This window comes from Amia ocellicauda, chromosome 12 (genome assembly GCF_036373705.1).
Source record: "Amia ocellicauda isolate fAmiCal2 chromosome 12, fAmiCal2.hap1, whole genome shotgun sequence".
NCBI classification, from domain to species: Eukaryota; Metazoa; Chordata; class Actinopteri; order Amiiformes; family Amiidae; genus Amia; species Amia ocellicauda.
In genome coordinates, this window is record NC_089861.1 from 35,189,953 (window position 1) to 35,334,131 (window position 144,179).

The 144,179-nt window shown below is 43.4% G+C and overlaps 3 protein-coding genes across 12 annotated transcripts; 1 reads left to right on the forward strand and 2 right to left on the reverse strand.

The window, feature by feature from the left end:
* Window positions 1-15,678: 15,678 nt before the first annotated feature.
* LOC136764989 (carcinoembryonic antigen-related cell adhesion molecule 1) lies at window positions 15,679-29,897 on the reverse strand. 5 transcript variants are annotated; one of them, XM_066719406.1, is made up of 10 exons: window positions 29,781-29,897; window positions 29,380-29,457; window positions 28,737-29,069; window positions 24,382-24,657; window positions 21,611-21,892; window positions 21,091-21,360; window positions 19,644-19,758; window positions 18,482-18,513; window positions 17,431-17,453; window positions 15,679-17,123 (listed from the first exon to the last, which is right to left on the reverse strand). In XM_066719406.1, exons 2-10 carry the CDS (start codon window positions 29,429-29,431, stop codon window positions 16,917-16,919), a joined length of 1,590 nt encoding a protein of 529 aa, XP_066575503.1. In that variant the 5' UTR covers window positions 29,432-29,457; window positions 29,781-29,897; the 3' UTR covers window positions 15,679-16,916. The 5 variants fall into 5 exon arrangements, with proteins under 5 accessions (XP_066575503.1, XP_066575502.1, XP_066575506.1 ...); XM_066719405.1 differs by lacking the exon at window positions 29,781-29,897 and having other exon boundaries at window positions 29,380-29,755; XM_066719410.1 differs by lacking the exons at window positions 18,482-18,513; window positions 29,781-29,897 and having other exon boundaries at window positions 17,005-17,123; window positions 29,380-29,758.
* On the forward strand, window positions 29,866-55,456 carry LOC136764990 (carcinoembryonic antigen-related cell adhesion molecule 1). 5 transcript variants are annotated; one of them, XM_066719413.1, is made up of 12 exons: window positions 29,866-29,936; window positions 30,078-30,159; window positions 33,346-33,678; window positions 43,063-43,338; window positions 45,797-46,078; window positions 46,329-46,598; window positions 47,937-48,051; window positions 48,147-48,184; window positions 52,735-52,823; window positions 53,045-53,092; window positions 53,510-53,553; window positions 53,700-55,456. In XM_066719413.1, exons 2-12 carry the CDS (start codon window positions 30,111-30,113, stop codon window positions 53,704-53,706), a joined length of 1,551 nt encoding a protein of 516 aa, XP_066575510.1. In that variant the 5' UTR covers window positions 29,866-29,936; window positions 30,078-30,110; the 3' UTR covers window positions 53,707-55,456. The 5 variants fall into 5 exon arrangements, 4 of the variants coding, with proteins under 4 accessions (XP_066575510.1, XP_066575508.1, XP_066575511.1 ...); XR_010821283.1 differs by lacking the exons at window positions 48,147-48,184; window positions 53,510-53,553; window positions 53,700-55,456; XM_066719411.1 differs by lacking the exons at window positions 53,045-53,092; window positions 53,510-53,553; window positions 53,700-55,456 and having other exon boundaries at window positions 52,735-52,989.
* Window positions 55,457-118,031: 62,575 nt separating this feature from the next.
* On the reverse strand, window positions 118,032-138,183 carry LOC136764991 (nectin-2). Of its 2 annotated transcripts, XM_066719416.1 has the most exons (9): window positions 137,617-138,183; window positions 127,343-127,711; window positions 126,911-127,204; window positions 126,641-126,758; window positions 126,360-126,511; window positions 119,649-119,769; window positions 119,466-119,523; window positions 118,977-119,057; window positions 118,032-118,865 (listed from the first exon to the last, which is right to left on the reverse strand). In XM_066719416.1, exons 1-9 carry the CDS (start codon window positions 137,696-137,698, stop codon window positions 118,662-118,664), a joined length of 1,479 nt encoding a protein of 492 aa, XP_066575513.1. In that variant the 5' UTR covers window positions 137,699-138,183; the 3' UTR covers window positions 118,032-118,661. The 2 variants fall into 2 exon arrangements, with proteins under 2 accessions (XP_066575513.1, XP_066575512.1); XM_066719415.1 differs by lacking the exons at window positions 118,032-118,865; window positions 118,977-119,057; window positions 119,466-119,523; window positions 119,649-119,769 and adding an exon at window positions 123,912-125,263 and having other exon boundaries at window positions 137,617-138,146.
* Between the last annotated feature and the right edge of the window lie 5,996 nt (window positions 138,184-144,179).

Below are 144,179 nucleotides of genomic sequence, written 5' to 3' on the forward strand. Positions count from 1 at the left end.
TGCTTGAAAGTGTCTGTTATGTTTATCTATAAGCCTACAGTAATCTTTAACATATTCAAATTAAAAGTGGTCTGAACGCGTTTTAATACTAATATTTACATTAATTTCAACGTTTTTATTTATGTACTTTGTCAAATGAATGTACTAAATATAAGCAATGGGGTATATTACTAATTCACAGAATTGTGTGTGTGTGTGTTGGTCATTTGAAGGTGTGACCCCCAACCCCCCCCCACACACACACCCATGTCTGAACCTTAACTATACTTTGACCAAGTAATTTGGACCCTGACAAAAAATTATTGACTACCCCTGGTACTGTGCATTGTGTTGCACACTTCTTGCACGCAGCAGGCTTTCAAGAAAAATAAGTGATATGAGTAATGGGGGGCCTGTGCCCCAGTAGAGCTTTATGTCTAGCAACACCCCTGATTCGATTAATACTTACCGTCAGTGTATATCTGTTTCTTTTGCCTAAGGAAAAATATAGAGATTCTATTAGTACTTATGAGGAACAGTGTGGATAGCTATTTTTATTGTATATTTTTTCTTTGCCCTACTTTCATTTCTGCTTATTGGAATAAATACAATTTAATTACCTGGGTCTATTGTGTGTTCTGGGGTCCTGGTCCGGACCTGCACGCGGGGTGTGGTTGGTGGCACTAGTTCCCTCCCTAGTTAAACAGAGGATGGCGTGGTCGAAGTGGTGCCCAAGCTAAATTGGCCACCCTTAGCTGTGACAGAAACGCAAAGTAAAGAAGATGCAAACCGAAAGTCAAAATAAGTAATAAAGTGAAACAATTAAGCAATAAAGTGATTAAGTGAGCCTTGTCACTCCCATGACACTATGTATAAAGTAATGTACAGGATATAATAGTGCTTTTGCAAAATATACAGTATTTTTAATTAGGCCTACATAAAATACAGAAACGGAAGAATATAAGAATAAAAAAGAAAAGCTCTGAATCTGAACACTTGCGTTTAGGGGCGATGTTTGTATGAAAAATATGTATCTTTAAACAATAGAATCGCACTCAGCATGGGGAGATGCTCACAATATGTGAGGGAACTGATGGTGAATGACATTACAATGGTCTCGTTGCCAAGGTTATTATATCTCTCCCAGAATCTTCTTGACAAAAGCATTCTTTAAAACAATATATTACACAGTACTGCACTTTATTTTGGGGGGTTACAATCCCACAGAATCGGTAATAAACATTTGTGTAAAATGGTCTTTTCAGCATGATTACTATGCAGAAAATCTCAGGGCATTAGTTGTTCTGGTAAGATGCTTTTCAAGCACAATTTCAAAGATGACCCATGGATGCTTTAGAGGGCGATGCTGGCCCCAAGTCTCCTCTGCCTGCATTGCTTTTCTCTTTAGATACATGATATAAAGTTACAGCTGGGTGTGATTTGTTACCAGCTCTGGTTGTTTATCCCCCTCTGTCATGTGGTGCAAACTAGCAAACCCCTCCATAAGAAGATATGGGCTACGTCCCAAATCGCACACTTGCTCCTACACCCTTCGACAATTGTACACTTCACGTGACGTTGTGCTGACGTCACAGAGTGTGCACTTGAGTGAGCGAGGGTGGAGGGTGTAGGTGAAGCTAAAAGCGCTCAATGGGAGACACTTCAGCATCAGCATTCAGCGCCTTTGCCTTTGACCGAAAAAGTACCTACGCAGTCTTTTCATGTCATCTGTCTCTGTACTTATTTAACATAATAATAATAATAATAATAATAATAATAATAATAATTTTGAAATACATTGTTCGTTAATATCACCTCCTAGTTTTATAGGATAGTACTTCAGTAATTAATTCATTGATAGGTGCTTAAAGGGTTTTTGGCTGAATTTTCTAATCCTATATTTAAATCATGATTATATAATTTTAAAATTATCTATCTATGTATTATAATTTCCTTGATACTATTTAACAATTTCTACAACTGTCTAGCTAGCATTACACTACATTTATATACACCCGCCGCTGCCATAGTTTCCCAATTGACTTGTCTCTGCCTTTAACGCAAAGAGTTCTGGGACTTCAGCGCTAAAATACTTCTGCATAAGTGTACTCTTTTGTACACTCCGCCGAAGGGAGCATTGAAGGGAACAAACAGCTCAATTAGGCTCCTGCACTCGGCTCCCTAAAGGATTGGGAAACACCTTAAGTCCTGGAAGTTGCGAGGTGGGGTGTCCATGGATCGGACTTGTTTGTCCAGCACATCCCACAGATGCTTGATTAGATTGAGATCTTGGGAATTTGGAGGCCAAGTCAACACCTTGAACTCGTTGTGTTACTCAAGCCATTCCTGAATCATTTTTGCTTTGTGGCAGGGTGCATTATCCTGCTGAAAGAGGCCAATGCCATCAGGGAATACCGTTTCCATGAAAGGGTGTACATGGTCTGCAACAATGCTTAGGTAGGTGGTACGTGTCAAAGTAACATCCACATGAATGGCAGGACTCAAGGTTTCCCAGGAGAACATTGCCCAAAGCATCACACTGCCTCTGCCGTCTTGCCTTCTTCCCATAGTGCATCCTGGTGCCATGTGTTCTCCAGGTAAGCGATGCACAAGCACCCGGCCATCCACATGATGTAAAAGAAAACGTGATTTATCAGACCAGGCCACCTTCTTCCATTGCTCTGTGGTCCAGTTCTGATGCTCACGTGCCCATTGTAGGCACTGTATGTTCTGGCACCTTTCTATCAGAACCAGCATTCACTTTTTCAGCAATTTGAGCTACAGTAGATCGTCTGTTGGATCGGACCACAGCCTTCGCTCCCCACGTGCATCAATGAGCCTTGGCCGCCCATGACCCTGTTGCCGGTTCACCACTTTTCCTTCCTTGCACCACTTTTGATAGGTACTGACCACTGCAGACCGGGAACACCCCACAAGAGCTGCAGTTTTGGAGATACTCTGACCCAGTTGTCTAGCCATCACAATTTGGCCCTTGTTTTCCTGCTTCCTGCTTCTAACACATCAATTGTGAGGACAAAATGTTCACTTGCTGCCTAATATATCCCACCCACTGACAGGTGCCATGATAACGAGATTATCAGTGTTACTCACTTCACCTGTCAGTGGTCATAATGTTATGGCTGATCGCAGTATATACTACATAGTACATTCTGTACTGCTTTCTAAGTGCATGATTCATTTATGCCACCAGATGGAGACAGACACCACATAATAACGAGGAAAAGTATATATTTTTTTATATTGGAATATATTTATTAATTACAGTAGTGGGGTAAATAATACAAATACAAATACTAAAACTACTACAACTAATAATAATAATATAGTACTAATATATTTATTAAAGATAATAATTGTAATAATAGGCTATAATGTGTAGGTGGGAGTCTATAGCCTTTTGATTCTGTATCTGATTTGAAATTATGTCTGTTTATAGAAAATATATTCTGTTAACACGATCTTAATCGTAGCTCACAAAAGCTGCACCTGACCGCAATGATTAATAGAAACGTATCCAAACAAAATAAACCCTTTCAAGGACTCTGAGGTCGGTATGTATCAATATTTACTGAGCGAGGTCATGTCATACAAAAGTACTGCTGTTAGACTATGGAAAGTCTGTAAAATGGGCAGCGGTAGTGAATAAACATACAACATACAACGTAATTTAAACATTTGCATTTGTATATTTCGGTGGTGAATATAAAAGTATTTCAATTCAATATTTAAAAGTACATTTTTGAAGAGTCGTTGCACTTCTCAAGGTCAACGCACTTCCAGAGACGGTCACATGTGGGCAGCGTTGTCGGTGATTGCGGTTTTCCCCTTTATCCACCTGGTTAATACAAGTCTGAAAGTGCAATAATAATAATAATAATAATAATAATAATAATAATCCATAATAATTATTCATTTCTTATTATATAGATGTATTCAATGTTCTTACACTTCTCATGTTTATATGTATAGCCTATTTATAATTTGCGTTAATATATTATTATTTCCCGTCTGTTTCTTACTTACTTCCTTTCTGACTGATCTTATCAGTGTGGCCTTCAGCACTATCAGATACTAATCAAATTAGCACTATCATGTGATGGGGAAGTGCGTGTTGAGGTTTTCAGCACAACAGAGGAATACAACGGATCAGAGTTCAGTCCTGACGAATATGAGGGAAGAAAAACGCTGTAGTCGCTCTTGACCCCCTCAGGGCCCGGTGTCGCTGTTGGATGTCCTCTAACTGTGGCCACTTCTATATCTAGGTATGGATATAGATCAGTGACTGGGACGCAATACCACTGTCTGCAAATTTAAAACCAGCTTCACTGTGAGGTTTCATTCCATATCAAGCAGTTCTGTTAATTTGGCTATATCAGTACTTTTTTTCATAGACAAACTTTTCATTCTCTGCCTTTCCGTTATCTTGTGTCCACATTATAGCCGAGGTTATTCGAGGACTTTCTTCAACGTTATCCGACACTGGCTTCTGTAGGGTGTCGCCAACAAATTAAAATTGACTTCGCATTGTTCTTTATTGCAATGTTGCCACAACGTTTTGTTTTATTTTATGATTAAATGGATTACAGCAAAAGACTCATAAAATTAAATATTTTCTTCTCTCTTGGGCCATTCAGAGAGTTTCGGTCAGGAGTGTCATTTCGCTTACCTCCTTTAAGTTCATTCCTTATTACTTATTTTTCCAAAAATAAGTAATGGTTCCTTATTCCTTATTTCTTATTCCATATTGCTTATTTTTCTGCGGCAATTGCATGCCATCCAAAGCATAACTGTATAAATAATAAGTTATGACAAGTGTCATTGCTATTTTATCCATGGGTAATGGCATAGTACTTTTGTGTTACTTTTGATCAGTGGCATACCTTCGTCACACGTGTGGGAATGGGGTCGGGGGTAATTACACTTACACTTAACTTAGACTTAAACCTGTAAATAAAATAACACTTATGCTTTTCATAAATGTCTTAAAAACAGGGAGAACCAGGAAACAGAAAAGTACTCATTCCTTATTTGTTTTTAGAAGTGTGAAACATTAGTAAGTAGGGCTAATCATGAATAGTTTTGTACAAACCAGGTCACAGAAAGAATTTATGATTACTTATTTTGTATCAACCTTTTACTTTTCATAGTCAGTCCCGGCGGCAGGATGAACTCGGTGGGGGGGCATCGTAAATTACTAGGGGGGCACAAGTGCGGTCGGGTGGGGGGCTTGCCGATGGATTGTGTTCCGAGGTGTAGAACACTAACAGCATGTAGAGAAGGCAACGAACGTAAGTTTTGTAACAAGATTGCAAATTGCCGCAAGACATTTCTACATGGACAATTCATAACCGGGTAAAAAAAAAGGGGGGGGGGGGCGCACAATTATCAAATTGGGGTGGCACTGGATCTTATTTTTCGCAAAGATCAGATATAAGGAATTACCCCATTACTTATTTTTTTGGAAACTGTAGTTCAGAAATAAGGAACCATTGCTTATTTTCTTAAAAAACTGAAAACAGGAATAAGAAATAAGTGTCCATTACTTATTTCTTGTAAAATTGGGAAACATATAAAATATGTATATATGTACATATAAAAAACAGTAACAAGAGATTAGTATCCATTATTAATGTATTGAGTAACCGTGGGAAAAAAAAAAAATATATATATATATATATATATATATATATATATATATATATATATATATATATAATTACTTAATTTAAAAATCTGAACTAAGTAATAAGTAACCATTACTTATTTTGTGAAAATAAAGATTATATAAGGAACCATTACCTTTAAAGTAAATAAATAAATACATAAATAAATAAATAAAATAATAAGAAATCATCTTCACTGAGGTATTCTGCGGCACTCTTACTTACACCGTTTTACTTCCAGCAACATAAACGAGTCTGTAAACGTCGAATTGAATATCACGGGTGTGTTAAACGTTGACTTTTAATGGGTCTCTTGGCTTTATCTCTTTGGAGGAGCTGAGAGGCTTTCAGTGGATGAGGGAGCCTTGACAATGAGTGCCAGGTGGCCAGTAGCAGCCATAACTCTTAACAACTTCAACTCCAGAAGAAAAAATGAAAACCCTTCCCAGGTACCAGATAATGTTCTAAAGCAGGGATGGCCAACTCACGGAAATATTTTGGACAGCCTAATTGAGGTGGAATTGTGCTTCATCCTCCCAGCAGACAGGCAGCTACAAACTCAGTTCACTGCAATAATTGCTTGCTCAGTTAATTACTACAATCAACCATTTGAGGGCACTAGCTCAAGAAGCGTTAGGCTAATAATAATATTAAAAGCACTTTTAAGCTTGGCACAACTACTGTAGCCAGCAGTAGAGGAGCCGGGATACAATGACTTCTAAAAAAACAAAAATTGATCACGAGAACCGTGTATTCCAGCCAAGATGGGAGACAGATTATATTTTTTATTTAAACTAAAACTAAAGCTTTTGTTGCTTTTGTATTATAATTCAGACATAACTATAATGGGTGTGCTTTTTATTTAAACTAAAACTAAAACTTTGGGCAACTGGTGTGCTTTTATAATAAAAACTAAAACAATAATCACACATGTTGGATTATTTAATTAATTAGTAGTTATATTAGCCAAGTAGAGGAAGGTGGTTTACAATATTCTATGAATGAGAGTGCACGTTGCGTCATATGCAATTTGGGGTTTGTAATCTGGCCCTCTGTTAGTGAGGATGCAAATGTATTGGCCCTCACCACTGTCAAAGTTGGCCATCCCTGTTCTAAAGGGTCTAAATAATTATAGTAATATTTTAACAGCTAACATTGCTTAGAAATGTAAATATATGATGAATGAAATGCAAAGCAATGAACCAACATGTGTTTTTCATTAACCCGACCCCATATAGCCTACTTGTTTAGTTGTAGTTAATTAGTTAGTTAGTTACATTGGAGTATTCAAAATATATAAGTTATATTGAATAATGGAAGGACTTGGTTATGTTTTGAGACTTTATCTGGAAGGCTACATCATGTCAGGTAGTCAGCTGGTTGATCAAAGTCGTCATATGCAATTTGGGGATGGTTGTCACGTGTCGATATTGACATAGAGGACATACGGAGAAGAAGAGCATAATTTGGATATATTAAGAATAGACAGATCTTTCCTTTTGAGATGGGGAGGCAGTTGGCATAATACATATCCAAGGTGTCTGATATTTATTTAGGTATTTCTCCAAAAATACAGAAACTTGCCTTGTGGCAACAACCCAAAAGTTCCGGAGTCATGGACAGACAAAGTGCAAGCAAACTCAGATTGGTTTTCTTATTGACAGTGTTGGGTGCTGTTTTAAGAAACCTGTAAACCAGAGGCAACTAGCCATACTTGTGCCAGTAGTTGTAACAGCGATAATGTGGAGCTCTGCACTTGTTTCTTATTTTTATTTTTTTATTTTTTCAGGGACATCAACCTCCCATTTAAACTGTAGGCTAAATGATTACAAAGGTTTAAAGATACAGTACTCTTACATTTGTAATTTAATTTACATAAAGGGATAGAGTTAGTTTTGAAAAAGGTAAATTTACATTAATTTGCAAAAAATGTGTAACCTGCTGCAACAAGGCATTGTTTATGTTCTGGTGTGGTTGGACCACTAAAATTTTAACTTTAAATGTTATTTAACATGTTCAGTAACTGGGTGGCCTCACTGTCCTGTCCAGGGTGTAATCCTGCCTTATGCCCAGTGTCTGCTAGGTTCAGCTGTGACTCACACCCAGTAAAATAATAAAGTGGTTACTTAAATGAGTAGATGTTCAATTAAATAAATATCAATAGTGTTAAGAAAAGATTTGAGATAATTTAAGTAAGAACTCATGTCAACACCTACCAAAACCTTTCTTGTCTATTTCTGTGCTTGTGGTGGTGCTTGTAAGCATTACCTGTATATGTGTCACAGTTCCCTAGCCCTGACCCTCTTCCCCCACTAGAGGCCGCCAAAGTTCCCTTGCCTTTTCCTGCTTCCTTCACTGCTTTCCTTTTTTTCATTCTATCAATTAACATTCCTCCTCACCCTTGTGCACTTCTGTATGACCAGTTTGCTTGTCTGACTGGGTCTGGGTATTTATTTACTGAAGAGTTAATTATTAGAAGCAAATCCTGTGGTAACACTAGTTGTCCTTGGTGGTATGTCTTTTTTTAATTTTGAATGGGGATGGGAGTGGGAGAGAGGTGAAGAAATTTTACCAATACCGGAGTTAATTTATACACTGAAGAATTGATGTACTAGAGTTGAATATAACACTGGAGTTCTTTTACCATTTACTCTTGGAAGTGCTGAAACATTAGTTATATTTGAACACTGAAAGAGTTGTTTTATAACACTAACATCAGTGTAGTATGAATCTAACACTGGCTTAATGTAGTGTTAAAATTCAACAACATACAGTGTCAGATATACACTGGCAGAGTGTTAAAAATGTAACCCTGTCAAAAGAGTAATTTTAACTGTTTAAATTGGACACGCATAGACACTTTCTGGGGATTAAATTAACAATGTGAGAGTTGATTTAACACTTGCATTTTGTTGTGTGCCTTTAGGGATGAAACTGAAAAGATGGACTTAAGCCGCTAATAGAATAGAATAAGAAACTTGACATACGCAGATAAGGCATGGTACTTTGTGAGGGTTTTCATTTGACGTATGTGCATCATCATGGTGTTAAGGATTAAGATTGTCCTTGATCTCAGTTTAATCAGTGTGTTTTTTAATAGTGCTTTATATCTGTTAATTGAATATATATTGACTAAACATGATATTGTAACTTTTTTCAATAATCGGAATCGTTCATTTGTCTGATATGATTGCCGATAAGATAGGACTACTTTTTTTTTCAATGTGCTGCACTGGCTCAGATGCAGCCGCATTCCTCAGAAAGGTTTCTGCAGGTAGTCTGGTTCAACGTCCCGCCCGCAGTGTTATCGGATTGGTTATAGCTCACAAGTAAATAGCCAATCAACACAGTACGCCGTATTTCCGAGAGAGACGTGGGAAAAAGGAAAGCAAATATATGCATGGCTGAGACTATAGAATGCTGGTAAGAATGCTGAATTTGCAATGAACATCACAATAATCTATGCTGAATTTGCAACAAACATTACAATCATTATCTATTTCTATGAAGACAACACCCAGTAAATGTTTTTGTTCACTTATGTTACTCCACTGAAACTAATGTTTTGGTGTAGCCTACTAGCAAAAAAGAGACATTGGAAAGCGATTTTTCAGGACCCCGTTTAATAGGGCAAACATGACAAGGGATTTCATTCAACGGAGGAGAAAGCAATGGCTTTTAAATCAGTCACACTTTTTCCACCCGAGTCTCTGCATATAACGCGCTTTGTTGCAGTTAAAAATAGCTAACGTTAACGTTTGAGTTCATACAGGGATATTTTTCTGTAACGAGTCAACGACGTCAGTGCTAATGCAACTAGACGGCTAACGTTCGTAGTATGGTAACAAATACTATATAACAGATTACTCGCCCATATGAGTTTTTTTTAACGATTTACATGATGGTAGATAGAATGAAGCGCGCTTTGTGTTACCAGAAAATATCTCTGCTCACCTGACAGATTTTGTAAACAGTTAAATGTACCTGTTTTGGGAAGCTATTAATTATTTTTATCTATGTAAAATTTCAGTTCAGTTTACAAGAAATGCTACTACGAGCTCCCTGCACTTTATTTTTCTAAATATAATCTTTAAATGTTTTTTTATATATATCTTTAAACATTTTTAAACGAATTTAAAGGGAGTTTTGTGTTGGTGTTTGTGCTACTTTAAATGTTTGTATATATCTAATAAATTATATATATATATATATATATATATATATATCGGACCCGATTATCGGTCTCCTTGATCACTAATAATTGGTATCGGCCCTGAAAAAAACATCGGTCGATCGCTAATACAAAGTTCGATAACCTACAGTAAGAGTACATATACTTACATCCTATAGTAAGTGTAACTAATGTATACACATCTCAATAAACAATTGGTATAGTTGCTGTTGTTTTTAAACAATCCATTCAGCATGTACAATTGCACAAAAACAACCATACGCCGTGCAGAAGCACTAAACTCGCTCTGTTTGCAGCAGTGCGCATGCTCTATTGACAGTGATGCGGTTTGCGCCGTGAGCGAGTGATCACGCGCTCCTGTAGGCAGATAGCGGGGATTGCTGCTGGCGCATGCACACATCCACAAGATTGCATCAATCGTAGTGGTTGCTGAATTTGTCGTAAGTTAGAAAACCCGAAGTGGATTCTCAGACTGGCTCTCTTGACTGACATCACATGTCACCTGAACACACTGCCTCCAGCTCCAGCTCCAAGGGAGAGAGAAAATCCAGGTAGCATGCTACATGTGGTTCAAGCATTCAAAAACAAACACTGTACGTACCCAACAAAGAGCTTGTTCACTTCCCAAAATTGAGAGCTGTCATGGCAGATGACCCAGAACTATTGCAGCACTTTAACCACAGTATTTCTGTGGAAATGTAGGAGGAGCTTAGGGGAGAGTTTGAATCCAGATTCCAGGATGTGATGGAGTATAAAGAGTTCTTCAATTTAATTGATAACCCCATTAATGTGGCTGTGACCTCTCTGACCCCAGCCATCACACAACTCTACCCTGCTGACCATACTGTGCTGGAAAGTGAAATAATTGAGCTGCAGACAATTGACACTCTGAAATCTGAACTCAGAGCAGGTGTTGGCCACTTCTGGAGCATGGTCTCCAAGTCACACGTTCTTACTGGGAAACAGTTTGTGCAAAAGGTAATGTCCTTTTATGTCAGCACGTATACACATGAATCGACATTTTCTACAATGAACGTTATAAAGGAGAAACAGATTGACCAATGCATATATGGACTGCCTTACAAGGATTGCCACAATCGGCTACAAATATAAAATGAAGACTGTCAAGCAAATGCATGCACACTTTCCATTCATCTCACCATTAAGGTTAGCCTATTATACAGTTGATTGGAATTGGTTGCTGCTAACCATTCACTGTACTGTATGCTGCTACATGACTATGATATATAAGTGTAGTAGGCCTATATGGGCTATACATTATGTGGTATAGGAAGATACATTTGCAGACTGATTTCAGTAAGTGCAGCTCTCCTATTGCCTATGTCCTGCCAATGTGGCTCCTTTGGAAAAAACAGTGATGACCACTGGCCTAGTACAGTATGTATTATATCTTTACTGTATCCTATCTGCAATTGTTAGCTGGTTTGTAGTAGGATGTTTGTACTAGTGTGCTGATTGTACTTTGTACTGTTTCTATTTACTGCACTTTGTAATGCTTTGAAAATATTTATTGTGTACACTATAAATCACTCTGGGTAAGCATGTCAGCTAATAAATAAATAATATTAATAATAGTAGCTCTCTGACTCGCTATCATTTTTCTATCATTTTCTTCCTGTCCTTTTGTCTTTTCTTGGCCCTTTCAGCTTCTTCATTTTCTTGTTCTCTATTTTATGGATAACACTTTATTTTGCTCTTTTTTTTGGCACTACTTCATTTTCTTACGTTGCCTTTAATAGGTTTAATTTCCTCTCTCTCTTTCTTTATCTATAGCTGCTTTCACACTAGACAGTTGAACCTGGGGCAACCCCGGGGGAAAAAAATGTAATGTGAATCGTAACCCATGCATTGTAGCGCAAGGCATATGTGAACGCAACCAAGGCTGCCAACTGCAGTCAATCTCCCACGGTGGTATAAAATCTGTTAATAATGTACTAGAGTGGGGTTTATAAACCCTCTAATGAATTCTCTAATGGCAAACTAATCTTTCTACAAACTTCTTCCTCTCTCATTTCTCATCTCTCTTCTCCTCTCTCCCATCTCTCCTCTGTGTGTTCGTGTGTGTGTGTGTGTAGGTGTGTGTGCGTGTGCTCGTGTGTTTGTGTGAGTGTGTGTGTGTGTCTGTGTTTATGAGTATGGGTGTGTGTGTTTGTGGGAGTGAGAGTGCTCATATAGGTGTGTGTGTTCTTATGTGTGTGTGGGTGTGTGATTCCAATCCATTAAACCCTGTATGACTTATATTGTTCAAACCGAATTCCAGGCAGCCATGGGGACAAATACATTTAATGTGGAACAAGGAAGTTTCCTTTATATCAGTTGACTGATATCTTATCTAAAGCAAACTAGATATGTTTAACGAGCTGCTTCACATACAGTGCATGCGAGACACAGCGAGAGAGAGAGAGGGGGGGGGTGGAAGACAGGTTGAAGGTGGTTAGAAGGACAAAAAGAATCCTATTAACATAACTAGTGCTACTGGCACTGCTACAGTTACTTCTACTGCCACTGCTGCTGCTATGACAGAGACCCCGTTCACACTTGAGATTTAGGCCGGCCCAACGGGGTCATAGATTTAGGGTGGAAAGCGTTAGCGTGTGACGCAACTCAAGCCCCGCCCCCAGAGATCTGCAGGACAGAGTATTGTCTCTGTATTGTTTGAATGTCATATCGATCTATAGCCTTAAATGTACTGTTACATTTCGCTAGCTCACATCTTTATATATATTATAAAAGTCTAGGTTAAGTAATGAGTTATAATGCAAACAGTTCAAACTACTCGGTCGATTAAAATAAAAGTGTAGCTGGTAAACTTGCTATTGTTTGTTCTTGTACTGTGATTGAAGTCTGAAATGTAACGGTATGCATTTTACACGTGGAAATTGCATTGTGAAATTGTGAACGGGACCATAACTTTATTAACTATCCGAATTTTGCATTAAAACGATATAAATTTAACTGAAGCAGGTTTCCATTCAAATCAGTGTATTTTAATACGAGACCAGCTGTTCACTATGCAATCCGAAATGCGATTATATTGAGCGGAGCAGTACAATCACAAATGCCAGCGTTAGAGGTGACAACTGGGACGATGCAGAAATGACAGCGCGGTTTACAATATGAATGGAAGATAAACCTCAGGATGTGCGCAGCGCTGCTGTCTGATATCACTATAGACGCATCACAGAGGCGGCTTTCAATGCAGACAATTGCATACTAATGCACACGATTTCTTGTGATTTAATGCAATGTCCTAATAAAGGTGCTTCGCTTTCGGGTGGATTGTATAACAGCACTTTCAGACTTGCAGAACCGAAGATAGACATTTGAAAAGGGAAATATATGAATTAGATTCCCCATTGAACCAGCACATTTTTAATTATTTTAGAAAGCTTCGGCTGCAAAGGGTTAAGATTTCTTTCAAATAAAATATAGAACTAAACAATAGCCAATCGATATTAATAAGTGTGAACGAGGTGAGAGTCAGCCTGCCAGTCGGTCGGTCACTATTAGATCCCCCCCAACTCTGCCAGAATACAATGTAATCAGTTGCAGGAGGCCAGTGCTGTAGCAGGAGATGGAGTGGAGGATGAGCATTAGTCTACTTTACAGTGGAACGCAACAGAAAAGGGAAAAGTGTAATTTAAGCTGGTACAATTGGAAATCTCCAGTTGAAGGTCTGGGCCCAGATCACAGTAAAACTGGGGCCTGATGGGCTGACTGGACCTGCACACATGTCCTCCCTGGCTGTGCCCAGGTCCTGTAGGGGGTGTCTTCCTGCTGCTCTCGAGCACCTTGCTGTCAGGAGCAGGTGGCATTATGCATAGAGCTGGTGTGCCAACAATCTTTTAAAATGTACCTTTTACTTCCTCTACCTTTTACAAGGAAGGAGAAGAATTTGTGTTCGTCTTTGTTTTTCTCATCAGCACACAGCGAGTTTTGGTTCCTCTGTGTGAGTGTGTTTGTGTGGGTGTGGGTGTGAGTGTGTGTGTTGAGGAAAAATGTACCTGTGAAAACATGCAGGTAGTGGGCAAATTTAATCAGGTGTTTCGAAGTTCGGGAATTGAGCTGTGGCTCTCTGCCAGTTTGATGTAGGTCAATGAGGAAACTGATAGTGTTTGTGTCTGTCAGGGCAACCACAGAGGTGCCCAGGGGGAAGAGATCAACTTCAGATTTTATTATTACTGTTATTCTGATTCTTATTCTGATATACATGTCAAATTTATGGCTTACTGGGAACAGACAGCAAGCTGCCAAGAACAATAGAAACAAACGCGTCACTAGTTGTGAAGTGTGATAACTGGTTGGCAGGCCTGCGGGTTATGGATAGGAAATTCTGCAGACTTACGTGTCACAGCCATAGAATGACCCATTTGACCTGAAACACTCCTTCTCTTGTAAACAATAATGTTAATTTAACCCTAAAACCAAATTGTGCTACCATCACCTGGGGGGACTTTTCAACTGCCCTTGTGCAGATTCTCACTCCCTCTCCTCCAGAATATGTGCACTGCGGTTGTGACTAATTTTTCTGTAACCGTGGGCCCTGCTGTGACACATAATCTAAGTGCAAGTGGCTTTACTGATAATGTGTGTAATGTTGATGATACTGACTATAATCTAGTGACAGAAACAGTGGTCTCAGCTATAAAATGGACCCTGTAATGAGATTAACTGTTTATGTATGTTATTTATTTTCACACACATTATTTACATTGATCTGATTTCATTTGCTCTTTATTTCGAGTTTCCAAATGTTTGCTTCATTTTTTGTATGCTTCCTGTAATTTTATTTATAGTAATATTTATATGTATTTGCCTTATTCCATATTCTTAGTCATTTATTTATTCTTAATGTAATTTTCATATTTTGTATTGTTAAAAAGAGGGGAAGAGAGGGACAGATGAGTAACCTGACCAAAGTACTGGAGCCTGGCAGAGGGTGGGGAGTGGTGGAGTAGCAACAGAGTAGCAATGAAGTAGCACAGTAGTAGTGCATTTGCTGCAGAGTTGTAGAGCAGCAGTAGTGCAGTCACAGTAGAGTTGCAATGGAGTAACAGTAGGGTAGCCGTGGACTATTAGAGGTGTAGTAGAAGAGTACTGTAGGATACATTACAGGTTTAGTCCAGAGGGGTGGGGGGGGGGAGGGGTGTAGTCAGTGCTGGTGTAGTCACCTGAGAGCAGGAATGTACAGAACGGGGGCAGAGTCTCTGATGTAACAGGAAGTGTGGCAGGAGGGGTTTACAGGAAGAGGTGACTGATGCTAACAGCAACTGTAGTGGTAACCAGGTTCAGGGAAGTGGCAGGACCAGACAGGCCACTGGATTGGCCACTGGACTGGAGATGTCATTGTTATCCTTGTAGATCTGATTATTCTTATTATAGGGGAGACCGAATGAAGGCGTCAACACTACACTTCACTACTGCTACACTACACTGCACTGCATAAACTCTGCTTACAGTCCTGTATGAGGCTGTTGTACAGTGTTGCAATGTGTGCTGTAATGTGCAGTGCTCCTTCTTTCTTCTTTTACTGCAAAACAATGTTAGCAAGTCACTCTGGCTGATGATTTCACTCACACACTAACATACACACAGACACACACTCACAGACATGCACACACACAGTCTGCTTTAGTTTTGTACTCGTTTTTATCTCTCTCAGTCTTTCTTTCTTTCTTTTTTTCTTTAAGTTGTTGGCTCAGTTTTCAACTTGGCTGGATGTGAACAGCCTGCTTTCCAAGAAATCCTGTCTCTCCTGTTCTCTCCCACAATTCCACTGTTGATTAGAGACAGGGACCAGTGTTGTCATCACTTGTTTATTTTCATGAGTTAATCACCATACAAAAATAACAGTCTGATACAGCATGAGGAGTTACATATACACACACATCTACACGTATATAAAAATCTGAAGTACCAAGTACCTGATGACAGATGAAGATTGTGGGACATTCTTTTTCAGCAAGATAAAGTAAAGGAACAGATATGAGGAACAGTAAATTAAGACAAAGGAGAAGGAGGAGAAGGAGAAGACGTTTGAGCTTCTCTAGGTTATGAAATGTCTTTCTTTTTCTTTCTTTCTTCATTCAATAATTCTGTCTGCACTGAAAACTGTTATCGGACGCACCGCAATCTAATAGATAGGCTGTGTGTGTGGGACATTCTTGGTACTTCCAAAAACTGGGGCAAGAGCAGTACAGGCCGGCATTGGGATGGGAGTAAGGTACAGTGGAAAGTCCCTTACAGCTTGTTCTGATTACCAGTAATTCACTTACAGTACAACTTAAGTCTAAAGGTTACAAGATAAGGAATGACTGATTGCCATATGGGAGAGGTCATCGACATTCATAATCACAGGTCAATAAAACAATCTAAGGCTACTTTCTGCAGTGGTGACAAAGTGACAGGCTGGTATACAAACAGCCACATGGCACAGAAAATCCCTGTCCACAGAGGCTTGCCTTGCAGAGTTAGTCTCAGGCTGTGATGGGGAAAAGCAAGTAAAAACAGTACCAGCTACCACCATATTAAATAGAGCATAAAACACTGACTAAAAACACAAGGCCACTGTTTCCTGATGAGATTTTTTCTTTCAGTTCCCCGTGTGTGTGTGTGAGAGAGAGAGTGTGTATTCATGTGTCATTCCTGTGGGATAAATAAAATTACGGCAAGCCCATCAGGACAAAAAGGGGTCTTGGCTTGTCTGTGTAACAATAACAGTGCCCTGTTTACGTGACATTCAGAAGACAAAAGCAAGTGAAATAAAGAGCAGTTATTGCAGCGAAGTTTTGGCTTTGGTTCCCATGTGAGATGGAGAGAGAGATGGTTGCATGAACGCATCACCACACAACCTATGGAGCCATACAGAACCAGACATGTTTTCTGCTGTTCGCCCCATAGCATTGTCTGCATGAAGCACAGGTCCCTCACTGGACCCACACCTGACACGCAACTGTATCATCTTGTAGGCATCACACATACACTGTTTCACATACACCCTGCATTGCACACACACTGCATCGCACACTCACTGCCTCGCACTACTTCCCATTCGAGTTGGGGGAGATGATGGTGATGGACTTGGTGCTGGGTCTGCCCACCTCTGCATACACCGTGGATAGCTGTCCGGGTGGGGTGCTGCCTGCGGTGCGGATGGTGGTGTACTCGGTGGTGGTGGGCTCCAGCTGCACCCCCCCCCTCTGGTTTGCGTTCTTAATGATCGTGGGGTCAGCGTAGTGCAGGCTGTCCTGGAGAGAGAGAGAGAGAGAGATTTATCTGACATATTTTGATTGTTATTAGTGATAGAAGTAGTAGAAGTAGTGAGCAGTAGTAATAGTAGTAGCAGCAGTAGTGGCAGTATGTCGTGTTCTGCAGCTTAGCTTTGATTAATTAAGGTATAATGTGCTGTACTGATTTGTTGTGTAGTCTATTGTATTGTACTGTAATTTAGTATAGTGTCCTGTAGTCTAGTATAGTATCCTGTATTGTATTGTAGTATACTGTACTGTATTGTACTGTAGTCTAGTGTACTGTAACAGTGAAAAAGTAGCTTACCTCATTTCCAGCGTTAGTTTGACCTACAACACAGGGAGAGGGAGAGGGAGACACAGGCAGTGTCAATTGAGGGGTGCAGGAGGCTCTGACACTCAGGGCACAGGATTAACTGCCACAGTGCATTACCATACACACACAGACACACACACACACACAGGCCTGCATGGTTGCTGTTGCCATCAAACACTGTGCAGTGTCTCATCTCACACAGTCATTTTTGTCACATAATTGTAAGGATTGGGGGGAGGGGGGGATTGTGTGTGTGGGGGGTTAATTAAACAAATAATAAAAATCAGACAAATATCATCACAAACCAGAACCCCCACCCCTACACAACAACAGCACAAACCAGCCACCAGACTGCAATCTGATCTATTTAATTTGATCTGATTGGACCTGATTGAAGCCGTGGTGAACATTAAATATTAGTTAATCCAATCAGAATCCAATTAAGTAATTAATCTCAGTTCTGTTACCAATTTGTCAGCACAGCAGGGTCAATAGTGGAGCATGACTTTTTTCCCAGAGGGGTGGGTTTTGAGGGAAGAGAAATTGGTCTCTTAACTGTAGCAATTGCTGTAACAGCTACATAGAGAGTGGAAGGGGTAGGGGGTGTGGGTCTCATGTGGGAGTGGGGGGGCTTAAGGAGGGTGTACTGGGTGGGGCAGGGATAATGCTCCCGTTAGTGTTAATGTGTGTTAATTTGGAAACAACTGAAAACTGTGTGCTTTTTTTGTTTGGCCATCACACACAGAAGCAGCCAAAGCAGGATGCATGCACACAGTGACCTGGACATTTGTCACACGTACAGTACAGCAGCAGCAAGCTCGGACCATGGTGCAATGCTACGGCAGCTACAACATACTGAAGGAGATAAGAGATATTTAAGTACATCTGCCAAGGTCAAGATCACCTAGTCTTTCTGTACCCCTCTGCAAGACTCCTCAAACATCCGTGTCAAATCGCCATGGGGAGTATTCCAGTTGATTTGTTTTTAGGGGGGACCAAGATTGACATGGAAAAGTCAAACTATTATACAGCTCATACTTACTGCAGTGAGCTCTGCTGGGACTGAGGGGCATCCTGTACCAAGACAGAAGTGACATAGCCGTCAGTCTAGGAGCAGAACTGCGGGGGGTCTGCTGCTGCTACAGTGTGCCAATGTGCTAGTGTGTCTCCCATTCTCCCCGTTTTCTTTCCCTCTGTCTCACTCTCTCTCCATCTCCCTGCCACTATGGCCTTCTGATATGATCTCCACACTCCTTTATAACCACAAAGTGCACCATAAATACCTGGAGTTTGATTCAACACACTGAGGAGAAGCAAAGGCCTCTGGATAGATAAAGAACACACTCAGAGTGTGGGGGTGGAGCCTGCCTTCCATTTGCATTACTAGTGCATATCAGCGGCCTGCTTTGTGCCAGTGCATTCACATGGCTCTGCAGGCAAGCTGGCAGCGTTTCCTCCTGCTCTGCCCAGCGCTGTGGAGACTGATATTGTCATTTTGTGGTACTGTGCGATACTGTGTAGTACAGTGTGCTACTGTGACTGTGTGGTTCTCTGTGGTAATGTGACTATGGTACTGAGTGATACAGTCACTGTGTGGTAATGTAACTATGGTACGGAGTGATACAGTTAGTGTGTGCTACTGTGTGGTGTGGGCAGGGAGAGAGTGCACTCTGCATCGCACAGCACACTGCACAGTGTGCCGAGAGTGTGTCTTCCACTGACTGTTGGTGGTGCCCCTTTGCACTGTCCCCCCTCACACCCAACCCTTACATGTGTGTACAACATGCAGCAACATAACACCCACCACATGCAGCAACACAAACCCACATCTCACTCAGAACAACAAAGCCACACCACACTCAGTCACCGACTTCCTTCCCTCCCTGGGGGCTGGATGGAACTCAGCTCATCACACAGTGCCTGTCTGCTTGTGAAACTCAGGGGCAGCTAATCAGGCACATCCACAAAGATTGAGACACAGTAACAGAAAATGTCAAGAGCAACATATATAAGAAAAATAGCCAACTTCTGTATTTTCTTTTTGGTGCATAGTGACAGACAGAAACTGTGACCAGCTCTTCTGATCAATGTCTGCCTGCGCTATACTGACAGCACAGGAGAGAACATGATAGGGACATACACAGACACACATACATACACACACAAACACACTCACTCCTCCATTAGTAACCTGGAACACTCACCCCTTTTTCTTTACCATATAATACACAGCTGCTGTGAGCACTGCCATTACCACAAAACAGGCAATCACAATGCCTGCAATTGCCCCCCCACTCAGAGACTCAGAGAGATCCCCCCCTGCAGAGAGAAACACAGAGGGACAGTCTCAGCACAGGACAGCAGGGACACACAGAGACACAGTCATGAACTCTCTCACTCTCTTTCTGACACACACACTCATATTCCCTCATCTATCACCCTCAGCTAATGCACTAAAGACACAGTCCTGTTAGTCTTGGGGTTGAGGGTAGTTCCCTTGGTCCCCAGAGGAGGTGCTGTGTATGGTGTACTGGGGGTGGTAGAGATGATTGAGCCTCTGAGGCTCCAGGTGAAGGTTGTAGGGGGCACAGACTGGGCAAAGCAGCCCAGTTTCACAGCTGTGCTGGTGTTCACTGTGTCTGGGCTTGTGATGTTAGCACTGTACAGCCCACCTGTAATTCATAGAAAGAGAGAAAGGGCTGCTCTCAGTGCAGACTTTGACAAATGGGAGAGGAGCTCCACAGAAGCCCTGCATGCCAAGTTCTGTAGGAAGGTGCAGAAGCTCCACAGGAGCCCTTCCAAAACTGTGTGTCAAGCCGAGCTGGGGTCTCTGCTGGACGGTGCAGTGCAGAGGAGAGCACTGAAACACTGACTGCACCTAAAACACAGCAACTCAGAGTCCTTCCAGCACAGCTGGAGCTTCCTGTTTTCTTGAACAAAAGGTAACAAAGGGAACAGCAGGTCAGGTGTTCCGCCCAGGAATTTATAATCCCCCAGGGTCCAGGGAGGTGCAGGGCAGCTCGGGGCAATCTCTCACCTGTAAAATCTGTAAACCTCTTGAAAATTTTTGTTTTATTTTGTAACTTCCCTGTACTGTATCCATAGGCATAGGTTTAGAGGAGGACGGGAGGATACACCCCACCCAATATTGAGAGAATTCCTCCCCCCAATAATTTATGCCCAGCTCCATGGGTGTAGGTCCCACAATATTGACAGTATCTCCCACGCTTCAAAAGAATATTGACACGTTACCCCTCCTGCTTAAAATTCTAATACCCACTCGATATGCAAATCGATACCCCTCGATTCAACAACTCCACTCCCTCCTCTACAGCCACCCCCACCCCACTAGACAACAAACAACCCACCTCCCCCCGGTCTGTGGAGGACTACAGATGCATGTCCGCCCCAAATCTAAAACTAAACATATGCCACTGACTGGATCTAAATGCTTTGGCAACACTTATATGAACTTGTCATGACAATTTAGCTCAATTTGAATTTGTATTTGGTGTGTTTTCAGAATCATACTCTTAAAAATAACAATTATTCACACAGACACAGTCAGCTCTTACAGCAGACAGACAGACAGACAGACAGACAGACAGACAGACAGACAGAGACACAGTCATCTCCACAGTCATCTCTTACTGTCGAAAGTCAGGCCGTAAGTCCCAGTCCCTGTGCTCACTGGGTTGGTGGCCCTGCACTCATAGTCTCCAGTATCAGAGGGGCTCAGGAGGGCGAGGCTTAGGGTGCTGTTGTCTTTGGAGAGCGAGGCGTTAAGTGGGAGGGGCTGATTGACTCTGCTCCACTGTCTGGACTCCACAGGGGCGTCGGCCTGGCACTGCAGAGTTAGGTTCCCACCCACCATTGGCACCTCCCCTCCAGCAGGGAGCACTGTGACGCTGGTAATCAGCTCTGTGAAGATTCACCAGTCAGCACAGAGAGACCATCTGACTGACTGCACATAGATACAGTCACACACACACAAACGTATATACAGGCACACACACAGCCAGACAGATGAATGGGCTGCATACACAAAGTATAAATACACAGACCCATACACACACACAAACACATCCCTATACCCCCACTCACTGATGCACCCACATGCACAAGCAAATGCTCATGAACATGCACACACAGTCATTCTGCACTGACTCACCCAGCACAGTCAGCTCAGTGCTCACAGCCTCAGTTCTTCCAGTGCGGCTGTTACTGGCCCAGCAAGTGTAATTCCCACTTTGGGGTGCTTGGACCCTGGGCAGCCTGAGTTCTGGGCCCATATGGTCAGTCATGGTTCCATTAACGGCCCAGCGATACAGCGCCGGGGGGCTGGACTGTGCCAAACAGGACAGGGTGAGGTCTGAGCCCGCTGGGTATGTACCCTCCAGGAGAGAAGGAGGCAGGAGGGGGTGGACCGTGAGAGAGAGTTGTTCTGGGCCATCTAGGAACAGACAGGTGTGTTGAATGAGAGGTGAGTGCAGCTTGCTGGGTGTCAGGAAGCAGCCGGGGAATAGGCAAGAGAGATGGAAAAGAGGGGAAGGAGGGGGGAAGGGGATGCCAACGGCTCTTCATACAGGAGTTACGAATAGATTAACCAACCAATCGGTGTTTGATAAAGAGCTCCACACCAACAAGAGTGCTCTCCAGAACATTTCACAGAGACGGGGAGCACGGGGTGGGCCAGTCAGGAGCAGCAGCAGAGGTGGGCTGATCGTGTGACACTGCGGTCAATGGGATGTGTTGATATGGGATGCAATCCGGTGAAAGCCTTTGATGCAGCTCTGTCCATCTCCTGCCAGAGGAGCATAGAGGGAGAGGCCCTGCTGGAGACTGTTTAAGAGATACTCTATTATATACGTTTTTAAAAAGACCGACTAAGCAAAATGAGTTTGTTTCATCACTGGCAATTCCTTGTCATTGATGTAAAGCAAGTTGAGGCGTCTTTACACTTTACAGTGTCTCCCAAATTACAGTTTATTAACATAGTATGTTGTTATTAACATTGTACTTATTAACTACATGTTAGTTTCTCAAAAGAACAGTGTAATTATGCATTTGTTAACATGTACTTGACATGTTAAGTGTTATGCGTAACTCTTGTGCATAGATTTACAGTTTCCGTGTCACCTGCCGTCATTCAGAGTCAGGGGGATAAATTAAAATTTCGATCCGATATTTCAAATTCTTTGCAATTAACCTTATTTTGTACAGAATAACCTAATGATTAATCCAGTATATATTATTTGATGTTCTATCAAACACAGAGAAGTTCAGATCCAATTATGTAAAATTGTTGTGTATTAGTACACTGTAAACAGAGTTTTCCATCTTGACATTTCGAGCTCTCTGCGGGCGAGTATTGTGTTACCAAAACATGGATAGTCCAGTAGTGCTGTCTGGTTCCAAAACATGTCATCATTGTCAATATTTTCTGAGATTTTGTATCCCCCCACCCCCCCATTTCAGAATGCGGAGAATGCAGGGAATGCTTCACATCGTTAGAAAGCTGAGAGTCTCAGCTGTCATGGGATACTAAAACACTTGGCAAACAACACATGGGTACACATGGGATTGAAGAGAAGCACATGGATTTGGTGTCCTTTTAAGTGTAACAGAGGGGTTTATCAGCTTAAGGGGTTGCCACATTGTTCTATGCTTTAATTCAGAGTACATTGAGACATTAATCTGTGTAATTTCAATAAAAACTGGAAAAATGTAGCTGTTCTAAAACTTTTGACCAGTAATGTAATTATTATTATTATTATTATTATTATTATTATTATTATTATGATATAAGGCTAAGAGGAATCTGAGCTGTTGCTCGAGTCCAAACAGGCCTACCGAATGTCGATTGTCATGCCAGGCTGGCAACCTCCCCTCCTGCACACACAGTGAGTGCCCATTACCCCAGGGGCACAGCTGACTTTCTCCCCTGAGTGTTGACAGAGCGGGGCGAGAGAGAGCGCTTATCAGACCAGGGTCATGCCCAAACAAAACATCCCTCCCGTCAGATGCTTACTGATGAGAGGCGCAGTACCACACTGATGCCAGCTTGCACACAATGCATGAACAAGACCTGCCTGCTCCAGACTACACCCCATCTGTACTGGTGTCATGGATAACTGTAGGAGGGGGGAGACAGAGACAAAGAGGGAAAGAGAGAGGGAGCAGATGGAGGTAGTGACAGAGATAGACAGGGAAGGAGAGAGAGGTAGAGGGAGGGAAAATGCAAATGAAGAACGAATGCAATAAATCCAAAAGGGCACAGCCCCCCTTCCTGGGCTCTTAACGCAGCTCCATCAGTTTCCTTAAATAAAAGGACAGATCGAGAGATGCTGGTGGAAAATGTCTGAAGTGAACTAAAGCTTGCATCGGCCTCCTTCAGAAATATGGGGGTGCTGCAAAGGACACCAGAGGGACAGATGGAGAGACAGAAGGACAGACAGAGCTCAGCCTGGGTGCAGCACAGGCCCCTGGAAGTGGGAATCTTGGATGCAAATGGCTCAGAGTGTAGAGAGGACAGGAAGCACACAGGATGGGCTTTGGACAGAGGAGAGACACATAGTGGGGGGCTGTAACACAGTGTCTGTCAGGTCCTCCACAGCTCCCTGCCTCAGGGGCAGGGGGGACAGCCCAGTGGCATAGGGTGACTTTTTTTGATGGGGGCAAGGGTAAGAGAAATTGTGAATGTTAACTGTAGTGATTCCAGCTAAGAAGGGGGGTGAATGTTTTACATCTGGACTCCCAGATTCCTGACTGGATCAAAAAGTTTCTGATTAAGGATTCCAGTTCCCCCCCCTCTGCCCCCCCCATGCTATGCCACTGGGACGGACAGACAGACAGTCAGTGTGGAAGGCAAGTGGCAGGACTGGGAGACTGAGCTCTTGCAGATAGAACTGCGAGGGGATGGGGGACTGTGGACTCACTCACAGCTCACAGTGAGGTTGTAGCCCAGGCTGGCGGTGTTGCCCACTGGGTTGCTGACCGAGCAGAACCAGGGCCCCCGGTCGTCCCGTTGGACAGTGGTGATGATCAGGGTCTGGCTGCCATTGGTCAACTGGGTCTGTGGTCCAGTCCCGACCTCGGAGCTGCCATTGAGCCAGCGATACTGGAGGTCCAAGCCCGAGGCAATGCACTGCAGCGCCACGGTGACGAACTCCACTGGGTCGGTCTGGTTGGCCCGCACTGAAACATTGGAGGGCGGGTCTGGGGACGGGAGACAGAGAGGACAGAGGGGGCAGGGTGAGGCATCCACACTGTGTGCAGTGCTGAGGTAGCTGTGACCCCCAGCTGCCCTTTCCCATCTGACCCATGCAGCACTGCAGCCAGCCAGGGTTGAGAGAGGTCACACAGGGGTCAACACTGTCTCCCACCTCTGTAGTTCACAATAATATGAGAAAATTATCGTATTGTGAAAGTTTGAGAGAGAGAGAGGGGCAGAAGGTAGAAAGAAATGTATTCCCTATTAAACCAGGACTGAATGCACAGAAAGTATAAGCAGCTCCCTCCCCCAGTTTCTTCACATGACAGACCAGGATCAAGTGTCTGTTCTGCTGGGAGAGGGGTGCATAGCCCCCCCGGCGGCCCAGTGTGGGGCTGCCTGCCACAGCCTGAGAACAGCATGGAGGGAACCTGTGCACTGGCACCAGTGCTGCATTATAAACTGTAGTGTCACACTTACAGAGAAGTATGTACAAGTGAGTATTTGTATTTCTTTAATATCTAATTTATTTTTAATGTATTACTTTGATTTGCAATTTAGCTGTTGTGATGCTATATGTTCCCTTTGGCTTTTTGTATTTTATCTCTATTAATCTGTACATGTGTTTTACACTCTCTAAACTTAGGCAAAGCCACCTGTGTGTCTTCTTACAATATGAAGGAATGGGGGCAGGGGTAGTAGGGGCAGGCATCCACACTGGGGAAGCTGTGACCACCAGCCTGAGAAGACTGTGCCACAGACATACCTGCACAGCACAGGTACGGGAAGAGAGACTGACCCCTGAATGGCCAGCAATAGGTTAGAAATGCGGTACAAATATCCTAATGGATTTTAAAAGATTTTTGGGGAGTTTATGTTTCTGTTTTTCCTCAACTTCAGAAAAAACATCAATATGACACTTATCTACAGGTCAGTGCTTTGCTTGGGAGTTTGGTGTTTCTTTGGGGTGACGTAGCCAATTTAAACTGCTATGGTGTATTCACTGTCAGGGTGAGGCCTTGAATCCGAATAAGACCATGCCACTTCAGGATCTTGGCTGCCCTTAGCCGCTGCACACAAAGCCCCTGACACAGAGACCCAGAGATGAGCTGCAGGGGCCGAGTGCCGCCCAGCTTTTCTCACTGGAGACGATTCCCACAGGAAACAACATGAAACACTCTCTAACTCAGAGCACTGCAGGCTGAGGAGACACTGGGGCAGTTCAACACACTGACACACACATACACACACACACACACACACACACACACACACACAGAAGCACACTCATAATCACTCAAATAGATACGCACTCTTATTCACACAGACAGATTCAGTTACACAATCACACATTTTCAGATACTAAATTGAATATTATTAAAATTGGGACATTCAGTCTTTTCTCTTCTGACCAAGAGGAAATCCAGACAGCGTCTGCCAAAAGTTTAAACACTTCCTAACTCGGTACATCAGTCAGCTGGGACTGATACAGTCCTCTCTTTCGGACAGTGGCTCTCAGGACTGATCCCGGACACCTCTGTCCAACATGTCTGTTCTCCAGCTCAGCTCAGTGTCACTGAATCAAACTCTCCCCTGAAGTCAGCATGGTACCCATGGGAAACTTTTCCTGATTGTAAACAGCTGGGAGAATACAGTGATCTATACAGCACTGAAACTCAAATGATTGTAAGATAAGCGATTGAGAGAACAAGGCACATGTAGCCAATAGATTTGTTAAGGTGTTCATTATGTATCTATGAGCTCTGGGGCTGAATCAGCGACAAATGTCACACATACACACATATTTGCATACACATACACCTATACACACTCTGAACTGACACCATTGATAGACAAGTAACAGTTTAATGAGCATCTATGAGACTGAACCTAGCACAGATTAAAACTTGAAAACTAAAGGAGTTAGGTTTAAACAACTGCACACTCACACACACACACACACACACACACACACACACACACTCACTCATGTATTTGGGAGTGAACTGTATTTTTCTGCATATAGTGGGACCTATTATACAAAGTGTCGATATTTATAACTGTATAAGGATTTATTTGCGACAAGTTCTTGTTTACACCTTTTCCTGTATTCAGGAACGATTAATCAAACTTCATGTTCGAAATAGCGACAATTCTAAAGCCATTTCCATGCATAAATTAAAACAGGGACAACCTATGCACCGCCTACGAGACAGCACAATCCAAAAAGCGAGCAAAGTCGAAGCACGCATTTAACCAATAGTGAAGAATGAACCCATTCCAAGGTAGAACAATACGCGTTTTTTGCAACAATGTGCAAGGTTAAATGCTGGTGTTCACTGAACCACACATATTACACATTTACTATATTACTATATCCTTGTCTTTGAATAAGGTTTAAAATAAAGGTTAAATTGTTTCGATGTGAAGAAAAACAACACTGGGATAACTAACATATGTTTTCCCATATGAAACTCTGGTGTGCCTGTGTACAGTTGTGGTCTTAACAAGTATGCATACACTATTTTCCAAAAGTAATTTACCATTGAATGAAGTGTAAGTTGTTCTCTGTTCAACTATATATGACAGTAACATGTATTTTAAGTATGTTGAACATTGTTGCAAATAGAGGGTGTGCATACTTCCAACTACAACTCGACACATTCATATTAAATTATGAAACCATAGACCTTTTGGTGAATTAAGTACTAAAAACTAAACAGTAATATCTGGCACACACAAGAAACTTGTGTCATATAGAAATAACACATGGGACAAAATAGCCAACAAAATAAATGTACAAGAAAAACACGACTTGATAGAAACAATATAATTTTAAGAAAGTTCCCTTTCGTTCAGCCGTTATTGTGCTCTCTGGAAAGTGATGCAATTGCCTTCTGTCTCCTCAAAGCTCCTGTCACTTGAAGCATGGGTGATTGCCCACTTCCCCTTAGCTCTTAACTAGGACATCTTGTCTGCACTTATTAGCCTTTACAATCTAGGATGTAGGACTTGTATTTTGTAATAACTGTATATTTGTCCTATATACGTGTGTAATTATGAGCTTGTAAATGTATTATGTTTTGATCTGTAATTGTAATACTGTATTATTGCACTTTTGTAATGCTATTATATTTTGTAAGTCGCCCTGGATAAGAACGTCTGTTAAGAAATATATAATAATAATAATTGGCTGTCTCACCATGCTGATCCCCTCCCGGTCTCTATACCGACCCAGTAGCCTAAATTCCCAGTGCTATTTATTCAAATGCTGGTATGGCACGCACGATATGTAGTCCGGCTTTCCAGATCTCCATTCAGCTCCTCACACAGGTCAAATATTGCGGTTCATATCCAGCCTGAATCATTTTTAACCTCATCATTGTGCATGTTAAGGAAAGACATTCTTTACTTAAAAATGCTTCGACGGATTTGCCTTTGATGACCCTGATAATGCTGTTGTATATGGAGGATAATTTCATAATAAATAAATCAATAAAATACGAAATCAATCAATAAATCAGCATAAACAAATAGATAAATAAAAAAGGGAAATAAATCGAAATGTTTTTTTTTTAATCGAATTATGTATCTATTTCGTATGTTATGTACCTGAAATATTTGATGAATCGCTCCGCTTCCCTTACGTGCACAGGCAATGATATGCTAATTATGAAACTGTCGGTCTTTTCAGGATTTGTCGGATTGCTAAAAACAGTCGCTATTTGACATGCATTGTCGGGAAGGACGAAATCCACATCTGATGAATCACAAACAGTTCTTAAACCGTTTATTCTGTCCATCATTTTTTTAACCGACACTTTGATGAATAGAGCCCAGAATGTGACCCCAGGCACCCTCTCTCCTCTTCCTCTGACCCAGGAAACACTCCAGTCAGAGGTCACCCAGGGTCAGCACTCCCCAAACCCCCTGAAATGTACACAGCTCATCCCTCTCTCAGCACACACACATACACACATAGATACAGACACACGCACACAGCAAGACTATGTCTCTAGATAGACCACAGAGTCGATTAAACAGCAGGTTTCCTACAGAGGTGTTCAATTGATCAGTTACTCACTGTAGACCCTGAGCTCCACCTGTCCAGTCAGAGTGGCACCTGCATTAGTTATAATGTTGACACCGTACGTCCCCGTGTCTCCCAGTGTCAGCTGTGTGATCTGCAGAGCGCCGGTGGATCTGTCCACACTGACTCTGCCCTTGTACCCGTCACCGTATGTTGACCCTCCAGGAGCTGAAGTGATCACTAGTGGAGATGCATCACTGGTGCCATTCCTCCAGGTAACTGTCAGTAATGGTGTTGGTGGATTGACAGCGGTGTTGAGCCTCACGCTGCCTCCTACTGTCCCATTCACAGGGCCGGGGGGGAGGACAAGCTGCAGAGCACAGCACCCTGTGGGGGGGAGATTGTTATATTTGTATTATTAGTAGTAATAGTAGTAGTAGTAGTAGTAGTATATAATAATAATAATAATAATAATAATAATAATAATAATAATAATAATAGAATGAAAATGAATGAAAGTTGCTGACACTGCTACACACTCACTGACATCGCAGCTGTATTTACTCAGTGCTATACACTACACGTGTCCCCCAGCCCTGGTCCTCACACCTCCCTCTGTCCTGGTTCATTTTCTCACTGAGTGTCCAGTTTCCAGACTGCAGCTCACACTGTACCGAAAGAAAATCCGCTATCTCACCTGTAGCCGTCAGCAGGAGGAAGACGAGCGAGCCGCGGCACCGTGTGGGCATCCTGACCCGTATAGCTGCGTCTGATCCTTTCAACAGAGAATCACAATCTAATTGTCCAACTGGCAAGCGAAATAAACTGGCTGACTGATACTCTGATACCGGAGTCTCCACAGCCCTAAACTGACCGCACCTCCCCGAAACTCCACTCCTTCCCGGTAACCACACCTCTTACAGCAGCGCAACAGGCTAATAAAATGAAAGTACAAACTAGCAAGTTTTAAAAACATACTGCAGACATCACAAACCACAACACAACAATGATGTTTATTAGTCACTAAAGTCCTGGTTAATAACCCTGCTAGAAGGAGGGCATAATACAGCGATGTTGTGCAGATTAATACAAACGGACGTTTCTTGCGTTGTTACGCTGTGCAGTACTGCTGTGCTTTGTGCAGCTGGCCGTTAACCGTGGCTGTGCACTGCCTCCCCGCGGTGAAACACCAGAGTCCGCTCTGCTGTGAGTCCATGTGTGTGAGCTCAGTGTGTCGAGGAGGAAGTGCTGAAAGTAAGTGGTACAGTTTATAATAACTGTGTGTGTGTGTGTGTGTGTGTGTGTGTGGGGGGGGGGAAGGGGGGTGTAATCATTCACTTGCTCTATGCCCCCCGCCACACACAGTTATTATAAACTGTACCACTTCACTTTCAGCACTTCCTCCTCGACACACTGAGCTCCGCGGACATGCAGAGGACAGCGGCTCTCTCTGCGCTCCTCCTGGCGCTGACCACAGGTACCGACCCACACCCTCACCGGACACTCAATACACACAGCTGACACCCTATATTATTATTATTGTTGTTATTGTTGTTATTGTTGTTGTTGTTAATAATAATAATAATAATAATCATGTTCATATTAATATTATAACAACTAGAAGTTGCAAGCCACTTTTCGGCTTCCATGCTCCATTGGTAGGTTTCAGATTTTAGTATGCATTTGTCGTTTGAATGTAAGCATTTAAATGTCAATGGAGTAGGTTATAATACACATTTGAAGTTTACATTATTGTGCTATTTGAGGTATGTATTTCAGTGTTAGTGGATTTCAATGTACATTGGCAGACTGCATGCTTGTGTTTTGTAGGTTGCAGTTGTATTTCAATTAATTTTATGATATATGTGTATTTTTCATGCTTGTTATGCAAGATGCTAAATGCAATTTCAAAACATGGCCACATGATGGCGCCATATGTATACATAGGGATTTTCTGCTTTGTATTTGACTCAAAATTTAAAGCTGTCAATTTCGATTGGAGTACTGTTTTGTATCCTGTCGGGTCCATCGACTTTGACAGATCTCTATACTAGTGTTACTCACTGAAAATGTGAGTACTCTAGGCCTTACGGTTTTGTAGAAAATGTTACAATTGTAGTAATTATGGTGAGTTTTTGAATATGGCTTTTTCTGGGGTCAAATTATCATGTGTAGAAGATATGCACATTTTACATACATGCACATTCATTGGCTTGTGGCAGGCATGTTTTTGCATGCAGTCACTTGCCATTTTCAGATTTGATAGACAGATGTATCAGTGTGTTATATGCAAAGTTTGAGCACACTGACCCCTGTTGTTTCAGATAAATATTCATTTTAATATACTCATGCACAGATATGTATTATCCAATATGGCAGCTAAAGCATGTATCCCAGTATCTTCAATTTCTGATTGTGGGTTCATGGCATGAGCATTAACCAATGTGTGAAGTTTCATAAGTGAACTGTATTCCAGTGTGCAGAAAATGTGTAATATGTGTGATGGGGTGAATACATTATTTTTGTTTGGCCCACATCAGCCATGCTTTTCAGTGGAGCATTTTGCCTTTAACAAACTTGGTAGAGTCATGCATGGTAAATTTGAGTACAGTGTGCCTTACGGTTCTGAAGAAGTCGTCACTGGAAGTTTCAACAAATTATGTAACATATGGCCGCCAAACCTTGTGTCCCACTGACTGAATGACTGAATGACTGACTGACTAGAATGACATAGCTTTGCTGATAAACACAATATAGTGGCTACATCATGTGACCAGCATGTATAGTTTTCACAATTGAGATAGCATATGTCTCTACAACCCTGCCAAGTATCTTTTGTTTTCATGCAACCTTTAGTGTTCTAGAGGCATTTACAGTTTTGGATTTTGGCGGAAGAAAAACATACTAAAAATCCTAACAGAAACAATAGGCTTCCAGAATGAAACCATTATCTGGGTAGGTGTACAGTTCTCTGTGCTCAGAAATAAGATCAGACTCAAAAATTAGATTCAGTCTTGATAAACATCTGGAGGAGTGCGAGCCTCCTGCTGAAGCAGAAGTGCTTCCTGTGCGAGAGGCGAGAGCATCGTCTGTTAACAGCGACTGTGTCAGTCCATATGGAGAGAAGATTCAGCACAGTGCTACAATACAGAGTTGTAACCGGTTCCTCTTCCCTGTTATTAGTTAGTGCAGAGGTGAGTCCTGGGCAGAGTGGGGATAAATATAGACACATATTTAAAGTATATGACATTTGCACTGTGCTGATTAAAACAATCACACCCCTGCTCTACACTAGGGCATTACAGTGCTGCACCGACACATTTGTTCTGGCAACGTTGTGTGAGGTTGTAGTTTGGGAGTATCTTGGTTCTGACATAGACAACGTGAGAAATATACACCAGTGGGGAGGGATAAAAAGGGGCTCTGTACTACAGAGTGGAGGTTCATGAGTTCAATCCCAGGTGGGGGGCACTGCCGTCATACCCTTGAGCAAGGTACAGTACCTAGATTGTGCCAGTAAAAACCCAGCTGTATTAATGGGTAATTGTAAAAATGTAAAAATGATATATATATGTGATATATTGTAACTCATTATCACCCTGGATAATGGAATTTGCTAAGAAATATAAAAAAAGAAATAAAAAATGTACAAACATGTCACTGACCACCTGAATTCAATGTTCTTTGATTGTTGCAAAATAAAGGTGTCTGCAGGTATTACTGGTTGTCTCTCTGGATGTCACGTGTGCCTCGGGGGCTCGGGAACAGAGGACCCAGGTGCAGTGCTGGATAGCGGGATCATTGGGAAGGCGTGGGTCAGGTACCAGCGGATCAGGGCAAGAAAGGCAAGGCAGAGTCGTGGTCGAGGTGACAGGCAGGGGTCGTGGGATCGGGCAAACAAGGACTGGGTGAAGACGTGGTCGAGGTCACTGGTGATGGTCAGAGGAGAGGAAACAGGGCTCGGAGGCGTATGCGGTGCTTGACGAGACTTTGCCCCGAGTGAGGGGTTTAAGACAGGGAGCAGGAACTGGGAAGAAAGGTGCAGAGCCAATGGAAACAGAGGAAGTGCACAAGGGAGACCAGAATGTTAATAAGGTGAATGACAGGTGAGAAGAGAACAATGAGGGGGAAAGGAAAGACAGGGAGACAGCGGCCTCTAGTGGAGAGACCGGGTGATGGCTGAAAACCATGACACTGGATTCTCACATATTCAATACAAATTTTTATTTTGCTTTCATATATACTGTATATTGTGATTTAGATTTTTTTTCATTATAATTACAAGTTTTTATCCTGTCATTTATGAATATTTTTTATTTTCAATGTATTTATATTTGTCAGTACATAACATTGTTTTGGAACATTTTGGCCAAATTCCCCTGGAGTTTGCAAGCTTCTGTGCTTTGTTCTGTGTTCTGCAACATCACTTTGTTCTGTGTTTGTTTTCTTTCAATGTTGCCACAACGTTATTTGGTTAGCTGGGCAGTGACTACTATACTGCAATGTCAATGCTTACCAAATTGCAGTACTGTATACTGTATAAAACTATATTAATAATAATAATAATAATAATAATATTATTATATACTACTACTACTACTACTACTACTACTACTACTACTATTACTACTAATAATACAAATATACAATCTCCCCCCCACAGGGTGCTGTGCTCTGCAGCTTGTCCTCCCCCCCGGCCCTGTGAATGGGACAGTAGGAGGCAGCGTGAGGCTCAACACCGCTGTCAATCCACCAACACCATTACTGCTAATTACCTGGAGGAATGGCACCAGTGATGCATCTCCACTAGTGATCACTTCAGCTCCTGGAGGGTCAACATACGGTGACGGGTACAAGGGCAGAGTCAGTTTGGACAGATCCACCGGCGCTCTGCAGATCACACAGCTGACACTGGGAGACACGGGGACGTACGGTGTCAACATTATAACTAATGCAGGTGCCACTCTGACTGGACAGGTGGAGCTCAGGGTCTACAGTGAGTAACTGATCAATTGAACACCTCTGTAGGAAACCTGCTGTTTAATCGACTCTGTGGTCTATCTAGAGACATAGTCTTGCTGTGTGTGTGTGTCTGTATCTATGTGTGTATGTGTGTGTGCTGAGAGAGGGATGAGCTGTGTACATTTCAGGGGGTTTGGGGAGTGCTGACCCTGGGTGACCTCTGACTGGAGTGTTTCCTGGGTCAGAGGAAGAGGAGAGAGGGTGCCTGGGGTCACATTCTGATACACGATATCTAGTCCAGCTTTCCAGATCTCCCTTCAGCTCCTCACACAGGTCAAATATTGCAGCTCATATCCAGCCTGAATAATTTTTAACCTCATCATTGGACATGTTAAAGAAAGACATTCTTTGCTTAAGAAATCTTTGACGGATTTGCCTTTGATGACCCTGATAATGCTGTTGTATATGGAAGATAATTTCCTAATAAATAAATCAATAAAATACGAAAATCAATCAATAAATCATCATAAATAGATAAATAAAAAGGGAAATAAATCAAAAAATAAAAATAAATTAAAGATCTGTTTTTCTATTACTGTACATCTAATGCACAAGATACTGTAGATACATTAACAGAAAATAATGTTTGAAAAAAAATTATCAGTTTCATACAGTACATGGACATCGTACTGCTTCCATCCTTGCTCAGAATCTGGCACCTCCATATTCCTGATGCAGCGGTTTAAACAGGCCTGCCCTTGGTAAGGAGGCCACCATGCCACTCCATCATCAACCCAGGACTTGGCAACTATGCTAGTGTTTTTCTCTTCTGTAAACTCAACAATAAGATACATTTTGAAGACCTAGTTCAGAACAAGAACATGTACATGACGAATTATGTAAACACATTATTCACTCTACCTTGTCTGTTATGAAAAGACAGACTCCTGCCTCTTTAAGCTTAAACTGTTACATAAGAAATAAAGCTACACCTTATGCAAGGATCTTACAAGGATGTATGCAGTAATACATATCACAAATCCTTATGCAAGAGGGGCACACAAACAAACCGATTACCATGAGGCACAAGAAAACACTTCCCGTCAATATCATCAAATTTGCAGCAGTGTACTGTTTGTGAAAGACCATCCACTAAATATATGCCTAAAACCGATGATTGTAATGGGTAGTCAAATAATGACTGCTGTTGTGCAAATACTGAAAATGCCACATACACTTCATCATATAGTACAAGAATATTTTTCACTTGTGCAATTTCCCCCCCTACCAGAATACAACTATTGGCAGCATCCAACTTTAAAGAACTCAGCATATATTTCCTTGTACTGCCGGGCACCATGAAAGAATGGTGGGAGTGGACCATCCCATATGCTCTTTTTTAGCCCTATGACTTTTGTTTATAGGGTTAGGTTCTATATTTTCTTTTTCAGAAAGTCTACACACTACTTGAGACAGAGGAAATCCAGGTTTTCTAACTAGTCATTTCACTTTTTTCAGGAAATTTTAATATCTAAATGAACTGAAAGAATCAAGTATTCCATGACATTTTACATCACCAGCTAAATGTACTAGGTTATGAATAGAATTGCTTTCCATAAACTGTTCCAAAATGTTTGACGAACAGAACAAGGATCTCATTTGCGTAGTCTGTGTATTCTAAAATCAAAGTTGGACTTGATAATATGTAAATTCCCACAAATAGCAAAACATTTTGGTAAATTGCTTCTCGCAGAATGCCTGACAACAAAACAGGGCCAGTGTACCACAGAAACTGACGAAATTCAGTGGCTTTCCAGCGATCAATTTCTTTCAAAGATCTTGGTTTCCTGGCAAACTCCATTGGGACATGGGGATAAAGACCAACAAGACTAAGGGACAATCTATTCACATCAAAGCCAGACAATCTACACACCAATGGTCCTTTGAGCCACAAGGTCAACAAACGTCGCATAACACCTAAACACACAAGATGCATGTAATTAATAGGCATTTGTGAAACCATGCCAAGAGCAATACCCTCAAAAGGTGAAGGCCCAAGATGATGTTCCTCGTCTCTCATTTCATTAAATCCTGTATCAGTCCTTAGCTGGGCATCTGTCTCTGGAAATGTGACTCTGTTCATAGAATATACACCTTCTTGGACACACTTTTCTTACTCATGCAGGTGCATCACATATGACTGATGATATGTGTAATTGCCTTCCTTCATATTCAAAGCCATGTTCCAGCTTGGCAATCTCTGACACAAAGTCCTCAAGGAAGATTTTGGCAGAAGTTGGTTAATGATTACCACAGTAGATTCCAATAATAACTGGCTCGTGCTGGGTGAAATTTGTAATCATTCCCAGAATGGGCCACAACTGTATGTTCGTACTTTTAAACAGAGGCAACCCATCAATTTTCACTTGCATCATAACCACAATCCTCCCCTTCTAAAGCTACAAATTCCTTCTGAAAAGGTAGATGCCCATCAGCATGCCCTTCAACTTTATCAGTCACAAAAACATCTGCACTAGGCCTACTATCCTCTACATCTATAGATTCCTCGCCAAGGCCCACATATCCTTCAGAACTCTCTCTGGCTGGATTATGCGTAGCCGACAATTCTTCTTCATCTGCAATAGTCTGCAACTGCCTCCTAACCCTGGCTTGCGATTGGCGATGTATTGTCCAATATGAACGTGGTTTGATTTTTCTGCTAGCCATGCACTTCAATCTATAACAAACAAAAAAATCTGAAAACAACACAGATCTAAGAATACTATTTAAATGTACTTACTCCTAACAAAACTAAAATATTTAAAATATTGTACACAGAACATGATATGATCACATAAATATGCTTTAAGTATAATATACATGTATACACTGAATGTACAAAACATTAGGAACACCTGCTGAAGGTGATTCCATGTGAAAGCTATGATCCCTTATGGATTTAACTTGTTAAATCCAATTCAATCACTGTACATGAAGGGGAGACATAATCACATAGAGATTTGGGCTTTTTCTTTTTATAGTGGCAACTTTTTTTTCTTTCCAGGACCTACATTTTGAGGGACTTTCGAATACTTTACCTAATGATATGTTATTGCTTTTTGTTAAGAGTAGGAGAAAATATAAGCACAACAAAAAGCGATAAAATTGATTGTTTAAGTATGATTCGCAAGTCCCACAAAGGTTGATTATGTCCTGGCCTGCGTCTCCTTTAAATGTATTAACTTGCCCGAGGCAACGGGTAGTATCGCATGATTGTAAATTGTATTGAACTTAGCGGTTGTTCGTTTTCATTAAACAATATTTTACAATTATAATGGCAGAGAACACTTAAATGAAGCGGCATTTAATGAATGTCAAGTTAAAGATAAATCTCATTATTAATATGTGTGCTTTTCAAAGCCTGTCCACTGCAACTTTACAATGTCATCGACGTCTTTTTTCCACACGAACCCAAAAAGAAACTAAATAGCCCGTTAAGCATTGAAAACGTTAATTAATGGAGCTGCCACAGAGGCTAAATCCTAAGAACTCAAATTGTAGCTAAAACAGATCACAAATATATTTTAGTAAGTAGGCCTATACAGTTCTGCTATAGAAACTGTACATAATGTTAGACTTAACTATCGTGTCAGGAGACATGGAAAATCCACCTATCGCATGGTAAACCATAGCTGTTTTTCACAATTAAACATTTTACAACTTAAAACATTCTTCAAATTCATTATTTAAAAATAGATTACCTTTCATCTAACTTTACCATTGAGGAGACTAGTATGTTGGAATTAATGATGAAAGCATACATGGCATACATATTACTTCTGTCAGAATCTACATTGGATTATAAAAAAGCATTTGATATTGCGCAAGGAATGGATACAGGAAAACGCAGGTACCGTTAATGCGATTTCGTACGGAAAACAGACAAGTACTTCACAGCACCAGCGAAAACTGCCATGTTACAGATGTGGGGGAAGACACCCACCTGATGTCTGTAATTTTAAATATGCTGAATGTTACTCCTGTAGAAAACGTGGCCATGTTTCCAGAGTCTGAAGTAGTAAAAATATAGATGCACTGAAGCAACCTAGGAGGGAGGAGAGGAGGAAAGTGAAGTGTACACAATGTTCAATGTGAGAAGCCAACAACAGAGGGAAAAGCCGATAACTGTGGAGGTTATTTTAAATGACCAGGAAATCACTATGGAGACTGACACAGGTGCTTCAGTATCAATAATTAGTGAAGTTACCATACGCAGAAAATGGGCCTTGGATAGCACACCTGCGTTAACACATCGGACGTGGTTCTGCGCACTTATACAGGAGAACAAGTTCCAATACTGGGGTCCATTTTAGTGTTTTGGTTAAATACCAAGGACAAGAGATACATTTGCCACTCAGTGTAGTAAAGTGGGAAGGCCCCAGTTTGCTGGGTCGGGACTGGTTAATGCAGTTGAAATTAAACTGGGCACAAGGTGCAGGATACCAAACGCTGCTAGCTAAGCATATATAACTTTTCCAGAGTGGTTTAGGCACACTCAGAGGAACGACTGGAAAAATACTAGTGAATTGTGATGGAGTGATCCCATCTCTATTACAACTACACTACTCATCGCTGGTTTAGTGTGATGCAGTGTGTTGTAGTTAAACTGTTTTTTAAAAGTTATTAATGGTGGTAATTTATTGTATTTAAAAAAAGGGCATGGTTGGTATTAACAACTCTTATGAACTTACCTGCAGTGAAGGGAAAGGGGGGGTTGGGCTGGAGTTGCTGGGGTTGGTGTGTTGGCAGCCATGTTGGTGAAAGGTAAAAGTGGTTACAGAGGCCATGCTGGAGAAGTGCAATATATGCTTGGCCATTACCCTATTTATTGTATTAAGGTAGTCACTCTTAATTCTCTGGCCATAAGGGAAGGGTTCAAGGGGTTATAGGAAAGGGGTGTTTGCAATAATGTTTAGTTTTATTTTTCTATGTACTAATGTTGGTTTGTTTTTTTCATGGTATTAGATATAATTAGTTTTGTTTATTGATATCATGAGAATGGATAATTTACTGTACTTGGGTCTATACTTTTAGATATTGAGATATTTATATTTTATTAGTGGTATGTTCTTGGGGGGAGGAGTTCTAGACCTTGGGGTATAAAGAGGGAGTGTGTGAACTGTTAGGGGTCAGTTGGAAGGTTGGGTTCCTCCAAGGAGGTGGCTAGAGTAGAGGGTAGCGCTTGTTTTCCCTGCTCTCAGGAGTTTTTCTGTTCTCTTGTGAAGGGATAGATTTTCTACCATTTTTCTGTCCAGCTATTTGTTTTTTTGTGTACGATAAAAAACTTAATTAAATTACTTTCTTCTGGAGAACTGTCTATAGTCTTACGTGTTCCCTGCTTGATAACACCTGACCCTGGGTCCGTAACATGGATCCAGAAGCCAGGCCACGCTTTTTTAAGCCAAGACCAGTCCCATACACCATGAAAGACAAAGTGGATCAAGAACTGGACCGATTGATCACAGAAGGGGTGATTGAACCAGTACAGTTCAATGATTGGGCAGCCCCAATAGTACCAATCCTAAAACCAGATGACAGAGTACGTATATGTGGAGACTACAAAGTCACAGTTAACCAGGTGGCAAAGACAGATACATACCCCATTCCAAGGATTGAAGACCTCTATGCTACACTGTCAGGAGGCCAGAAATTCACAAAAAATTATTTGAGCAACGCTTACCTTCAGATCCTTCTTGACGAAGGCTCCAACCATACATGACTATTAATACACATCGAGGACTATTTTGCTATAACCGTTTGCCATTTGGAGTGTCAGCAGCACCTGGCATTTTTCAAAGAATAATGGAATTGTTATTACAGGGCATACAGGGTGTGTGCGTGTACCTTGATGACATTCTTATTACAGGCCGAACCGAACAGGAACATCTTGCGAATTTAGATGAAGTTTTACATAGACTCTTCAAATCAGGAATGCGTTTTAAAAAAGGCTCCAGAAGTCACCTATTTGGGACATAAAATAGATGCAGCTGGCCTACACCCTGTGGAAGAGAAGGTGAAAGCCATAGAAGAAGCCCCTGCTCCAAAATCTGTTAACGACTCCTGAACTATTATGGATAGTTCTTGCCAAATCTGTCTACAGTTTTGGCACCAATGCATAAACTGTTGCTAAAATAGGTCAGTGGGGTTGGGAACAGACAAAGGCCTTTACACAGGCAAAGGCTTTGCTTCAGTCGTCAGATGTACTGGTGCATTATGATTGTATAAAAACCCTGGTGTTATCCTGTGATGCTTCTCCATATGGATTGGGAGCGGTGTTGGCACACAGGATGTTGGATGGTTCAGAGCGACCCATCAGCTATGCATCACGCAGCTTGGCACCAGCAGAGAAAAAGTATTCCCAACTGGAGAAGGAAGGGCTTGCTCTGATTTTTGGTGTGAAGCGGTTCCATTGCTATCTACTTGGCTGACATTTTACAATAAATTCAGATCACAAGCCCCTCCAAAGCTTGTTTAATGAAAATAAACCAGTACCCCCAGTGACCTCAGCCAGAATTCAGCACTGGGCCCTAACATTGCCTGCATATGACTACAGTTTTCCATATAAACTGGGGGGGGGACCTTGGCAATGCTGAGGCACTGAGCAGACTACCCTTACCGGAATGCCCATTAAAAGTGCCCATGCCAGCTGAAACAGTCCTTTTAATGGAATGGCTTTCAAGGTCCCCATTAGATGCAAAACAAGTCAGCCTGGCTACTGAAAGAGACCCCATGTTATCGAAAATACGCAGGCTAGTTACAAATGGTTGGGCAGGGGTGCCAAATAAAGAAACCAGGCCTTATGATTGCAGGAAAGAAGAAATAAGCCTCAAGGTTGGGATGTCTTATGTGGGGAGCTCGTTTCATTATTCCACCTACAATGAGACTGCAAGTTTTAAAATTGCTGCATGTGGCACATCCAAGTATACTGCCCATTAAGTGTTTGGCACTGAGCTATGTGTGGTGGCTTAAAATGAATCAGGAGTTAGAAAAGACTGTCCAGGACTGCACCAGATGCCAACCACATCGGCACGCTCCCCCAGAAGCACCACTACACACCTGGACATGGCCACAACGACCATGGTAAAGACTTCACATGGATTGGCCCTCTTAATGGAAAAATGCTCCTGGTGACAGTGGACACACATTCCAAGTGGATTGAGGCCCACCCAATGACATCGTCTACAGCAGAGGCTACTATTGACAGACTCGGAGTTACTTCTGCAACATTCAGACTACCAGAGTCCATTGTTTCTGACAATGGACCACAGTTCACCGGACTCAGACAGTTTATGAAACAAAATGGTATTAAGCACATTAAAACATCCCCTTACCACCCCTCTTCAAACGGTTTGGCAGAGAGGGCTGTTCAAACAATCAAAGAAGGTTTAAAGAAAATGGAAAAGGGAAATATGGAGTCAAAACTGATCAGATTTCTTTTCAAGTACAGGGTTACACCCCAAACCACCATTGGTAAATCACCAGCCGAGCTCTTAATGGGAAGAAAACTCCACACCCACCTCGACTTGCTCTACCCAGACGAAAGAACCAGCCTGAAGGAGAGGACACAGTTGCTGATCAACCCCAGTTGAGCCAGGAAGGCCTGGGAGATGCAAAGACAAATGCACAGGATCAGCTGGTAAACACAGAAGAACAGGGGAGTGTCAACAACAGTCCAGAGCATTGGGACAGTACGATGGAAGTCCAAACTGAAGACACAGTCTTTTCACGCCGCTCTAGCCGCACTCTGAAGCCTTGGGTACTGATGGACTGTTAAAACTTAAAGCATTATAGTTATAGGCAGTTAAAGGAAGAGAGGGCAGAATAATCCCTCATAATTGCTTGGAGGTACAGGGTAGTCCACCCCTGTCCTCAGAGTAAGTGAGTGAGTTGTTTGTGTTTTTGTTTTATATGTAAAAAACAAAAGAGAGAATGGGAGTTTACTTAAAGGGGGAGGAATGTGGAATATTGGGGTTTTACCACTTTAGCACAGTTCTTAGGAGAAGGTCAAAAGACAAAAGGCTTAAGGGGGGTGGGGAAAAAGGAAGAACGAAAAGGAGTAAAAAGATGGCGTTTCTACTACAGCATGTTCGAATGGCGAGTTAAATAAAAGCCAGTTTGCAGTTACTAAATACAACGGTTGTGAGTAGCATACTTTACAAAAACAATTACAAGTTCAAAATTACACAAGTACATAGGACAAATATACAGTTATTACAAAATAGAAGTCCTACATCCTAGATTGTAAAGGCTAATAAGTGCAGACAAGATGTGAAGTCCTAGTTAAGAGCTAAGGGGAAGTGGGCAATCACCCATGCTTCAAGTGACAGGAGCTTTGAGGAGACAGAAGGCAATTGCCTTACTTTCCAGAGAGCACAATAACGGCTGAACGAAAGGGAGCTTTTTTAAATTATATTTTTTCTGTCAAGTCGTGTTCTTCTTGTCGTGTTCTTCTTGTACATTTATTTTTTTGGCTTAGTTGTCCCATATGTTGTTTCTATATGACACAAATTTCTTGTGTGTGCCAGATAGGTCTGTTTAGTTTTTAGTACTTAATTCACCAAAAGGTCTATGGTTTCATAATTTAATATGAATGTGTTGAGTTGTATTTGGAAGTATGCACACCCTCTATTTGCAACAGGAAGGAAAATAGTGTTCAACACAATCAAAATACATGTTACTGTCATGTATAGTTGAGTAGAAAACAACTTACACTTCATTCAATGGTAAATTACTTTTGGAAAATAGTGTATGCATACTTGTTAAGACCACAACTGTATACACAGGTACACCAGAGTTTCATATGGGAAAACATATGTTAATTATTCCAGTGTTGTTTTTCTTCACATCGAAACAATTTAACCTTTATTTTAAATCTTATTTAAAGACACGGATATAGTAATAAAGTAAATGTGTAAATTTTGTGGTTCAGTGAACACCAGCATTTAACCTTGCACATTGTTGCAAAAAATTCTACATGTATTGTTCTACCTTGGAATCGGTTCATTCTTCACTATTGGTTAAATGTGTCATTTTTAATTTATTTATATTTATATTTATTTATAGCTGCTTATACTTTCTGTGCATTCAGTCCTGGTTTAATAGGGAATACATCTCTTTCTACCTTCTGCCCCTCTCTCTCTCTCAAACTTTCACAATACGATAATTTTCTTGTATTATTGTGAACTACAGAGGTGGGAGACAGTGTTGACCCCTGTGTGACCTCTCTCAACCCTGGCTGGCTGCAATGCTTCAAGGGTCAGATGGGAAAGGGCAGCTGGGGGTCACAGCTACCTCAGCACTGCACACAGTGTGGATGCCTCACCCTGCCCCCTCTGTCCTCTCTGTCTCCCGTCCCCAGACCCGCCCTCCAATGTCTCAGTGCGGGCCAACCAGACCGACCCAATGGAGTTCATCACCGTGGCGCTGCAGTGCATTGCCTCGGGCTTGGACCTCCAGTACCACTGGCTCAATGGCAGCTCCGAGGTCGGGACTGGACCACAGACCCAGTTGACCAATGACAGCCAGACCCTGATCATCACCACTGTCCAACGGGACGACCGGGGGCCCTGGTTCTGCTCGGTCAGCAACCCAGTGGGCAACACCTCCAGCCTGGGCTACAACCTCACTGTGAGCTGTGAGTGAGTCCACAGTCCCCCAACCCCTCGCAGTTCTATCTGCAAGAGCTCAGTCTCCCAGTCCTGCCACTTGCCTTCCACACTGACTGTCTGTCTGTCCGTCCCAGTGGCGTAGCATGGGGGGGGCAGAGGGGGGACAACTGGAATCCTTAATCAGAAACTTTTTGATCCAGTCAGGAATCTGGGAGTCCAGATGTAAAACATTCACCCCCTTCTTAGCTGGAATCACTACAGTTAACATTCACAATTTCCCCCTTCAAAAAAAGTAACCCTACGCCACTGGGCCCCTGGAGGGCCGTGGAGGACCTGACAGACACTGTGTTACAGCCCCCCACTGTGTGTCTCTCCTATGTCCCAAGCCCATCCTGTGTGCTTCTTGTCCTATCTACACTCTGAGCCATTTGCTTCCAAGATTGCCACTTCCAGAGTTCTGTCTGCCCTTATGTCTCTCCATCTGTCCCTCTGGTGTCCTTTGCAGCACCCCCCTATTTCTGAAGGAGGCCGATGCAAGCTTTAGTTCGCTTCAGACATTTTCCACCAGCATCTCTCAATCTGTCCTATTCTTTAAGGAAACTGATGGTGCTGCATTAAGAGCCCAGGAAGCCCAGGCTGTGCACTTTTGGATTTATTGCATTCGTTCTTCATTTGCGTTTTCCCTCCCTCTACCTCTCTCTCTCCTTCCCTGTCTATCTCTGTCACTACCTCCATCTTCTGCTCCCTCTCTCTTTCCCTCTTTGTATCTGTCTCCCCCCTCCTACAGTTATCAATGACAACAGTACAGATGGGGTGTAGTCTGGAGCAGGCAGGTCTTGTTCATGCATTGTGTGCAAGCTGGCATCAGTGTGGTACTGCGCCTCTCATCAGTAAGCATCTGACGGGAGGGATGTTTTGTTTGGGCACGACTCTGGTCTGATAAGTGCTCTCTCGCCCCGCTCTGTCAACACTCAGGGGAGAAAGTCAGCTGTGCCCCTGGGGTAATGGGCACTCACTGTGTGTGCCTCCCTGTTACACAGCTGGGCAGGAGGGGAGGTTGCCAGCCTGGCATGACAATTGAGATTCGGTAGGCCTGTTTGGACTCGAGCAACAGCTCAGATTCCTCTAAGCCTTACATAATAATAATAATAATAATAATAATAATAATAATAATAATTACATTACTGGTCAAAAGTTTTAGAACAGCTACATTTTTCCAGTTTTTATTGAAATTTACACAGATTAATGTCTCAATGTACTCTGAATTAAAGCATAGAACAATGTGGCAACCCCTTAAGCTGATAAACCCCTCTGTTACACTTAAAAGGACACCAAATCCATGTGCTTCTCTTCAATCCCATGTGTACCCATGTGTTGTTTGCCAAGTGTTTGGTATCCCATGACAGCTGAGACTCTCAGCTTTCTAACGATGTGAAGCATTCCCTGCATTCTCCGCATTCTGAAATGGGGGGGTGGGGGGATACAAAATCTCAGAAAATATTGACAATTATGACATGTTTTGGAACCAGACAGCACTACTGGACTATCCATGTTTTGGTAACACAATACTCGCCCGCAGAGAGCTCGAAATGTCAAGATGGAAAACTCTGTTTACAGTGTACTAATACACAACAATTTTACATAATTGGATCTGAACTTCTCTGTGTTTGACAGAACATCAAATAATATATACTGGATTAATCATTAGGTTATTCTGTACAAAATAAGGTTAATTGCAAAGAATTTGAAATATCGGATCGAAATTTTAATTTATCCCCCTGACTCTGAATGACGGCAGGTGACACGGAAACTGTAAATCTATGCACAAGAGCTACGCATAACACTTAACATGTCAAGTACATGTTAACAAATGCATAATTACACTGTTCTTTTGAGAAACTAACATGTAGTTAATAAGTACAATGTTAATAACAACATACTATGTTAATAAACTGTAATTTGGGAGACACTGTAAAGTGTAAAGACGCCTCAACTTGCTTTACATCAATGACAAGGAATTGCCAGTGATGAAACAAACTCATTTTGCTTAGTCGGTCTTTTTAAAAACGTATATAATAGAGTATCTCTTAAACAGTCTCCAGCAGGGCCTCTCCCTCTATGCTCCTCTGGCAGGAGATGGACAGAGCTGCATCAAAGGCTTTCACCGGATTGCATCCCATATCAACACATCCCATTGACCGCAGTGTCACACGATCAGCCCACCTCTGCTGCTGCTCCTGACTGGCCCACCCCGTGCTCCCTGTCTCTGTGAAATGTTCTGGAGAGCACTCTTGTTGGTGTGGAGCTCTTTATCAAACACCGATTGGTTGGTTAATCTATTCGTAACTCCTGTATGAAGAGCCGTTGGCATCCCCTTCCCCCCTCCTTCCCCTCTTTTCCATCTCTCTTGCCTATTCCCCGGCTGCTTCCTGACACCCAGCAAGCTGCACTCACCTCTCATTCAACACACCTGTCTGTTCCTAGATGGCCCAGAACAACTCTCTCTCATGGTCCACCCCCTCCTGCCTCCTTCTCTCCTGGAGGGTACATACCCAGCGGGCTCAGACCTCACCCTGTCCTGTTTGGCACAGTCCAGCCCCCCGGCGCTGTATCGCTGGGCCGTTAATGGAACCATGACTGACCATATGGGCCCAGAACTCAGGCTGCCCAGGGTCCAAGCACCCCAAAGTGGGAATTACACTTGCTGGGCCAGTAACAGCCGCACTGGAAGAACTGAGGCTGTGAGCACTGAGCTGACTGTGCTGGGTGAGTCAGTGCAGAATGACTGTGTGTGCATGTTCATGAGCATTTGCTTGTGCATGTGGGTGCATCAGTGAGTGGGGGTATAGGGATGTGTTTGTGTGTGTGTATGGGTCTGTGTATTTATACTCTGTGTGTGCAGCCCATTCATCTGTCTGGCTGTGTGTGTGCCTGTATATATGTTTGTGTGTGTGTGACTGTATCTATGTGCAGTCAGTCAGATGGTCTCTCTGTGCTGACTGGTGAATCTTCACAGAGCTGATTACCAGCGTCACAGTGCTCCCTGCTGGAGGGGAGGTGCCAATGGTGGGTGGGAACCTAACTCTGCAGTGCCAGGCCGACGCCCCTGTGGAGTCCAGACAGTGGAGCAGAGTCAATCAGCCCCTCCCCCTTAACGCCTCGCTCTCCAAAGACAACAGCACCCTAAGCCTCGCCCTCCTGAGCCCCTCTGATACTGGAGACTATGAGTGCAGGGCCACCAACCCAGTGAGCACAGGGACTGGGACTTACGGCCTGACTTTCGACAGTAAGAGATGACTGTGGAGATGACTGTGTCTCTGTCTGTCTGTCTGTCTGTCTGCTGTAAGAGCTGACTGTGTCTGTGTGAATAATTGTTATTTTTAAGAGTATGATTCTGAAAACACACCAAATACAAATTAAAATTGAGCTAAATTGTCATGACAAGTTCATATAAGTGTTGCCAAAGCATTTAGATCCAGTCAGTGGCATATGTTTAGTTTTAGATTATTATGACATGTTTTGGAACCAGACAGCACTACTGGACTATCCATGTTTTGGTAACACAATACTCGCCCGCAGAGAGCTCGAAATGTCAAGATGGAAAACTCTGTTTACAGTGTACTAATACACAACGATTTTACATAATTGGATCTGAACTTCTCTGTGTTTGACAGAACATCAAATAATATATACTGGATTAATCATTAGGTTATTCTGTACAAAATAAGGTTAATTGCAAAGAATTTGAAATATCGGATCGAAATTTTAATTTATCCCCCTGACTCTGAATGACGGCAGGTGACACGGAAACTGTAAATCTATGCACAAGAGCTACGCATAACACTTAACATGTCAAGTACATGTTAACAAATGCATAATTACACTGTTCTTTTGAGAAACTAACATGTAGTTAATAAGTACAATGTTAATAACAACATACTATGTTAATAAACTGTAATTTGGGAGACACTGTAAAGTGTAAAGACGCCTCAACTTGCTTTACATCAATGACAAGGAATTGCCAGTGATGAAACAAACTCATTTTGCTTAGTCGGTCTTTTTAAAAACGTATATAATAGAGTATCTCTTAAACAGTCTCCAGCAGGGCCTCTCCCTCTATGCTCCTCTGGGAGGAGATGGATGGAGCTGCATCAAAGGCTTTCACCGGATTTTATCCCATATCAACACATCCCATTGACCGCAGTGTCACACGATCAGCCCACCTCTGCTGCTGCTCCTGACTGGCCCACCCCGTGCTCCCTGTCTCTGTGAAATGTTCTGGAGAGCACTCTTGTTGGTGTGGAGCTTTTTATCAAACACTGATTGGTTGGTTGATCTTGCAGTGGGGAGAGCCAGGTAGCAGCTTACATGTTGTAGTAATGTGGGAATAACATGGGGTGGGGGTGGCACGACTGATAGTGCTGATATCACAGGCCCAGACACAGTGAACATCAGTGAATCTGTGACACTAAACTGCTCTGCCCAGTCTGTGCCCCCCACTACCTCACCTGGAGACTCAGAGGGATGATTGCCTCCACCAGCCCCCAGTACACAATGCACATCGCCAGAGCAGCTGTCCTTAGACTCTGTCTCTCTCTATCTCTCTCTATCTCTCTCACTGCAGGGGAGACTCAGTCTGGGTCTCTGAGCGGGGGAGCGATTGCTGGCATCGTAATTGGTTGCTTGGTGGGCCTGGCACTCGTGGGAGGGGCAGTGTACTTCCTACTGAGGATAGAGGGGTGAGTGTGTTGAGACAAGCAGACAGATAGGTCAGGGTAATGGGGGTTAAGAAACTGAAGGTGTTGTCAGGATTTGTCAGTCTCTCTTTCTGCAGGAGCTCCAGGAGCCCCCCCACTGGGACAGGAGAGCACAGTGAGTGAGACTGCTGTCTATCTCTCCATCTGTCTGTGCATTTATTTCCCTGTCTCTGTCTGTCTGTATTAACATCTGTCAACTTATCAAGCAATGTGTAAGATTAAGTAAATAGGTTTTAATTATTATATTTCTTAGCAGGTGACCTTATCCAGAGTGACTTACAATCATACAGTATATCACATTATTTTTACATACAATTACATTTATACACCTGGGTTTTTACAAGCAATCTAGGTAAAGTACCTTGCTCAAGGGTACAACAGCAGTACCCCCCACCCAAGACTGAACCCACAACCCTCCACTTCAGAGTCCAGAACCCTAACCACTACTCCACTCCACAAAAAATAATAAATAAAGAAATATAATTGTAAAAGCCGGACACAGGGAGGGAGAGAGAGTCTCGGGTTCCAGTGGTGTTCATGGGGGTAAACGGGACAAAACACAAGGGGTAAAAACAACCAAAACAAAACATCCACACAAAACAGGGTGCTCCGAGCAGTCAGGGTTGGGAGTGTCAGTCCTCCTTCACAGCAGGTTAGCTGCCTTCGTCAGGGAAGAAGAGGGATTAAATAGAGGAGGCACAGCTGCCGCTGACGTCACAATCGCCTCGGTGCCCATTGCCCGCAGCCGTGAGTCCGCAGCCTGTTAGCGATGGAGCGGACAACACAGCTGTGGCAAATGAGCACCTCATCAGCGGACGTCAGCAGCAGCTGTGCCGTGACAGACAGCAGCCTGTCACAATAATATTATAATAAAATAAAGAAATCAAGAGGAAACAGAAAGGGAGACATCAGTTAAGCATTTATTATTCCCTTTATTCCCAGTAAAGCCCCCCCCACATCAAATAAAACCACATGGAGAACTGCCTCCCTCCCACACCTAAAAAATAAAAAATAAAAAATACAACTGCCCCCCTCGCTCTCCACAGCCATGACATTCTATACTGAACTACCTCCTTCCCTATGTGCCGTTCAGATGCCCCCCTCACTACCCGGCAGCAGCAGCATGACTTCTGTGGCTGCAGACTGTTCAGACTGTCCCTCAGGCTGCCCACCAGGGCTGGTGCTAGGGAGGGGGGCTAGAGGGGGCTCACCCCCAGAGGTCCCTTTAGCCCTCCCAGAACCACTTTCCTAATTTACGGTTTAAATTTTTTTTTGTATATATATTAATTTTGCATTTATATCAGTTTTACATTTTCTATTTGACTGGCACATGCTTCAATATAGAAGAGATACAAGCACTTGCACAGAACGATGCATTGTTTAATATACCGGTCAAAAGTTTTAGAACACCTAAATTTTTCCCGTTTTTATTGAGATTTATGCAGTTTAATGTCTCAGTGTACTCTAAAATTATAGCATAGAACACATAAACAATTGGAGATAAAGAATAAATCATGGAATTGTACCCCAATTTATGCCCCTGAAATGGGGTGGGGATACTTGGTCTGAGTAGGAATACAAAATCTAAGAAAATATTGACAATATTGACAACATATGCTGGAACTACATTTTGGTAACACAACACACACCCGTAGAGAGCTCAAAATGTCAAGATGGAAAACTCTGTACTAATACACTGTACACTTATCTGTGTTTCATAGAACATCAAATAATATATACTGGATTAATCGTTACAGTGTATCCAGAAAGTATTCACAGCGCTTCACTATCACGGTCGCTCTGGGGAGGACCGCAGGGCACAGGAGCAAGAACCCAGGTGCAGCGCTCGTAGAGTTGGCAGACAGGATACAAGGACTAATCAAGGACGTGGTCGAGGTCACAGGCTATGGTCTAGATCATGGATGCCAAAAGAGAGACAGGACTAGGACAGGAAAACAGAGAGACCGAGAGAGAGAGACACGCACAGGACTAGGACTGGGAACAAGAGAGAGAGCAAGACAGACAGAGACAGGACTAAAAGCAAGCAAGAGAGCTAGGAAGCACAAGGCGCACAGGAAACAAGGCTTGGCAACACAGGTAGCACAGACAACACTTCACCCTGAGTGAGTGCAGTGAGGGGTTTATAAAGGGAAGCTGAATACTGGGAAGGCTGGTGCAGGACCAATGAGATCAGAGGAAAGGAACAGAAGTGGACAAGGGTGTGGAGGAATGTTAATTGGAAGATTGACAAAGGAAAGCAGTGAAGGGAGAAGGAAAAGGCAAGGGAACATTGGCAGCCTCTAGTGGGGATAGAGGGTAATGGCTAGGGAACCATGACATTCACTTTTTCCACATTTTGTTGTTATGTTACAGCCTTATTCCAAAATGGATTAAATTCATTATTTTACTAACAATTCTACAAACAATACCCCATAATGACAATGTGAAAGAAGTTTGTTTGAAATCTTTGCAAATTTATTAAAAATTAAAAACAAAAAAAGCACATGTACATAAGTATTCACAGCCCTTGCTCAATACTTTGTTGAAGCACCTTTGGCACCAATTACAGCCTCAAGTCTTTTTGAGTATGATGCTACAAGCTTGGCACACCTATTTTTGGGCAGTTTCTCCCATTCTTCTTTGCAGGACCTCTCAAACTCCATCAGGTTGGATGGGGAGCGTCAGTGCACAGCCATTTTCAGATCTCTCAAATCGGGTTCAAGTCTGGGCTCTGGCTGGGCCACTCAAGGACATTCACAGAGTTGTCCTGTAGCCACTCCTTTGTTATCTTGGCTGTGTGCTTAGGGTCGATGTCCTGTTGGAAAATGAACCTTCGCCTCAGTCTGAGGTCCAGAGCACTCTGGAGCAGGTTTTCATCAAGGATGTCTCTGTACATTGCTGCATTCATCTTTCCCTCGATCCGGACTAGTCTCCCAGTTCCTGCCGCTGAAAAACATCCCCACAGCATGATGCTGCCACCACCATGCTTCACTGTAGGGATGGTATTGGCCAGGTGATGAGCGGTGCCTGGTTTCCTCCAGACATGAGTCCAATCTTTGTTTCATCAGACCAGAGAATGCTGTTTCTCATTGTCTGAGAGTCCTTCAGGTGCCTTTTGGCAAACTCCAAACGTCTGGCCACTCTACAATACAGGCCTGATTGGTGGAGTGCTGCAGAGATGGTTGTTCTTCTGGAAGGTTCTCCTCTCTCCACAGAGACATGCTGAGGCTCTGTCAGAATGACCATCGGTTTCTTGCTCACCTCCCTGACTAAGGCCCTTCTCCCCCAATTGCTAAGTTTGGACGGGCGGCCAGCTCTAGGAAGAGTCCTGGTGGTTCCAAACTTCTTCCATTTACGGATGGAGGCCACTGTGCTCATTGGGACCTTCAATGCTGCAGAAATGTTTCTGTACCCTTCCCCAGATCTGTGCCTCGATACAATCCTGTCTCGGCGGTCTACAGACAATTCCTTGGCCTTCATGGCTTGGTTTGTACTCTGACATGCACTGTTAACTGTGGGACCTTATACAGACAGGTGTGTGCCTTTCCAAATCATGTCCAATCAACTTAATTTACAACAGGTGGACTCAAATCAAGTTGTAGAAACATCTCAAGGATGATCAGTGGATACAGGATGCACCTGAGCTCAATTTTGAGTGTTATGGCAAAGGCTGTGAATACTTAAGTACATGTGCTTTTTTTGTTTTTTATTTTTAATACATTTGCAAAGATTTCAAACAAACTTCTTTCACGTTGTCATTATGGGGTATTGCTTGTAGAATTTTGAGGAAAATAATTAATTTAATCCATTTTGGAATAAGGCTGTAACATAACAAAATGTGGAAAAAGTGAAGCGCTGTGAATACTTTCCGGATGCACTGTAGGTTGTTCTGAACAAAACAAGCCTATTGGCAGAAAAATCTGATCGAAACTGGGTAATCCGTGACCCAGAAACTGTATATCAGATGTGTTTGAGAATGAAGCGCTGCTAGCCAAGAGAATAAGCTTTCAAACGAAGTGTGCATTGTAGGAATACAGTGTAACTTCTATGCGCAGGAGCTGTGCGTAACACTGCAAAATAATGCTTAAGAGGGTGTAGTATGCCTGAATACATGTAAAATAATACTCAGTGCTTAGTGAGTCACCCTGTGTTTACATTTGTTATGGAGCTACCTATACACCTTTTTTAAAAATGCAATACTAATGGACTGTGTTTAGAAGTCCGCTAGGTTAAGGTCAGTTGTTTTGGTTGTTGTGGTGACCTGGCTCTGGGGCTCACTGGAGTCTATGTGGCTCTTGGTGTCAACAGCCTCAGAGCCAGCTGGCCCAGGGGGTTCTGCTTGGAGGAGAGCTGGTTGCTCAACAGTGCTTTATGATGGTATGCCTGGGGCACTGCTTGCTTTTGGTGGGACCAGAATTTCACTGCTCTCTACTAGATGAGGATCAGCAGGGGGAGCAGACTCAGCTCTGCCCTGCCCTGCAGGCTGTGTGGGGTCATTCCTGTGGACCTGCAAGATGTGCTTGCAGAATTAAAGATGCAGTTTTTATATGAGCCTTTTTCTCCAGATTCGGGGTTTGTGACAGGACCCCATACCTCATTCCCATAAAGCACGATTGGCTGGATTACTGAAAGTTTTGAGCCAGTCTGTCTCTCTCTGTGCTGCAGACTCTCAGTCGGCCATGTATGAGAACTCCATAGCCCTGAGTCCAGCGCTGACCTACGAGAACCTGCCGGCTCCTCACACAGGCCCTGGAGTGAGTGTCAGTCTATGCCTCTGCCTTTGCCTCGGTGTTCATTGTGTGGTTACTTACAGTCCAGTACACTACAGCAGGCTCTCCAGCCCTGGTCCTGCAGAGCTATAGTTCAGTCACTGACTGGAAAGAAGAAATTTTAAGCAGATATAACCACAATAGCTACAGTTTTTGTTGTTATTGACTTGTGTGTTCTGTGTCGTGTGGGTTGTGATGTGTTGCAGAAGACAGCAGTCCAGTGCCATCCTGAAGAAGCAGACGCCACGTACACTGTAAGAGCCAGTCAACAGCACAGACAACACACAGCAACACAACACAGACCACAACAGCCCACATGCTCATACACACACAAAATATACAGACCACAGCAGCTCACACACACAATACATAGACAACAAAAGCCCACACACTCACACAAAAACACACAGCACAGAATCACACACAGACTCTCTCTCTCTATCTCTCTCTCTCACACATAGTCACACACACACTCACAGTGTGCAGTTAAATGCCTCAAAGTCTTCATTGGTGTTTATGTGGAAGTTGTACTGCCTATTAACAGTCCTGTGTGTGTCTGTGTCTGTCTATTTGTGTGCATTATGTGTGTGCCTGTGTCTCTGTCTATCTGTATTTCTGTCTCTCTTTGTGCATCTGTCTTTGTCTGTCTGTCTGTCTGTCTGTCTGTACAGGGCCTGCAGTTTCAAGACTGCTCCACTTACAGCACCTTGGACAGGTCAGTAGCCAAGTCTTATCCAATCAGAGAAGCCTTAGAATGTTCTATGTCCAATCAGAGCACATCATTTATCCATAAACAAGTGCGGTTTCTAATATGAGTATTTGCTGTCACATTCAAATTGTGGCTGTCTTTCTCTGTCTTAGACACTGATGCACAGAAGACTGTCCTGTATCACTGAGCCCACCGGAGGGGGGTGTGGGGGCAGTGGCAGGGGTAGCTTGCCAGTCTGTCTACATGCTATGTTACTGTGACACCCTCTGCTGGTGCTATGGAGTGCCACTGGCTGCATCTGTGGACACTAGCAGAACCGCTGCACACAGTTGCTATGGGGACTGTGAGGATGGATGTTCTGTTCCCGTCCCTGTGTGTGTCGCCAGTCTGTCCACCCAGTCACAGCCTCCTTCCTCTTCCCCTGTGTCTGTGAGTGGGGTTTGGCTCAGAGTGACAACTGTAGTGAAGTCTGGGTAAGAGCAGTGCCTGAATTAAGAGCAGTTTCTGTTTAAACCAGTGTGCATGGTGTCCTTTTGTATGAGAACCCCACCATTTGAAATTATTATAATATTATGTATAATTGTCTTTGTAATAGCTTCAGTGAAAACAATTATTTTTCTAATGCTAATAATAATAATAATTTGAGTGCAGACTCTTTACCCAAATTGAATATACAGTGTTTTGGTCTACACACTGCACTTACTATACCCATTTTTTTAAGCATGTGGTCTTTCTGATTTATTTTCTTCTGCTAATAAACAAACTTTTATAAAACTTAATTGGTGAAATGTGAGAGACACACCGCAGTCCAGTACATCAGGGTCTCCAGCCCTGGTTCTGGAGAGACACAGTACAGTGCAACACATGTTGTATGTAGCACTGTACCTCCCACACCACACTACACAATACATTGCACAACACATCACATGTAGGTAAATGCTAAAGGGAGTGGGCATAGGAGAAATCACAGTTAAGAACAGGAGATCAAACAATGCAAAAGTAAGCAAGAGCATAAAGAAGCACAGTTATATGAAGTTCAAAATTACAGGAGTGCTGAACAGCTCAGGAGAATAAGCTGCTATATTATAAGAACAGTCTGAACAGATTTGTCTTGTGTAATCACTGGATGGTGCTCAGGGACTCTGCTGTGCTGACCTCAGTGGGAATGTCATTCCACCACTCAGGGGCCGTGGATGAAAAGGATTGGGCTCTGGAGGAAGCGGGGTGCAGAGGGGACAACATTTTGGCCTATATGTTAGTAATTTACTCTCCTGTAAGATTGCACTTATACAATGTTTTGTCACACTTCTTGCTTTTGCATTACTAGTATTCATATTGTTTATTTTGATTTCCACTATGCTCCCTCTCCCTTAGCTCTTTACTTTGACATCTTGGCCGCACTTACCAGCTTTTACAATCTAGGATGTAAGACCTCATATATTGTTTACTGTATATCTCGTATACACTTGTGTAAATCTGAATTTGTAAAATGTATTATGCCTTGAATTGCACTGTATTATTGTACTTTGTATTGCTCTTATCTTGTAAGTTGCCCTGGACAAGGACATCTGCTAATAAATTAATAATAATAATAATAATAATAATAATAATAATAATAATAATAATAATAATAATAATAATAATAAACCTGCTTTGCCGAGGGAACGACAGCCTGGCCATGGAACCCCTCCCTACCCCGTGTATCAAAGGGGACAGAAACAGTTAAATTAAGCTTGTGATTCACGGTAGCATGTGATTTGAACACTGTTATCAATGGTGAGTACATGTACCTTGATGAAGAATGAGGAACTCTGTTCTTTGAGATTGGATGCATTAAGTTTCTTTTGAACCACTGATTGGAACTATAGAAACTCTTATCCAAGAGAACAAATAAAAACCACAAGCTACAGAGAGGAGGGATCATGGACTCAAATTCTGTGGAGCAAAGATTAACAGTATGACATTTGTTTTTTTGTGTGTTTTTTTTGCATTTGTACACTACTGGTCAAAAGTTTAGAATGCCCCCATTTTTCCAGTTTTTATTGAAATTTAAGTAGTTCAATTCCAGTGAATAACTTGAAATTGAACAAAGGTAAGCGGTAAACTGCCAGAGGTTAAAAAAAAAAAAGTTTAGGTTATCATAAACTGAAAAAATAATGTACATTTCAGCGTTGTATACTGTGTTACTACACCCTCCTACGCATTATTTGGCAGTGTTATGCACAGTTCCTGTGCATAGAAGTTACATTGTATTGCTACAATGCGCACATTGTTTGAAAGCTTATTCTCTTGACTACCAGTGCGTTTCATTCTCAAACACATCCAATTTACAGTTTCCTTGTCGCCCACCATCATTCAGAGCCTGGAGGGTAAACGCGCAGTTTGCTTGGGGGGGGGGGGTCTCATTCAGACGGTCACAGATCACTCAATTTCGATTGGATTTCTTTCCAAATAGGCTTGTTTTGTTCAGAACAACGAGAAGCATAAATATAATTGATTTAATTGAAGGAATTACAAACACAGACAACTGCAGATAATAACACAGAGTGTCTATACAGACTGGCTATCCCCCCCATACTCCCCTCTCTTATCGTTCTTCATATTTACAATACCAGTTAGGATAACACTCTTACTCTCACACACTTGAATTTCCTCAATCTCTCACAGGTTCACAGTGTCTCCCCCTGCTGGTTGCTGTGTCTGTGGGAGAGACAGAATTCCATCAGAGCCTGAGATAGACACAGACAGACACAATTTGAATGGTGCAACAAATGCTGTGATTGGAAAAACACACTTTGTGATTCAAGAAAGCATGTTCCTATGAGCCCTCTGATTGGACATGGAACGTTTTAAGGCTTCTTTGATTGGATACATTTTTGCAACTGACCTGTCCAAGGTGTAGTAAGTGGAGCATTCTTGAAACTGCAGGTCCTGTACAGACAGACACACACACACAAATGCACACACATACACAACTTCATTATTGTAAAAATACAATAAATACAGTCAGTGCCTTGAAAAAGTATTCAGCCCCCCACACTTTTTCCACATTTCGTTGTCTCAGATTCTGAATTTGAAATAGATAAAAAAATATCATGTCAAATCAAGAGAAATTCAAAAATGTACTAAATATTTAAACAGAAATTTTCAGATTAAAAAAGTATTTGTACCCATTATAATTGCAAGCCTACATTTGCTTAGGTGCAATATATTATCTCAAGAAGTCACACAATTTGTTGATGGACTACACCTGTGTCTAAAATTAGTGGATGACTTGCTTTAAATGAAGTTCTGTATGGTCCCACAGTATGGTAGACACTTTCAAAAGAAAGAATCAAAATGAAGATTAATGATCATTCAATGTCAGTGATGTGATCTGGGGAAGGACACAAAAACTTGTCAAAGTCCCTCTGAGCTTCAGTGCATTCCATCATACAGAAGTGGACTTGGTTAGTTACCAGACAAGAAAGGCACTTCTTAGGGAAGCTACTGTGAGGCCAACTGTGACTGAATGAGTTACATAAGTCAGTGGCTGCCATGGAGCATTCCGAGGCATTCCACAGAAAGAGCCTTTATGGGAGAGTGGCAAGGAAAAAGCCCTGAGTGAAAAAAACAACAAATATTCTTGACCGCAAAGAGTTTGCAAAACATAATCTGGAAGGTACTGCAGTTATGAGGCAGAATGTCTGATCTGATGAGACTAAAATGGAAGTTTTTGGCCTGAACAATAAGAGCCTGCCAGGTAACACCATCCTCACTGTATGCATGCTGGTAGTAGCACCTTTTGATGGGGATGCTTTTCAGCAGCAGGGACTGTCAATATTGTCAGGATGGATGGGAGGATGAATGGCACACAATATAGAGAAATCCTGAATCCCTCTGCCAATAAACTCAAACTGTGAAGGAAGTAGTTTCTTTTAAAAGGACAATGATGTAAAGCACACTGCCAGAGCAACACTGGAGTGGCTTAAAATGAAGAAAATAGATGTCCTTGAGTGGTCCAGTCAGAGTCTTGACCTTAATCCCATTGAAAATATGTGGAGAGACCTCATCATCATTCCCCAGTTAACTTGACACAACTTGAGCAATTTTGCAAGGAGGAATGGAAAAATATTTCTCCATCACGGTGTGCAATTTTAATGGAGACTTATCCAAAATAACAACTGTAATATCTGCCAGGGGGATGAATACTTAAAGCATGATGACATTTCAGTTTTTCATTTCTTATTATTTTATTTATTAATTTTATTCTGGACTCTGTGAAGAAGAATGTGTGACTCACAAATAAAAAATCCCAATCTAATGCATCAAAATAACAGTCTGTGAGACACTTTAAATTTGGAAAAATTGGTGGGGGGCTGAATTCTTTTTCAAGGCACTGTAGGTGGTAAAATGTCTGTAAACACATATAGAGATGTTATAGTGCAATGCACACTGTGTGTCATAAAATGATTTGTCTGTGGTGTGTGTGTCAGTGTGTGGGAGTAGGGCTGGGCTGTTGTGGTCTGTGTTGTGTTGTTGTGCGTTATCTGTGTTGTTGATCAGCTCTTACAGTATACGTGGTGTTTGCCGCTTCTGGATGGGACTGAACTGCTGTCTTCTACAACACAACACAACCCACCGGTTAGTAACAACAACAACAGTAGCTGTCAGAAATGCATCTGCTTCTATTTTCTTCTCTCCAGTCAGTCACTGTACTTTGTCTCTCCAGGACCAGGGTTGGAGACCCTGCTGTACTGTTCTGCAGGTAACCACACAATTACCAGTGTCTCAGCCACACAACACAGGTGAAGGTCTTGAAAGTGAAGCTATTCACACTGTTCATTTACTTTTTATTTACCCCCCTCAACACACACACTATTATTGGCATTCATATTGGTATTAGTAGTATCATCATTCATGTTTCTATTTCTCATTTGTATCTAGAGGAGTAGTGAGGGTGATGAAGAGAGAGAGAGAGAGCGAGCGAGAGGGAGAAAGGGAGAGTGATGGAGAGAATTGAGAGAGAGTCTTAAAGTCTACTATGTCACTTTTCTGTATCTATAGTTCCCATCACCCTGTTCCTGAGCACTAGGTCTGTCTTTCAATGCTCTGGCAACACTGATGTCAATTAGTCCTGCCAATAGAGCTTTATTAATTTAACACAGAAGGATAAAGAGAGAAGGAGAGACAGAGGGATGAAGAGACATACAAAGCAAGAAATAGGGAGAGATGAGAGAGAGAGAAATAAAGAGGAATAGAGAGAGAAAGAGGATGACTCACTACAGACAGACAGGTGGACAGACTAACAGGTGGAGAGCTGGACACTCACTCCAGGGCCTGTGTGAGGAGCTGGCAGGTTCTCATAGGTCGGCACTGGGCTCAGGGCTCTGGAGTTCTCATACATGGCCAACTGAGAGCCTGCAGCACAGAGAGAGATGGTCAGAGAGAGAGAGAGAAACATGGACAGACAAATGCATAGAGGGAGAGATGGAGAGACACACAGACAAACACAGAGATGGACAGCAGTCTCACTTACTCTTCTCTCCTGTCTCAGTGGGGGGGCTCATGGGGCTCCTGCAGAGAGAGAGAGAGACTGACATCAGCACCCTGATCCCCCATCACCCTGACCTACCTGTCTGACACACTCACCCCTCTCTCCTCAGTAGGAAGCACACTGCCCCCACCACGAGTGCAACACCCACCAGGCAGCCAATCACGATACCAACGATCAACCTCCTGCTTGGAGACCGGCCTGCAGAGAGAGAGACACAGAGGGACAGAGTCTCAGCACAGGACATCAGGGACACACAGAGACACAGCACTTTTTTATTTTTATTTTTTATAAATTTGCAAAGATTTCAAACAAATTTCTTTCACATTGTCATTATGGGGTATTGTTTGTAGAATTTTGAGGAAAATAATGAATTTAATCAATTTTGGAATAAGGCTGTAACATAACAAAATGTGGAAAAAGTGAAGCGCTGTGAATACTTTCCAGATGCACTGTATGCACCAAACTGATTATATTAATCAGATATGCTTTCAAATGGTCTTATAACATCCATTTTACAAAGCAGATGATGTTTCTAGAAACATTTAAATCTAGTTAGAAGTATTGTTTTAAATTGTCTTTGTCTAACTTTTACATCCAGGTCACCTATCCAATTGGTTAAATGTATGTCACAAGGTCAAATCTAGACAATACTCTTAGAAATTATTAGGTTAAAACACACTTACCGATTTTGACTGTGGTGTGATTCTTCCCATCTTGGCAGCTCTCTCCTTCTGTGGTTTCATGACATAGATTTGTTGTTGCTGTTGTTGTTATTAATGTACTTGTCTCAGTAAACACTGTCTGTGTAGCACTAGACTGTGAACTTGTAGAAGACGTCCCCATTGTGCTTGTATTTTCATTATATTGTTTGCTGGTGCTGACCTCTGTGCTGCTGGCACTTGAAGGTGAATTATTTTCTGAAATTGCGGATGAGACAGTTTTGATACTAGGAGTTTTTTTGCTTGTGTTATGAAATGTGTTTCATGATTTTCATTTAAATAGCTTTCTTCTATAGTATGGCTAGATTTACCTTGGACATGGGTAGTTGCTGTATGAGATTTAGGTACAGTTAATGTAACTGAAGTCACTGACTCACTGTTTTAAGTCCAGGATGCGCAGATGAAAATGTTGCCCGAGGAGTTAAAGATACTGACTCTGTTGTGCCACTTGAAGGTGAATGCTTTGATGACAGAGGTGTCTCATTTGTTATGAATTGTGTTGAAGATTGTTCTGTGGTGTGAATAGACTTAACTTGTGCATGAGTAGTTTCTATTTCAGATACAGAAGCACTTAATATAAGTGAATTCAGTGATTCAGTCGTGACTGCTGATTTAATAGGCAAAATTATAGCTGAGAGAATAATCTTTTCAGTTGTTAGGTGTGTTTGTTGTATTTCATTTGTGTATTTTTTTCAGTGGCAAGTTTTTTCTGTTCTGTTTGTAAAATTTGTTTGGGAATTATGCTGATCTGTAGTTTCATTGGATTTTCTTGGTGTTTCAGTTGTAATTTCTGGACAAGAGGAAGGAAATTAAATCAAGAAACAATGAATTTCCTCCTAGAGGCCTTTATTAATCTCTTTTAAATCCTTAGATGGCAGTATTCATAGTTAAGGAAGAAGGGGCGTAGGTTTAGTTTCAGAACTTTTTCAATATTGAGGAGGACGCTGTCAATATTGGGGGGGATGTGTCCCCTACGCCTATGAAGCCAGACATGTTGGGGAGACTATTTAAGGTTCTCTCAACATTGGGGGGGGACCTACACCTATCTAAGGTGGAAATGGTCTCAAGTGACTTAAAAACAATGCAGAATTCATAGATTTAATGGTTGTGTTCAGTTGGGGTTGAGGCCAGAAAACTCAATCAAATCAGAATCCACACTGGTAGGTGGGACACAGTTTTGATATAATCCATGCAATAGTATGATTTGTGTTATGTTCTCTCACCTGTCCTTAACCATTGCACAAAATAATATACTCCTTCATATCTTTTTGTAAATAATATGTGGGAAAGGTAAGACCAATGAGAATATAAAATACAACAAATTATGTTCTTGACCTGTAAAATCTGAACTCTTGGTTTGACAGACAATGATGTTAAGTTTGAGTAATTTTGTGGAATGTATTCAGCGCGGTTAGATTAACTTCCTGGATACTGCACATTTGTGTTCCTACAAGACAATGAATAAGAATATCGGTTGGCATTTTTACTGCCATTAGTTTTAGATTTCCATGTATCGAAAAAATTTAAGAAGAACAAGAAGATTACACATAGTGTTAGAAATCTCAGCCCAACTTCCGTATTGGATGGTTTCTAGCAAAAGGCCAATAGGGCAGTAGGTATCTTATTCATGTTGGTGCATGCAATCAAGTGTTCCTGCTTGGTGCGATAATCTAATATCTAATTTAATTTTCAGAACATTATTTGGTTCTGAGATTATTTTATTTGCATTTATTTGGGCACCCTGACTGGTCTGTGGCTACGCAACCCCATATGCAACAAACGGCGATGCACTGTGTGTTCTGACACCTTTCCATCAGAACCAGCATTAACTTTTTCAGCAATTTGAGCTACACTAGCTCGTCTGTTGGATCAGACCACACGAGCCAGCCTTTGCTCCCCACGTGCATCAATGAGCCTTGGCCGCCAATGACCCTGTCGCCGGTTCACCGCTTTTCCTTCCTTGGACCACTTTTGATAGGTACTGATCACTGCAGACCGGGAACACCCCACAAGAGCTGCAGTTTTGGAGATGCTCTGACCCAGTCGTCTAGCCATCACAATTTGGCCCTTGTCAAAGTTACTCAAATCCTTACACTTGCCCATTTTTCCTGATTCTAACACATTAACTTTGAGGACAAAATGTCAGTGGTCATAATGTTATGGCTTATCGGTGTATATATAATATAATATAATATATACACTCACCTAAAGGATTATTAGGAACACCTGTTCAATTTCTCATTAATGCAATTATCTAACCAACCAATCACATGGCAGTTGCTTCAATGCATTTAGGGGTGTGGTCCTGGTCAAGACAATCTCCTGAACTCCAAACTGAATGTCTGAATGGGAAAGAAAGGTGATTTAAGCAATTTTGAGCATGGCATGGTTGTTGGTGCCAGACGGGCCGGTCTGAGTATTTCACAATCTGCTCAGTTACTGGGATTTTCACGCACAACCATTTCTAGGGTTTACAAAGAATGGTGTGAAAAGGGAAAAACATCCAGTATGCGGCAGTCCTGTGGGCGAAAATGCCTTGTTGATGCTAGAGGTCAGAGGAGAATTGGCCGACTGATTCAAGCTGATAGAAGAGCAACTTTGACTGAAATAACCACTCGTTACAACCGAGGTATGCAGCAAAGCATTTGTGAAGCCACAACACGTACAACCTTGAGGCGGATGGGCTACAACAGCAGAAGACCCCACCGGGTACCACTCATCTCCACTACAAATAGGAAAAAGAGGCTACAATTTGCACAAGCTCACCAAAATTGGACAGTTGAAGACTGGAAAAATGTTGCCTGGTCTGATGAGTCTCGATTTCTGTTGAGACATTCAGATGGTAGAGTCAGAATTTGGCGTAAACAGAATGAGAACATGGATCCATCATACCGTGTTACCACTGTGCCGGCTGGTGGTGGTGGTGTAATGGTGTGGGGGATGTTTTATTGGCACACTTTAGGCCCCTTAGTGCCAATTGGGCATCGTTTAAATGCCACGGCCTACCTGAGCATTGTTTCTGACCATGTCCATCCCTTTATGACCACCATGTACCCATACTCTGATGGCTACTTCCAGCAAGATAATGCACCATGTCACAAAGGTCGAATCATTTCAAATTGGTTTCTTGAACATGACAATGAGTTCACTGTACTAAACTGGCCCCCACAGTCACCAGATCTCTACCCAATAGAGCATCTTTGGGATGTGGTGGAACGGGAGCTTCGTGCCCTGGATGTGCATCCCACAAATCTCCATCAACTGCAAGATGCTATCCTATCAATATGGGCCAACATTTCTAAAGAATGCTTTCAGCACCTTGTTGAATCAATGCCACGTAGAATTAAGGCAGTTCTGAAGGCGAAAGGGGGTCAAACACAGTATTAGTATGGTGTTCCTAATAATCCTTTAGGTGAGTGTATATACACACACACACACATACAGTACCTATAGAATGTTTACACCCTTTCAAACGTTTCACATTTTGTTCCCTCATAGCCTGGAATTAAAATCCATGAAAATAGTTTCTGTATTATTATTATTTATACACTCATCCTACCCCACAACTTCGAAGTAAACAATATTTTAGACATTTGTAGAAAAGTAATTAAAAATAAAAATAAGTATTCAAATATTGTCAAATGTAGGTGTACAATGTTGGTAGAGACCTATTCCAACTGACTCCCAGCTGTTCTTGCTGCCAAAAGGTGCTTCCACCAAGTATTAACTCAGGTGGGTGGACTTAACAGTTTGGAGTATGGTGTGTAGAAGTGGAACAAAATCCTAATTTAAATGCAAGAAACACTGATGCCCTTACACAGCAAAATGTGAAAAATGTTCAAGGGGGTGGAGACTTTCTATAGGCACAGTATATGCATTTGTTTATTTTTGTATTCAAATTGGAGTTATCATGCAGTTTAATTCGTTGTACAGGTGAAGGTTGAAAAGGCTACATTTAGGTTGGTTTAAGAACAATTTCTTTACTTATGTATACACTGCACTTTAGTTTAGTTTGATTATCAAACTATTTGCTTTGTTTGGGCTAGAGCTTGAGTTAGAATCTACATTAGGTAAGGATTATTTCTTCTGAATTAACTAAATGGATGCCATTTTGTATTTAACATAGCTTCCAAGTTTGTTTACTAGTTTTAAGGTGCTGGCTGTTAGAGCTAAAAGTAGGGTATCGGTGTAGTGACGTATTGTTTTCTGTGAGGTCTTTCCATTTGGTAATACAGTCACAAGTAAGAATTAAGTAAAAAAAAAAAAAAAAAAAATTAAAAGAAAGTTAACAACTCTAATTAACAATTGAAAAATAATTAATATAATGGAATTCATAGGTACTCTTAGGTCTCCCTCACACTCATCCCCAGTCCGCCTTCAGAGGCCCCTGTCTTCCGAATTCTAGTCTTGTTTGCTCCAGACTTTTGTTCACCTCATTACTGTTCAATTAGTTAATTGATCCTCATTTCCCCATTATTGCTCACACCTGTTTCCTAGCTCTCATTACAGGGTATTTATACCCCTTTGTTCCCTGTCTCCCAGGTGAAGCATTGTTTGCTCCTGAGTGATGCATCGTAGCCTTATTTCCGGTGTTTAGCTTACCAGTGTTCCAGACCTTTGCTTTCTCTGTAGACCCCGATTCCCCAGTCTTGTTCACCAGATCTCTTGAGTTTTTCTCACCATGAGTTTTGTCTTGCCCCTTTTTTACTTGTTGACTGGCTTTAATCACCTCTCCTGTTCTGACCCGTCCCCCGTGCCCTGCACCTGGGTTCAGTAGCCCCTAGAACCCCCCAACATTACAAGTACCCTATAAAAGAGTTCAGTTGCTAGTGGATGCTGATTAAGCTTTCCAGACCACTTTATTATTATTAATGTTTTTCTTAGCAGATGCCCGTATCAATGGTGACTCACAGTTGTCATGTTATGCAATAAACACAGCAAGGGCACATCATACCTAAGGTAGCAGCTCAAGGTTCACTTAAAGCTCTAAAAACTTAAAAACTGTTAAAACTCTTAAAACTGTATTGTACATTCGTGCAAAGTTAAAATTCATGTGTGCAGTGCTGTACAATTTGCTAGTTTCTGCATTGCTGTTATTATGGATTCTTAAATAAAGCACCCCCCCCCCCCATGATAAATTCATACTGGGGTGAAATGGCTAGTATGAAAATACTATTATAATGGTTCTTTGAAACATTGTCTTTCACAGATTCTTGCTGGCCCACCTGCAACTGCTGGTATTAATATATGTGAAGAAGAAGTATTGCTATCCCTAACGGCCAAATGAGTTTAAGAATATTGTTTGATATTTTATGAAAAAAATCTCTCGAAAATATTGTCAGTCCCTTCTAATTCAAAAAAAGTTTTGCAGCATTGCATTCGAGAAGTGGTTGTTAAAAGAATTGATATTAAATATGCAATTTAATGGTTAACCAAGATTGTATTGACTACCATAATGAAATCTTACCAACATTCCCTTGAAAATCGGTAGAGGTTTGGATCAGGGTTTGAGCAAAGGCATCGAAGTCAGGGGCAGGAAGGTCAGGCGATCGTATGAACAGGATAAACCAGGAGTCTCAAAAGGCAAAGTCAGGAAATCAGGCAAAAAGGTAAAAACACTAGGAATCAGTAGATTAAGAAAAGAAAAAAAAGAAATAAAAGAAACAATAGAAGTCTTGGTAAGGAGGCAAAAAATACTTTGCAATGAATGAAGGAAACAAAGGGATATTTATAATGAGAAGGGGTAGTTGGTTGTAGGTGGAGACAATGTTTCAATTTAGATGGCAAAGAAGGCTAGCATTGAAAATAATTGGTGATCCGGGAAATAGAGCAGGCAAGGGAGAAACCTGGTGGTGGAACATAGAAAAGCTTAGGCTGTTGGCATTACAGTTACGGGATTCTGATTACGGTACGTGGAATTTGAGAATGGATTTGTACTGGCTGCTGTTGTTTTGTTTGTTAATAGGTATTTGTGTAGAGAGGGACCTGTGTACCAGTTTAGGTTAGGCTTAACAACGAGTTAGGTTGTCTTTACCTTTGTACATCTCTCTAATTTTGCACTGTTAAATAAAAGCACTGATTTCTCCACATCCCTGCCTTATTGTTTCCTGAGCACTGCCTTTAGATCTCCGGCAGTGCAGACATACCCCCACACTGTCACAGTTGCAGCATTGATGTTATGAATTTTGAATTTTAATTAAATTATTCTGGGAATCAGTGCATTTTGTTTTTGTTTTTTGTAATCTTGTATCGACAAATTATGTGCTACTAGTGAATTGTAACATATACATAATTTATTTATACATTCTTAGATGATTTACACAATTAAGATGATTAAAGGAATCTGGAGATTATTAATCTATGAGTCCTTTAATTGAGAAGACTACATGACTACTTTACACTGGAAGAATCCTTAGAATGCAGGTTGCATAAAACTGATGATTTAAGCCCAATAATGCTAAATCATTCTAAATAATTTCCTTATCAGCAGGAATCATGATATAAATGTAACATGAAAACAAAAAGTAGTGTGAACTGTAAAAATTCACTGACCAGATATAGTCATAGAAGCTATACTGCAGGAGAAAACAGGAAACGTGCTTTACCTGTAGTGGTTGAAGAGATTGAGAAAACCGTCTCAGCTGATATTGTAAATATTAAAAATAAGATGTAAAATAAGAGGGACCAATGTCCCAGAAACTGTTTGTGGAGCCTCTTCATTTTCATTCACTGATATTTAATATTTCCAAATCCAGATCACTTCATTTCAAATTCACTCTTCAATAGCACTGTGTTTTTTAAAAGCCCGAATGATTCCTCCCCCAAACAAGGTCCAGAGCTGTCCTGCACCAGTGAAAAATTGTAAGGTTTTTATGTAGTCCCTATGAGCTTATTGTAGATAGAGTGATGCCTCTTTGTTACTCTTGTTCAATAACTAAATAACTGAAAAAAATGATAATCCATTCTTCAGTAGCCACACCGTATCTTTCTAAATCTCATCAGCAGTGTTAAGTTGTGTGTATGAGCAGCCCAAGGAGTGGAGCTACTGTTTTTGTGCCAGTACACACCTTATGCAAACCTCCAGACCAGCATCACAATGTACAACCCTTATTCGATAACAGAGCAGGTCCCAGCACAACATCACCTGCTGCACGGGGTCACACCTCTTGTGTAACATGTCACTGAGCTCGACTGTACAAGAGACCTTGACATCCCAGACAACCCCTGACAATAATTGTAAAACTCACAATTCTTCAGAAGTTGAAGGTAAAGGTGTTTTATACTGGATTACTTTCCAATTCTTTTTCAATCTTAAAAAAGTATTTATTATTATTATTATTATTATTATTATTATTATTATTATTATTATTATTATTATTATTATTATTATTATTTATTTATTTATTTATTTCTTAGCAGATGCCCTTATCCAGGGCGACTTACAAAATATAAGTGCAATACAAAGTGCAAAAATACAGTGCAGTACAAGGCATAACATATTACAAATTACAATTCACAATTCACAATTCAATTGACTTCAGTGGGAAGGTTGTTCCACCAATTAGGGGCCAGGGATGAGAAGGAGCGGGCTCTGGAGGAAGGAGAGTGCAGTGGAGGCAAAGTTAGTCTTCTGGCACCGGAAGACCACAGTGGTCTGGAGGGGATGTATGGGGAGACAAGGTAGCTGAAGGTAGCTTGGTGCAGTGTGGTCGAGACAGCGCTAGGTGAGGGTGTCTTGAACTGAATGGGAGCCAGTGGAAGGAGCAGAGCAGTGGAGTAGCGTGTGTGAATCAGGGTAGAGAGAATACCAGGCAAGCCGCAGAGTTCTGGATGAGCTGGAGTGTGTGTGTAATAGTTGCAGGCAAGGCCGGCCAGGAGGGAGTTGCAGTAGTCCAGGCGGGAGAGGACCAGTGACTGGATGAGCAGCTGAGTCGAGTAGTTGGTGAGGAAGGGTCGGATTCGGCATATGTTGCTCAGGAAGAATCTGCAAGTGCGTGTCAGCATGGTGATCGAGGGTGACTCCTAGGTTTTTAGCGAAGTAAGAGGGACAGAGTGTCATAGATTCCAAGGGGATCGAGATGGAGAGATCAGCAGAAGGTGAGGAAGAGGGGGGAAAAAAGAGGAGATCCGATTTGGAGAGGTTGAGCTTGAGGTGGTGCGAGTGCATTGAAGCGGAGATAGCAGACAAACAGAAAGAGATGCGAGAGGGGATGAGAGGGTCAGAATAGGGAAAGGACAGGAAGATCAGGGCATCATCTGTGTAGAAGTGGTAAGAGAAACCATGAGATGCGATGATGGGGCCCAGGGAGCGAGTGTAGAGAGAGAACAGGAGTGGACCCATGACGGAGCCTTGGGGTACACCTGTAAGAAGAGGTTGGGGGGTGGATGAGGAACCTTGCCATGTCACTTGATTGGTCCGATCATTGAGGTAGGAGGAAAACTAGGTGAGAGCAGTCCCAGAGATTCTAAGGTCAGCAAGGCAGGAGAGGAGGATGGAGTGAGCTGAGGGAGTCAGTGACTGCCAGGAGAGCAGTCTCCGTGGAGAGAGCTGTGCGGAAGCTGGATTGCAGAGGATCCAGGAGTGAGTGATGGGAGAGAAATGCAGAAAGCTGACGGTGGACTGCACACTCGAGGGTCTTTGAGAGGAAGGGGAGTAGGGAGACAGGGAGAGGTAGGGTCAAGAGTTGTTGTTTTGAGGAGTGGGATGCCAGCAGCTTGTTTAAAAGCAAAGGGGAAGAGATCCAAGGCTGTGGAGGGGAGGGACGGACAGGACGAGAGAATCAAGGGAGGAGGTGAGGGAGGAGAACAAAGAGGAGGTAGCACAGTTAACAGACAGATGAGAAAAACAGTCAATGGAATGTAAGAGACTGAGATCAGTGGAGGCCAGGGTGGGGGGGAGACGGAGTGGAGATTACAGCAGAAGGTGACAGAGGGAGTGGGTCGGGGGGTGAGGGAGGCGAGTGAAAGGGGGAAAGAGATGAAGTAGTGGTCTGAGATGTCCAGGGGTGTCACAGAGAGCATCAAAGGGGAGCAGCCTCTTGAGAAAATTAAGTCTAGCTGGCGGCCTGCCCTGTGAGTGTGGGGAGAGAGTTAAAAGAGTGGAGGAGGGGAAGAAATCCAGCAGTGTGGGAGGGGTTGGACAGGTGGATGTTGAAGTCTCCCAGGAGGATGGTAGGTGAGGACAGTGATGGGAGAGAGGAGAGAAGGAAGTCCAGTTCATCCAGGAAGGAGGTGAGTGGACCAGGAGGGCAGTAGAGAACTAGAAGTGAGAGAGGGAGGAGGGAGAGATGAGTTCTACTGCATGGAAATCAAAGCTGTTAGTCACGATAGAGGAGAGAAAGGGGAGACAGAAAAGAGGAGATAAAGGTGGGGACAGAGAAGAGGAGAGAAGGGGAGACCAGCAGCCCTGTCCCTCCTCCCCTCCCGGTAAGACACAGGGAGTGGGAAAGGACGAACAGAGAGGATATAGCAGCAGGGGTAGTTGAGTTCTCAGGGGAGATCCATGTCTCGTGAGAGTCAGGAAATCTAGAGAGAGGTGGGAGGCGAAAGCAGAGATGAAGTCGGCCTTGTTGGAAGCTGAGTGGCAGTTCCACAGGCCTTCTGAGAGGGGAATAGAGGGGAGGGAGGAGTAAGGGAGAGGCAGAGAGATGAGGTTAGAAGGATTAGGGAGGCAATGGCGTGCAAGTGCACACTGTTAGGCAGGAGAGAGCAGGACAGGAATTGGAGAGATTGTCGTAGCTGCCTGGTGTTGATGTGTAGAGTCTGCTCGCAGTCTTCTCCTCTTTGGAGTCCCACAGCTAGAGTCCCTATCCTTTGGAGATGGGGCCCTTCGGAAGGGGGGCACTGAAGGTTGCTGGCACTGACACACCTGCATTGCGTTGTCGGGATCACACAGGTCCCTTTCAGTCAGGAATGCTAATAGCACAATTAACAGCTGGGTAGGACCAGGGGCAACCTTCTGTAGGCAGGTGCCCAATCTCCAAAGATCAGTTTGGTCACCGTCTAGCTCTGGCAAATCGCATGCAGACTTATGCAGATTCTCAGTTTCCCAGTTTTTTCCATAATGACCAGTCTGTCGGTTTTGACACTGGTGCCATGTGACCGTCAGCCTCACACTTGTCCAATTGGGCATTCACCGCTGCCTTAATTGCAATGGGCACACTGCACAGGAGTGATGATAGTATCCAGTTCGACATGCACCTCTGCAGGCACTGACAACACTGGTGCATTAAAGACATTGTTGTATTTACTCAGCAGTTGTTTGAGGTCCGAAGTCCAAGCTGTGCATGCTCAACATTATGCACTATGCTCCAATAAGATTGAATCTGAAAATCATTAAATGCATTGTTAAAGGTCTCCTGACTGCCCAAGCTTGTCAACTGAGATATAAAAATGAACCACTCCCTTTTCATTTCAAGGTAGCATTTGTTTTGCTCGGTTGCTAAGGAATAAGAAACACAGACTTCATGACTGCTGTCTGTAAGAGCTGACTGTCTGTCTGTCTACTATAGCAACTGACAATGTCTGTCTGTGTGAATCATTGTTATTATTTTTAAGAGCAAAGTTATGAAAACATACTCCCCACACACTTTCTCATCTGACCAGACAGGTTTGCCTGTGTGGCCCAGTCTTGATAGCCAGGCTATGGTCAGGGTCAGGCTCTGCCTTATATCTCTGCTAGTGAAAAGAGTGTCTTGCCAGAGTGTAATTTCTCTTTAGGGCCTGATAGCAGTCGGCTTTAGTTTTGCTATTCCAAATATGAGTTTTTCTATTTGTGTCATAATGTGTTGAGCTCGGATTGGTTCTGTGTGAGCAGTGTAGTCAGTTCTGATTGGTTCTGTAGCGTAAGGTACACTTATAAATTTCAATTAAAGAAGTGAATTTATAGTATCACCTTATCACGAATACTGGAATCTTGTAGAACTCAATTTCTGTAATAATTGGACGCAGACACCAATTCCAAAGATATAAATTGTCAAATTTATTCAAAAACAAAGACTAAATGTAGCACTACACTAATTATACAAAAGGGAAAAACTAATTAAAATTCAACTCTAGATCAACAAATCAAAGACAAATCACTTCCGTGACCAAATCAAAGACCATGGGATCGCATATGATAACACACAAATCGTTAAACAAAAAAGGTTATAAACACATTGACTACAATACCGGTTAGTAAGACGAAGGTGAGTCTCTCATTAGTATTGTTAGCCAGACATTAAATAACTACGCAGGTTAGTATTTATGTCAGGTAACTTCTCGTTATATATATATATCAGTCTCATTTACATTTAGGTGCCGAGAAAGATCCTATCATTACTTGTTACCACAATTTCCCTTAACTGATTATTATTCAATGATTAAGGATAGGCAGGGCCACCAATAATCTAATGTCTATTAACGTGTCAATTTCAGACTAAACAGTTAAACAGGAATGAGAAGATATTTCTCGGCGTTGACAGATTTTATTTCTAAAATTATCAACAAAACAGTTTAATGCAGCACACATTTATATTTAAGACAACTAAATGATATTACACATTCTAGAGTTATGAATCACAGATTAACATTTCTAATTGATTTCTCAAATGTCATGAATCACAAACTCCAAACTGTTAAACTTATCTGAACTTCGTCGCAGAGAGGCCTCTCTGTCTTCGGGCTCAGATAACAGCACACGGCACGAGGTCCGTGTGGTTGGGAACAAAGGCAGTCCGGATCGGCTTTGTCCAAGAACTTCCACTCAGTCGATGCACCTGGAAGTTGGGGTTTCGCGAATGTAGAGTCTTTTCCAAACAGATTTTCCACTGGTTTGAAGGCTCCAAGGTTGTGCACAAAATCTTGTTGGCAAGCAGGGTCTCTCACTGTACTTATTTGAAGACAAAGTCTTTGATGAAAGCAGGGCCCTGTTTGGTTCCAAGGGTCGAGTTTCTTAAGACTCAAATAGCTATTTAAATGACTGACACTTTCGTATTCAGTCAATTGTCCAGCTGTAAAACTCCACTGATCAGGTGGGCACAGGCGGGCAGCGCAGTCTGTAAAGTTCTTTATTTAATAAAGTCCTTTAAAAGAATTCTTCGTACGGCTCAATCTCCTTCTCCCAGTTTAACTCTTCTGTTGCCGGCAAAGACTTGGTTGGTTTATGGTTCCGGTTCGGGCAACAGAGCTACTGGTTGAGCTGTGGCAGCGAGTTTCTGGTTCAGGTGAGAGAGAGAGAGAGAGAGAGAGAGAGACCGTGCGCTGTTCTTTATACGCCTGTCAGATCAATAGGTGATTGGTTCTTGAGTTTGTGAGATTGGATTTCGGTTTCAGCCCCCAGTGTCCTATTGGAGGGGGGCTTGATTTATGACTGATGTCAATCCATGCCATCTTTTGGAAATGCCGGTCGGCCCGGGTTCGTAGCTCTTTGTCTGGATTTCGGCTCTCGTCCATTTCAAAGAGTTTTTATTACCTACAGGCCCCCTTCCCCAGACATCTCACAGCAGGATTCCAAACTATTTGGCCTATTCTTGGTGCCATCCTCCCAAAACTGTCACTTTGATGTAAACCAGTTCCACACTTTAAGGAAATCTGATAACTTTGGGGGGAGAGGTCTTCTTTAGATCAGTGCTTCAGCTCAGAGCTAAAATGCTCTTATCAAAATACACCCAACATAATGCTACATACCCCCTTTCTTGAATGGGACTGAGGTCGACTAGGACGTTATCCCCTTCAAGACAAAATAAGACATTAAGCATTTATCTCAAAGTTATGTAACAGAATTCAACAGTGGACTTCACCATTCATGACCTTGAGAAATCAAAGAAAACAAACTAATAGTTCATTATCTAAGCAGAATGAGTTCCAATAAAATTGACAATCCTATACTAATAAATATACAGATTACATATTATAACACAAGTACATTAAAAACAAAACAAAAAAAACAATTGGCATTAGTATTACTAAGGATTGAGTATGATTACTGACGGTAACCAATAGGGGGAAGTTGATTAACAGAGGGAGGTTACTGGGGATTCAAGTGTTATTCAGGCACCTGACCTTCACTATGTCTATAGTGGGTAGGGACCTGGGTTCGAATGGTTGGCTTACATGGTAAGCCGGTGCCCCCTTTAGGACAAAAATGGTCTCATTGGGAAGTTGTACCTTGGTGGCTGTATCATATCGGTCATTCAATTCCACCTGCTTTGGTGATTGAACTTGAGCCCACAACTTGTTCCGTTTGCAATCGATAAGTGGATCTAACCTGTTCAATAGATCCTGACCAATGATCAACTTCTCTGTTTCAAATTTGGAAATATAAACTGGATGAACCAACTTAATCTTCCCAAAGGTGAACTCTAACAACGCCTTTCGAGTGAGCTGTGCCTTAGTCTCTGTGTAACTTGTAATGTTCACGCTACAAGCTTCCACTTTCAGTCATTGGTCAGGACTTTCGGTCAGGACTCTCGGGAGAGGAAGTTCGTCTGTGCGACGAGCTTCTTACCCTGGGTGGAGAAAGACTACAGGGAGGGGTACGATCAGGACGAGGCAACCCGGGGCCTAAATGTGGAGACAGTGTGCGACTCCATGCATTGGGCGGTTCCGGCTGTTCCTTTTTGCTGTCAAGTTTCGGCTTTGCAGCCCACCGAGAGGCAGCTTGCAGGGCCCCTATTTGTTGCTTGAGACGCTAATTTTCAACTTCAGTTGATTTGAGTTCTCCCCTAAGCACCTAATTTACTCTCCTCATTTCTTCACTGTCCCTTTTTAAATGTATGACCTCACCTTCGAGTATCTCCATTTTTACAGTGCCCAAATCTTTCTCCCTGACTGTTTTACAAAGACGCATTTCCAAAACATCCCAGTCCTTCAAAACTATCCTTTCATTTTCAACCGCTTTACATCTGTCATTTTGCAGACCTTTTACTTGGATCAGAGTTGTTTCCAATTCGTCTTGACATTGTCTTAAATAATTTCCTAATTGCTCTCTCTGTTCAATTAAGTCCTCTTTTTCAGCTTTCAACACAATGACTTGTTTTCCACAAGTATCAGTAGATAGTAGGGTCCTATGGGTGCAGCCTATTTTGTTATGACGTATGACCTAACCTTATTAATATTCCTATGTCATAATTGGGGGGCGTGATTTTAGGTAGAGTTATTTCCTTAATTATTCCTACGTCATATCCGTCAGAAAGTGTACACCCATAAAACCCTGAACAACAAGGCCACCCATAAATACCCCCACCCCTCTGAAGGCACCGCCCAGAAACTCTCCTCTCTATTTAAGAACCCGCGCTGCTTTTAGGCAATACCTCTTTAATTCTCAGCATCTGAAACATGTCCAGCGACATCAACATGAAACCCCGCAAGAAGCAAGCCCGGGCAAGGGTTCCTGTACTTACCAATTTGAAGATTGAACGCACCTGGGTGCTGTTCTGGGGGGCTCAACAGGGTTACCGCTTTAAAAGGGACCCCAGCTATGTTGGAGTGGAGCTTTTTGCTTTGGGAGAGAAGGAGGGTACGTTGGAACCTTTTGAGATGGTAATTGAATACTCTTATGAGGACTGGTTGAAGGTGATGGCCTGGAGAGATCTGGGTCTCGTGGACTCTAGAAGACTTGCAAGAGGGTCCAAGAGAACGCGAAACGGGCTCTCCGACTCAGGGTTTTGAAAGGTGTGAATGGGAAAGCTTGCAGATTTACGGTAGAGTGGTATCGATATCGATATCGATAACTACCGATCGCAAGGTTTTGTTTAGCAGTACCCTGATTACAAACCCTATTGAAGGGGTTGTGGAGGAGCCAGAAAAACAGGTTACCGAAATCATGTTTGACGACTTGGACTGGCCGTTCTTGAAAGAGGTCATAACCTGTATAGATGACGGTTTTGACATCTTGATCAAATGTTCGCAACTGGACTCTGTTAGAAGGAGAATATGCTGGATTATGGATTATATATCCCCCTTGAAGGACGACGACGATGATAAAACAGACGACCTGTGGGGGTTTGGAGGGGGGTCTGGCGGCTCAGGGGCTACTCTCTTCTAAGAGGGCGGTCTGTCGTGACGTAGTGAAGAGATAGGATAAAAGGCGCAACACTTCATTCATGGTTTAAAATTAAAGAGAATGTCTTACCCGAAAGCTGTGGACATCGACAGGCTCTACAAACCTCTTCAAACCCGGGATCTCCCTTGGTTCTATTCCCCAGATTTTGTATACACTCCGGAACCCTCTGACTGTGGCTACCCTCCAAGACCTCAACCCCCGGTCCCTCAGGACGAAACAGCATGCTGTGCGATGGATGTCCAAATGAGTCTCGGTGAGCCCCAGCCTCTGGAGCTCATGGAGGGCCTCGATTTTGCTGAACTGTCTACCGGCTGTGCGTCGGAGGTCGGTCCAATGGATGTAGAAACACCCCACAAACCACCAGCCGACCCAATGAGCATTGAACTGTCCCGGGGGCGTGATGAAGACGCTGGATTTATGCCCGGGGTATGTGACCAAGTAAGCAGAGTGGTTAAAAGCACCCTGGTGTATATTCTGAGTGCTCTCATCGACCGAGCTCTGAAAGAAGTCTGTCTGGGTTGTGAAGTGAATCACCCCAGTCAGTTGAGACACAGCTGTTTGTTTGAACCAGACCGCTACTATTTCCAGTTCTATTTCGACGTGTTTTACAGAAGACTGAACAAACCGTGGCTGAAACCTGTGCTAATCAAGGCGCTGTCTTACTCCCACCTACATGTCACCCTGCAAGTCCAGAAAATCATAGATGAGATTTTGCTGGAGCTGAAAAAGGAGCTGTTTATAATAGAGAAACTTGGTCAGCTGCTCAATGACCTGGATGAGCCGAGTAGAAAAACCGCTGGCAAGCTAAAAGCTTATTTCTTCCGTAAAGAAGTAAAAGCTGGGGACGGCGACGAAGAATTCGACATCTACGCCACTGATTCAGACTCTGACCTGAACTAAGGGACTTTGAACATGGGGAATGTTCTGGACTGCTTCTGCAACTGGTTCTGTAATCAACACTCTGCAGCTAACCTGAGAGCTCTATTACACCATTTGCTTGACAAAAAAGTAGCCAACGCGAGCCTTTTCTCTACAGATTTAACCATCGATGAGGACCAACTTTCAAACCTGGAAAAGTTAATGGCGGCTGTAACAAAGACCGGGGGGTACGAACACTGGGATGAAGCGCTCAAGGGGGCCAAGAATGATATTAGGCCATTTCATCAACATCTGTATGACCTTTAACTGAGCATGTTTAATACACCTCTGTTTACTTTTAAAATAGGCCATATTGTTGTTTTATTTACATATGTAACTGAGGTGTGTGACTACAAGATAAAGAAACAGGTATTTGTTGATATAGATCAAGTAACCAATCATCTGATTTATTTTTGTCTGGACCGTAGAAAAAATTGTTGTGTATGTTATACTTTTCTCAAATGTCTAAAAAGGGGTATCTGCTGAATAAAAAACCTTGTATAAAAACTTTGCGCATAGTGTTGGTCTGTGTTGTTATTTGACAGAATGACTCGGCAAGCTCCCCAAATGCAGGAACTATACTACAACCCAGCCAAGATTCGGGGTTTGGCGGGTAAGAAGGGTTTTCAAAGAGGACTCGCGGAGGCAGGAGTGAAGGCTAATGATGTGGTTGTTTCAGAATGGTTACGGGAACAACACGCCTATACCTTACATAAACCTCTTTAAAAGAAACCGCGTATATGCAACTGACATAGACTTACAATGGCAAATGGATCTAGTCGATATGTCAAATTTATCAAAACATAACAATGGTCACAAATTTATGTTGATGTGTATCGACGTGTTATCAAAATATGCCTGGGCTCGCATTCTACATAATTAAACAGGTAGGGCAGTGACAAGGGCCTTTGAGGATATATTGGGCCAGGGTCGATGTCCTAAAAAACTGCAGACTGATAAAGGAAAAGAGTTTCTCAACAGAGAATTTCAGAATCTACTGAAGAGACACAAAATACATAATTTCACCACCGGTAATGAGCTTAAGGCATCAGTGGTGGAGAGGTTTAACCGCACCATAAAGACCAAAGGCTAAAGACTAAAAATGAAATATCCAGTTACACGGTACAATTTGGAAAATCTATAGATCTAAGGGGGTCGTGGGAAGTGGGGTTGGCGGAAATACAGTATCCTTACACTTGGTCTGTTTTACAAGATAAGGATGCCACCTTCGCTATTTTTGATGATGTTAAAAAGAGTCAATGGACATTCATGATACAAGGAGGTTATTATGACAACGTGGATAAAATATTAGATGAGATAAATAAACAGTTTTCAGAAGGCAACCCCAACCTCAAGCTATATTACAACCCTATTAAAAACAGAGTGTACAAGGTGTCTAACCCGGGTATTAGCATTCAAACCAGCGGCCAACTGGGGCGTATATTAGGGTTCTATTCTGACACAGAGAGCAAGTTCTCAGAAGTGGTGGCCCCCTTCCCGGCCGACATCAGGGGCAGCTTTTACACTCTTTATGTGTATACGGATATCATAACCCACCAGAGGGTCGGGGATAGTTATGTCCCCCTTTTGAGAAATGTACTTATTAAAGGTAAAAGCAATGACATGGTCATGATTACTTATGACAAGCCGCACTACGTACCAGTCTCAAAGACCCACTTTGACAACATTACGTTCGAAGTAAAATCGGATCAGAATATCAACGTACCCTTCCGCTTCGGTAAAGTTATTGTCAAACTACATTTTCGACCCCTGAAACAGTGTGTACATTATTAAAATGGATACCTCGAGGGGTTATGTCGATCCTAGCGCCTATGTGGATTATTACAAGACGCAAGCCGGGAACGGCTTGCCTGGTTTTGTAGGAGCCCCCACAATGTATGGAGCCGGTCTAGGAGGGCTCTTTCGTGGTCTCTTTAGAATGGCCGTACCCCTGCTTAAGAGAGGCTTTGCTATAGCCAGACCCCACTTGAAATCAGCAGCTAAAAACATTGTTAGTGACGTGTTCACCAATGTTATGAACCGGGCAGCTAGCCATGAGCATCAGGAGGGTTCGGGTTTCATGGTAATGGCGAGGAGTGGGGGTAAAAGAAGAAACAGCAGGTGTCCACCAGGGCGACGAAGATCCATGGCTAACAAAAAACGAAGAATCGCTCATTCTCCAACATATCGTGGAAACACTCGGAGAAGGAGGCAGCACAAGAAAAAACCTGCAAAAAGAAAGTCTCAAAGAAAGACAAATAGAGCCTCAGGATACATCTTTTAAACATGTCTTTTGTCCACAGTCTATCGGAAGAATGCGTCAAATCAGAACTGGATCTGTTTACAGTTCCATACACTCAAACGAGTATAGATAAGAGCATATATGTAGAGATTCCCCCTCTTTCAGCAATTTCAGACACGGCCCCTCTGGAGTTTTTCATAGCAGGCAATGGCGAGGATTATATTGATTTGAATAACACATTTTTTTTAATGAACTGTAAAGTGGCTGATGAGGATGGCGATGCAATCAAGAAGACGACCAACATTGGGGTCATCAATTACCCGGTGGCCACCATGTTTTCACAGGTGGATGTGACCCTGGGAGATCGGCTCATTAGTCAAAGCAGCAATACTTACCCCTATAGAGCCATGATGGAGTGTATCCTTAATTATAGTGAGGAGACCCTAAGCAAACAGTTCAGCCCCGGCCTTTTCTTCAAAGACACCCCGGGAGCTATGGACGACAAGGATCCAGAGGGACTCAATAAGGGTTTGCAAAAATGAACAGCCTTTTCAACAGAAGGGCGGACCTTTGAGCTAATGGGGCATATTCATGCAGACATATTTTTCCAAGAAAAACTCATGCTCAACGGGGTAGACATTAAAATGAAAATGATCCGTAGTAAAAATGCTTTTTGTCTGATGACCCCTGATACTGAAAAATATAAACTGACCATATTATCGGCCTCGCTGTTTGTGAAAAAAGTGTCTGTCTCCCCGGCGGTTAAACTAGGACATGCGCAGGCGTTAATGACGGCAAACGCCAAGTACCCGATCGAAAGAGTCTATATGAAAGTCCACAATATCCCCGCAGGGACGCGGGTGATGAACCAAGAAAATCTGTTTCTAGGACAGCTCCCAAAACAGGTTATTATTGGGCTCGTGGATAATGATGCATTTACCGGGGTTTACAACAAGAATCCCTTTAACTTTTAACATTATAACGTGGAATTTATAGTGTTGTACGTCGATGGGGTGCAGGTTCCATCCAGACCTTTTCAACCTGACTTTGAAAACGGCAATGCTGTTTGTGAATATTACAGTCTAGTATTGGCTACGGGTCGCCATCTCAAGGATCAACCTCTGCTGATCGATCGCCGGGAATACTGCAGCAGTTACACCCTGTACGGCTTCAACCTGTCCCCTGACGAAGAGTGTGGACAACATTTTTCGCTGGTGAAGACGGGCAATATGCGTTTGGAGATGCGTTTCAAGCAGCCTCTACCACGCACTGTAAAGATGGTCGTGTATGCTGTGTTTGACAACATTATTGAGGTGAACCAGAGGAGAAACGTTCTGTATGATTATTATTAAAATGAACACCAGAGAGCTCAACCACATGAATGCTATGGCCTGCTCACGGAAACTGTTTCAAGGAGTCTACGCCTGCGACCAGCTGCCTAAATTTAAGATCAAGAATTTACCCGCAATGTACATAATCAACACACACCCTAAAAATATGCCCGGACAACATTGGTTGGCTATTTATCTAAGGGAGGACCACCGTGATGAATTTTTTTATTCCTATGGAAACCCCCCGGATTTCAGACCTTTCCCTCGGAAGTTCAATAATTTTCTGCTCAACAACTGTCAAGAAACCATTTACAGCGGTCATCAAGTACAAAGTCTACAGACCTTCACTTGTGGTCAACACTGTGTGTTTTTCTTATATCATAGAGCTAAAGGAAGGTCATACCCCGATATTATGGCCTTGTACAGCGAGGATTTAGGACAAAATGATAAAAAAGTGGCAGAGTTTGTCAGGACACTGTGGACCCCCCTTATAACACATTGACTTACGGCCCTAGCCAACCATGTATACAGATGGGGTGTTCTTGCGAGGATTTTAAAATATGTCATGCGTGTTAAGGTGAAAAAATAATGAAAACAGCCTTGAATCATTCGTTTTGTTTTTTTTAACACAATCTTATACAAAGCATGAGTTATGTTATAAATAAATGTACAACATTTGAAAATTTGGGTCATTATTTACAGGGGGGACAAATAAAAACATGAGATTAATAAGCTTCCCAACGGTGGCTAGATCCTGAGGATAGTCGCTCAGCATGGTCAGAGTAATGAGATGTCGGAGTCACATAAGTCTCCCCCTCTTTACACAGATGGATTTTTTGTTGTGTTTCCTGGTTAGGAACTGTTGATTGGGGCATGTTCAGACAGGCCATCGCATGTAGGAAAGCATTCCAGCGTACAGGTCGGCAACTATCAGGGACCTTATTAGTGCTAGTGACGCTCTTCAACAAATCAAACGTGTGAACCTTTGATCAGTTGTCCTTTAAAAACAAATTCACCCTGTTCATTCCAAGCCGTTACCCGTGGTTTCTGAACCATTTTGTGCAGGATATATTCCGCATGTCTTTTGCTTCTGCCAGGCATGTTTCTCAAAACATCAGTTACAACATCTCCCTCTGAACTCTCAACAGGGTCGGTCACCGCAACATCTTTATCAACCGTAGCCCCCGCATCAGCCCCAGAACCATTTTCTTGAGAGGCCATGGTTAAAGTTAAAGTGTTTTGATCTTTTTCACCCTGTCTAACCAGACGGAGGTAGCGCTGTAACGTGTTGCTATACAACTGGGCTTTGGAATACTGATTTAAATCGGCCCTGGCCAATATAGCTTTCATTTCAGAGTCCAGGTTGTTTTGTTTGTCTAATGGGCTCTCAGTTCTCAGTTTCTCAAGCTGCTCCTGAGGGATCAAAAACATTTTCTGAGCATATTCCATTATTAACCCACTCTGGAAGCTAGAAGACTGGTTAGGAAAGGCACGGCTATGCTCAACAGTGGGCCAATAAAACTCCCAGTTTGATTAATCTTCTTTCTTTTTCTTTTAATAGAATACTTCTTATTAGCAATGATCTTGATAACAGCTTTTTGTTTTTTGAGTTTAGAATGTTGAGAAGGGGTTAGGGGTATATTACCGTGTAAGATGTTTAAAGCTATTTCACACAGGGTCTCGATCAAATCCGAGGGGGCCGCTGCCAGCACAGCTTTCCTTTGGTGCGGGCTCCCCTCAAATAACATTTTCAAAAGTGACAGATTTCTTTTAATCCGAACAGACATTCTTATTTATTTCCTTTTCTTTAGCACACACTGCTGGCCAATCGGGCGGGCACAAACCTGTTCTGAGGCGAAAGTCTTCTGGGGTTTGTGCTTTTAAGTCCGTAATCAAGTACCCGTAGGGTTTTTTGGTGGCGTCCTCAAATGCCTCCAAAAAGAACTTGGTGTGGTTAGGGTACATTTGATGAGCCAAGACGGTGACCTGTAGTTTATCTCTGGGGTTTTAAAAAATAATTATATAATTGGCGTTTAAATTAATAGTGCGGCTTTTTTTACCTTGAAAAAATAAATTTTGAACTAAATAAATAATATTTAAATTCCTATGATGAGTGTACTTTGTGAAAGCTTTTTCCACTTCACTGTTGTCACCGGCCTGCTCCATCAGGTCATCAAGGATCACTAGATTAGTTTGATCGGGCGGGAACAAGTCATCGTCATACAACGAGGTGGGGAGACCTTGCACAAATTTCAGATTTTTTTTTTTCGAAGCCAAATCATCGTAGAGAGGTTGCCAGCAAGAGTAACACCACACTATGTTGTCAAGAGCTTGGGACACGGTTGCTTCCACATCTTCTATGATGTTCTTTATAAGATAGCTCTTACCCGAATTGGAGGGATCGGCTATAATACAGGAGAAAGGGTGTTGAAGTCTGTTATCAAAACCGCCGCTAATATCCATAAGGCAGAGTGTTATAATCAGTCTTCAACACTCTTTTATTGTACACCACCCTGAACCGTTTGTTTAGTGATCTATTTTCCAACGTGTACCCCTTTTTATTGCGATAGATCTGATTTCCGGCAGTAATAATCTCATGAGGAGGCGCGGCTTTCTCAGTTACAAAACTTTGTACCAGGGTCGTCAGAGACTTGATGTTAATGAGCTTGTTGTTACAATGGTTCAGAGTGAAACCCTTAACTTTCATACATGTCTTACCCGCCGCCGTTCTGTATGCGCAAGTCTTAGGACCCCCTGAAACAAACTCCACTATGTGGTCCTGAGGATCTAGTTCGCTCGTTAACTCCCCAAGGTAGTCCCCGAGGGGAGGGACCCAATCCCCTGGTCTGGTGACAAAGATCAGTCAGTATCATGATAGAGCGTGCTTTCCTGCAGCTGATCCATTAAGTTGTACAGTTCAAGCCAGGCGTAAGCCGTGGTAAAAACCGCTATGAAAACATTACCCTAACGTTACCCTGTTTGGTGGGGAAATCTTTAGGGGCCCTCCACTGGACCTGTGCCACGCGGTCATTTAAGAATTGAAAGTGTGATACAGCATGTTGTTTGGAAAACATAAATTCTATAAACTGTTCAGGGGTTTTAATCAAGGTTGTGTTTAGACGGTTATTTCTTTCCCCAAACTTACCCCACAGACTGTTTAAAATCAGTTTGGACATTTGTCTCTTGGCGGGGTTTACAGTTATGTTCCCCGGTTCTAGACGGATCCCTTCCTTTTCAAAATATTGCTGAACGTATCGCTCTTTGTCCGCGGCGTCAACACACCAAGAGGGATAGCCCAATGCCTCCTGTTTCCCTTTCAGATGGATCAAAATGTAATCAGCAAAAAGAGTATCAGATTTTTCAGAAAAATGCCAAACCTCATACACCTTACCGACTCTGTAACCTTTCTCCACCACCTTGTCAAGCTCAATGCTACACCAGACACCTGTCAGCGCTCTCTCTTCATCACTGTGCAGACAAGAGGTAGTCTGATTGTGTGTTTCCACACACGTTCTACACAGAGGGAACATCAATTTTCCCGAACACCTGTAAGGCAACACGGGTAAGAACAGCTCGCGAGGAGGGTACATGGTGACCTTGATCAAACCAAAGTAATGACCGAGTTCGAGAAAGTCACGATAAATGATGGTTGGATGACCCACCGGGTACATTTTGGTCTTGTTGACAAAAGGGTACAGACTGGTGAAATCATAGTAATCTACTCTCTCCCCCTCCTTTACCTCATAATGTAAACAGATGGCGTTGGTACGACCCCCAAATAACGCATCCTGGGGCTCTAGACGTTCAGGAAAGTCCAAGATTTCCATAAACCGTTGTACCCCCGCATCCTGCTGCTTCAGGGCCGTCCACTCGTGTTCCCAAATCACCAGTACGTTCAAACCATAGGTGTTTTTTAAAGTTTCAATTCGTTCCTGGAAATCATAGTACATATCACCGCAGAGTTTTTGTGTTACTGGGTTAAAGGTGTTTGGGTCGAAGCACTGCGGACAGCCATGGTAAATACAGCCAGCAAACTCATAAGCAGTATGCATCCCGGACACGTCGCTAAAACCGTCTAAGTAGTAAGGCCCCATTTTGACTTCCCCTTGATTTAAAGCATGTCTGATGAAGATGTTATCTCTGACACTCAGGTATTCCAGCCACTGTATGGAGACAGTCGAAAAGTTCTTTTGTCTAGCACGATATAGTGTTTTTCTTGCAAGAAATTGGCCCGATACATTTTCATGCAGAGAGACGCTATGGTCACACTTTGCAAAGGGTCGAGACCTGAGGTGTTGATAACCTCAGCGCGGAAACGCACACAGGCTTCTTTAAGGATCACCACATCATTTTTACAATAAGCGGCCATCTCTTCTCTGAAATCAAAAACACCTCCCTTAACCGTATTGTACCATTTAAAGAATTCCGCCCTCTCATGAGACATCATAGTATCAACCCCGTAATAAGAGGCGGGCGGGTAGGACCCTCGATAATTTTGATTGTCCTTAGTATTAAAAAAATGGCAGAACCAACCTTTCTTCTGAGCCTCAAAACCCAGAGCTTTAGGCAAAGTGCTCAATTTCATGGGGAGGAAATTTAACGAGTCTATGTAACGTTGGTTGAAAGCTTCATCGGTGAAACACATGATCTTGCTACCCTGAGCTATTATTTTTGGGGTCACCCCATTTTCCACCAGATACTTCATCAAAATGTAAGAATCATAACCCTTAGCATTGTGGGCAATAAATGTGTAATTGAGGTATTTTGGACTGCGATACCGTGTAAAGAAATCCCTGACACAACTCTCACCGCTGGCTGACCACTCACGATCCAACATATCAATACAGTGTATATAATTAGCAACGTGGACCCCGTTTTCTTGTCGACATTCAAAATCAAAAAAGACATACCGGTTGTGCGGCGGCTCCTTTTTAACCGGCTGAATAAAGCACTGGTGCTCGGACCCCGGGGTTAAATCAGCATTACAGATCCTGCATCTCGGCTCCAGACATTTGTGTGGTTTAACCTCATGAAAACGGTAATGGAGGCAACACTGCGGGCAATATTTAGTTTGATCACAATAACTCAGTTTTTTAACCCCCTCAACAGCTGCCCTCTGTACCTTATGCTCAGAAAAACAGAACACCGAGAGACAAATCCTTAAGCAACCTTTACATCGGATGGTGGGTGCCAAACCCTTACGACATTGCGGATTGAAACAGACGTTACAATAACCGTCACAGCGGTGCTTAAGCTTATCATTTAAGGCCTTATAACACCAAGGACAAACGTACGAACAACTCAAAAAAGCCGTCAAACTCTTTATTCCAAAGTAATGACTATCACTTAGGAAGAGAAACAGAGTCTGTGTATGGGTTTCAGGATGTGTCTGAAATTTCACAAATACTTCCTTTACCTCACAACGGTACCACACTACAATTTTTAAAGACAACAACTCCTCAAACTTTGTAATGTCTGAAAAGGCCACCATCTGTTGAGAGTTTAAGCCGGCACTCTGATGAAGCATTAAAGCCTCTTGCAGAGCTTGGGGTTCAGGCATGTCGGGGGTGAGTAGTTTTATTAAACTGTATGCAAAACAGAGCTTATTGTCCCCACTGGAACTCACCACTAATTGCCTGAGCTTGGTCCTAATTATGTCGTTCTTCAAGCATTTCGACAGTCTTCTAAGCGCCCCACCCTCAGGGTTACGAACCACATTCATTACCAGAGACAGACTTTCATCAGCTAAGATGGCCGCGTTACTTTGCAACAACGCTTCAATTTTAGCCAGAAATTCATCAACATCTAAGTTATCTCCACTCAGCATTACAGATAGGTTGCTGAACAAATCATCCCCTCTGAGTTCTAACTGTACAACATCTCGAGGTCTGACCCTTTCAGCAACCTGTTCAAGCATGTTTTGCAAGGCCTCGTGTATGTTGACAAATATTTCCGTATAATTGTCACAATTTAAAAGTTCGGCAAAATTAAAACGCTGAATCATTTCAAAATTGTTATAGGCAGGTCTATCTATAATCACGGGATCACTGGAACTCTTGGACACATCATCATTTTGAACAAAACTGTCACCCCCCACATTCTCACAGAGCATGTCCTCCACAGCCTTATCAGTCTCAGAACCCTCCACATCCCGAACACCACCACCGCTGCCATCTACAAAACCCCCCTTTTGAGGAGTCTCATTTAAAGCCTGTAAAAGCCCTTCAAAGATATCCAACCGGCTAATGTCAAGATCCTCCTCTATAGAGATGGCGGCTTCTGCCGACATCCTGTGTTCTAATTGACTCAAATCATTTATAACAGGGGCAGAATTTGGTTGGGGTAGCTCCTCCAAAGCCTCCACCATTTCAAACAAATTGGGGTGAAGTAGGGGGAGAACCTCTATAGGCGCTACTGGTGGGAGGTGGTTATTTAGATCATTGACAATCTGTAACAGGTCGGGGTTCAACGGTAAGTCTGTTAATTCACGTTGGCTCGGAGGGTTTAATTCTATCGGGGGTAGTTGGTGGTTATTTAAATCATTTACAATTTGTAATAGTTCCAGGTTCATTGGAACATCAGAGGAGTTCACAACAGGGCCGGGGACATTCTCTTGGGAAGGTCTTTTTGGGGGCCTAGCTTGTTCATAATCCTTTAGTTCGTGAGTTCTTTTACCAAGTCCAGACATTTTTAAATTTATTTTTTATTTTTCCAACAACCCACAATAGTAAGGCGTTTTGTGGCTATTAAAACATTAAATATGGTACAAGGCGTTAGTAAGGGTATTAATAAGTGTGTTTTGGCTCTCTATCACCAGGTTTTGCCCCACTAACACAAGTCTTTGATTTTGTAACAAAGTATGTAGCAACTCATGCCGACCTTCAGGAAGTAGCTCCGGGGGCTGGTGGCCTGGCTCGGCTTCAAAGGATGGTTGCTCCGGTAAATCTCAGTCGACGGAGGCAGGGAGCGAGCATATACTCACGGCCGGAGACCAAGCAGGCCTTTGCGGTGATACCCTGACCAAGCGCGGGGTACTGTTCTGCGTTTCTGTAGCCAAGAAACGGTTCAGGGTGAACGATGTTGAAACCAGACCGGCGTTGGGGGGTGTGTCAGCCCCGACTAACGGCGACCCCTGAGGTTGTTGGGTGGCTGGATTTGTTCCGACCGACAATGAGGCGAGCTAAATCTGAGGTGTTGAATTACCCCCAGAAGGCTGTGGCCCGAGTAGATGTTGGGGGGTCTCCAAGACCACCGTGGGGGATCCTCTCGGTGGTCTCACCGGTGAAGATGTTTGATCCCACTTACACGGAGTAATTGTCCTCAAAAGCTCATCCACTGAATGACTATCCCAAGAGTCTTGGGAAGAATAAAAAATACATTACATTTATATCTTTAAACAGTGACAGAAATCAAACTTAAAACAACCTGAGCAGGACATTCAAAACCTTTAGCTTTTTTAGACCTTTGAAAATAGCCTTAGACATTCACTACACCGCCTTATTATTTACAGACACTATATTTATTAGGACTTAATAAAATCTAAAACCTTATAATAAATGTAAAACAGAGAAGCCGCTGTAAATAAGTTGTTTCTTAAATGTTTCTTTAAAAACTGTAATATTATTAATAAAACACATTTATATACACACACACACCCACAGCAACATTTCATTTTTAAACGAACCTTCCAAGTGTAAACGCTTCCTGATCCCGGGACTTCCTGTTTCACAAGCGTTTTCATGATCTGTTTAAATATTAAATACAATGAACACAATCAATCCTTTTCCAACAACCACTTTAAAACAGAAGTATAATAGCGGTAGATATGCCTGTAGCGTTATGTTGGGTGTATTTTGATAAGAGCATTTTGTCTCTGAGCTGAAGCACTGATCTAAAGAAGACCTCTCCCCCCCAAAGTTATCAGATTTCCTTAACTCATCAGCTTGGAACTGGTTTACATCAAAGTGACAGTTTTGGGGAGGATGGCACCGAGAATAGGCCAAATAGTTTGGAATCCTGCTATGAGATGTCTGGAGAAAGGGGCCTGTAGGTAATAAAAAACTCTTTGAAGTGGACGAGAGCCGAAATCCTGACATAGAGCTACGAACCTGGGCCAACCGGCATTTCCAAAAGATGGCATGGATTGACATCAGTCATAAATCAAGCCTCCCTCCAATAGGGCACTGGGGGCTGAAACCAAAATCCAATCTCAAAAACTCAAGAACCAATCACCTATTGATCTGACAGACTATAAAGAACAGCGCACGGTCTCTCTCTCTCTCTCTCTCTCTCTCTCTCTCTCTCTCTCTCTCTCTCTCTCTCTCTCTCTCTCTCTCTCTCTCTCTCTCTCTCTCTCTCTCACCTGAACCAGAAACTCGCTGCCACAGCTCAACCTGTAGCTCTGTTGCCCGAACCGGAACCAGAAACCAACCAAGTCTTTGCCGGCAACATAAGAGTTAAACTGGGAGAAGGAGATTGAGCCGTACGAAGAATTCTTTTAAAGGACTTTATTAAATAAAGAACTGGCATGCCCGCCAGTGCCCACCTGATCAGTGGAGTTTTACAGATGGACAATTGACTAAGTCGACTGTATACGAAAATGTCAGTCATTTAAATAGCTATTTGAGTCTTAAGAAACTTGACCCTTGGAACGAACAGGGCCCTGCTTTCCTCAAAGTAACTACGGTGGAACCCTGTTTGGAAAAGACTCTACATTCGCGAAACCCCAACTTCCAGGTGCATCAATTGAGTGGAAGTTCTTGGACATAGCCGAACCGGATTGCCTTTGTTCCAAACCACACGGACCTCGTGCCGTGTGCTGTTATCCGAGCCCGAAGCCAGAGAGGCCTCTCTGCGACGAAGTTCAGATAAGTTTAACCTAAACGTAAATGAGACTGATATATATATATATATATATATATAACGAGAAGTTACCTGACATAAATACTAACCTGCGTAGTTATTTGATGTCTGACTAACAATACTAATGAGAGACTCACCTTCGTCTTACTAACCGGTATTGTAGTCAATGTGTTTATAACCTTTTTTGTTTAACGATTTGTGTGTTATCATATGCGATCCCATGGTCTTTGATTTGGTCACGGAAGTGATTTGTCTTTGATTTGTTGATCTAGAGTTGAATTTTAATTAGTTTTTCCCTTTTGTATAATTAGTGTAGTGCTAAATTTAGTCTTTGTTTTTGAATAAATTTGACAATTTATATATTTGGAATTGGTGTCTGCGTCCAATTATTACAGAAATTGAGTTCTACAAGATTCCAGGATTCATGATAAGGTGATACTATAAATTCACTTCTTAAATTGAAATTTATAAGTGTACCTTACGCTATACTGGGTTTTTACTGGTGCATTCTAGGGAAGGTACAACAGTGTCCCACACCTGGGATTGATCCCACAACCCTCCACTTCAGAGTATCAGGCCCTAACTATTCTACTCCACAATAAAAAAGTGCTGCTTATAAATGCATTGTTAATGGTCTATAAATATTTAATAGACTAGTAATATATATTTTTAAAAGCATTAATAAAGCATTGTTATTAGTTATAGCAATACATGGAATGGCCATGCAGTTGAACAAGTAACTAAAAAGTGTCCCACTTAAAATAATGTATAATCAAAAAGTGTAAAATAATTTATGAGGAATGTGTGAAAGCAGTAGTCAAGTTTTCATAACCTGTTCATGAATTATTTGATAGAGGGACACTTATTAGCCTATGTGACCATTCCATATATTGCTATAACTGAGTTCTAACTAATCCACAGTGCATTATTAATGATTTATAACATATATATTACTCCTCTATTAAACATGTATACATTATTATTAACATGTTGATAAGCAGCACCTTGATTATTTTGTTTGAGAACATTACTGGGTTTCATATGCACAGTTTGTCACTTTGTTAATTTTGTACTAAGATTAAAGCTTTTTGTACATTACATGCTGCTATGTATATATTCACATTGTCTGTAGCTATATTACACAGAAATTGCATTGTATCACTTGTGTGGCACTTTTATTACCAGTAATTCTATTATTTAGATTGTTTTAATTGGTTGAATAAAAGCTACGGCATTCTTTTTAACCAGGTCTCTGCCTCAATGTATTTGTGTCCCAGTTTAGGCTACAACAGTAAAGTGCAAACAAGGTCAGCGAAGCCCCTGACCCCTGGAGATGAGGAGTGACATATTCTACAGATAGAAACAAAGGAGCATGAATGGCTGTGTGAATTGATGGCAGGTGCTTTATATGTTACTGTGGGGTATCTCAGTTTGATAGTCTCTGAGTGGGAGTTTGTGAACAGGTCAGCTAGTACAGCACTTGTTCTGTAAGGTATTCAATTAGTTTACATTTGAAATAGTTTCTGTATTAATGAGTTTTATCAAATATCCTCTCTGCTGTCTGGGGAGTTTAACAAGAAGTGAACCTGAGATTCCACTGTCATGTTTTCGGGAAAGCCCAGTTTCTATGTTTGGTTTTAACCAATCTGGGCGAAAAAACACATTGTTTAATTGTCAGTTTGTAATTTGATGTTTTTCTCATCAGACCACATTCTTCTACTAAAAGTACCTAAAAACAACTTTTATCTTTGGTGTTTCCTCAGTAATTTTGAACATTTAGATCCCAAATTTATAAGCTTTTTTATATAATGATAGACATTTCAGACCAATCACGCTGACAACTGACAAATCCAGGCAAATTGGATGTTTTCTGTATTTCAAACGATTGTGGTGCACCACTTGAGTCCGCCCATCAGGAAAGCGCCCGTCTCTGATACAGGACACTATCTTGACCCTCAGATTGTAGAGACTGCAGAATGACACAAGGATCTTTCCAGCGTGGTGCTATCTTATTTCTGGAGTTGGCAGGGTCACTCAGCCAGACAAGCTCTCCTTCATGGTAAGGTAAGAATTTAACTCTTTTGTCATACTGAGTTTTCTGCCACAGGTGAGCTTGTTCACGTTGTTCCTGTGAGGTTTGGTAAGCAGTTTGTAACTTACGACAAACTGATGTCACATACTCTGCAGGCGTTCCAGGTGAAGCTGTCGATGGGGCTTCAGGGCAGGAAAATATCAAATGCACAAGGTAAACGAGCTTCTCGATCATGCACTAAAAAGAAGGGAGTGTAGCCGGTGCTGGTATGCACACTAGTGTTATAGGCTAATTGTATTTGGCTTAGGAGGCTGTCCCATGAATATTGCTGGTCATACAAGCACTTAGCAAGTTGATCTTTCAGGGTGCGATTAAAACATTCAATTAATCCATCACCTTGTGGGTGATAAGGCGAAGTCTTCATTTTATTAATGCCCAGAAGGGAACACAACTCTCTAATTAAGTCGGCCTCAAACTGTCTTCCTTGGTCAGTATGAAGGTATTCAGGAACACCATGATCTCGTACGTATTCCTCGAAAACACACTTAGCAACAGTGACTGCACATTGATCCTTCAATGGGTACAGGTTAACGTACTTGGTAAAGTAGGCTTGAATTACCAAGATGTACCTATTTCCTGTCTGAGTTATTGGAAGTTCAGTGATGTCAGCAGCGACTTTTTGATTGACATGCCAGGCATTGTTGACAGTAGTTCTCAATGTCTCTTGCCATAAATGACCAATATAAATGGTCCTGTGCACGAGCTAAAGTCTTTTTATAACCTAAATGAGCAACTGACTGGTGGCCATGCAAATATTGCAGGACATGTGGTATTAAAAGTCCTGGAATGAGGATCTGGTAGGTGAAATCTTTTCCTGGCCGGTTGCAATAACGCCGGCACAAGAACTCATTCTGCAGGCACAGCTTAGGAATCTGTCTCCACAGCACTCTAAGTGTTGGAGAACTTCTCCTCAATGTCCAGAGAGGTGGTCTTTTCCCTTGAATTAGCCATTCTCGAACTTGGGATAGTATGGCATCGTCCTTTTGATGTTGAAGCAGGTCGACAGACAATGCCTGGGACAGGTCTACTAAGGACTGAACAAGCACTACATTCTCAAAAGAAAATGAAGGTACTGCAGGAGTCGTTTGCGTTGCGTTGGAATTTGCATTCTTACAGTTCCTGTCCATTCTGGTAAGAATATCGCTAACATCTCGTGGGCGACGGGAGAGAGAATCAGCATTGGCATGACTCTTTCCCGCTCTGTGTTTGATGACCCAGTTATATACATCCAACTCCAGAGCCCATTGAGCTCGTCTTCCTGTTGGGTCATTCTCAATTGGTAGCTTCTGCAGACCAACTAATGGACGGTGGTCAGTAACAATGGTGAAGGGGCGACAGATAATGACAAAAACTTCTCACTGACCACACTACAGCCCACCATTCTCGGTCAAATGTAGACCACTTGCGCTCTGCAGATGTTAACACATGGCTCGCGTAGGCAACCACCTTCTCCACACTTTGCTGTTCTTGAGCCAGTACAGCACCAACGGCGTCATGTGGTGCATCTGTATGTAGGATGAACGGTTTCGTGAAGTCCGGATAGGTCAGTATTGGTGGTTCTGATAAAGCCAGTCGAAAGAAATTGAATGCTTCTTCACATTCAGTATTCCACTGAAACACGACGTGCTTTTGTGTCAATTTGTGCAGTGGAGCAGCTTTGTGAGCAAACCCCTTAATGAAGCGTCTGTAGTACGAACACAGGCCAAGAAAGGCTCTTACCTCTGTAGCAGTAGTAGGCTGATGCCATTTAAGGACTTTTTCTGTAATGGCAGGGTCTGGATGAATGCCCTCCTGTGAAACAACATGTCCCAGAAAAAGCACAGATCTTTTAAACAGCTGACATTTCTTAGGATGAAGTTTCAAACCAGCTTGACGGAGTCTCTGGAACACTTCTTGAAGGCTAGTGAGGTGGTCTTCAAATGTCTTACTGAAAACAATAATGTCGTCAAGATAAACTAATGTCTTAGACCAGTGGAGACCACGTAACACTAACTCCATTAAGCATTGAAACATGGGTGGTGCATTAGTTAACCCCATGGGCATGACCTTGAAATGATATAATCCATCTCCAGTAATAAAAGCAGTCTTGTCTCTGTCCTTTTCTTCCATTTGTATTTGCCAGTAGCCACTAGACATATCAAGCGTGCTAAACAGTGTGGCTCCATCCAAAGCATCCAACGTGGGGAAAAGGATGGGCATCCCTGATGGTAAGCGAGTTCAGCTTTCTGTAGTCAATACAAAATCTGAATGAACCATCCTTTTTCCTGACTAACAACATGGGAGATGCCCAGGGACTGTGGCTAGGCTCAATCAAATCAGCATCCAGTAACTTCTGAACCTGGCGGTTGATTTCTTCACGCACTGGTGGTGAGGTGCGGTATGCTTGCTGCCTGACTGGGTATGCTGTTGCAGTATGGATCTGATGTTTGATTAAATCAGTCCTGCCATAGTCAGTAGAATTGGAGCTGAATACATCATGGTTGTCAGCTAGAAGCTTATCCACCAGCTGAAGTCACGACGAAGTGAGATGGTCTTTGTCGATGTGTACTGTGACAGACCGGTAAGTGGGTGAGTTAAGAATGAGCCGTCCAGACAGGGGCTTTGTGGAAAGGACTCTTCTGCCCAGGTAAGTTTAATGCAAACAAAAATGTAATACACACTCAATTGAACAAAACAAACAATAAATGCCTAGCCTTGTCCAGGCCTACCTGACTTTCTTCCTTTCCCTCTCTATTACCACATTTGTTCAGGAACCCCACAAACACAGGGGAAGTCCTTTTGGGAAAACTATTTCTCCCCAACCACCAGCAGGTGGCAGGATGACAATTCCCAGGTTAGAAAGTCCGTGTCCTGCAATGATGGATTATCCCCACAATCCCGGGTTCCCTAAACAGGTTTTTGTCTTTTCCCAAGCCACAGCGTATTTTATTATTATTCGTATTCGAGTGACTATTAGCAAGGGGTTGGCGATTATACTCACTCGCCAGTATACACTTTTACCAACCATACACATGGGCAGTTTGATGGTACATATCCTTCTGTGAAGGGTGCAGCTTGCAACAGGTTCTAGTAGCTCCTCTTAGGCTTTTCCCCAGCTCATGTCTGTCCCTGGCTGCAACCACCCACCAACTGCCCTGATTCTCTCTGCCTGCTCCCTTATATACACAAGAGCCCCCGCCCCTTCCTGTCTCTACTGCAGGGGCTCCTGGGACATGTAGATTTCTACCTTGGGCGGACATTGCTTAAAGGGACGGAGCCCCATTCCGTCACAGTACATTGGGTAAGCTGGTATTAGATACTGGGGTACTTGTAGTTACATTTGCTAACGTACAGTCCATGGGATGGTAGAGGTCAGAAGGCAAGTTATGGACAGTATAGAACTGGCCTACCTGAGTGTCTCGTGGTAGCTCTACATCCTGGTGGGTAGGGTTGAGCAGGTGGACGACTGTGAGGCCATTCTCGACCAATGAGAGACTGCGGGCAACCGCAAGGTCACCCTCCAGTTGCAGGTGAGGTTCCAGCACACCAGGAAATCCATGCAATGACGTTCCACCTTTAATAGACGAGTTAACTGAAGCTGCAACAATAACCTCAGTTAGTGGGGGTATTGTCATAGGAGATAGAGTTGTCACATTGCAGCAGAAAGGTGGTGACTGAAAAATTCAAAAGTGGAAGAATTTCATTCCGAATTTTGCAGACACCTCGTTCAGTGTCAATTGTGGCGCCTTGTCTCTGAAGAAAGTCCCACCCAAGCAATACATAAACATTAGTATTAAGGATTTCTGTACCAAGTCTTAAGGTTACTGTCAGCATTTCAAGAATATCCAGGGATTCCCCTGTAAGGTTGTGAGCAATTTGGAAAATGTTCTGTAATGGGCGTTGTTTCGGAGCTGGTACGCACTGCCTTAAATTGTCACTGATAAGTGATAAACCAGCTCCTGTGTCGAGAAAAATACTTACTTCCTGATCTTCAATAATGCCTTTTACATATGGAGTGCAAGATTTACTCACGTCTGCATGTAGTGATGGCTGAGGGTGGTCGGGTGGTTGAGGTTGGGCCTCAAACAAGATAGCTGGAGACTGGCCCTCATCTCCAGCTAATGGCAGTTTCCCGACTTCTGTGACTCTGAGAAATGCACGCGTCTGTGATGAGGTCCTGGGCTGGGTGAGTGACGACGATACTGTGGGGATCTCTGTTCGTCTCTATGATCTGGACGCTCAAACTTGGCTCGTGGACTGGGACGGGGATGTTGGTAATGGTGATACTGTGGAGGTCTCTCCTCACGTGTACAAACAAAACGCTCATTCCTGTCACGTGGACTGGGACTCCGGTTGGGTCTGTAACGGTGGTCATGGTAATCCGGTCGTTTGTACCTGTCACGTCGGCTGGGACTGAACCTCTCATGGTGGTCACGTTCATTGCACGAGGGAATTCGGCCCCTGGTGTTAAATTGCTCTGCTTGTGCCTCATGGGTTCTGTCACATGAAGTAGGACGTTGATAATCACTGTGGGACCAGCTGGAGGTGTCATCTCGGTCCCTCTCAGTAGATGGTGTTCTCCTCTGTGCGGTAGGTCTACTCTCAGGTGAGTATGCAAAGCTTGCCCTGTTGTTAGTGTGTTGCCAATACTTCTTGGTTGTGTCTGAGCAGGAATGCCTCAGGAAATTGACATAAGACTGCAGTTGCTCCACTTTAAATGTGAGTTTATCAAGTTAATCAGCCATTAATCTGGGAGGCCATGAACAGTGGTAGGATCAGTCATTATTGGTACATTCAATGCAGGGCCTTGGTATGCCAGTATGTTAGTTGAGCTGCAGCCTGGCAGAGGAGCAACATGTAATGTTGTGCGGGCTCTCTCACATTGACCAGCAATTTTCAGTGCATCATCCAGCGTGGTAGCTCCAAACTCGTAGAGTTTAGCTTTCAATACAGGGTCAAGTCCAGGAATGAAGTGTCGAAAGGTTTCTCCTGCTATAGCTACTTCTCCATAATCAGGGAAAGCCTGTAGTACTAGATGTCTTAATTCAGCAGCATACACTTCCAGTGGCTCATTGGTTCGGCGAGGTCTAGCATTTAAATATGAAATGTGTTAAGGATCTGCTTTTGTCCAAAAACAGACTGCATACTTTTACACACTTCATCATAATCCTTCTTCACAGCATCAGTTGACTGTCCCAGTAACTGAATGCAGCACCTGCTAATCTTGATGGTAAAAGTTTAGCAAGCTGATTGTTCTCCATGCCAGTCTTTGTATCACAGCACACTTGGAAACGGCGGGTCCACTAAGAAAAACGTTTGTGTCGGTAGCGTGGGCGATAAAGCAGGCAGGACCACAGGATTGTACAGCAATGTCCATACTGGAGTTTATTTATTAGCAGGCTCCGTACACGTTTTGGGACTCAGGAAGGAAATGTAGTAGCGACAGCAGATATTCTCACACTTTATGGTGACATGAAATTAGAAAAATCTTGGACTTGCTCCGTCTTACACTCCGCCTCCTCCTTCTCTCCTCTACCCTCTTCCCAGCATTCCCCTCTCTTCCCTGACTACGGAGGTCATTCAGGTACTAAAATAATACAATTGTACCTCCATTGAAAAAGCAAACTTAAAATTATAAACCCACTATTACATTGGTTTTTGTGTCTCACACTAGCATTAGAAATAGCATGTATACAGACTGAGCAAATTAGATTAGCTCAGGCTAAGCAAAAGTCAACAAGTTAGAAATTCCTGTTAATAATAAAAAGATCACACAGTGGAGAAATAGCCCACAGCTGTTTGTTAAAAGTCTGTTTGTGGACTTAGATGTCTGTTTGTGGACCCCAGATTGGCAGGAACTGTTATGTTAATGATTGAGGGACAGTTGAAAGATGACCGTGGGACCGGCATAGATCAAAGAAAGCCACCTCTCCCCGGATCCCACATCTCCACCCGGGAAGACAGATTGTAAACGGACTGGCTTGCATCTTTTGATTGGACTAAAGGCCACAACATTCTACGTAATTTTCTTATAAAGCTTCACTCATGTTTGTAAAAAACTAAGTTCTCACTGTAGGAATTCCTTGATGTGGTGCTTCCACGCTAGCCAATGTCCAAATGTCTATTTGCTTTATCTCAACAACTTTTCCAATTATTTCCAAGACTTGGCGTCACGAACAAGGATCGGAACTTGCCTCCATTCCCGGGACCAAAACAAGGGTGAGTATTTTTTTATTCTACCACCCTGTATATTTAGATTTGGTCTCAGGATTTTTTGAGGCTCTCAGATTGTAATTGAACCTGTGGAAAAGTATAAGTAAAACAAATAGAAAGGCTGACTGTACAGCAGAGGTTCTCAGTAGGGAGAACTCCAGGTTAAGAGAGATCTGCGGGGATTTATACTAAGGGAACTGAACAGCACGACAAGGGCTACTGAGCCCCATGTTACGCAAGGAAATCCTTGTAAACTAAGGCCAGTGTTAGTGGCAGTCAATAGCCAGACGGAACCTGAGGTACTGTAAAGACCAACAATTGCCCCCATTGCTGGCAAAAGATAGGATTGATAATGTCTCACCAGGAGCTCATTTCCTGGCGATCCAGTTTCTGATGGGTGCAAGGCGCTTGAGACCACCAATAAAGGACACAGTTCCAGCCTGGGACTTGGAATTAGTGCTGATAGGACTGAGCGATGCTCCCTTTGAGCCCATCTCCACAACAGAGCTCCACTTCCTCTCGCTCAAGGTAGCTTTCCTTGTAGCGATAATGTTGGCAAGGAGAATTGGTGAAATTCATGCCTTGTCTGTGGATAAAGCCTGTCTGATCTTCTCGGAAAGCAACAACAGAGTCACTCTCAGGACGAACCCGGCCTTCCTGCCCAAGGTCGTGTCGGGGTTCCATATTACCAACCTATTATCCTGGAGTCTTTCCATCCCCCTCCACATACATCGGATGAGGACTGCAGACTACACACACTTTGCCCTGTCCGGGCTTTGAGGTGCTATATGCGGAGGACTGCACAGAGCCACAAATCCAACCAGCTGTTTGTCTGCTTTGGTTCCACCACCAGAGGGAGAGCGGTTTTGAAATAGCGACTGGTGCACTGGGTGGTGGACGCGATCCGGCTCACGCGATCCAGGGACAAGCCACATTGTGGGCTCTTTTTCACGGTGCCACACATGAAGATCTGTGCAATCCTGCAACCTGGTCCGGTCAACAGACCTTCACAAGGTTCTACCGCCTCAACGTGGTGGACCAGCTGCTAGCCCTCAGGTGCCGTGAGGCTCTGCTATCCTTGTCATTGTGGGTTTAAGCTTAGTCAGGTGCCAGGACTTGCGACAGCTCTGGTGTAGTCTTCCCATTAGGTAATGGCTGTCTTTAAATTTTAAAGGGAATGATAGGTTATTATCATAACCCCGGTCCCCTGAAAAAGGCTCGACCAGACGACCTTCCTGAAGAATAAATGGTAGGGAGCTGCATTCAGGAGGAGACTTTTCACAGATGCCGGGGGCGGGTCTTCCTCCTGCCAGCAGCGCCCCTATTGGGCAGCTTTGGTACATGCTTTCAATGATTGGCAGGTCAGAAGGCACTTCCCAATAGGTAACGACTGTCTTTCTTTTTCAGGGAACCGGGGTTATGATAATAACCTATTGTTATGCTCTAGAAACCTTTGGTGTTGGTATGTGTTGGGTGTAGCAGAAAAAAAGGTTTTAGGACAAATTATAATCGCGGAAAACAGACCAAGAACAATCAATCTGGTGCACAAAAGCGTAATAATAAACTGAAGAGAAACAAGCACAAGAAAAAGGTATTGTAATATTATTTGATTACGTTTAGTTTTTATTTCTGACAGTAGCTTGCTTGCATTGTAACTGTTTTAATGACAATGACATTAAATGTGGAGCTGAACCAGATAGCTGTATGTGGGTTTTTTCTCATTACTTTAACTGGACAAAAGGTATGTGTAGGGCGAACTGCATGTGTTAATTTCTGTCTATTGTTTTAGCTGTATTGTAAGTGTGACGATGACAAAGGGGGGAACAATTGCCACCGTCACTTGACCACGCTACCCCTATTTTATTCCAGTGAGGAGGGGGTCTCACTATTCCCCCCTCTCCCCACACAGGCTTTAGAAAGATCCCAATATACACACCACAGAGTGAATATTTGGAGTTACAACATAAGTTTATTAAAATGGTTGCCGGGATAGAGGCCCTATTACTAACAAAACAATACCTAAAACTGCCTTTAATAATAGGCGATTGCACTAGCAATCCTCCAAAGAAAGCAATCACAAAATGTTTAAAAGACAGGTACTAAAAACACAAAAACTAATCCTAAACAAATCCCCAATAAAACTAAACCTGTCCTGACCCCCCCCCCCCCAAGAGCCTTCCTGCCTTCTCCCTGCAGTGCTGTTCTGTTCCCTTCTCAATCATGCGTGTACTGCTACTGTCCTTAATTAGTGCCTGGAACTTGTAAAAAATGCTGCCTTCATGTGAAAATATAGCAAATCAATAGTGAAAATTAACAGAAGTTATGAAACAAGTGAAAATATTGTTACAGACTGGCAAAAGAGACCATGCAACTTGAACTCTAGGCTGGCAGAGACTACTTGTGTTGTGTTTGTTCCCCTTCCTGTTGGAGTGTTCCCTTTCATGTCAGTGACCCCAGTTTGTTACATTGTTGGGTCATACACTCACCTAAAGGATTATTAGGAACACCATACTAATACTGTGTTTGACCCCTGTGTTTAACTGCCTTAATTCTACGTGGCATTGATTCAACAAGGTGCTGAAAGCATTCTTTAGAAATGTTGGCCCATATTGATAGGATAGCATCTTGCAGTTGATGGAGATTTGTGGGATGCACATCCAGGGCACGAAGCTCCCGTTCCACCACATCCCAAAGATGCTCTATTGGGTTGAGATCTGGTGATTGTGGGGGCCAGTTTAGTACAGTGAACTCATTGTCATGTTCAAGAAACCAATTTGAAATGATTCGACCTTTGTGACATGGTGCATTATCCTGCTGGAAGTAGCCATCAGAGGATGGGTACATGGTGGTCATAAAGGGATGGACATGGTCAGAAACAATGCTCAGGTAGGCCGTGGCATTTAAACGATGCCCAATTGGCACTAAGGGGCCTAAAGTGTGCCAAGAAAACATCCCCCACACCATTACACCACCACCACCAGCCGGCACAGTGGTAACAAGGCATGATGGATCCATGTTCTCATTCTGTTTACGCCAAATTCTGACTCTACCATCTGAATGTCTCAACAGAAATCGAGACTCATCAGACCAGGCAACATTTTTCCAGTCTTCAACTGTCCAATTTTGGTGAGCTTGTGCAAATTGTAGCCTCTTTTTCCTATTTGTAGTGGAGATGAGTGGTACCCGGTGGGGTCTTCTGCTGTTGTAGCCCATCAGCCTCAAGGTTGTACGTGTTGTGGCTTCACAAATGCTTTGCTGCATACCTCGGCTGTAACGAGTGGTTATTTCAGTCAAAGTTGCTCTTCTATCAGCTTGAATCAGTCGGCCCATTCTCCTCTGACCTCTAGCATCAACAAGGCATTTTCGCCCACAGAACTGCCGCATACTGGATGTTTTTCCCTTTTCACACCATTCTTTGTAAACCCTAGAAATGGTTGTGCGTGAAAATCCCAGTAACTGAGCAGATTGTGAAATACTCAGACCGGCCCGTCTGGCACCAACAACCATGCCACGCTCAAAATTGCTTAAATCACCTTTCTTTCCCATTCAGACATTCAGCTTGGAGTTCAGGAGATTGTCTTGACCAGGACCACACCCCTAAATGCATTGAAGCAACTGCCATGTGATTGGTTGGTTATATAATTGCATTAATGAGAAATTGAACAGGTGTTCCTAATAATCCTTTAGGTGAGTGCATATAAAAAGCCCAGGCAGCAGGCAGGACGCTCTCTCTGTTCCTGAAGCCGTGAGCTGGGCTTACAGTACGCCGCTGCAGATTGGAGTTTTGCAATAAAAACCTCCTTAACTCTACCTTCGCCTGGTCATTTCTAAAGAGTGTTACAATATAAACACACAACACTCCATAATAAAAGAAACATAATAAATAAACACACCAATTACTAGGCAACACCAATCATCCCTCCCAGCACCTCTTGTAACATAAGCTGCAGTTCGCCTGAGATACTGTGACCCTTGTTTTACTTGTTTTTAAGTAATAACATGATGATTGTAGAGATGATTTTTAATCATTTAATTGTTTTGGTTTCCTTTGTAGAGGAAGGAAACACCTCCGCTGTTTTTCTTATAGTTTTATCTGCTTTTATATTTTTTTTATATGATTATTACGAACTTCTCAGGTGACATATTTGTCTGGAGGCAGTTCACCTCCGATCATTGCCAGAAGGATAGAGTCAGTTATATGGTATGCACTGATTGTTCCTTGGGTTGTTCCAATTTTATTAATAAAATATTTCAACTGTACCTCTCTTTGATTTAAATTGAACTCTGTTTGCGGGGATATTTATATTGATATTATATATGATATTGATCTCAAAATGTATACTTCTGTAACTCATACTGATCTCTATATTGATTAAATCCCTAGTTTTTTATTCATGATTTGAGAGAGGGTTGTAGCATTCTGTGTTCCGTGGTCCAGACCACTCAGACCATATTGAGTGAATGTCAGGGAACATATCTATCAAGTGGTCCGATTGTCCCTGCAGTGGTTTGAGGAGTGGTGCGGACCTCTGCAGAGTAGTCTCTCTTGTTCCCTGGACTCCTCCACTGAACACAGTGATTGCTGTGCTTTCAATTGCGAGTTAATTCAGTCCTTTGAGGAAGACTTATCTTATCTTTGTTTGGTATTAGTTGGCGTAAGTACATTATTTTTGTTGTTCTTGTTGTTGTTGTTTTTGTCTTTATTTTTTAAAGTATTTGTATATTTAGTAATACATATCTATTGGAATTTGCAAATTGCATTATGCTTTGAACTGTAGGGGAGACCGGGGAGTGTTGTAACACTGGGTTAGTTGTAACACTGTCAGTTTGACCAATCAGAAAAGAGCTGCGTTGATGTCATCAATATCGTAGATTCCCATTTCCTTTTCGAGCTCATGTGAGAAGTGTAGTGGCATGTCTCTGTTAGCAACACTGTGAATTTTACAACCAAAAAACAGATTTTCAGGTAAGAAAGTATTTTTTTTATCAAGACTATTTTTTGCCTAGCATTCATTCTATTGTAGATACAATGTTGCAACTTATATCACCTACAGTATCCGTTTCTCTAGTTTAATTTGATGCTTTGCATTCATGTATTCATTTCAAATGCACATACCTTAAATAGTTAGCTATGTAATGGCTGGTTGTTGTGCGGATGGTTGTAACAGTTGATAAAAAAATGTACAACCACCCCCTTATGATGACTTATTTGTTTTTTGTACTTTTCACCTTTTATTCTAGCATGCCTAGGCAGTGGAACCATAAGACCGACAGGGGTGTCCCTGCAGACATTCTGAGAAAGGCTGTAATTGAAGTCAGGCAGGGAAAATCTGTAAGATCAGTCGCCAAGGCCCATTCCATCTGTCACGCCACATTGTACAGAAATTGTAAAGCCACAGAGAAGCTAAGAGAGGAGGGTTCAAGTGAGAAGCCCCATATAGGCTACTGTAGTAGTCAGAAAGTCTTCAGTGAGGCACAGGAAGAACTCTTGACAGAGTATTTGACTGAAGCAGCTGATCTGTTCTATGGGTTAACCCCTCGAGAGGTAACAATGAGATGAAATGGTGCACTCATATGTTTAAGGAAAATATTTCACTCCACAATTATTATCCCCATTATGAAGAGGTAAAGAATTTATTTACAGCTTTTCAGCAACAATTGTGGCTTGTTTATTACTTATTGCCCCAAGGGGTGGTACATCATTCATGGGGATAACATGTTTACTGATCACTTGCTTTTAGGTCAGGAAGTTTGCATACCATTAAAAAAAGTGTAAAAAAAGAATAACCCTGCCATCTGCCAACAACCAAAAGGCCCAAGCCCAATAATCAAGAGGATTCTGAACCTCAGATGATGTGAATGTCTGCATTGTGTGCATGGAACACTTTGCAAACTCGAGGCCAAAAGAAATGTGGGTCAAGTGTGTAAACTGTCAGTTCTGTGCCCACAAACCCTGCACTCCAGGGGCAGCCATCTACATTTGCCACAATTGTGACAGTGGTTGAACCTGTGACACATGCACATACAGTCCACACACACACACACACACACACACACACACACAAACGCACACTCAAACAAACACACACAGAAATAGTTTTCAGTTAATGTAAAGTTTTGAAAAAAATAAGTGTTTGTGTCACTTTAAATTGTTCAATGTCTTCTTTATTCTTCAATAAAGTTTTTGTATAAATTGTGTGGATCTTATTTTAGCAAATGACCTCTTATTGTTACATCCATCCGCAGCTAGTGTTACAACTCATCCCAGTTGTGGGGTAGGTTGTAACAATGGAACTCTTTGTATTTGACACTAACTCACATAATCTGTGATTGTGTAGTAGATCTCCAAGTGAGTTATATTTGTAGAAGACAGATATGGGTAGTATGTATCAAAGTTTGAGAGACCTAGCACAAACAACCACTGAGTTGCTGACGCTCAAACAAAAGGTGTTTCTTTCATCCCCGGTCTCCCCTACTGTATTATTGCACGTTATATTGAGCGAGGTAAAGATAGTTTTATTTTCGATATTCAACAGACATTCGACTGCTGTCTCCAATAGCTTCCGAAAAACACAGCGGATTCTTTCGAGATGTGATTTGAACGGGGAAATGAGTACTACATTTCACAACTTGAATTTAATAATTTCCTCCAGATTTAAGTGGGCAGAACCGAGTTCTAAGTACGCGGAACCGCGTCACCACCGGCCAGACGGACACTAGAGAGTTATGGACCGGGGTGAAAGTGCCTATTGGTGAGGTTTCTTTTTTAAGCCTAATAGCTTTTTCCTCTTAGATGATAGGGACATAAAACCAACTTCTTTATGTACAGGATGTCCACACAACTTTCACAGCTATTCATTTTCACCCTAGTTGTAAAAAAGCTACAAAATAGCATTTGTTTCTTTTTTTTTCTAATAACTATTTTGTCTTTGGGTAGGGACTTGAAACCAACTTCATTAAGTGCAGAATGGCCATTTACAACTTTCACAACCATTTGTTTTAACCCTTGTTGTTCCGAAAGGTGCAAAATTACATTTTGTTTACTTTTGTCTTTGTAGGTAGGGATGGCCTTTTATAACTTTCACAATCATAAAATTGCATTTTAGGAGAGAAGGGGTTGAAGCATTTTGTTGTCCGAGGTCGCAGTGGTCCGGACCTCGGCACAGTGGTCCAAGTAGTGGTCCGGACCTCGGCACAGTGGTCCGCAGAATGGTCCAGATCGCTGGGCAACATTACATTACATGTACTACCCTTCTTGAAAACATGTGACTGACCCTGCCCACAGAACCACATGGATTGTATAAAAGCTGTTAAACTTTTGCTGTTCAGAGAGACTCCACTCAGGTGGAGAGCTTCCATGTCAGGGCCTTCAATGCCGGATATGTTAAATAAATACATTATCCTCTGTGCTTGAAGACTTCAATTCTTTACCTGGGTTCAACGGTAATTAATTTTGAACAATTTGCGGACTATATTTTTCACTTTGACATTATGGAAATGTTCTGTGTTGATCAGTGGCAAAAACTCCTGATTAAATCCATTCTGATTGCATGTTGTAACACAGTGAAATGTGGAAAAGTCCAAGGGGGGTGAATACTTTTTAGAGCCACTGTATATCTTGCATGTACAATTGTAGTCAAAAGTCTTCACTTGCCACAGTGTAATAGAAGCTGTTCTTTAAACTGCATATTGTTTATTAGGGGCATCTGATCAATAATTGGTTGTTTGAGACTCTGATTCAGAGTCTTTGAATCCTTAATTTACGTACATTACAGCTTTAAGAGTTCTAGTGCCGTAAAGATCGCTGTGTTCCCCCAGCGGTTTACAATCAGGAAAAAGCTTCCATGGGCCCAATGCTGACTGCAGGGGTGGGTTTGATTGAGTGTTGCAGAGCTGAGATGGAGCACAGGCACACAGAGGGGTCTGGGACCAGGCCTGAGAGCCACTGTCCCACACAGAGGACAGTAGAGGCCCCAGCTGACTGATCTACAGACTGCATTACAGTGTACATTAAATGATAGTAAGTTTAAGGCAGTAATGTCAAACATTAAAAAATGAACAATAAAATAAGTTGTTTTGAGTAATCAATCAATTGCAGATCTGCACATCCAGACTCTTGGTATAGAAAGTATTCACAGCGCTTCACTTTTCCACATTTTGTTACAGCCTTATTCCAAAATGGATTGAATTCATTATTTTCCTCAAAATTCTACAAACCCCATAATGACAACGTGAAAGAAGTTTGTTTGAAATCTTTGCAAATGTATTAAAAATAAAAAACAAAAAAAGCACATGTACATAAGTATTCACAGCCTTTGCCATGACACTCAAAATTGAGCTCAGGTGCATCCTGTTCCACTGATCATCCTTGAGATGTGTCTACAACTTGATTGGAGTCCACCCGTGGTAAATTCAGTTGATTGGACATGATTTGGAAAGGCACACACCTGTCTATATAAGGTCCCACAGTTAACAGTGCTTGTTAGAGCACAAACCAACCCATGAAGTACAAGGAATTGTCTGTAGACTGCTGAGATAGGATTGTATCGAGGCACAGATCTGGGGAAGGGTACAGACAAATTTCTGCAGCATTGAAGGTCCCAATGAGCACAGTGGCCTCCATCATCCATAAATGGAAGAAGTTTGGAACCACCAGGACTCTTCAACCATCTCTACAGCACTCCACCAATCAGGCCTGTATGGTAGAGTGGCCAGACGGAAGCCACTCCTCAGTAAAAGGCACATGACAGCCCGCCTGGAGTTTGCCAAAAGGCACCTGAAGGACTCTCGGACCATGAGAAACAAAATTCTCTGGTCTGATGAAACAAAGATTGAACTCTTTGGCCTGAATATCAAGCGTCTGGAGGAAACCAGGCACCACTCATCACCTGGTCAGTATCATCCCTACAGTGAAGCATGGTGGTGGCAGCATCATGCTGTGGGGATTTTTTTCAGCGGCAGGAACCGGGAGACTAGTCAGGATCGAGGGAAAGATTTAATGCAGCAACATCCTTCATGAAAACCTGCTCCAGAGCGCTCTAGGGCAAAGGTTCTTCTTCCAACAGGACAATGACCTTAAGCACACAGCCAAGATAACAAAGGAGTGGCTACAGGACAACTCTGTGAATGTCCTTGAGTAGCCCAGCCAGAGCCTAGACTTGAACCCGATTGAACATCTCTGGAGAGGATCTGAAAATGGCTGTGCACCAACGCTCCCCATCCAACCTGATGGAGCTTGAGAGGTCCTGCAAAGATGAATGGGAGAAACTGCCCAAAAATAGGTGTGCCAAGCATCATACTCAAAAAGACTTGAGGCTGTAATTGGTGCCAAAGGTGCTTCAACAAAGTATTGAGCAAAGGCTGTGAATACTTATGTACATCTGCTATTTTAGTTTTTTAATAAAATTTGCAAAGATTTCAAACCCACTTCTTTCACGTTGTCATTATGGAGTATTGTTTGTAGAATTTTGAGGAAAATAATGAATTTAATCTATTTTGGCTGTAACATAACAAAATGTGGAAAAGTGAAGCGCTGTGAATTCTTTCCAGATGCACTGTAACCATGAACCCAGAGCCAAGTCTCATACTCGGTTCACTGGTTCAAATGATCTCTGACTGCTGGGTCAGGTTACCGCAGCGCAAAAACACATATCCATACAATCTGATGACCTGGTCATAGTGCCAAACAAACAACCCCTAGATTTGATCGTTTGCATTTCCCTCCTGACTATTTTTTGTTTTCAAGAGCTTTTGTTCTGAGTATGAACTGAACCGGTGCCCTGCTTAGAACCAATAGCCCAGTAAACACAATGGAAGGGAACTACAAATACATCCTTGGTTTATTGCACGTCTATCCCAAGGATACAACGCTCTTTTTTGCATTCTGTGTGTGTGTGTGTGTGTGTGTATGTGTGCGAAAAGGTACCTCCCAGCATTTGGTTGCATTCAAATTCAGTGTGAATGGTGGTGCAATAAGAAAAAAGCAGCCAAATTGAGGAAAAAACAAACCTAAAAACAATCTTAAAATCCCCTGGGATATTTGTCCTTCATTTCTGACATGTTGGCAGCCCAGCTGGGTCTCTTATCTGTGCTGTGTAGGTGTGTCCATGTCGTGGTCTGTGTGTTTCTCCATCTGTCCCTGTGTGTCTGTCTGTCCATGTTTCTCTCTCTGTCCATCTCTCATTCTCTCTCCCTCTCAATCTCTCTCTGTGTGCTGCAGGCTCTCAGTCGGCCATGTATGACAACTCCAGAGCCATAAGTCCAGCGCCGACCTATGAGAACCTCAAAACACTGGAGTGAGTGTCCACCTGTCTGTCTGTAGTGAGTCTTGCTCTTTCTCTCTCTATTACTCTTAATTTCCGAAAACTTGCTGCGGGAGGCGAGCTGTGGCTGTGAGACAAAACACTATGCAGAGATCAAGAGGCGCGTGTGAAGCTTAATGACAACTACTGCTGCCCCCTAGATAGCGGAGGTGAACGACAAAGATGTGGACATTATCAACACAATAGGCACAATTTTAGATCAACACTTTGGCAATGTCAATGCTTTATCAAATAATTACATTTCTATATTTTAACAAATATAATATAAATCTATAGTACTACTATTACTACAACAACTACTACTACTACTACTACTAATAATAATAATAATAATAATAATAATAATAATAATAATAATTAGGGCTATCAGTCGATTAAAATATGTGATCGGTTAATCGATGTGCATTACTTGATTCATTGGTAGATTATTAAAATAAGTATTTAAGTGGTTGTGCGACACAGTAATACTTAAATAAATTCTAGGCATTGATATTACAGTATAACAACGCTGAACGGAATGGTAAAGATAAAATAAAAATAAAATCATTGGTATATTGAAAAAAAACACTAAATAATTATAATCGGCAAACTAAATTATAATGGGTACAGAAAACGGGTGTCGTGCTCACAGATGATACTGTAAACTACTCACACTGCCCTTGTAAGAAAAGTATCGCTTGCAAATGAAACAGAATAGTCTTCAATGTTTCCTTCTGAATCCATTTTGATTCCAAAGCTCGACTGCAGGTTTGCCTTTAGCGGCTTGTAGTTTGTGCGCGGATACTGTACTGTAGCTCTATAGTGATGGGGTATCTTGCGTGATTCGCCTTTATAATTTAATACTAGAAGCGCAGGGCTGGTCAGTTTGATCGATTTCATTTGAATTACTCTGTGTTCCTGAATACACTGTTCATACCCGTTTATGACTTTTCCCAAATATATGTATTAAATATGCCTACTGCGTTTTAGCTGCATAAAAGTAATCTCTACCTCACCTGTCTACAGTCTTGCATGTGCTTGAAAAACACTCACATTGTAAAGCATTACAAGTGTGTTCTTACAACTGTAGTCAGATTGAGTGGACACTGAGTGATTATCCTGCAAATAAACACTTGTTTCATTGATTTGTTTTGACTGTGCAGTGTACACATTTATAAAACAAAGCGCTTTGATGTTATTTATACCAATCATTGTAATGTTTATGTTCATATTTCCATTTGTAACCATACGAAGCCACATGTACTTCTGCCCAATAATTGTCGACTACACCACTTTGGGGATTTCACCCAAAGAAGCTCTTAAAACTAAGGACCAGTTCCCCAATGCAGGCCCCTCCTAGAATAATAAAACTAAAATGATTAAAAACGGATTACAATACATAGAGGTACAATCAGATAATCACCACCAGGGTGCGACCAACACTCGCTTCAGCCTAACCCCAGTAATACATTACAAGTGCAATTACATTAATCATAAATCCCCCAAACAGTGTTTGAATATATATATGAACTATAAGAAAATCACTGCACACATACATTCCAAAAACAACCAATAATTAGAAATTGAAACAAAGAAAATAAATCGAGGCATCCCTAATAATAATACATATATGATGCACAATAAAGCTGTACATTGAAATGATCGACAATATTTGTTTTAATAAAAACTGAAATAATATGAAAAGATAGAATATTAACAAATCCAATCACAGGACGTCTGCAGTATTAATGAAGAAAGGTGTTCTTGGATGAGCTGCGTGGTGGGACGTCAGCAGAGCGCAGCCACGGGCAGCCGGCGCAGTGCTCTGAGCGTGTGACGTAGACACACGGACTCTTGTCTCGTTCAGCCACTCTTTCTTTTGTTTAGAGTTAGAGATTAGAGATGGCAACAGCACCACCAAAACACTGTCAAGGTTTGAAATAAAGTACAATAATGGCATTTTACTGTGTTTCTACTTTTCGAAATTCATTACTTGGTACCAGTACCGGTACCAAAAGTTTGCTATCGTGACAACTCTAGTCGCAGCTGCCTCAGCGCTGGACACAGTGTGGATGCCTCACGCTGCCCCTGCTGTCCTCTCTGTCTCTGTCCCCAGACCTCGGGCTCCGATCTCTAGTACCGCTCGCTCAACTGCAGCTCCGAGGTCATCACCAGACTACGGACTCAGCTGACCGACGGCTGACCATCAGCGCTGCCTCCAGCCTGGCCTATGACCTCATTGTGAGCTCTGAGTGAGTCTGCAGGAGCGCAGTGTCTCGGTCCTCCCACGCTGTCTGTCTGTTCCAGAGGCGTATCTTGGGAGAGGGGCAGGAGGGGGTCAGCCAGGAATATGGGGGTCAATGTGTAAAACATTCAGCCCCCCTCTAAGATGAAGTCACAATTTCTCTTACCCACGCCCCCCTGGAAAAAAGTCACCCAATGCCACTGGGTTGTCTCCCCCAGGGAGCCGTGGAGGATCTGACAGACACTGCGTCACAGTGCACTTTTGGACTTTGTATTCGTTCTTCTTTTTATCTACCATCACAACTGGTTTGAAAAATGATTTGAAAAATGAATTTTAATTGTTTTTAAAGAATTAGTTGATTTTAGCACTTGTTTTTTGTTGTTGTTGTTGTTGTTGTTGTTTTTTGGTTGTTCTGTTCTGTTATTTTGTCAAATATATTGGCCATTTGGTTTTTAATTTTAAATGCATCAGATTGTTTTGTTTTTGTTTTTTATTTCATGGTTTTATTTGTTTTATGATTTATCAGTTAATTTCAATGTATTTGACCTTTTTTGTTGGTTTGGCAGTTTGCCTTTATCACAAGTTTATTGTTTTATTGATTTACGCACAGGTTTATTTGAGTTCAAGTATTTTGTTAAAATTAATCACTTTAAGATTTTAAAAATGTTAAGTGATTTTAGAAATTGTTTTTTTTTTAATTTAATCACAAGTATTATTATTTTTTGAATGTTTTTATTTTATTGAAATGTAAAATACTAAAACCAATAAACAGTATTTTACCATCAGAACTGGGGTTAGGGGGTAGAAAACCTACCTCCCTCTCCCTCTCTTACCCCATTTCCTTCCCTCTTTCTCTCACCTCTTATTCACTTTTCTCATTATTTCAGTATAGCACTCAGCTGTCGTCAACAGCATCATATTTCCTGTGTTTATTGAATGAACTTGCCTAGTGTAAATACTCTGTTTTCGTGTGGAGCTGTCAAACTTTCAAAAATAGTTGGCTTATCTCTTTCCTTTTTATCTAACTTAAATATCTGAGACCATTGTCTTTATTTGTATGTTAACTGTTAATGGACATTCAATTTCTCAATATATATATATGTATAGAAATTTAATGTACACTCACCTAAAGGATTATTAGGAACACCATACTAATGCTGTGTTTGACCCCCTTTCGCCTTCAGAACTGCCTTAATTCTACGTGGCATTGATTCAACAAGGTGCTGGAAGCATTCTTTAGAAATGTTGGCCCATATTGATAGGATAGCATCTTGCAGTTGATGGAGATTTGTGGGATGCACATCCAGGGCACGAAGCTCCCGTTCCACCACATCCCAAAGATGCTCTATTGGGTTGAGATCTGGTGACTGTGGGGGCCAGTTTAGTACAGTGAACTCATTGTCATGTTCAAGAAACCAATTTGAAATGATTCGACCTTTGTGACATGGTACATTATCCTGCTGGAAGTAGCCATCAGAGGATGGGTACATGGTGGTCATAAAGGGATGGACATGGTCAGAAACAATGCTCAGGTAGGCCGTGGCATTTAAACGATGCCCAATTGGCACTAAGGGGCCTAAAGTGTGCCAAGAAAACATCCCCCACACCATTACACCACCACCACCAGCCTGCACAGTGGTAACAAGGCATGATGGATCCATGTTCTCATTCTGTTTACGCCAAATTCTGACTCTACCATCTGAATGTCTCAACAGAAATCGAGACTCATCAGACCAGGCAACATTTTTCCAGTCTTCAACTGTCCAATTTTGGTTAGCTTGTGCAAATTGTAGCCTCTTTTTCCTATTTGTAGTGGAGATGAGTGGTACCCGGTGGGGTCTTCTGCTGTTGTAGCCCATCCGCCTCAAGGTTGTACGTGTTGTGGTTATTTCAGTCAAAGTTGCTCTTCTATCAGCTTGAATCAGTCGGCCCATTCTCCTCTGACCTCTAGCATCAACAAGGCATTTTTGCCCACAGGACTGCCGCATACTGGATGTTTTTCCCTTTTCACACCATTCTTTGTAAACCCTAGAAATGGTTGTGCGTGAAAATCCCAGTAACTGAGCAGATTGTGAAATACTCAGACAGGCCCGTCTGGCACCAACAACCATGCCTCGCTCAAAATTGCTTAAATCACCTTTCTTTCCCATTCAGACATTCAGTTTGGAGTTCAGGAGATTGTCTTGACCAGGACCACACCCCTAAATGCATTGAAGCAACTGCCATGTGATTGGTTGGTTATATAATTGCATTAATGAGAAATTGAACAGGTGTTCCTAATAATCCTTTAGGTGAGTGTATATACTGAATATATGTATTGAGCAATTGAATGTCCATTAACGGGTAAAATACAAATAAAGACAATGATGCAGTGTGTGAAGAAGGCGTCTGGTGGCTTGAGTTTCCACAAAGCCTGTTGAATGCATTTAAGGATCATCATTTTATACCCATGTAGCTTCCCGTGTTTACCTATGTCTGCCATCACAAACAATGCTACTTCAAGTAAAGCTGACATGTTTTTCTATTAAAACCCTTAAAACTCATACTGAGCACAGGTCCGTGTACGTGGCTCAAACATTGTAATATATCTTTATGCTTAAGACCAAAGTTAAAGTAAAATTGGACAATGTCCGACACACTTGCAATTCCTGTTTAGTTTGTGAAACGGGGATCATATGGTATATGAACACGTTACAGATGACTTAACACATCAAAAAAGTCAGTACAGTGTTAATTCATGTTGTGAAAGGAGGTGTTTAGGTGTATTGGGCTTAACACTAACTGTGCTGGAAGTGTGAGGTTCATATGGTGGACGGTTCGAATCCCGAGCAGGGATCTCCGGCTATACTTGCTACTAGCACTTTGTCTGGTACATATTTCTAATTAGTATATTTTGTAGCAGCATTTGGTTTTTGTTTCATGACAACACAACACAAAGAAATATATCAGGCTTTTAACTAAAGAGATGCATTTTTAGAACAATTCGCAGGAGTCACACAGTTTCAGTTGTTATCCAGTTCTGTATAACGAGGTTACCCATAAGAACTACAAATGGTCTTTGACTACATTTATTTATTTTTTTCGTAGCAACAACAGGCACAACATAAATACGGGAAAAAAAATCTTGCTTTTTTTTTTTTCATGTGGCAGCAATACGCTTCTGTACCTCACTGCTCCCGTCCCTGCTGGCATTTTAAACATGGCGGCTGAACTCCAGCAAATAATTTCTGGTGGAGACGACTTCACCCCGCCCCCCGGCCCCTGACGTCACTGGTTCTTAGGTTCCAGACCAGCACGTTTTTGGTGCCATAAAAAGTGGAAGTTGTTTTGCGGTGGAAAAGCCAGGGACGGTTCCAAATTAAGCACCGGCTCCTTGTCGGTGGAAAAGCGCTATGCTGGATCAGGAACTTCGAAGGATCTGGGTTGCCTCCACACTGCCTCTGCTGAAACAAAATAACAAGTGTCAAGTGCAGGAATCTATAAAACCCGAGTCCAAAGGTTATCTTTGGAATAGGTCTGTTTTTATGTTTTAATTTAATTTAAAATGTTTTAATTTCAGCAACTGAATTGTGTTGCCTGTGTCCGAGTGGGTTTTCTCCGGGCACTCTGGTTTCCTCCCACCGTCCAAAGACATGCGGGTTAGGTTGATTGGTCTCTAAATTGACGTGTGTGTGTGTCTGTCTCTGTCTGTTGCCAGCGATGGACTGGTGTCCCGTTCTGGGTGTATTCCTGCCTTGCGCAGTATGCCTGCCGGGACCCTCACCAGGATAAGATGGATGGATGAACTGTGTTGGATTTAGTCTTCATATTTTGATTTAAATAGGTTTTCACCAAAATAAATAACTTTGATTATATTAAGTACATTCTAAATAAGTCTAATAAACCTGCAATGTTTCCTGATCAAATTATTAATTAAACGACAATGGTAAAGATTTCACTATTAATGCTATCAAATGTATTTCTGTATGCATACTAACAATGTATTTTTTCTTTTCTGTTTTTTAACCATTGCCAAGTTGGTGAATCCAACTTATAAATCAGAGCTCACCAGAGGATTGGTAAAAGGATATAAGAATGTGGATCAATGTATTTCTAAGACCGAGGCAACCATTAACAATAGTTAAGTAAAAATAAGTTACCCGAAATTCTCTACACAGCCATCAAAGCATCCCGGTAGGTGTGTGTGTACCTGTAATCAACAAAGCCTAAATCTGTTTCTACACCATATCAGGGCATAGGCTGGGGGGAATGGGGGCAGGGGGGTGTTGGCCAGATAAGGTGCCGCCACAACTGCAGCCTAATCTCTGATGTCTCTCGCTATCGCTGTGACCCACATGCCCTTGAGGGGGAGAGTTTGAGCACAGCTGTGAGGAGCTGTACTCTCTGTGTGTCCCCAGTCCAGTCTCCACTGTGGTGCCAGACAGACAGGCCAGAGTGAATTGGACAGGACCCTGCGGACATGCAGAGGACAGCAACTCCACAGGTACCGACCGACACCCTCACCGGACACTCACTCAGACACACACAATACACACAGTACTCACAGCTGACCAAATGCATCAGTACATTGGAGGGTGAGCAGCACTGTGTGAGTGTGTACCAACTTTGGATCTAAAAATGGCAATGTAAAAAATAGATGCATTTGGTTATTAAGCAATAATGGTGGCTCTCCTGACTGCTGTCATGTTTGCCAGACCTGTCAAACCCGTCAACCAATCAATTAATCTCTGTGTGGTACAGTACCTTTCGCAGAGCTGCCACAGAGCACTTTACACATTGGAGCAACACCAGTGTTTTCCAAGCCAGAGGGGCAGAGCTTTCTTTACCCAGCTGGTGCCACGTTGAGGGCAGTTGGTGCTGAGTTCCTTACCGCAGCAGCTCAGCGGGATTCTTGTGGAATATAAAGGCCTGCTAAATTGTCCCTTCTCAATCACATAGAAACAGATTCAACAATTCGAGTTGGGGACATTAATTTCCAACCTATAAAATGAATCTAAGGATAAAAGGTTAAAATATAGTTTAAATACATCCCATATACATTTTAAATGTAAAATTTTGGCATGTGGAAAATATCAAGATCACAGACTTGTACTGTATATAATATGTCAGAAAAAATACCTGTGGATGATGCTGATGAAGTTACTCTAACCCTCCACCCCACCCCCGCAGGGTGCTGTGCTCTGCAGCTTGTCGTCCCCCCCGGCCCTGTGGCTGGGGCAGTAGGAGGCAGCATGAGGCTCATCACCTCTGTCAATCCACCAACAACATTACTGGTAATTGTCTGGCGGAAGGGCACTAGTGCTACATCTCCACTAGTGACCGCTGTGGCTCCTGGAGGGTCAACATACGGTCCTGGGTACGAGGGCAGAGTCAGTGTGGACAGATCCACCGGTGCTCTGCAGATCACACAGCTGACACTGGGAGACCAGGGGTACGGTGTCAACATTATAACTAATGCAGGGGCCTCTCTGACTGGACAGGTGTAGCTGAGGGTCTACAGTGAGTAACTGATCTATTGAACACCTCTGTAGGAATCATGTGTGTGAGAGTATGTCAATGTGTGCTTGTCTGTGTGTGTGAGATTGTGTGTGGGTCTCTGTGTTTATGTGCATGTGTGTGTATCCAGCCTGGGCCCTATACGATACTATACTAAAGGTACAGGATTAATGGCACACTTGTATAAATTGTTTTTGTACCTCCTGTTCTACAGAGATGATCAATAGTGTCACAGTGCTCCCTGCTGGGGAGGTGCCAGTAGCAGGTGGGAACCTGACTCTGAAGTGCTAGGCCAATGCCCCTGTGGAGTCCAGACAGTGGAGCAAAGACAGGAAGCCCGTCCCCCTTAACGCCACCCTCTTCATAGACTACAGCACCCTGAGCCTCACCCCCCTGAGCCCCTCTGACACTAGAGACTACTAGTGCAGGGCCACCAACCCAGTGAGCACAGGGACTGGGACTTACAGCTTGACTTTGTACTGCAAGAGCTGTCTGTCTCTGTCTGTCTGTCTACTGTAAGAGCTGACTGTGTCTATGTGGATAGCAAGATTCTGAAAACACACTTGTACAATACTGTGTCCCTCCATCTCTCTGTCTCTTTCCTGTCATCTCTAGGGGTTGTCTACAAGGTCCCAGAAGTGGAATTTTACCAAGCTGCCAAAATAAAGGCATTCCTTGTTTATCTATTATGCATAATTTGATTGTGTTAGCCAATACAATCTCGTAGACCTGTAAATTAATTAATTTGACATGAATATTAGTCAATGCAACATGCATTTTAATCACTGTGTCTGAATATTACTTTCCATGCCCGTATATGAGGTGTTCATCTGGGTGCTTCATCGCTAAAAAAGTTCACCTGGGCTTCCTGTCTCTCTGGATTGATTTATTGCCAAATAAATCGCTTATTGATTCATCATAATATCCTGTGTAGTCCTTAAAGCAGGTGCAACCCAGTATAGCCTAGTAGAGTGCAATATAGTCCAGTAGAGAGACACTACAGCACAGTCCAGTCCAGTAGAGAGCCATGTAAGGAAAATGGAGTGACATTTTCTAAACCTTATTAAGGTATTATGTGTTAGAAGTGAGGTCAATGAAAATCTGTTAAAACCTGGTTCATTTCAGTTGGCAAGGTTCTGGTTCTGGAAGAAACTAGCTCTATAATGAACTAAGCATTCTACCCAGCTTTGGATTAAGGCTACAAAGATGATGAAGCATTTGATGTCTTCAAGTTAAGACAGAAACAATGCCAACAAGGCCCCTGACCCCTGGACTTGAGGTGTGAACTGTTCTAAAAGATAGGAACAGTGGAGCAAGAATGGCTGTGTGTGTCAGTCACTGGGTAGACTTTGGCATTTTAATATGCTGTATGATAACAAACAGTTACCACATAAAAAGGATGCACCTTAGTGGAGAATGGTAACCTGAGTCACATCTAATATAACTGAATTCATGTTTTATATACAATTGGAGACACAGGCTCGTCTTAAAGGCCTCGCTAGGCTCACCTGGCTTCAGATAAACAAGGAGATTCATACTGCTGTCATTGCTGGTGGCTCTGTTGCAGTCGGAGGCAATAGTTATTATTTATTAAAAGTAATTTTTGTGTCCTGGAATCAGTAAATGGTAAGTAAAGTTATGTTTATGTGGGATTGTTTTAAAACTTAACTTACAAACAGACACACATTTTTCTTTACAGCAGGTACAGTACAGAACAGTACAGTAGAGTATAGTACAATATCGGACCAGTACAGAACAGTACATCACATCATTGGGGCAATACAATACAGTGCAGTTCCAGGTTGCACAAAGCATGTTGTTGGCATGTGCACGTGGCCATGCTGCTCAGAGGTTAAACATGGTTTAGCACTGCAAACACGCTGACTGTACGCGTGCTGCCCTACACGACAACTTTGTCCCCAGAGCCCCCACATTGTAATGGGGCTTGTAATGGACTGTCATTAATTAATCTCTGGAGTGGTTCATGTGTGACAAGCCATCAACACCGGCAATGTCACACAGAGGAGACTGGTTTCTCTCCTTCTCTCTCTTTCTATCTTTTTGTCTCTGCCTCTTTCAATTAAATTCAATTTAAATTCTTAATTTCATGGTGCTTTGTTGGATGTGATATATAACATATTGCTAAAACATTATGAAAGGAGATATAAATGAGAAACAGAAACAGGCATCATAATAATGATGGGGATAAACAAATAATATATAGATTAATGAAAAAGGTATAGACATACATTTCTAAAATTATATACAATACAGCCTTGACATTACAATCATATTATAAACAGAACAGTGGCAGAACAGTATAAAAAATTATACACTGATCCTCTCCTGCTGTGCCCATAAGGAAGGAGCTCACTGGCATCCCTCTCAGTCTGTGGGTGAAATACTGGGCCACTAGGGGAGGCTGTGTGTCCCTCACCCATCAGGACAGCAAAGTTTCCTGGATCAGTAATGTGTGTGTGAAGTGTTGGGTGGCTTCTGGTATTTTGCAGGGCATCTTCCTTGTGAGGTTGTGTCCACCTCTCCTGTCTCACAGTGACCACAGCGCCGGTCCTCTCTGGGCAGCCAGGTCTCTCTAGCCAGGCTGTGGTCACTGAGCTGTACTCAAGATCTGCCAGCTCTGACAGTGAAGAGAGACTCTGCCAGGGGCTCTGTTTTGGGCCCGATAGCAATACAGTTTACTTAGGGATATAGATTCTTTGTCCCAATTTACTGATAGGAGTTTTTGGTTTGCTGTATGATTTTGTGGAGTTTGATATGTGTCTGGAGGCCCTCGTTCTGTGGGCAACGGCAGGACCAGATCATCTGCATAGAGCAGGATCTTGATCTCAGTTTGGTGGATGGAGAGCAAGGCCGGGGGCTGCAGACTGCTCCAACACCGCTAACTCAATAATGTCAATGTTGACCAATGTTGACCCTGGCTCACATCATGCCCCAGAGTGAAGAATTCAGTTAATTTGTGGCAAGTTTTTCTTTCACAAATACATTGATTTAATTACATCATATTCTTTACCTCCTACACCACTTTGGAACAGTTAACAATAAAAAAAAAAAAAAAAAAAAGGGGGATATATATATTATATAAATTGGCCTGACAACTGGGTTTTGATTAATTTGAATTGCAGATTCAAGATTTTGTAGGTAAGTAAGTCCCCATTACATCCCAGTTCTGTATTGCTTTTCAGTCACTGTTGTGCTTGTATCATTCCACCTTTCCGAAAACAGGGGATTCTTCACTGTGTTCCCGTGTTTTTTGGTTGTTTTTGATTTGATAATTGTCTGTTTTTCCTTATTCCTGCATTCAGCAAAGCACTTTTGTTTTAGTCAAAGATTTTTGTTTGGGTAGGACTTCTGTATTATTTTTTGGAATAAATAGTTTGGGTCTTTAACTGCCAGTTTTATACCATCACCCTCTCCTGCTACACCCTCTCTCTATATCACCCTCCCTCTTCTCTCTCTCAGCAAAGTTATGACAACACACCACTCTTCCTTGTCTGTAATTGCACTTTATTGTGTAGTATTTTAAAGAGAACCAGAAAACAATAAAATAAAACTAGAGAAGAGCTCTCATTCACACATTCACTCACACTGACCCACAATACTGTGCTATGCATCTCATTACATTTCATTCTCTGATTGGGTTTCTCATTTGTGTATTGCTGTAGACGAACAATCAGGACTGCCACAGTGCCGAACACCCTTGTGCAAAAGATTCATAGTGAGTTCATGTAGCAGCGCTGCGGGAAGCACACTTGGACAGATGCACACATGCACACAAACAGACATGCACATGCACACGTACACAGCACCCCTTGAACATCCCACCCCCCACACAAACTCTAAGCAGTCAGTGTAGGAACAATTTCCCTTTACAGCAACAGATGGAGGAGCAGGACCACAGGGCACTGCCACTCAGGATGGGGGATGGGGGATGGGGGACAGGGGATGGGGGACAGGGGATGGGGGACAGGGGACAGGGGACAGGGCACTGAGAGCTGCAGGCTGTGCTGGGATGAACAGACAAGTGAGGAGAGGATGGAGGGAGACAAGGATAGAGGGAGGAGGAGGAGGAGGAGGAGGAGGTTGAGGGAGAGAGGGGAAGGTAGGGGGGCTGGGTCACACAAACATGGCAGAGGATATGAAGCTATCATTTCGGGAGGGGGTGGGGGGCGTGTGGTCAGGTGGGGGCTCGTTTTCGTAGTCACGGTAGGGGGGCTGTGGCAAGTCGTCCCAGTTAGATGGGCCGCCATAGTGGTACCCAGGGGGGCCAGAGCTCCTGGAGTCTGGGCCCTCCCCCTCCTCGCCTAGCCGGTCCAAATCCTGCAAACAACACATAGGCAGGGTCAGAGAGAGAGAGAAAGTGCGTGTGTGCGTGTGTGCGTGTGTGTGTTTGTGTGTGTGTGCGTGTGTTAATGTGGTGTGTTCACTCACAGTGACAGGCTCATTGTTGGTCTCGTAGTAAATCTCATCAAGGGGCAGTCTCTCAGTGTCAGGAGCCGCAACTCTGTTAATCTGCAGAAACACCAAACGTGAGGCTCACACAGAGAGGAACATAGATTGAAGCACACACAGGGAGGCACAGGCAGGCACACAGAGACACACACAAACAGGAACTCAAACAGAAACACAGGGGCACAGAGTTCAATCCAACACTGCAGTGTTAGTGTCTGCTCACTTCTGTGCCTGGTGTTGTGCAGCTATGTGTCAGGGTAGATCACCACCACCCCCATTCCCTTTGTCCTCAGGGGCCCAGAAACAGACAGCTTCTTAATTAAAGTAATTAGTGGTCTTTAATTAGAGCATTTTCCCGTCGGCACTCTGGAGTCGTTAGAAGCTGCAGAACCTGAAGTCACATTCAACAGAGAGCTGCCTGGGACCTAATGTGAATTAATGCGCCTTAACGAGGGAGGGATAACTCACCATCTCTGTGGAGCCACCAGTCTTCTTGGGAGGGGGGGGTTTGTACTTGGGAGGACCACTGAAAGAGAGAGAGAGAGAGAAGGAATGTTACATATATTTTGGTAATACAGTAATGATATATCAACAAACGCAGAGATGGTAAGAGACCTAGACTCAGAGAGAGAGAGACAGACAAACACTCACTCCTGGCGGTGGCGGCGGATCACCATGATTACGGTGCCGATGATGGCACCAAGGAGCAGAACCCCTATTATCCCACCAATGATGCTGCCAGTCGCCGCTCCCTTCATTGGGAGACGAGTGTCTGGGAAAGGCAGAGGGAGGGGAAGAGAGTAACTTCATTACATCAACCACCTTCATTAACAGAGTAAAGAGGTAACAAACACACAAGAGAACTATATATAAAATATAAAAAACAAACATCACCATTATCCTTCCTTCAGCCCCCCTCAACCATCGACCCCACTGAAATACTTTACCAACCCCTCCCCCAAAACACCAAAACAATATATTATGATTTTATTGTAGTACTCGTGTGCTGTAATGCAGTTTGAAAGCCTTGGCAATAGCAGAGCCCTCCAGTCATGCCAATAAAGCTCATTAGAAATGAGAGAGACGATAATACAGACAGACTAACTGATTGACTGAACTGTGTGTGATTAATCATTGTAACACACTGACTGCTGGTCCTCTCACTCACAGTAGTTGTGAAAAAATTTAAATTAGGGAAAATAAATGATAAAAGTGATACAATCTGATCGATTTAGTAACGCGTTTTTGTTGTTGTTTTTTTAAACGCTAACTTTTTTAATTACACCGTTAGTGCAGAAAATGACAGCGTGCACTTTCACAGTTGCTCCACCAGAGGGTGCTCTGAGACTAGCGTGTTCAGCAAACCTAACAACCTGAAAACCCAAATTAAAAAACAAGCAATACTGGCGTGACTGGTTTAAATAGTCATCATTGCCAAAGACCCACCACCACCGCACTAGAGAGATCACTGAATGTAAATGTATATCCTATACACTACCAGGGGTCACACTGTGATGTATTCTGCTACGCAAGTCTAAGCGCTGAGGGGACCCTGACCTCTGACCACAGACTCCTGACCCAAAGTCAGAGCCGCATCCAGGTGGGTGTGTACTGTACTGTAAATCTCCAGGACCACGGCTGGAGACCCTGCTGTAAAATGTTAAATTATGAAATCATTGACTGTCCTTGGAATTATGGTTTAACAGGAAGACTCTCTGGGTGGGGGCACAGCATTTGTCATCATAGTCTCCAGGGTAACGGAGGGGCTGTGACAGTGAGAAAAGGAAGTCTGTCATTCTGAAGGACGCAATAAAGACTATCAACACACACATGCTCATTGAGCACTAAACAACGTTCAGGGCAGTGGTGTGTATAGTGCTCAGCGTGTGTGTAGTGGTGTGTAGTGCTCAGTGTGTGTGTGTGTGTGTGTGTAGTCATGTTGAGTAGTGTTCAGTGTGCATGTAGCGTTGTGTTGAGTAGTGTTCAGCATGTGTGTAGTTGTCTGTTGTTTTGTGTTGTGTTCAGGGCAGTCTCTCTCTCCAACAGTCTTTCAGTCTTTGAACTCTTGACATTTCGACCAACCCCACCTCCTTCTCTGCCTGGGGGGTCAGGGGGCTGTCAGTGTGAATTGAGTGCCAGAGGGGCACGATCTCAATGACAACACATAGTTGCCCCCCCCCCCCCGCCCCTCCATAATGTCTTGTGGCCAGCGTGCACACACACACTCGCAACCCATTTGAAACAGACAGTCACTCACACACAGAGCTAGTAAGTACAGAGCTGGCAACACACAGCACTGACTGCACTACAACAGTGTCGAGTGTGAGAGCATTCAGTATTAGTGTCAGCGACTGAGTGGACCTGACTGGGGCCAAACTGAGCTCTGACCACAGCTTTATGTCCTGCCCCATTAGCCTCAGCACCAGTCACTCTCCCTGCTTCTCTCTCTCTGTCTCTCTCCTCTGAATTGAAGAGAAAACAGCTTTATTGGCGTGAGTTACGTAAGTGTTGCCCAGTGTTGTCTCTCTCTTTCATTCTCCCTAACTGACTCCCACTACTCATCACTCCCCACTCAATTCCGCTCTCCTCTTTCACCCTACCTCTCTTTATTGCTTTCTCTCTCACTCCCTCCTCTCCCATCTCTCTCTCCCCAGGCAGCTGTCACAGTGAGACCGTTAACCCTGTTTCTACACTGAGGGGGGGACGGTGGGACATGTGCTGGCTGCCAACTCTACACACAATCAAAGCAGTGTGCTGTGGTGAGGTCCACAGTACTGCGGCACTGGGAACAGCAGAGTGGGTCAGCATCAGTCAGTGGGTCAGTGCGGGTCCAAGTCTGCACTGCACAGCGCCAGACACCAGGTAGCCTGCATCAGACTTAACACTGTCCAGTACTGACAAGGCCTGAGGGAAATGTCACACTCCGCCATGGACGGACACACATTCCTTGACATTATAGATTGACACACACGCACCAGTGTTCACACATGCAAGTGCATGCAAATGTGACACACGCCCAGCATGTACGCACTGACACACACTTCCTCCTTTCATGTTACCGGAATTTAACACTCACTCTCTTTCTTTCTCAGTCTCTTATCAGCATGATGCACAGTGCCCTTACTTCCTGTTTACAGGCAATGCCAGCCTTGCGAGTCACTTTGTAAACAATGGGTAGAGGGGGTGGGGAGAGTGAGTTTCGGTCGAGTCCCGTCAGTCAGGTTCTAGGGCACGTGAGTACAAGTGTGAGTGGGAGTGAGGGAGAGTCTCAGTGGGAGAGGGTCTTTGAGTGCGAGTGCAGGAGAGTGACCCAGTGAGCAAGAATCCAATTGCTCCTGTGCAGAGCGGTGGTGCGGGACGTGCAAGTGAATTTGCGCCCGGGAGACAATATTTATAAAATCGACCAATAAACCTAAGAAATTATAATTATTTGTTAGGTATATTACACCTTTCTGATATTTAAAAAGACACAGATCTACTGATAACATATTAGTACACTCTTTCTAATTCTTTCTGTATCATTATCAGTCTCCCCTCTATGCCTGCTGTGGAAATTGCCCACCATGCCATGACTTTCCCTGACATTATTTACACACACACACACACACACACACACACACACACACACACACACACACAACCTTGTTCTTCTGTAGAACAGTGTGTCTCCGTATGGAATGCGCATTAGCAATACAGGAGATGGTCCTGCCACTAAAGCACCCTTAAATTGAGCAGAGCGTGAGAAAAGCTGCTCACACTTCCAGACATACCTGGAGGAGCCGTGACCAGTTCCCTCTCTCCCTCCATCTGTACTCGTCTCTCTCTCTCTCTCTCTCCCCTCCATCCATCCCCCCCCCAACCGTACCAGTCTCTCTCTCTCTCTCGTCACCTGAAATAGTCTAACTCTCTCAGATGAATCAGAGAAACAGGTCAGGTGTTAAAGATGTCTGCCTGGAGCACAACCTGCCCGACAGAGGAGGCCAGCGTGGCACTACAACACACGCACGCATAGAAAGAGAGCAATACAGCGGTCTCTCTCTCTCTCCATTCCCATAACAAGAGCAAGTCAGACCGGTCTGAGCACATGCTCCAAACACCCACACTACACTGTCAGCAAACAATGCTATACTGTAGTCCACCTGGGCTGGCTCCAGTCTGAGCCCCTATACTATACTACAGTGTAAACCGCACTGGCTCCAGTCTGGGCCCCTATACTAGTCACAGTCCTGCACTGTAATAGTGTAGGGGTACATCTGTAACATTTGATGTATATTATAGACACCCTTCTGTTAAATATATAAAACAATCTGAAAGATTCCCCATTGGAATACAGAGAGGACAGGCAGTGAGAGAGAGACCAATAAAAATATATAGACCTGTCTCTTATTGAATAAAATCAGTAGTTTTTTTTTTTTTTTTTAATCACAGAAAATGTACAAAGATGGTATTCGGCGCTAGCACACAATTTCCTTCCAACAACAAAACTTCTAAAACATATTAAAAGAAATAAAACAAAATCACAGAACAATTATGGAATATTTACAGGCATGCTCAAGTGGTATTTACAGAACACAGATTGTGATGAGATTTATGGTAGCAGGGGGGTCCTAACATAAGGGTCAACCCCTCCCTCAAAGAATCCCCCCCCCATCCCCATCGTGATCAGGAACAGTGTGCAATATAGCAGTCTGACAAAAATGCAGCCCAGAGCCAGGGGTGGGGAAGAGGAGAGCGCGAGAGCAAACAGACATGCGCACACAGGACAAACAGACACCTCTTGCTCTCTCCCCATTTACACCATTCCCGCCGCTCTTTAGTGTCCAGTGTGCGACTGAGAAATTTCATTAATACATATATAAATAAAAACTATTTGCCAAATGTTCACCAGCATCAACTGGGAGGGAGAGGGAGAGAGGGGAAAGAAAAAAAAAAAAAAAAAGATCAGGGTGGGGAGAGATCTGGGGCATAATCAGGACACTTGGCCTCACAGTCTAATCTCCTTATTCGAGTGTGTAGTACTGTACAGTCATAACTCCGCCTCCCTTTTTCACTGTCAGTATACTGTAGTGTCCAGTTAGTGACTATATTAAGCCTATCAGTGCAGTGTACTGTAGTGTCCAGTCAATGTGTCAGTCTAAGCTCCTCTGTCCCCATTTCTCTCAGGGGCTGCGAGTGTCCCGAACTCTGTCCCAATACCCCCGGCCCATTCCCCCCTGCCCTCACACTTCCTCCCCTTCCTTCACCATCCCTCATGATCAAGACACCGAAATCCCCAACCCCAGATTACAGAGGACAGGACAGCGAAACAGGAGGTGTTAGCCAGCAGAAGCACAGAGTCCTGTCCATCGCATGCCAATGTTTAACAATGCATTACACGCATGTGCATGTGTGTGCGCGTGTCTTTTGTTGTAGTTGATATCCTTTTGTCTCATTTTGTCGTCCCAAAAAAATTGAAATAAAAATTGTCAATCCAGGAAAGTCTATTTCCCGGTCACTTCATTTCACCGAATCCTGAATGATCCATTTATTGGATGATTGATTGATTGATTGAGCGATCGATCAAAGCATGACAGACGGATGTATCGCCCCCCTCGGTCCCCTCTCCTCCTCCTCCTCCTCCTCCTCCTCCAACATCCTTCTTCCTCTCTCCCGCTCTCTCATCCCTCTCTAGACGTAGACTGCAGTCCGCGAGATCACAGACCCATCCCTTTGCGACTCCATGTCATCGTCTAGGTAACCGCTGGGCTCCAGGTCGAGCTGGGGGGGGCCACGCAGCTGCAACAGAGGGGGGCGGCTCTCGTCGAAATGGTCATAGCCCTCGTCCTCCTCCCCCTCCCCGTCGAACTTCCGCCTCTCTGCCTCATCCATCTCCCCCCCCAGCAGGATGTCGTGGGCTGTGGGGGTGGTGGACAGCATAGGGCCAGCCTGGTGGAGCTGTCCCCCGCTGCTGGACTTGCCACCCAGCCCTTCGATGTCACCCTCCCCACCGTAGGTGTAAAGGGGACCGCTACCATTGCCCCCCAGCCCCACCCCAGTGCCGCCAATCCCACCCCCAATCCCCGCTCCATTCCGGTTGCCCTTCTTGCCCCCGAAGACTCGTGTCTTGATGTCATAGCAGCCCTGGTTGCCACGGTAACCATCCCGCTGGCGCCGTTGTCGAGTGTACAGCACGGCGACAAGGGCGCACACCAATAGGAGAGCCAGGAGTGTCCCGATGACTGCGCCCGCCACCATGCCTGCCTGCCCATCAGTCACGGGAGGGGTCTCTGCAGGAGGGGAGGAGGGTAGGGGGTGTTGTAGGAGGGGGAGAGGGGCAGGAGAAAGGAGAAAGAGAAAGATGGGGGTTGTTGGTTGGCTTCTTGATGGCTGAGCAACGGTCAGTCAAAAATCAGTCTGTCAGTCGGGAGATGGGGCTTGAAATTAGGTCAGTTTATCTGCTTCTGTCCTGCTCTTCCGCACTGCCTCCACAGGTTGTGTAATATGGGTGTGTGTGTGTGTGTGTGTGTGTGTGTGTGTGTGTGTGTGTGTGTGAGGGAGACTAAGCACATGTGAGTGTATGTGCAATGGCATTTTATGGACAGAGGGACAGAGACCAAAAGGGCAGGAGTAAGGGGATTAGAGAAAGAGACGCTAGAGACATGAGAGAAAGACACGAGAGGACAGAGGACACACCTAGACTTGCTTTGCATTTTAAGATCAAAAATCGAAATTTTACTTTACTCCTGCCAGGAGAGACACCAGTGTCTCTCCCCCTCCTTCCAGGAGACTGCCTCCCTCCATCTTTCTTCCACCATTCCCCTGTCACCACTACGATTACTTCCAACTCCCCTCACCCTCCCTCCACTAAATCACCCTCCCATTGTCAAAAGAGAAGGAGACACAGAGGGAGAGATCTAGGGATAGAAAGGGAAGGAGGGAGGTAGCAAGCGAGTTGCGAGTCTCTCCTACAGCGATACTGACTCACCCCTTGCGTGCTAATCGCTGCTGTCTCCATGGTGACCAGGGTCATTAAAGACCATTCAGCTTAATTGCAAGAAGAGCAGCTGCTACTCCCTCTCTTTCTCACCTTCACTCTCCATCTCTCTATCTTTCTCTCTCCACAACTCAAGAATGGAAAAAAGGAGTCGTGATGGCAGGTACTCACTCAGTCACACTAGCGCACACGCACACACACACTCATCTCAATATAGCACTGTACTGTCAGTGTGAGAGAGCGTGTGAGAGCTGAAGGTGTTATTTCTCATGCTATAAACTGGCAGTGTACAGTGCTGTGGACCATTACCTTTCACCTCTGACCTCACCTGGCTATCCTGACTTATTGTTGTAAAGTGTCATGTGACATGACCAGTCATGACCTCTCACCTCTGACCGCAACAGTGAGATGGCTCTTGCTGGGGCCCATGCGGTTCGACACCTCGCACACGAAGGTGGTGTTGACCGTCTCGTCCACCTTCTGCACAGTCAGCTGGTTCCCGTTGACCTTCACGGTCTCCGGTAACTTCTCCCCTGACAGCCTGTGGGGTGGGGGGGGAGGGTGATTAATGCACAGACTGGACCCTACACAGAGAAAGAGTGCATGCATACAGTGATAGTGTGTACAGTGCAGGTGTGTAGTGCAGGAGAGTGTCCGCTAGGTGACTCACGTCTTCCAGGTGATGTTGGTGGGTGGCGGGTTCCCAGTTGCCTTGCAATGCAGGATGGCATTGGTACGCCCCATGTACCAGTTCTCGTCATAACCTATGATCTCCACCTGGGGTGGATCTGAAAAGGAGGAGGAGAGAGACGGGTGGGGAGTTAATATCAACAGTGCAATACACTAACACCAGCTGAGCTACACACGAGAGAGGCCAATACACAGACTAATGCCCTGCACACACTCACACACTCACACACTCACACACTCACACACTCACACTCAACGGCCAGTTTGAGGGGGAAGCTCTGCGGCAGGTCCAGGGTGGGGTGCGACACCACGCAGCTCAGGTCCATGCCATCGTCCTTGCCGGAGGGGGTGAGCCAGTACTCGCTGCGCACAGTCACCGTACCATTCGCGTTGTTCACACTGGTGAGGGTGCCGTTACCCACCAGAGCCGTCACCCATGACAGCTGGGCAGCCGGCTTGCCATTCGCCGATTCACAGCGTGCCACGGTAACCGGGCTGTCTCCAGCGGTGACTGTGATGACTTTGGCCGAGTTCACGGGCTTGGCTAGGAGGGAGAGAGATAAACAGAGTGTCAGGGTCAGAGAGACACATCTGCGCTGTGCCACACGCGCACACACGCCCCCCCCCATACCAAATGCACATGCGCACACCCCCCCACCCCCCACCCCCCACACACACTCACCCAGCATGATCAGGTTGGCGATTCCCTGCTCATTTCCATTGGGATAGGTGGCAAACTCGCAGATAAATTTCCCCTCATCCGTCAGCTGCACGCCTTGGATCTGGATCGAGGGAGCTTCTAGGGAGGCTGGCTGGGCCAGGAAACTGATTCGGCCCTTCAGAGGGGAATTGGGGTAGCTGTCCTTGAATTGGGGGTGGAAGACTGCCACGTTGACCTTCTCCATGCCACTGCCCACCGGCGGCTCCCAGATCCAGGAGACCTGTGTGAGCTTGGCCTGGCCATCCTGCACAAACTGGCAGCGAAGAGTTACATTCTGCCCCGGGTAGGCCTGCACCTCCGGGTCCACCTTCACCCTCTGGCACTGTGCGCCTGAGAGAGAGAGAGAGAAAGAAAAAGAGCAAGTGAGATTGAGTTCCACAAATAACACAGACCACTGACTGGACACAGTTGGGAGAGGGACATTTAATACATCTTCGCTCTTCTTTATAGTATCTGTAAATGGTAAAAAGTATGGCAAAACCTGTGTAAATTCACCATGCCAATAAAGGTGTTTTTTAATGAGAGAGGGTAAAGTGGGCAGGTGAATACTGTAGTAAAGTAACACTGCACTTGAGAGAGGAAGAGAAGAACAGAACCAAAAGAGAGAAGGGAGAGAAAGGGAAAGAGGAAGGCAGGGTGAGAAAGGACAGTGAGAGAGAGAGAGAGAGAGAACAGAAGCTTAGTGTCACATTGACTCGTTTCTTGTGCTTTTGTGCCTGTAGGTGACAGTGTCACAGTCTCGCACACTGACAAGCATGCACGCACGCACACACACACACACGTACAGTCACTTCATATCAGATCACACACACTGCTGTCACTGCGCATCGCTCTGCACACACACACCCCCAACTGCTGTCTCCTGCAGCGACAGCACTGACCTCCTCTCAGACAGTAATATGTACAAAAACAGTAATAAACACACTAACACACAAACACAGCAACAAAAACAGTAAGACACAAAAGCACTTGTACATAAACTTATACACGCTCCCAAATATACACTTGCACAGGCTAATGCACACACAAACGGTTGTTTGCACTCTCACAGACACACACACACAGGCAGACAGACAGACAATATACACGAGTCCAGATGTAAAGTGAAAAACAATTAAATTATGACTGATGCAGTTTACATTGTGGTATACATTCCTCTCCTTCCCTGCTCACTCCTCCACTCTACCATCCTCTAGCTCTCCTTCTCTCTCCCTCTCTATCCCTCCCTCACTAGTTGCTCCCTCGCTCTCCAACACTGCACCTTACAGTCTCTTTTTTGTGTACATGCTTTTTCTGTCTCCCTCTCTCTCCATTGCCTGCATTGAAGTGCAGCGTGCGTGTGTGCGCGTGCGCGCGCAAGAGCATTTGCATGCAAGCGGGGGCGTGTGCAAGCATATCCTGAGAGACTGTGCATGTGTGAGCATCTGAGCCTGCCAGAGCACATGTGTATAGTGTTCAAGTGCATGTGTGCAATGCTGCGTGTACACACAACTGCATGTAATTGTCAGCACTGTCCTGCACATAGGTGGACTACAGGGCAGTCGCTATGGAGACCAGTACACTGCATCAAAGGCAATCCAGAGCAGTGTAGTGTTGGACCAAGACTCCCAGTGCCCAACAGTGAAAAATTTATGAAGTCCATTATGGTGTGGATTGTGGCATTCCCACAGGGGGAAGAGGACATAAATTATCAATGACTATAAAACAACACTCTACTCCCGATTGGGGTCGAATGCGAGGGAGGGGGGTACACAGAAAGAGAGAGACAGAATGCACAATCCAGCAGTTTTATTGTAATTTTAAGGTTGTAAACTCATCCCCAAAATCACCTCAAAGGACAAAACAGACTAAGGGAGATGAACTCAAAGTAGTCTCTCCAACAAAGCAATGCACACAGGGTGCCAGTCACCAGAAACGCACGTGCGCACACACAGGCAGGCAGGCTGAGTCCAAATTAGTTCTCTACAGATAATTCCCATTAGAGGCTCAGAGGGATCAGGCCACGGCGCCGCAGCTCATCCAGGATTCCCAGGATTAGCACTGCGAATCGCCAGAAAGGCCAGGCCAGGCCAAACACACACACACACACGCCAAACAAGAGCATGCGCATGCTCGACCGCACACCAAACACAGGAGGTGTGCTGCCCTATCCACAACCTGTTGCACAGACACACCGGTGTAGCCAGTTGGCAGAGGTAGCCATAGCAATACAGGTGGGGAAGCACTGGAGAACAGAGAACATCCCCCTATTTTTCCAATACCCTCTCTGGCCCACTTTCAAGTTACTATTCTCCTTAGAGGCCTGACAGTTGTACAAGAGTAAGGGAGCAATAAAAAGTGAGAGGGAAAGAGAAAGGAAAAAAATCAATGTGACTCCACTCTTTTCTCTCAGTCTCTAAGTTGGAGTGTCAATCATTTCCTATTCCTATTGTCTCTCCCTTTCCATCTGAGAATTTCCTTCAACCCTCCATCATATTTTCTCTCGCTCTCTCTCTGCTTCCCTCCCTCCTTCATGCTGTCAATCCCTCTCTCTCCACCTGTTCACTTCCAGCTGATCAGTTCAGTTTACTGTCACTGTGCAGAGACCCAGCTCTGAGGGGAACCTGCAGGCCCAGGCGCACACACACACTGACTCACAAAACACACTCAATGATGCACACACCCCGATACACAGACACGCATCGACACACACGGGCGCAGACGCAAATCTACCAATGCAGACATGCACTGACACAAACGCATACAAATCTACCAATACACACAAAAACCCCCCCGATACACATATCTCCCTCCCTCAGTTTGTGAAAGATATATTCTCTGCTCACTTTAAAGCACCTGAGTCTCATTATCTATGCCTGGTCTACAGAGAGAGAGAGAGAGAGAGAGATTCCCCAGAGGCTGGCAGTCTGTCCAGTGTCTGATCGCTCTGCTCAGCACTCAGGACAGATGCTGCTGGGGCGGGCACCCAACACCAGGCTGGGCACACTCACAGCAGCAGTCAGTCTGAGACCGTGCAAAAAGGAGCAGGAACCCCATTGGAGTAGACTCAACTGGACTAGACAGTCTCTCCATCTGATAAGTGTTGTTGTGCATGAGCAGCTGTCAGCCTGAATTCTTTAATAGGCATATTTTTATCATTTTCATTTATTTATGCCTTTTTTTTTTTTTTTAAACTGTTGCAAGTGTTCAATCTCTCCGCTTCTCCATTTGCTCTCCCCCTCTCTCTCTCTCTTCCAAGGCCTAAATTAATAAACTGAGGAAGTAGGACAGTCTATGATACAGACAGAGGGAGTGGGGGGACAGAGGGACAGTATGGAAACAGCACGCACACACCAACGAAAAATGTGAATTATACTATTGAATCAAGACTGAAGAGACAGAGGGGAGAGAGATTAATACACACTGTAGAGTGACAGGGAGAGGACAAGAATGAAACCTCACGAGAGAGATGTTTATTATGACCAATTATCAGGTTAAGTAAATGAGGGGGAGAGCGAGAGGGAGAGGGGGAGTGGGAGAGAATGCAGAAGCATGACAGTGTAAGAAAGAATTAGTGAGTCAGTGCAACAGCATGGAACAGTGTGAATAAGACAAGGGGGGGTGGGGGGAGGGAGAGAGATGCTGCAGCCCATAGCACATTAATAATCCATACCTGAAAGCATTTCAATGTTAAAGAGGGATGGGGGCAGAGAGAACACAGGAAGAAAGGGAGAAGAACAGAAAGAAAGGATGTACACACTCAACACACTCCTTGGACTCAACCGTTTCTCAAAGAGCAAAATCAAAGCAGCAGCCTGAACACTCTGCGTACAGCTCAGGGCTACGCTGTGGGACAGACCAACAGCATGCTCTCTCCGTCACTCTCTCTGTCCAGAGATCAGATACAATACAGCCGGGAGAGGCAGAGAAATATTTTGTGATTTTAACATAGTGGAAGAGAGCAGGAGTAGTGCATCATTGTTGGTCAGTCTGGGTGTGGTTCTCAGATTGTTGTAAATTACACAGAAGGAAAGAGCTCTAATTACAGTATCTGTGCATTTCCTTATACGGTGAAGGAATGAGATAGAGGCTGGCAGAAGGCCGCAGTCACAGGCCACCCCCCTCCCGCTCTAATTCTCCTTCTCCCATCCCCTTCCCTGTCCTGTCCGACTCTCCCTTCACTCTCCCACTCGCACCCTGCCTTTCCCACTCTGCCCCCGCCCACCCCCATCATCACCTCCTCCCCCCTCTCTGGGCAACAGTGGCTGGAGTCAGAGAGGAAGCCGCACCCACACCCTGGAGAGGAAGAAATCACAAAACAGCACACATGCATTTTTGAGAATTCTACACACACACACACACACCCCAGAGTTAGTCCAGGTCACATCCTTGAAGAAAACCCAGAACTATGCCCACTGCCCACAGGCACTCTGCCTTCTTAAAGCCTGCTGACATTTTGAGCTATTACTTGCTCAAAGGGAGTTTGTGCAAGGGTGGGGGGGGTAGTGTGGTTTATTCTCTCTCAATTGATGTACGTTTTGCTTATTTTCATAACGTTTCATGAACGAGTGGGTGCGGTGTGTGCTGGGACTGCACAGTTCTGCCATTAACCCCCATCTCTCCTTCTCCATCTCTGCGCTAGACTGCATCAATGCCACTTCCTCGCACCTTAATTCAAATTACCTTCATTAAACCATCATTTCATGAATCTTTGGCGTAAAGCTCACCAGGAGATATAGCATAAAAACAAAATACAAGAAGTGGGGTAATCTTGCAAAATTCTGTCTCAGTGAGACAAAACTGGCCATGTACAACAGCAGGAGGAGCAGGGAGAGAAGGGTGTGCCATGCTGGCGAAGGGTTGACTGACTCTGGGGTTCAGTTACCAGACTGATGCGGTACGGGGCAGGAATGAAGTGAAGCTTTGTTTTTTCATGCAAGCAATTTTTCAGATTTTCGCTTTTGAAATGCATTCATAATACAACACTACCGAAAGAAACTTTCACCCTCTCTGTATCGCTCTTCTAATAGACTGACTTTTGGTGTGGTGCAAACTTCTGCAACATCGCAGCTATAAATACAATAAAACAATATCTGGGCTTATCAGACTAACTGCAGTGTGAATTCCTGTGTGTGATTTACCAGAATTTAGCAACTTACACTCAATAACTACCACTGCAATACAAAGTTACACTACCAAGGTGTGCACACATTGTGGAGAAAAAGTACTTACGAGAAAGTACAACTTGGAAAAAGATAGCCAAGAAACAAAGTAATGCTGGTACGTGAGAGATGGGGACCAGGATTCATGATAATAGCACTACTTTAGACATGGTACAAACCGAAAGCGTTTCCTTTATTTATGTATTCTATTGTATTGTGTAAAGCCGAGCAAGAAACTCGTTACAAATCACAACTTTTGGAGTGTCAATTTGCGTAGCTGGGTTTGGAGACAAAGGCGAGCCTAGTGTGAATCTTAAGAAGTTACATTTCGTAGAAACCCCACATTTCTCTCTCTCTCTCTCTCTCCTTAAAGCGATAATAGACCTTGTCTTCTCACTAGTCTGGCCGGAGGGAGGGGAGGGAGGGAGGTGGTTTAAATTCACCAATGGGACACCGGTGTGTACACAAAGAAAAACGTAGTTGAAAAGATAGTAGAGGAAAGAAAGAGGAGAATGCGGGGGGGAGAAAAAAGCAGGAGTGGAGGACCTGGCGATGCATGCGAATAATCCAACTGCACAACACGAATAAACATCTCCGACACCTATTTACTAACATGGCGGCCGATACGACTAGTAACAACAAACCCACCAAGCGTTATCATTACATTAGGTCGGGCAACGATCTCTGGGTTTTATCGTGCCTGACAGCTCGGAGAAAGAAAAATAAAAAAAACGATTGTATCCCCTCTAGTAAAATAAACATCCAGCAGGACGAGAGGAAAGAGAGCTCGGCCCCACACACCAAGTTCCCGCGACGCCATGGCAACCACTTCAACCCGTGTAAATAAAGTGGACACGTACACGTACACACACACACAAATACAAGGTACCATCGTCGTGAAATGAGATTAAACCCCGGTACATTACACACACAATGGATTTAATTCGTAATCCGTTTAGTCTACCTCCAGGCCAAAACAGAGTTCAAAAATAGAAACAATAATAATAATCCACGTCGATAATTAAAATACTGCTAAATACGTGCATGTAATAAACGTTGTTTCGACCCAGAAGCGTGGTTGTTTACAAGTCGCTATACATTTTTTAATTTTAATTTTTGTGCACATCACGGCCGACTGAAGTCGAACTGGTAAACCTCAGTCTGTAAACATCATACACTCGGGTGGGAGGGAGAGAGAAAGAGAAAGAAAATGTTCCCCTTTCCGACCGGTTAGGCACAGCCCTCTCCCTCGGTGTGCATAAACCGCGTTGCCCGGGAGGCATGGGAGAGAGTTAGAGGAGGGAGCCAGGGTATATTAGCCCCCCAACACCCCATACCCCCCTAAATCAGCATTCAAAACGAAAGGTTACATTTTCTGCCGCCGTTTTACAGTCCGATGGCTGCATTAAAATTATACGAAGTAGTATTGTTTTCTCTCTCTCCCCCTCCCCCTATCAGTCTCTCCCAGCATTTTAAAACTTTTATTTTATGTTTGTTTAGCCTGCAGTGCAGTCTGTACTGTAGAACTTGTTTGTGTGTGTTGCCCTTGTATCACCTCACAACTATTTCACAATATATTAACCGTGTCTCATATCGGAGCTGGCCATGATGGACAGATCGACCAAGACAGCCATCAGATTACAACCATGCAGATTAAAAGTGGGTTAGTGTGGGTACAAGTATAGGATACAATACATAGTGACTCCAGGATCTGATGGCTTGTGTATTAGTTAAGGATATAGACAGGATTTTAGTGGCCATCTGTCATTGGGGGTAAGAATTAATATTGATTGTAACTGTGTGCTACGGTTGGTTAAGAATAGAGACAGGATTAGGGTCGAGGGTCATTGGACAATTAGGGTAGGATCCTGTGGGGATTTTGGTGGCGAGGTGGTAGTGGATACCCCCCAAAATGTAATAATTTTCATTATGATTTTGGATTATGCAACACAGTGATTCTGTCGCCACCACTGATATGCCGGCCCACCGCATGCCGCTCTCTTGTACTGTGCACTGTGAAGTACACGCTTTCAGACAACACAAGCACACTCCACTGGCAACAGCCACACAATGCCCCTTGTCTGCACAAGAGGCAGCAAGACCGAGCACAGCGTGGAGGTGGCGGCGGCGCTGGAGTTTCATACACCAGGGAATAGCATGTGGTATGAGGGCAGCTACACCTGAACAGACCCGCACGCACATAATCTGACCTACAATCTCTCAGACCCACACATCCAGCCAACTAGCCGTGGGCAGATCTCTTGGAACAGAGATGGGACCTAACTAACCTGCACACCACTAACAGAGAGAGAGGAGGACGGGAGGAGCGGGAGTACGAGAGCAAACGAGAGAGAGAGAGATCACACGGCTGGGTGACAGTGCTCAGAGAGGGAAACAGACCTGAGGTACATTAACACTGCCTGCAGGGAGCTGGGTTTGCAGACAGATTCACATGGAAGAGTGGAAAGAGGGAGAAGACCAATGATCAAGGAAAGAGATGAGAGGGAGGAAGAGGGGACAGAACAGAGAAGGAGGGGAGAGGAAGGTGAGAGAATGTTGCAAGCGCTGGTACGCTGATTACAGCCCTGTTGCCTAATGGTTGGTTTAAACCGACTCCCCCTAGAGATGTACACTCAGACACACACAGCTGAGTGCTCACAAGCAGTATTGTGCAGTTGCGCAACACTGACCTCACCACACACATTCCAGCATAAACACTAGGCCACGCAAAAAAGACAGATGAATCCAGACGCATTCCAACTGACACCCAATTCAGTGTGTATTTAGATTGGACACAGCGCTCTGCACACACAAGTCCCCTCTGTAGACTCAGAGATGCAGGGTCATCACCTGCCATTTCCACTGTTCAAAACATTGGCACGAAAGAATACAAACGGCAGAACTGCAAGTTCAACTGATTTTCATAGTATTGATTTTCTCATGACCCATGAATTATGGAATATGCATCTTAAAAGTTACTTTATTCCATTGTGGTTCAAGTTAGAGTGTACTGTATGGTGTCCAACTGCTTTAGCAAACCTGCTCTGGTTGGTCACCCCAGTCAAATCACTTGAAGAACAGAAACTAGGCTGAAAATAAAGTGAACCAAGATGGAGCGATAGAGACACAGAGGGTGGGAACAGCCTGGAGGCTTGGGTGGGCTGCTGACGGAGCAAAGTAAACCAAACCAACACTGGGGGTAAAGAGGCACTCCCAGTCTGGGAAAAATACATCTCTGGGGGTCTAGGGTCAAACTTTTGAGCCTCCTTCCCTCAAGGCAGTCTGAAAACTGAATCTAGTGAGAATCAGACATCCCCGGCCCCACAACTGCCATGAGTATGCAGAAAGTACCCCACCACCACAACTCTACTGGCAGTAGGGTACTAAACATTTTAGTGGTTTAACTCCACCCCCATTAAGATTCTCAGTACTGTTTTGTACTGATATATTCCCCTCTTAATGCGTCCTTGATATTTAGGCACAGACTTCAACTTCTGTCCCTCTTTAACTTTCTATAATTCTTTCACCTTCTCTGCCCCACATCCCCTTCCCAGTTCCCACATAGTGTCTAACATTTTGGAACTTGTTTTGTACTTATTTTTAGTTCACTTTGATTCAGCTGTATACTGCGTTTCATCATAGCTCTCGTGCTAACTTTAGCCTTCCTGTAACACGATGAAAGTGTCTGTACCACCCCTGCCCTGGGAAAAGCAGTATTGCTCCAAAAGCAAGGTTCTGCTTTGAAAACATCTATTTGTGGGCTTTCTGTGCTGACCCCTTTTTTCAGGTGCACAGTGCATAGGTGACCGATGAACACACACACACCACCCTGGCTGAGGGTACACCACCGTGGCATAAACTAGGCCACACAATGCAGGAAAGTACCCTCTATATGTACTGCTCGGCTCAGAAGCTACATATCTGTAAAAACACAAGAACTTGTGTGTGTGTATATAATTATATAATTACACACACACACACACACACACACATTAATTGCCACCTTCCCCTCCGTCTCTGACTTTCCAGACCCCCACCCCTGGAGAGTTGGAAGGTGTGGCAGTAGGGATCAAACCCCAGTCACTGGAGTTCACAGGGGACATGTCCAGGTATACCCACCATTGCCCACAACCCAGGTATCTGTATGCCTATACATACGTGTTCTAGAAAAGTTTGTTTTGAGGGAGACAGTGTATGCATGAATATGGATTTGTTTTTCTCCTGCCCCTGCTCTCTCTCCCATCTCCTCCTCTCCATCCTTGTGTGAATAATCAAAAGCGAAAAGAACATTTAAAAAAAATCACCTGAAAATAAATAAATAACGAGGAGAAATAGTGGGACAAAACGTGAGTTTAGACAAGGGGGGGCTTGGTAAGGGGATAGGATTCAGAAACGGAAGGGAAGAGCGGTAACGAGAGGAACCGACTGCGAATGATCGCACCTGCGCGACGAGGCCACACCTTGAATAACATGGCGAACCGAAACTCGAGGGAGCGAGAGAGCAGAGTGAAAGAGAAGGAGGAGAAAGGGGGGGTTGGAATCCAGGGCAAGAACTAAAATAACAGGTAGCTCTGGCTTCGATAAAGACAGCCTCCGCCATTTTAACACCGTTTTTAAATAAATACGTCAATGCACTTGGACGCGCTAAAGAAAACACTCTCCCCACCAACACAAATAAACAGACAGGCGCGCATAGAAAAAACCTGCCCTGCGGTATCGCCCTGGCGCAGTGACGTGAAATAAAACCCTCGCTGCTCTCAAAGGGACACGAATGGGTCAGACAGGATATATAAAGCAAATAATGAACAGTAACGAAGACAAACACACGGTGAAACTAAGGAACTGCAATCCTGGCACGACCGAAACGTTTACCTGGGGAGAAAAACAGGTGAAAGAGAAGAGAAAGAAAGGTCGCGTTCGGGTTCCGACTCCCGCACTTCTGCACTTTGCTTGGAATACAATTGGATCAAAGGTGTGGATCTGCGAGAATCGCACCCACATCTACAATAACACGAGCAAAGACAGAAGAAAGGGAGTGTGAGTGTGTGTGTGGGGGGGGCAGATGTTTTATGAATATAATAAATGTCTCCTTACCTTGAAGTAGGACCAACAGCAGTAACACCAGCGGGTGTCGGTTCCGACCGGTGGCTCGATCCAAAGCATACTCTTTCGCCATGGGGGAACCGATCCACCGAATACGGACTGATCCGGGCTCTGGAGGCGCCAAGCGTAGCGACCAACCCCGGCAAACACAAATAAACAAACGAGTGAGTGAGCAGGGGGTGGGTCTAGAGGCGGCTGTGCGTCTCGGTTAAATAACCCCAAATAAACCAACTTCTCTCTGCACCGGCGCGACGTCCTTTCAGTCCAGCTTCCTGAGGTCTCCGATAAAGTTATCTGGCCACTAACAAGAGCGGCCTGTCCTGCTCCCTTGTCTCGCTCTGTGTCTGTGGTTTATTGGCCGGATCCAGGTAAAGAGGCGGGGGCTGCTACTGAGTACTGGGGCAGGTCTGGGAGAAGCTTTGCGTTCCTGCACAGGGAGTGTCTGTCGCGCGTAAATGAGTGCGTGTTTCTCCCTCTCGCCGCCTGAAGTGTGACTGGCTGTCCAACGCGTTTTGATAAAAGCAAAAAGGGGCGTGGTGTGTCCGTGAGGTCATCTCAGTGTGATGTCACACACACCGGGAGGGGGGGAGAGTTTGGGAACTTCCCATACCGGTTGAGGGCCTAAATCGCAGTCTGCCGAAACCGAAAGTAACGGGATCTGTATTCCAACCAGGGCTACTGCATCTCATTGAAACTCCCCCGCCCCCGCCCGCCACCACCACCCATCACGTCCGCTGTATGAATGGGACCCCAAGTATTTATTTATTTATGTATTTATTTATGGATATAGTGAAGGGGTATTCTGGTCTACATAGCTCAGTCTCAATGAACCGGGGATGATTTATCTATAAAATAACCAGATAAACCTCCGATTCGACGCTGCTAATAGAGCCTATATTCAAAATTCAAATTCAAATTCGAAATGAGCTTTATTGCCCTGACAAGATTACACAAGTGTTGCCAAAGCATTTACAAATACAGTCAAGAGAACACAATAAACACAATAACAAAATTAAAGTAAAACGAAATCTCTCACCCAGGACCCGTGAGTGTGGGTGTGTTTCCTCTAGGTCAAACGAACAAATAAACAATAGTGAAAATCAAATATAATGTCTGATCTGTAATACCCCAGTCTCTGAATTGCCCTATTTGCCTTATCTGCACGGATTTCAACCAACCGGCGACCACCAGCTGCACTTAAAACACTGCGCCGCACTGTATTCAAATCATGCCTCCTCCCAGCAGGGTAACAAAACCATCCCATCACCGAAGAACAGTGACGCGGGACTGATTAAAGCACACTGTGCAAACAACTACAGCGTCCCCCCGCCCCCACCAGACTCCTGACCCTGTATTATCTCTGTCAATAGCTAACTTGTATTCACACATTCCGCGACAGTGCAGAATGAGCTTGAGTGAGTGCGTTGTAATTTAGGGCAGTACAGTGTAGCATAACAGTAAATAATAAAGCAGCGCAGTACAGTATAATACAGTACAATGTAATACTGCAGTTAAAGTGTAATACAGTGCAGTACAATGCAGGACAGGAGAGTGAGTAATACAGTGACGTTCAGTACAGAACAATACTCAATTACATAATAATGATTGTATTTATTGTTCCCATTGCCCTGTTCCTGAACAGTTGAGATGTCTGCCAAAACTGTTGTCATGTAGGGGTTGGACCAAATCGAAACTTTAACCTGTCCGCGAATGGCAGGCAAGTTTAGTTTATGGTCCGATCTACTACTAGTTGTAAATCAGGATCCGATAGAGTGCAAGTCTGTAATCTGCGATTCACAGCTAGGTCAAAGTATGGATTTGGTCTACTTACATTTTTCAGTTGAATACAGTGTGTAATATAGTGCAGTGCAGTACATAGTAATACAGTACATTGTGATACGGTGCAGTATTGCAGGGTTACTCCAGCATTGGGAAGCCCTGCCCAGTCAGCAGGGGAATTAATGGGAAACTGTACAGAGGAAGGAAACTGAGAGAAACAGTGCAGGGGAGCACAAGGGTTACAGCACAGCGTCACAGACAGATAGACAGAGAGAGAGTACTACACTACACTGCACAGCACTACACTATACTGCACAGCACCACACTACACTGCACACCACTACACTATACTGCACTACATTACACTACACTACACTACACTACACTACATTGCATTACACTACAATACACTACACAGCACTTCAATGCACAAAATTACACTGTACTACAGGCTACAACACTACACTGCACAGCACAATAGGCTACAACACTACACTGCACTTCAATACAATACACATGCATACACTGCACAATAGGCTACAACACTACACTGCACTGCACTACAAAACAATACAATACACTATACTACACTACACAACACAGCACTACTTTACAATACACTACACAGAACTGCACTATACAGCACTACACTGCACTACACTACACAACATAATCTTGCACTATAGAACACTACACTATACACTATACTGCACTGCACTTCACTACACTACACTACACTACACTACACTACACATAATCCTACATTACCGAACACTACACAACATAATATTGCACTCTTCTCTCTCTCTTGCTCGCTCTCTCTCTGGGTGGAGTCAGGGCACTCCAGTAGTGTGATGTGAGGAATATTATAAATTTTTTCTCGTGGACTAAAAGTGTGATGGGGAATTCCCCCTGCGCTCCCTCAGCACTTCTTGCCACACACGCCTTTTAAAGTTAATGACCACAGCAGCGCGCACTGTACTGTATTGCAGCTCAGTGCAGCTGTCCTTCACATTGCTAATGGCCAATGTATAGTGCAGCTTGTCATTAACAGTGTCTGCCTAAATACATCAATGAGCTGCACAAACAGAATTAACTAAATAAAATAATTAACTAGTAAGTAAGTAACGACTTAATTTACAAGCAGTACGTATGACCCACGCCAAAGAGCAACAGCATGTGCTGTCTGGCCAGTGACAAAAGTAATGGGATGACATTTCCCCAGCGCATTGCAACAATCCGCAATTACACCCAAATACAACGTTTTAAAAGAGCAATGTTCTTTACTATCCTGAGCTACACTGTATTCTGTTCAGATGTAAACATTAGCAGACAACCTTACCCAGTCTACACTACAGTGCCCTACACTGTATGGTATCACACTTAATTCACTTAACCCCCTTTTGTCTCATTTTTGTCAGTGTGTGTTTGTGTCTCATTCTGTCAGTGCTTGTGGGTGTATCAGAGCACGTGTGTGTGTGTCAGTGTGTGTCTAATTGTGTTAGTGTACATGTTTGTGTGTCAGCGTGTGTTTCACTGTGTCAGTATATGTGTTTGTTTGTGTTTCTGTGTGTGTGTTTGTGTGTGTATTAGTGTGTAACAATATGTCAGTGTGTCTCAGTGTATCAGTGTGTGATTGATTGTGTCAGTGTGTGTCTAAGTGTGTCCATGTATGTGTCAGTATGTTTGTCAGTGTGTGTAGGAGTGTCTCAGTGTATCATTGTGTCAATGTGTTAGTGTTTCAGTGTGTCAGACTGTGTTTGTATGTGTCAGTGTCTAATTGCATTCCACTGTGTCACTGTGTGGGTGTGTCTCTGTATGTGTTTGTGTCTCAGTGTGTCAATGTCTCTGTATGTGTTTGTGTGTCAGTGTGTATGTGTCAGTGTGTGTTTATGTGAGTGTGCATTGTTTGTGTCAGTGTGTGTTTATGTAAGTGTGCAGTGCTTGTGTCAGTGTTTATGTAAGTGTGCAGTGTTTGTGTCAGTGTGTGTTCATGTCACTGTACAGTGTCTGTGTCAGCATTTCACTGCCTATTTTTTTCCTTCTTTAATTTTCTTTCCTCTTGTTCATCTGTTCCTTTTCCCTTTTCTCCCTGCTTCCTATTCATTTTTCCCTTCCCTTCTTGTCCTCTTCTCTTCCTCCCTCCCTCATCTGCTGTCTGTTTTGTCAACAGCAGCTGTGTTTAAACACCTTACCCCACCCACCCACCCCCTCTTCCCGTCCATCCCATCCTCTGGCCTGTAATTTGGGTGAGCGAAGGAGGGAGCAAGAGAGAGAAGCCATCTCAGTCAGTGTGAGGTACGACAGGAATGTTTTGCTCTGCTACTGTGGCCCTGAACATTGAACCACTATCATTATTATTGTTAGTAGTAATGGTGGTAAAAGTGCAGTAGGAGTAGCTGTATCAATAGTAGTGGTGGTGTAAAGATTATATCTGGAAAGAGAATACAATTATCCAATTAATACCTGCAAATTCTCCATAGATGTGTGGAAGAGATCCCTTAATACAGCTCTCTACAATACAGACAAGCACACACACACACACACACACACACACACAAAGGTTCCGTTCTGTGTTAGCAGTGAGCTCAGGGGTGAGCAGCATGTGTCGGGTGAAGAGACGTGCACATCATCTTACACACCCACATTCTTACACACTTATTGAGCATAGCTGAAGCACATTATCCGTGGTTTCCACCGGTCGCCATTAACGACATGTCTATATCTGTTTTCCTGTTCTAACGACTTGCACTCCAGCCCTCAATATCTCACCAGCCCTCGGGTTCTTAAGATAATTCTCTTCAGAGACAAGAGAGAAGATTTCCATACCTGCACTGTTTGGCCTGTATGTATACTGTTTGTGAATGTGTGTGAAACAATGTACATTGGCAAAATATATTAAAAAAAAAAACACACAGAACCCAAATTCATGTTATATTTACCTTTTTTCCTTACAAGTGTATCAGTGTTTCTGTGCGTGTGTGTTTCAGTGTTTCAGTGTGTCTCACTGTGTTAGCGTGTGTGTTTGTGTGTCTGGGAGTGATGTGTATGTATGTCAGTGTGCTTGTGTGTGTGTGTGTTTCAGTGTATCAATGTGTGTGTGTGTGTGAGTGTGTGTGTTTCAGTGTGTGTTTCAGTGTGTCTGTGTGTGTCTGTCAAGTCAAAGAAGGAGGCCTTCTGAGCAATGCTCGCATATAGGTCTCCGGAGTCGAATGAGAGGTACCGGCCGGCCAAGAGGGCTGTAGCAGTAGAGGTCACCAAAGCGAAAGCTCAGGTATGGGAGGAGTTTGGAGAGGCCTATTGGACAGCTTCAAAGTTGTTCTGGCAAACCATTCGGCGCCTTAGGAGTGGACAGCGGGACGATGCCCAAGCTGTTCTCGGCAAGGGTGGGGAAACACTGTCCACTATTGGGGAGATCGTTGAGCGGTAGAAGGAACACTTTGAGGAACTCCCCAACCCAGTGGACATGCTCTCCTTGCAGGAGGCAGTCTGGAGATGTTGAAAGTGCTGGACAGTGTTGGGGTGGCATGGTTAACGCACCTCTTCAATGTTGCGTGGAAGGCGGATACAGTTCCTTTGGATTGGCAAACTGGGGTGGTGGTCCCCATCTTCAAGAAAGGGGACCAGAGGGTGTGTTCTAACTACAGAGGGATAAAGCCTATGCCAGAGTGCTGGAGAGGAGACTTCATCTAATAGTTGAACCTCGGATTCAAGAGGAACAATGTGGATTCCGTCCAGGCCGTGGAACAACGGACCTGCTCTTTGTCCTTTCACAGATATTTGAGGGGGCATGGGAGTATGCTAATATACATGTGTTTAGTGGACTTGGAGAAGGCATACGACCGTGTTCCCCTGGATGTCTTTTGGGAGGTGTTGTGGGAGTATGGGGTGCCGGGGCCGCTTATGTGTGCCATCCGGTCCTTTTATTCCCAAAGCGAGAGCTGTGTCCGTATTCTCGGTTCAAGGTGGGTGTTGGACTCTGCCAAGGGTGCGTCTTGTCTCCACTATTGTTTGTGATTTTCATGGACAGGATATCAAGGCGCAACCGAGGTAGGGAGAGTATCCAGTTTGGGGGCTTGGAGGTGATGTTATGCTTCTTGCCCCATTCGACAGTGATCTCCAACACGCACTTGAGCATTTTGCTGCCGAGTGTGAAGCGGTTGGGATGAGAATCAGCACCTCCAAGTCTGTGGCCATGGTTCTCTCTCAGAAAAGAGTGGATTGCCCTTAGGGCGGAGCAGCCGCCCTTAGTGGAGGAGTTTAAGTACCTCAGGGTTTTGTTTACAAGTGATGGAAAGGTGGAGCATGAGTTTGAGAGGCAGATCGTTGCAGCGTCTGCAGTATTGCGGGCACTGTATTGGTCCATGGTGGTAAAGTGGGAGCTGAGTCCTCAGACAAGGCTTGCGGTTTACATGTCAATCTACCTCTCCATCCTCACCTATGGTCATGAGCGCTGGGTAATGACCGAAAGGATGAGATCGTGGGTAAAAGCGGCGGAAATTAGGTTTCTCCACAGGGTTGCTGGACTCACCCTTTGGGATAGGGTGAGGAGCTCAGTAATCCGGGAGAACCTCGGAGTAGAGTCGCTACTTCTCTGGATCGAGAGGAGCCAGTTGAGGTGGTTCGGACATCTGGTAAGGATGCCCCCCTGGAGGTTGCCTGTGCAGCTCTACCGGGCACACCCCACTAGGCAAAGACCCAGAGGCCGACCCAAGGCACGCTGGAGGGATTATATCTACTGGCTGGCCTGGGAACGCCTTGGAATCTGTCGCTGG

Bases quoted from the DNA above. Each gene is read 5' to 3' on its own strand.
- LOC136764989 (XM_066719406.1), bottom strand. From the start codon at position 29,431: ATGCCCACACGGTGCCGCGGCTCGCTCGTCTTCCTCCTGCTGACGGCT. The intron at 21,893-24,381 runs GTGAGTGAGTCC...GTCTGTTCCTAG, and splicing joins CTACAACCTCACTGTGAGCT to ATGGCCCAGAACAACTCTCT. The intron at 19,759-21,090 runs GTAAGAGATGAC...TTCTCTCTGCAG, and splicing joins TTACGGCCTGACTTTCGACA to GGGGGGATCTCTCTGAGTCT.
- LOC136764991 (XM_066719415.1), bottom strand. From the start codon at position 137,698: ATGGCGAAAGAGTATGCTTTGGATCGAGCCACCGGTCGGAACCGACAC. The intron at 127,205-127,342 runs GTGAGTGTGTGT...TCTCCCTCCTAG, and splicing joins CGCCAACCTGATCATGCTGG to CCAAGCCCGTGAACTCGGCC. The intron at 126,512-126,640 runs GTGAGTCACCTA...CCCACCCCACAG, and splicing joins ACCAACATCACCTGGAAGAC to GCTGTCAGGGGAGAAGTTAC.
- LOC136764990 (XM_066719411.1), top strand. From the start codon at position 30,111: ATGCAGAGGACAGCGGCTCTCTCTGCGCTCCTCCTGGCGCTGACCACA. The intron at 30,160-33,345 runs GTACCGACCCAC...TCCCCCCCACAG, and splicing joins CCTCCTGGCGCTGACCACAG to GGTGCTGTGCTCTGCAGCTT. The intron at 48,052-48,146 runs GTGAGTGTGTTG...CTCTTTCTGCAG, and splicing joins TTCCTACTGAGGATAGAGGG to GAGCTCCAGGAGCCCCCCCA.